Here is a 119,472-nt window from a genome sequence, read left to right on the forward strand (position 1 = left end):
AATCTTAACTACCCAGAGACACGTACACGGCCAAAGGTCGCAGGGACCTCTGCCTAGGAAAGCTAGGTATTGTCCAAGGTTTATCCCCATGTGATAGGATGAAACAATGTTGCTAAAAAGTTTATCTCAAGGCACAGGATTTTCCTTTGAACTTATTCATATCACAGAGGTTTTTGTTCTTATGTCTTACTGCTAATTTCCTCCCTAAAAATGATCCTATTGTCCTGCCACTCCTTTATCCTTAAGATGGTAAAGATAATTATCAATAAATACTGAGGGAACTCAGAGACCGGTGCCGGCGTGGATCCTCTGTAAGCTGAGCGCCGGTCCCCTGGGCCCCCGCTTTTCTTTCTCTATACTTTGCCTCTGTGTCTTATTTCTTTTCTCAAGTCTCTCGTTCCACCTTACGAGAAACACCCACAGGTGTGGAGGGGCAGGCCACCCCTTCATCTGGTGCCCAACGTGGAAGCTTTTCTCTAAGGTGAAGGTACGCTGGAGCGTGGTCATTGAGGACAAGTCGACGAGAGACTCCCGAGTACGTCTACAGTCAGCCTTGCGGTAAGCTTGTGCGCTCGGAAGAACCTAGGGTAACAATGGGGCAAACTAAAAGTAAATATGCCTCTTATCGCAGCTTTATTAAAATTCTCTTAAAAAGAGGGGGAGTTAAAGTCTCTACCAAAAATCTAATTACGCTATTTCAAACAATAGAGCAGTTTTGTCCATGGTTTCCGGAACAGGGAACTTTAGATCTAAAAGATTGGGAAAAAATTGGCAAAGAATTAAAACAAGCAAGCAGGGAAGGTAAAATCATTCCGCTCACAGTATGGAATGATTGGGTCATTATTAAAGTAGCTTTAGAACCGTTGCAAACAGAAGAAGATAGTGTTCCAATTTCTGATGTCCCTAAAAGCTGTGCAGTAGATTGTGAAAAAGAGGCAGGGATAGAATCCCGGAAAGGAAAGGAAAGTTCACACTGTGAATGTGTATCAGAGCCGGCTATGGCTCGGTCAACGCAAAATGTTGACAATAATCAATTACAGGAGGTAGTATATCCTGAAACGTTAAAATTAGAAAAAAAGAATCCAGAATTAGCAGAGCCATCAGAGTCTAAGCCACGATGGCCAACTGCTCTTCCAGCAGCTCAGATGCCTGTAACTTTACAACCTCAAATGCAGGTTAAACAAGTACAAACGCCAAAAGAAAATCAAATAGAAAAAGATAGAGTCTCTGTCATGGCAATGCCAATCCAAATACAGTGTCCAGAATATCAACCGGTAGAAAATAAGACCCAGCCGCCAGTAGCCTATCAATACTGGCCGCCAGCTGAACTACAGTATCAGCAGCCCCCAGAAAATCCGTATGGACAGCCAGGAACATTTCCAGTGCCACAGGGCAGGGTGCCATATCCTCAGCCGCCCACCATGAGACTTAATCCTACAGCACCGCCTAGTACACAGGGTAGTGCGTTACATAAAATTATTGATGAGGCAAGAAAACAAAGAGATATTGAGGCGTGGCAATTCCCAGTAATATTAGAAGCAAGACCACCTGGAGAAGGGGCCCAAGAGGGAGAGCTTCCCGTAGCTGAAGCCAGATATAAGTCTTTTTCTATAAAAATGCTAAAAGAAATGAAAGAGGGAGTAAAACAGTATGGACCCAACTCTCCTTACATGAGAACATTATTAGACTCCATTGCTCATGGACATAGACTCATTCCTTATGATTGGGAGATTCTGGCAAAATCCTCACTCTCACCCTCTCAATTTTTACAATTTAAGACTTGGTGGATTGATGGGGCACAAGTACAGGTCCGGAAAAATAGGACTGCCAATCCTCCAATTAACATAGATGCAGATCAACTATTAGGAATAGGTCAAAATTGGAGCACTGTTGACCAACAAGTAATAATGCCAAATGAGGCCATTGAGCAAATTAGGGCTATCTGCCTTAGGGCCTGGGAGAAAATCCAAGACCCAGGAACCGCCTGCTCCTCCTTTAATACAATAAGACAAGGCTCTAAAGAGCCCTACCCTGATTTTGTAGCAAGACTTCAAGATGCTGCTCAAAAGTCAATTACCGATGAGAATGCCCGTAAGGTCATAGTGGAGTTGATGGCATACGAAAACGCCAATCCTGATTGTCAATCAGCCATTAAGCCATTAAAAGGAAGGGTTCCTGCAGGATCAGATGTAATCTCAGAGTACGTTAAAGCCTGCGATGGAATTGGAGGAGCTATGCATAAAGCTATGCTTATGGCTCAAGCAATCACAGGAGTTGCTTTAGGAGGACAAGTTAGAACATTTGGGGGAAGATGTTATAATTGTGGTCAAATTGGTCATCTAAAAAAGAATTGCCTAGTCTCAAATAAACAAAATGTAACTACTCAAGCTACTACAAGAACAGATAAAGAGCCACCTGGCCTATGTCCAAGATGTAAAAAGGGAAAACATTGGGGTGATCAATGTCGTTCTAAATTTGATAAAAATGGGCAACCACTGTCGGGAAACGAGAGGAGGGGCCAGCCTCAGGCCCCGCAACAAACTGGGGCATTCCAAATTCAGCCCTTTGTTCCTCAGGGTTTTCAGGAACAACAACCCCCACTGTCACAAGTGTCTCAGGGAATAAGCCAGTTATCACAATACAGCAATTATCCCCCACCACAAGCGGCAGTGCAGCAGCTAATTCAACATCTTACTGGTAAAAAGAACAGTCCACATGAAGGAAAACTGATTTGGTGGAAAGACAACAAAAATAAGACATGGGAAATAGGGAAGGTGATAACCTGGGGAAGAGGTTTTGCTTGTGTTTCACCAGGAGAAAATCAGCTTCCTGTTTGGATACCCACTAAACATTTGAAGTTCTACAATGAACCCATCGGAGATGCAAAGAAAAGCGCCTCCACGGAGACGGAAACACCGCAATCGAGCACCATTGACTCGCATGATGAACCAAGAGATGATATCAGAAGAACAGATGAAGTCACCACGCACCAAGAAGGCGGAGCTGCCGACCTGGGCACAGTTAAAGAAGCTGACACCGTTAGCTAGCACAAAGGTGACACAAACCCCAGAAAAAATGCTGCTTACAGCTTTAATGATTGTATCAACGGTGGTAAGTCTCCCCGTGCCTGCAGGAGCAGCAGCAGCTAATTATACCTACTGGGCCTATGTGCCTTTCCCGCCCTTAATTCGGGCAGTTACATGGATGGACAATCCTATTGAAGTATATGTTAATAATAGTGTGTGGGTACCTGGTCCCACAGATGATCGGTGCCTTGCCAAACCGGAGGAAGAAGGAATGATGATAAATATTTCCATTGGGTATCGTTATCCTCCTATTTGCCTAGGGAGAGCACCAGGATGTTTAATGCCTGCTATTCAAAATTGGTTGGTAGAAGTACCTACTGTCAGTTCCACCAGTAGATTCACTTATCACATGGTAAGCGGAATGTCACTCAAACCACAGGTAAACTATTTACAAGACTTTTCTTATCAAAGATCATTAAAATTTAGGCCAAAAGGGAAACCTTGCCCCAAGGAGATTTCCAGAGAATCAAAAGATTTAATTTGGGAAGAATGTGTGGCCGATAGTGCAGTGATACTACAAAACAATACATTTGGAACTGTTATAGATTGGGCACCTAGAGGTCAATTCTACCACAATTGCATAGGACAAACTCAATTCTGTCCCAGTGCACTAGTGAGTCCAACTGTTGATAGTGACTTAACGGAAAATTTAGACAAACAGAAGCACAAAAAATTACAGTCTTTCTACCCTTGGATATGGGGAGAAAAGGGAATCTCTACTCCAAGACCAAAAATGATAAGTCCTGTTTTTGGTCCTGAACATCCAGAATTATGGAGACTTACTGTGGCTTCATACCGCCTTAGAATTTGGTCTGGAAATCAAACTATAGAAACAAGAGATTATAAGCCATTTTACTCTATCAACCTAAATTCCAGTCTAACAGTTCCTTTACAAAGTTGTGTAAAGCCCCCTTATATGTTAGTCATAGGAAATATAGTTATTAAACCAGACTCCCAAACTATAACTTGTGAAAATTGCAGATTGTTTACTTGCATTGATTCAACTTTTGATTGGCAGCACCGTATTCTGCTGGTGAGAGCAAGAGAAGGCGTGTGGATCCCTGTGTCCATGGACCGACCATGGGAGGCCTCACCATCCATCCATATTTTGACTGAAGTATTAAAAGGCGTTTTAAATAGATCCAAAAGATTCATTTTTACTTTAATTGCAGTGATTATGGGATTAATTGCAGTCACAGCTACAGCCACTGTGGCAGGAGTTGCATTGCACTCTTCTGTTCAGACAGTAAGCTTTGTTGACAATTGGCAAAAGAATTCCACAAGGTTGTGGAATTCACAATCTGGTATCGATCAAAAATTGGCAAATCAAATTAATGATCTTAGACAAATTGTCATTTGGATGGGAGATAGACTCATGAGCTTGGAACATCGTTTCCAGTTACAGTGTGACTGGAATACATCAGATTTTTGTATTACACCCCAAGTTTATAATGAGTCTAAACATCATTGGGACATGGTTAGACGCCATCTACAGGGAAGAGAAGATAATCTCACTTTAGACATTTCTAAATTAAAAGAACAAATTTTTGAAGCCTCTCAAAGTCACTTAAATATTGTGCCTGGAGCTGAGGCATTAGATCAAGTGGCAAAAAATCTTTATGGATTAAACCCCACGACTTGGATTAAGTCTATTGGAAACTCTACTGCAGTAAATTTTGGAATTATGTGTCTCTGTTTAATCGGCTTGTTTTTAGTGTGCCGGACCAGTCGAAGAATCCTGCGTCAAAATCGAGAGAATGAACAAGCCTTCATCGCCATGGCACATTTATATAGAGGAAAAGGGAGGGAGAACGTTGCGGGAAGTCAGGGACCTTGAATGCGGGGACTGGCTGAAGCCACGGCAGAAAAACATAAAATGTGAAGATTTCATGGACATTTATTAGTTCTCCAAAATAATACTTTTGTAATTTCTTATGTCTGTCTTTACTTTAATCTCATAATTCCATCATCTTCTTTGTAAACTGAGGAGGATATATGTCACCTCAGGACCCTGTGATGATTGCCTTAAACTGCACAAATTGTTTGTGGAGCATGTGTGTTTGAACAATATGAAATCTGGGCATCTTGAAGAAAGAATAAGATAACAGCAATGTTCAGGGAACAAGGGAGGCAACCTTGAACTGGCCGCCGGTGAGCCGGACGGAACAGAGCCATATTTCTTCTCTTTTCATTATGCAAATAGGAGAAATATCGCTGAATTCTTTTTCTCAGCAAGGAACATCCCTGAGAAAGAGAATGCGCTCTGAGGGTAGGCCTATAAACGACCCCCTTGGAGGCGTGCCGCCTTTTACGGTTGAAGCCGAAGGGATGAAATAAGCCCCGGCCTCCTGTAGCGCTCCCAGGCTTATTAGGACGAGGAAATTCCCACCTAATAAATTTTGGTCAGACAGGTTGTCTGCTCTCAAACCCTGTTTTCTGATAAGATGTTATCAATGACAACGCGTGCCCGAAATTTCATTTAAAATTTTAATTTTAACGCCATCCTGTGATCTCATCCTACCTCCACTTGCTTTGTGATATTCTATTACTTTGTGAAGTATGTAATCTCGGTGTCATGATGACAATGGTGGTTTTGTTGAAAAGAAAAGGGGGAAATGTGGGGAAAAGAAAGAGATCAGCCTGTTACTGTGTCTATATAGAAAGAAGTAAACATAAGAGACTCCATTTTGTTCTGTATTTGAAATGCTGTTAATCTGTGACCCTACCCCCAACCTTGTCCTTGCAAGAGACATGTGTTGCGGTGACTCAAGGTTTAATGGATTTTGGGCTGTGCAGGATGTGTCTTTGTTAAACAAATGCCTGAAGGTAGCTTGCTGGTTAAAAGTTATCACCATTCTCTTAATCTTAACTACCCAGAGACACGTACACGGCCAAAGGTCGCAGGGACCTCTGCCTAGGAAAGCTAGGTATTGTCCAAGGTTTATCCCCATGTGATAGGATGAAACAATGTTGCTAAAAAGTTTATCTCAAGGCACAGGATTTTCCTTTGAACTTATTCATATCACAGAGGTTTTTGTTCTTATGTCTTACTGCTAATTTCCTCCCTAAAAATGATCCTATTGTCCTGCCACTCCTTTATCTTTAAGATGGTAAAGATAATTATCAATAAATACTGAGGGAACTCAGAGACCGGTGCCGGCGTGGATCCTCTGTAAGCTGAGCGCCGGTCCCCTGGGCCCCCGCTTTTCTTTCTCTATACTTTGCCTCTGTGTCTTATTTCTTTTCTCAAGTCTCTCGTTCCACCTTACGAGAAACACCCACAGGTGTGGAGGGGCAGGCCACCCCTTCATGCTACCTGGTTATTTTGCCCATTAGTTGATGCAGTTTCTTCATAGTGTTGGTTGTCTTTACATTTTGGTTTGTTTTTGCAGTGGCTGGTACCAGTTTTTCCTTTCCATATTTAGTGCTTCCTTCAGGAGCTCTTGTAAGGCAGGCCTGGTGGTGACAAAATCCCTCAGCATTTGCTAGTCTGTAAAGGATTTTATTTCTCCTTCACTTATGAAGCTTAGTTTGTCTGGATATGAAATTCTGGGGTGAAAATTCTCTTCTTTAAGAATGTTGAATATCGGCCCCCACTCTCTTCTGGCTTGTATGGTTTTGACTGAGAGATTCTCTGTTAGTCTGATGGGCTACCCTTTGTGGGTAACCCAGCCTTTCTCTCTGGCTGCCCTTAAGATTTTTTCCTTCATTTTAACCTGGGTGAATCTGACAATTTTATGTCTTGGGGTTGCTCTTCTCGAGGAGTATCTTTGTGGCGGTCTCTGTATTTCCTGAATTTGAATGTTGGCCTCTCTTTCTAGGTTGGGGAAATTCTCCTGGATAATATTCTAGAGTGTTTTCCATCTTGGTTCCATTCTGCCTGTCACTTTCAGGCACATCAATTAAATGTAGGTTTGGTCTTTTCATGTTAGTCCCGTATTTCTTGGAGGCTTTGTTTGTTCCTTTTCATTCTTTTTTCTCTCATCTTGTCTTTATGCTTTATTTCATTAAGTTGATCTTCAATCTCTGATATCCTTTCTTCCACTTGATTGATTTGGCTATTGTATGCTTCGCAAAGTTCTCATGCTGTGTTTTTCACCTCTATCAGGTCATTTATGTTCTTCTCTAAACTGGTTATTCTAGTTAGCCATTCCTCTAACCTTTTTTTAAGGTTCTTAGCTTCCTTGCATTGGGTTAGAACATGCTCCTTTAGCTCAGAAGAGTTTGTTATTACCTACCTTCTGAAGCCTACTTCTGTCAATTCGTCAAATTCATTCTCCATCCAGTTTTGTTCCCTTGCTGGCGAGGAGTTATGATCCTTTGCAGGAGAAGAGACATTCTGGTTTTTGGCATTTTCAGCCTTTTTGCACTGGTTTTTCCTCATCTTCAAGGATTTATCTACCTTTGGCCTTTGCTGTTGGTGACCTTCAGATGGAGTTTTTGCTTGGTTGTCCTTTTTTTTTGATGTTGATGCTATTGTTTTCTATTTGTTAGTTTTCCTTCTAACAGTCAGGCCCCTCTTCTGCAGGTCTGCTGGAGTTTGCTGGGGGTGCACTCCTGACCCTGTTTGCCTGGGTATCACCAGCAGAGGCTGCAGAACAGCAAAGATTGCTGCCTGCTCCTTCGTCTGGAAGGTTCATCCCAGAGGGGCACTTGACAGATACCAGCCGGAGCTCTCCTGTATGATGAGTCTGTGGACCTCTGCTGGGAATTGTCAACCTGTCAGGACGCTCAGAGGTCAGGGGCCCACTTGAGGAGCCAGTCTGTCCCTTAGCAGAGTCTGTCACTCTCTTCAGAGCTGGAAGGCAGGAATGTTTAAGTCTGCTGAAGCTGTGCCCACAGCTGCCCCTTCCCCCAGGTGCTCTGTCCCAGGGAGATGGGAGTTTTATCTATAAGCCCCTGACTGGGGCTGCTGCCTTTCTTTCAGAGATGCCCTGCCCAGAGAGGAGGAATCTAGAGACGCAGTCTGGCTACAGTGGCTTTCCAGCGCTGTGGTGGGCTCTGCCGAGTCGGAACTTCTGGCAGCTTTGTTTACACTGTGAGGGGAAAACTAACCGCCTACTCAAGCCTCAGTAATGGCAGATGCCCCTCCCCCCACCAAGCTGAAGCATCCCATGTTGACTTCTGACTGCTGCGCTGCCAGCGAGAATTTCAAGCCAGTGGATCTTAGCTTGCTGGGCTCCATGGAGGGGGAATTCGCTGAGCTAGATCACTTGGCTCCCTGGCTTCAGCTCCCTTTATAGGGGAGTGAACAGTTCTATCTTGCTGGCATTCCAGGTGCCACTGGGGTATGAAAAAAAAACAAAACTTCAGTTAGCCCGGTGTCTGCCCCAACAGCCACCCAATTTTGTGCTTGAAACCCAGGTCCTTTGTGCTGTAGGCATCCGAGGGAATCTCTGGTTTGTGGGTTGTGGAGACCGTAGGAAAAGTGTAGTATCTGGTCCAGAGTGCACCGTCCCTTACAGCAGGGTCCCTCGTGGCTTCCTTTGGCTAGGGGAGGGAGTACCCCAACCCCTTGTGCTTTCTGGGTGAGACGACGCCCCATCATGCTTTCACTCACCCTCCATGGGCTGTACTCGCTGTCTAACCAGTCCCAGTGAGACGAACCGGATACCTCAGTTGGAAATGCAGAAATCAGCAACCTTCTGCTTTGGTCTTGCTGGGAGCTGCAGACCAGAGCTGTTCCTATTTGGCCATTTTGCCTGGGAATGCATAGTTGTTTTTATAATATCCATTTTCCGTGAACCTTTTCAAGATCCTTCCAAAAATGGGCCAGGTTAAACATAGGGTTATGCTTATAATTCTAGCATTTTGGGAGGCCAAGGCAGAAGGATTGCTTGAGGCAAGGAATTGGAGACCACCCTGGGCAATACAGTGAGGCCCCTGTCTTTACAAAAAATAAAACTGGAGGCTGAGTTAGAGTCTGCAGTAAGCTATGATAGCATTAGTTCACTCCACCCTGGGCAACAGAGTGAGACCCTGTCTCATAAACAAAAATTAAAAAATGGTAGTTGATATTTATTGGGGACTTACTAATGTGCCAGGCTTTAAGCACTTTATAACATTCTCTTTGTTATTTTAGAGATGAGATCTCTTTTTGCTGCCCAGAGTTGCTACATTGCTATGTTGTCCAGGCTGGCCTCAAACTTCTGGATGCAAAAACCCTCCTGCCTCAGTCTCCTGAGTAGCTAGGACAACAGGCACACAACACCACGCCCAGCTATAACATTTTTTCATTAAACTTTCATAACTACCCTATGAGATAAGTGATTTAATCCCCTTAATTTCACATGAGAAAACTGAATTTAGAATAAGTAAGTGAATTGGTCATGATTACCCAGTTCATTGAAAGGGAGCTTGGATTTGAATCCACCAGTCTGTCTGACTCCATGGCTTCAGTTGGTAAACAAGCTGCCATTAGAAGGGGAAAACTTGACAAAATTTGTCAAAAACAGAAGTAGAAATAAAAATTGGGGCAATCCTGGCCATACTTTCCAAAAACATGCTGCATTAACATTTGAGGGCTATTTCTCTCTTATACAAGCTTTATCAAAATGCAATTCACATAACATAAAATTCACCAATTTAAAGTGTATGATTTAGTGGTTTTTAGTATATTTCAAGGTTATGCAACCATCACTACTACCTAATTCTGGAATATTTTTCTCACCCAAAAACCTACCCTGTACCTTTTAGCAGTCACTTCCATTTCCCTCTTTTATCTCCTGGCTAATCTACTTTCTAACTCTTTGGTTTTGCCTATTCTGGACATTTCATACAAATGAATCATACAATATGAGGCATTTTTGTATCTGATTTCTTTCACTAAACATAGTGTTTTTGAGGTTCATTCATGTTGTAGTGTTTTTCAGTACTTCACTCCCTTTTATGACTGAATAACATTCCATTATATGTATATATCACATTTTGTTTATCCATTCTCAATTGATGGCTCTTTGGATTGTTTCTGCTTATTTATTATCCGTTTATATGAATAATGCTGCTATGAACATTCTTGTACAAGCTTTATTATGGGCATATGCTTTCAATTCTCTTGGTCATATACCTAGGAGTGGAATTGCTGGGTCACATAACCCTATGTTTAACCTTTTGGGGTGCTGCCAAGCTTTTCCAAAGTGGCTGCACCATTTTAGGTGTATTTCATTTAAGACAATAGCTGTAGCTCATGTTTTTGACATAGTGAATGCCATAGTAATTACACTTAATGAAGTGTCTGAAACTGGTAAGGAAGGAATCAGAGTTCTTATGTGCAATAACAGTTATTTCCATGGGCAATGACAATTCCTAACGTGACGGGTTCCCTTTGAACCTCATTCAGAAGCCACCGTGGAAGTCGACTCTGCCCTCTGCGCATTCTGGCTGGTATCCCTGGGGACCGCCCACTCGGGTGTGGTTGCCTTAGTCGTCATTCTTGCTGGGATTCCAGGGTTGAGTTGCTGAGGTGCAAGCGTGATCTGCCCACTCTTTTATAACCTTCCTCCTCGTTCCTGTTGTTTAGAGTGCTTCTTCAAGCGGTTCCTTCAAGATCAGTACAAACGCGAGGTTTCTGGTGCCTGTGCCCCTTGCACAAACATGCTTCCGGGAGAAAGTCCTTAAGGCAGGGTGGGTGGGACTAAGACCACGCTTTGGTATTAGTTGCATCTTCACCTCCTCCCGCCCCCTATTCCTGCCGCGAGGACTTCTGGGAGTTGTAGTCTCTTACTGAATAAAGAAAGAGAAACGGATCTTCGCTATCAGGGTGTTCTCAACCTAGTGCCAGCCTAAAATAAGCAAACTCATTGTGAAGTAAAAGGGACTAGATTTCCAGGTTAGTACTGGTCTCAACTTTTAATTGCTAATAAGCCGAAGAAAAGTTGTTAATACCTATCTATGGTGGAGTAGAGCTTAGATGGACCACGGATGTCATCCTCCCCAACCCCTACCCGTTGGCCTCTATTGGTCATGTGGGTTCAGAAAATTCCTGTGGCTTTTCAGAAAAGCCAAAAACTGTGCTTGATATTTTTTCTCCCCTGCAGTACCTTGGTACAATGTTAACACTGGGTCAGCATCCAGGGTCAAAAAAAAAAAAAAAAAAAAATTCCTTATTTTAAAAAATTTTTATTGATTTTATTTCTATTATTTATCCGTATTTCTATGTCTTCTTCACTATTTTCGTGGGAGATTGGAAGATATTTGTTCATATTCTCTTAGCCATATGCTATCTTATTTAATTTTTTTTTCCATTTTACTTTTGGTAAAAACTAATAAATTCAAAGAGTACAAAGGTGTAAGAGATAGAAATTAAAATCCTCCCATCAACCTCTCTTCCTAAATCCCACTCCTCAGGGGAATCCCAACAGCTGGGCGAATGTTTTTGTGGGTACTCTCCGTGCCAAGCTGGTGATTATCTCAAAGTGCTTCAGATTTATGCAGCACTTAGAGGCATTGTTGCAAGCCCTTTGCCAGTATTTAATCTTCTCTACAACCTAATGAGGTGCCCATTTTACAGATGAGGAAACTGAGAGGTCAGGGGATTTGTTAAGGTGACTTAGCTAGAAAGTCACTGAGCTGGGATGGAAACATGGGCGGTTTGGTTCCAAAGTCTGCACTCTTACTTTCTCTTCTATACCATCTCAATAGTTTTCTTCGTTGAATGAAAATATAAGCTGTAGTTCCTACAATCACCGCCACCACCACCACCAACAATGAGAAACTGGTGCGCAAGAAGAGAAAATGTTCACTTAGATCTGAGCTCCAGATGAAAGTCATGAGGGCAATTGTTCCCTAATGAGGACTTAATCTCCTTTTTGAGCTGTCACTCCCATCAGCCGCTCTGTGTATTCAAAAATTTTTCTTTTTCTTTTTCCAACAAGAATGAGGTTGAATCAATAATGTTTAATGGTTCTTAGATACAATGATGGCAAGCATACAGAAGTAGTACTGGAGCTAGATAAGAAGCTTTACTTGTAAAAATGGATTTTCCCTATAATCAATCAACATTTTCCTTGTATTTCTCAGGACAGTGTCCCAGGAGCCATGAAAAAACAAACCAACCAACCAACATGATTTTTCTTACCTTTCAGGAAAAGGGTATTAGAAGAGAGGGAAGGCCTTGCAAAGAAATACATAGATTTCATTGAGAAGAGGGTGTAACACACTTTTTTATTTTGTGTGGACATGCCTAGTTCTTCAACCCTGTGGTAATAGAGTAGTACCCTGCTTCTCATTTAGGAACCCATCTAGGGGCCTCATCAAGGGCCGCTGCTTTGAAACTCAGCTTCCCTGTTGGCATTTAGATCTTGCTTTTAACATTAACTCCTTGTTTTTATTGAAAAAATAATACAAACAACCAATCCAAAGATGGGTAAAGGACTTGAATTCACATTTATCCAAAGAAGAGATACAAATGGCAATAAGCCGATAAAAAGATACTTAACATTACTAATCATTAGGGAGACATCAAAACCACAATGAGATACTACTTCACACCCATTAGGATGGCTATAAACAAATGTGCATATTTTTAAAAACCTAGAAGATACAAGAGTATTGACCAGGATGTGGAGAAATTGGAAACTCGTGCACATTGCTGCTGGGAATGTAAAATGGTGCAGCTGTTGTGAAAAACTGTATGACATTTTCCTTAAAAAGTTAAACATAGAATTACCATATGACCCAGCAATTCTACTTCTTGGTCTACACCCAAAAGAATTGAAAGCAGAGGCTCCAACAGATACTTGCACATCAATGTTCATAGCAACATTATTTACGATAGCTCAAAGAGGAAATAACTTGTCAACATGTCCATCAGCAGGTGAATAGATAAACAATATGTTGTACATACATACAATGGAATGCTATTCAACCTTAAAAAGAAAGGAAATTCTGACACGGGCTACAACGTGTGTGAAACTAAAACATAATGCCAAGTGAAATAAATCAGACACAAAAGGACAAATATTATAATGATTCCACTTATGTGAGGTACCTAGAATAGTCAAATTCCTAGAAAGAAATAATGGTTTCTACGGGCTGTGGGGAGGAGAAAATGGAGAGCTATTGTTTAATGGGTTTGGGTTTCCATTTGGAATGATTAAAAAGTTCCAGAAATGAATAGTGATAATGGCTGTAGAACAATGTGAATATACTTAATGCTACTGAATTATATACTCAAAAATGATGAAAATTATAAGTGTTATGTTATATATATATATTTTTTACCACAATAAAAAAATTACAGGTGATGCACATGGTTATAAAAAAGTAGATGTGTAGTACTGGAGAAGTTATAAGGGAAAACATCAGACCCCCTACCCCATTTTTTTCTGTCTCCACATTTTTGTACCTAGAAGTAACCACATTCAACTTTTTCCTCTTTCTTTAGCTCTATAGTTCTCAATAATAGTAGTGTATGATGTTTTTCTGAATTTCTTAAATTCAGATATTATTTATTACACTTCTGGTTATAATAAATGCAGATTTAGCTTTCTTACTCCATTTTCTTATTCCCCATTTTTCTTGTTCCATCTTCCCCAAAACCTTTAGGATATATATTTTTTTATCTCTGGCTTTAGGACATTTTTTGACACAAGGTATCATGATGTTGGTGGGGTCTCTACATTTACTGTGCTGGGTACCCAGTGGGCCTTTGCGGTCAGAAAAGGAAAATCTGTAATTTGCCCTTGGACTATCTTTAATGGTTTCATGAGTGCTACCTTGGGTCTCTGAGCCCTCCCCAAAGCCACAAAGTGTGATTGATATTTTTTCTCCCCTATAGTACCTGGCACAATGTTAGCATTGGGTCAGCATCGGTGTAAAGAGCCATTAGTTGAAAAGACAGACTTCTGGTTTGGCAGCACTGCTGTTAGAAGCAGCATCTAATAAATACTTGGTAAGGAAGGGGGTGATAGCAGCTTCATTTTACAGCCCGGGGTTAAGAGAACTAGTTCAGCAACTTTTTGACTTCTCCAGCCTCTACTTTTACAAGCCATCCCCTCTTACTCTGCTTAATAGTTGGGTGAAGAGGTAGGAAATGGAGAATAGTATGGGAGTCTCATTGTGCTGGGGTTAGGGTCAAAGATAAGTGGTGCAAGGGGAAGCCCCACAACTTATAGTCAGAATTACCTCTGAAAACTCTTGAAATCTCCCAGAAGTAGGAGATACTAAGTGTTTTTTGTACTAATATTTGTCTATGCTCTTCAATGAATCTTTTAGTGTCTTCTTCCAAGATGTCAGTGAAACCATTGCCACTCAATTTCTTGGCCACAGCTAAATAGTTTGTCTTTCATTCTGTCATTGATTGGGAAATACTTCAAATTGTTTTTATAGTTTTTTCATAATTTTGGCTGAGTAAGGCTTTCACTTCCAAACAGGATGGAGTAATAGGAATCAGAGATAACATTAAAAAACCGTCCTAGCATTTTGGGAGGCCAAGGTGGGAGGATCACTTGGTTTTTAAGACATTTGGGTAATGAAAGACAATGATTCCTGAGAGATGCGAAACAAAGCAAGTCAAATAACTGCAACAGCTTATAACCTGGAGAGAGTTTCCAAGCCATAGCACAGGAAGATGGGAATCAGGCAGAACCTGGCAGGAACAGACATCTTGGATTGAGGACATGCAGTTGAGAGTCTAGGAAGACCAGACTGTTAGGATTTGTGTGTCAGAGTGCCAAGAACCCCAGATATTGACAGTTTTATTTGACGTTTTGGCTGAGTACTGATGAGTGCATGCATGTGAGGAAACTACCTGAGGGAGGAAAAGATCCTCTTCAAAGAATGAGGAGGAATAGTTTGTAGCATTCACACAGGGCCAGGAATAGTACCTATTCACATCAGCTACAATGAAAAATCTCAAAATCATGGGCATTAAGTATAGTACTCAGAAGGGTCTTGCCTCACCAGTAGGGAAGAATTAGCCCTAGATTAAACACTGCTCTAATCCTGCTTAATCTTTAAAGTGAAATGTGAAAGAATTAAACTGTGTGCATCTCAGACCAAAGGGATGCATTTTATATTTTATTGAATACAAAAATATCACAGTGCCCAACAAAATAAAATTTATAATGTGTGGCATCCATTCAAAGAAGCAGGAAAATGTGACCCAAAAATACTATTGTATATTTCTTTGCTATGTGTGAAGTATAGTATCACTTGAAGTGAACTGTGATAAGTTAAAGATGTATACTATAAACCCTAAAGTACCCAGTAACATCATAAAGTTATAGCTAACATCCAACAAAGAAGGTAAAATTGAATCATAAAAAAATACACAATCAAATAAAAGACAATAGGAAAGGCCACAAAGAACAAATGGGCCAAATAGAAAACAAATATAAAAATGGTAGAATTAAACCTAACTATATAGCTAATCATATTAAAAGTACATGACCTAAACATCCCAATCAAAAGGAGGAGATATTCAAATAGGACAAAAAAGCAAGATCCAATTATATGCTGCCCATAAGAAACCAAATTAAAATATAGACACAATCATGTCAAAAGTAAAAAGACAGAAACATATATGCCATGCCAACAGTAGTCAAAAGAGAGCAGGAGTAGCTGTATAAATGTTAGACAAAATACATTTCAGAGCAAATAATAGTACTAGCAGTAGAGAATGTCATTTCATAATGATAAAGAATTCATCAAGAGGATAGAATAATTCTAAATGTTTATTTATAAAATAACAGAGCTACAAAATACACATAGTGAATACTTATAGAACTGTAAATTCTATCTGCAACCATAGTCAGAGATTTTAATACCCTTCTGTCATAGAACAAGTAGACAGACCATATCAGCAAGGATATACTAGCTTTGAACAATACTATCCACCAATATCTCCTAATTGACATTTATAGAACACTTCTCTCAACAGCAGCAGAATGCACATTCTTTTCAGTTGTACGTGGAGCATTTACCAGATAGACCATATTCTGAGCCACAGAACACAACTCAAAAAATTTAAAAGGGCCCAAGTCACACAAATGATGTTCTCTGAACAGTGGAATTAAATCAGAAATGATGATTTTAGCTGAACTGTAGCATCGTTTCAGGTTTGAGTGCATCTACTGCTCATGTAATTTGATTCCTTACATTAAGTGTGTGTACAACTCCACCCTTATAAGGGCAAAGAGACGATGTGAAAATGGAATGAAGTAATTGCTAAATGTGTGTATGTAATAGGTAGATAACTGAAGAAGTGATAAGTTGGTACAGTTGTAACTGTGGGTGAGAAATTGTCCACCATCCATTTTGGTCTAAGAAAGAAAATGTCTGTTGACAGTTCTGCAACTAACTTTTATTCAACTGATTTTTATCAGCTAGGGATCTGACATATTGGTGGATGCTTTTACATAACATATTATCTCACATATAAGTATATGAGATAAATCTTGTAGGTTGAATTTATTCATTTTTCTACTTATAAGGGAGAGGAGGGGTGGGAGTAGATAAAAGAAAGTTCAGATCCCTTAGCTTGGCACTCAAGCCTTTCATAGTAAAGTCCCTGTCTACCTCTCCCTCCCACTCTCCTGCCTTGAACAAGCACAGGTTACTCTAGGCCTGCTGAGCTGCTGGTGTTGTACATACTCACACAGCTGTTTCATTCCTCTGGGCTTTCAGATATGCCTCCCTCTGGAAAATCTCTCTCCCCCACTTTAGGCCTCCGCAGCTCTGTGCTGACCTCGCCAGACCATGTTCCATCCACACACTGGGCTCGTGTACTCCCTGAGTGCCAAGATTCCTGGCATACAAAAGGCACTGAGCTGTCCCAGGCTGGGAGCCATCTTATATTTGTCTCTGTAGCCTCATTGGCACTTGGCAACATGGACCTTCAAGAAATATTTTCCACATGCCTACCCTGTGCCAAGTACTGTCCTGCAGAGCAGTAAGACAGACAAGGTGACAGCTGTTGCTGAAGTTATATTCTATTGTAAAACAGACAATACACTGGTCAGTAAGTAAAATAATCTTACAATGTAAACAATTTTACGGAAAAACAAATGAGAGGAGGGCATTGTTTAGACTGAGTGGTTAGGGGCACACTCTCTGAGGATATGACATTCATGTTGAAAACAGAGAAAAGAAGGAGCCAGCCACGTGAAGAGGTGGGTGATATGAGTTTGCTGGAGCTGCCATAACAAAAAGTACCACAGATGAGGTAACTCCAACAACAGAAATTTGCTTGCAGTTTTGGAGGCTAGAAGCCCAAGATGAACATTTTGGGAGGTTTGGTTTATTCTAAGGCCTTGCTCCTTAGCTTACAGATGGCTGCCTTCACACTGGGACTCCGCCACATGGTTGTCTCTCAGTGTGTCTGTGTTCCAGTCTCCTCTTCTTAAAAGGACATCAGTCATATTGGATTAGGGGCCACCCTAATAACCTCATTTTACTTTAACTACCTCTTTAAAGGCCTGTCTTCAAATACAGTAACATCCTGGAGTATGGGGTTAGAACACATGAGTTTGGAGAGGATGTCATTTAGTCCATAACAGGGGTGAGGTGCATTCCTAGGAATAGCAAATGTAAAGGCCCTGAGGGAGTTCAGGAAGAAAGGCAGAAAAAGAAAGAGAAAGAAAGAAAAGGAAAGGAAAGAAGGAAGGAAAGAAGGAAGGAAGGGAGGGAGGGAGGGAGGGAGGGCTGACTGGAGATGCTGTTGGAAAGGCAGCCAGGGGCAGCTTATGTAGGCACCTGTAGGTCATGATCACTTCGTTTTAAGTGAGGTAGGAGCTCACTGGAAGGTTTTAAGCAGCGTAATACGAGCACCCAGTTTTCAGTTTCAGAAGATCATCTGGTAATGTGTGGAAACTGACTGGGAGGCAGACAGGAGAGGAAACAGAAAATCTGTTGGGGCAATTGTAGGTGTGGCTTAGAGTACTCATAGAGCAATATAGATTTTCTGCTAGATGGAGGGCCAAGGATAAGGGGGAGACTAAGTGGGTGGGGATGAAAAAGAAAGTACATGGCACATTCTGCTGTTTTAGTCAATCAAAAACAAACAAAAGTATAAAATACATGGCATCTTTTATAAAAATGTAATTATCACTTTGGGAGGCCGAGGTGGGCGGATCACGAGGTCAGGAGATTGAGACCATCCTGGCTAACATGGTGAAACCCCATCTGTACTAAAAAAATACAAAAAATTAGCCAGGTGTGGTGGCACGTGCCTGTAATCCCAGCTACTTGGGAGGCTGAGGCAGGAGAATCACTTGAACCCAGGAGGCGGAGGTTGCAGTGATCCGAGATCATGCCATTGCACTCCAGCCTGGGTGACAGAGCAAGACTCCACCTCTCAAAAAATAAAATAAAATAAAATAAAATAACCCAAATTCATCATTGCAGTATGAGGTGCTAATCTATGAAGACTTTCCATGACTGCAACAAGGCCACTCTAATGAGTCTTGGATGACTTGATTGGAATACTAAGTGCCATTCAAGTCACTATGTGCCAGATACCTGCTTTATATGCAGCTTCATTTGATCCTCATGACAATCATGTGAGAGGGAATTGCCACCATCATCTTAGATATGAAGAAACAGAGTATTTAGTGAAGACAGTGGTGAGTATCAGAGCTGGAAATGCACCCTCCAACCTCCCAACCCCTCCCTGACATCCCTTAGTGCCCTTCTGTCCTCTGCCCTGGTCTCTCCCTCCACTGCTTACTGTGGGGCTCAGCGGAGGGCTGCTGGCTGCCCCATCTCACCTGAGCAGCTGAGCCTCTGTCTCAGATCTGCCTGCGGAGCAAGCTCAGCAGTGCAGACCTGAGCCTGCAGGCCTTAATAATATAGAGTTGTTAAAAGGGAACATTTAATTGCATGTTTTATTAATTTATTCCTTATGAAATAGTAATCATGAATTTTTGCTAACATGAAGTCTGGGCAGCAGTGAGTAACTTTGACATGTGGAATTCTTGAAAATACTGAAACTCCCCCAATTCAGGTTCCTGAGAACTTGTTTATCTATGGTGAGACACAGAAGGGGCTATTGATGAAACCCTCATTGATGATATTGAGGGTTTCATCAATAGCCCCTTCTTTGTCTCTCCATAGATAACTACTCCACCTGGAGGACTCTGCTCAACTCCATCCTGATCTCTTATGGAAAGCTACAAACTTATTTTTTATGAAAAGGAAAATAAAACATTCAAAAGGAAGGAGAAGCCCAGGGTGGGTAGGGCAGCAGCTGGCAATGCAGGGAAAAGAAAAGCAGCTCTGGAGGAGGTTAGGAATGGGACATGCAGAGGTCACGAAGCTGAAGACCTTTTCTTCCTGCCCAGACCACTGAGCTGGCCAAGAAGTAAGTGAACCTGACTTCCTGAGAGGCCTGGCTTTGAGGGGAAGGCAACTCTCTATCCCCAAGTGGTTTTCTGCTGGCCGGGAGGAATGTCAGCTCTGGACACCAAACAGAGGTGGTCATTACTTTTACTTGGTCCACAACACACATTGCCACTCTCTCTTCAGAAGGCCCTGGGGCCAGGAACACAGTCTTAAGAAATGGAGAGACAATCAATAAAGAGGAAAGAATGGCCAGTATTCCAGGCAGGTATCTAGTGATTTGTGGAGATGGTACAAAGGCCACTGCCTCTGCCTTTGGCATTCTCATCTTCACAGAAGCAAAAGGGCCCTTTCATCTAATGGGGGAAGGAACGTCTTTTTGTAGGAAGGCCTTTTTATAGGTGCAGTTGGATTCCTGCCCTTAGGGAATGGTCAGTTTGAGAGAGTAGACAAGTTCAAGGAGCTCCCAGGCTAGAGGTCTCTGTTCTCATGGAGTCCCCAATAAGACCTTGGGGAAATCACAGCTCAATGCAGTTACACACAGTAGTTTATAGTAAACTCCAGGATATGGTGAACACATGCATGAAAATGACTCGTGTACCTTGTCATATTTGAATAAATGTTAGGTATATATAGGTGCCCTCTATTTTAAGTAACCACAAAATACAGACTTTAAAAAGCATTCTGTTTTTTAGATCTAAATGCATATGAAAATTTAACATAAAAGTGGTATTTCAAATCCCTGGGGGAAGATAAATTATTCAATAAGTCATGTTGGGATAATTGAATTAGCATACCTATGAAGACAAAACAATACCTGGATTCCTAACCTCATTCTTTAGATCAAAATAATTTCCAGGTGGATCAAAGATTTAAATAAAAAAGTGAAGCCAAGTCATGAGAGTAAGAAGACAAGTCACAGCCTAGGAGAAAATATTTGCAAAACATATCTGAAAAAGACTGTTATCCAAAATATACAAAGAACTCTTAAAACTAAAGAATAAGAAAATGAACAACCTGATTTTAAAAATGGGCAAAAGACCTAGTCACCTCACTAAAGAAGATATACAGATACCAAATAAGCATATGAAGAGATGTTCAACATCACATGTCATTAGGGAATTGCGAATTGAAACATCAATGAGATACCACTACACACCTATTAAGATGGCCAAATTCGAAAACACTGACAATACCAAATGCTGGTGAGGATGTGGAGCAAGAGGAACTCTCGTTTATGCTAGTGGGAATGCAAAATTGCACATCCACTTTGGAAGATAAGTGGGCAGTTTCTTACAAACTAAACTTACTTCTACCATGTCATATTTATCCAAATGAACTACAAAATTATGTCCACACAAAACCTGCACACGGATGTTTATAATAGCTTTATTCATAATTGTCCAAACTTGGAAGCAACTGAGATGCACTTCTGTAGGTGAATCGATAAATAAACTATGGAAGTACTTCCAGACAGTGGAATATTATTCAGCAGTAAAAAAATATCCACTATCAAGTCATGAAAAGACATGGAGGAGACTTAAGTGCATATCATTAAGTGAAAGAAGCCAATCTGAAAAGACTACATATTAGATAATTCCACCTAGATGACATTCTTGGAAAGGCAAAACTATGAATATGGTAAAAAGATCAGTAGTTGCTAGAAGTTGGGGAGAACAAAGGATGACTAGGCAGAGAACAAGGATTTCTTTTATGGATGAGATAAGTTGTTTATTAGATATTTAATTTCTTTTAAATTTTAGATTCAGGGGGTACATGCACACATTTGTTTCACGAACATATCACACGATGCTGAGGTTTGGGCTTCTGTTAGTCCTGTCACTCAAATAGTGAACATACAGTTTTTCAACCCTTGCTCTTCTCCCTCCCTCTCCCCTTTTGGAGTTCCCAGTGCCTATTGTTCCCATCTTTGTGTCAGTGTGTTCCCAATGTTTAGCTGTCATTTATAAGTGAGAATATGTGTTATTTTGTTTTGGTTTTGTATTAATTTATTTAGAATAATGGCTTCTAACTGCATCCATGTTGCTGTAAAAGACATAATTTTGTTCTTTTTTATGGCTGCATGCTATGCCATGATGTATATGTATCACATTTTCTTTATCTGGTCTGCTCTTGATAGGCACTAGGGTTGATTCTATGTCTTTGGTATTGTAAATAATACTGCAGTGAACATACAAGTGCATGTATCTTTTTGATTGAATAAATTATTTTCCTTGGGTATATACCCAGTAGTGGGATTGCTGGGTCAAATAGTGGTTCTGTTTTAAGTTCTTTAAGAAATCTCCAAACTGCTTTCCACAGTTGCTCAACTAGTTTACATTCTCACCAACACTGTATAAGCACTACCTTTTCTCTGCAACCTTGCCAACATCTGTTATTTTTTGACTTTTTAATAGTAGCCATTCTGACTGGTGTGAGATTGCGTCTCCTTGTGGTTTTGATTTGCATCTCTGATGATTAGCAACGCGGAGCATTTTTTCATATGTTTGGTAGAGCTTGTATGTCTTCTTTTCAGAAGTGTGTTCATGTCCTTTGCTCACTTTTTAGTGAGATTATTTGTGTTTTGTTTGTTGATTTAAGTTCCTTATAGATTCTGGATGCAGAATCTTTTGGATTTGCTGGATCCAATTTGTTGGATGCATAGTTTGCAGATATTTTCTCCTGTTCTGTAGGTTGTCTATTTACTCTGTTGGGAGTTTGTTTTGCTAGAGCAGGGAGGATTTTTAAGGCAGTGAAACTATTCTCTGTGAATCTATAATTGTGGATACATATCATTATATATTTGTTAAATTCCATAGAGTGTACAACACCAAGACTAAACCCCAATGCAAACTATGAACTTTGAATGACAATGATGTGTCACTAAAGGTTCACAGATTTTAACAAATATGCAACTGTGGTGCGGGAGGAATGTTGATAGTGGGGTAGGCTATACACATGTGGCAGGCAGCAGGGCGTATGTGGGAACTCTGTACTTTCTCATCAGTCATGCTGTGAATCTAAAACTGCTCTAAAAAATAAAGTCTATTAAAAAAGTAAGCCATCAGAAAATAAAGAAACAAAACAAAGTGAAGCCAAGCAGATTTATTCATAATAATCCCAAACTAGAAGATATCTAATAAGTGAAGGGACAAGTAAATTGTGGCTTATCCATACAATGAAATACTACTCAACAATAAAAAAGAAAGATGATACACACACACAATAACATAGATGAACCTCACAGACATTAGGTTTAGTGAAAGAAACTGGATACAAAACACATACTGTACAATTCTGCAGGACATTCTAGAACAAGCAACGCGAATCTAAAAGGAAAGAAAGTGGATCCATGATTGCCTGGGAGTGAGAGTGGGGTGGGAATTAAGTATAAAGTGTTGGAGGCTTGTTTTTTTTTTTCTTTTTTTTGAGATGGAGTTTTGCTCTTGTTGCCCAGGTTGGAGTGCAATGACTCGATCTTGGCTCATTGCAACCTCTGCCTCCAGGTTCAAGTGATTCTCCTGCCTCAGCCTCCTGAGTAGCTGGGATTACAGACACTTGCCACCACGCCCAGCTAAGGTTTGTATTTTTTAGTAGAGACAGGGTTTCACCATGTTGGCCAGGTTGGTCTCAAACTCTGGACCTCCAGTGATCCACCTGCCTTAGCCTCCCAAAGTGCTGGGATTACAGGTATGAGCCACCGAGCCTGGCAAGGGATGGAGATTTGTTAAGGGGATAGAAATGCTCTTACTTGTAATGCATTACTTGGCTATACATATTTGTCAAAACTTATTGGAGTGTATACTTGAAACAGGTGCATTTTATTATATGTAATTTATACTTCAATAAAGATTTAAAAAATGAAACCATAAAAAATTCAGAAGAAAACATGTGAGACTCTAAAAAATACGTAACTTTAGGATGAGGAAGGCTTGTTTAAACATGACACAAAACCTAGATAGCATAAAAGAAAAGATTAGTTAATCTGATAATAGAAATGAAAATTTTCTGTATGGCAAAGAAATACCATGTGCAAAGTAGAAAAACAAGTGACAAACAGGAAAATATTTACAGCTAGGTTTTTCTTGTTCCTAAAGTGCTCTAGCTAAAACAGAGTATAAAAACAAACTCATTTTCTCAAAACAGAGCCCGGTGAGGGACATAAATGTATGTAAGTTCTGAGGTTTGCAGGTGGTAATTGGAGTTGGGCTGGGTTAATCACGTGGGGGTTGACTTGCTGGAGGAAGTGATTGATAATAACGGGGTATATCGCATTTGGGCAGTCTCCCTCCTTGGAACTGAGAGATGCAACGATAATAAACTCACCATCAAACTTTGATTTCAGACTACTAGTGTGCTGCTGCTGCGGCTGCTGCTGGTGATAATGACCTGACATACCTGGGTTTTTTAGGGTATTTGTGCAGTTCCAGGTTAAATAGGGAGGTACTGGAATCCAAGATAATTTTGATTCTTTCCTTCCCTCTCCATGTGTCATGATGAAGATGTGAAAAATATCCTTTTTCAGTGAGTTTGAGCCAAGTTTTCCCAAATTAAATCTTAAAAAGGAAACAAATGGAAAACTCCTGCATGCTGATCCCCCTCCTTCCTTGCCTTACACCTGAGCGGCTTCTAGAAACCTAGTTTATGATTAACCAAAGCCTAGTCCCAGATTAGACTAGCTGACCCTGCTGATCACACACCTGGCGCTGGGCTCCTTTCCCTCATGGCAGCTCTGTCTGACTCCTAATTAAATATAGCTTGGCTTCTAAGTCAAGGTCGATTGGGTTGGCATAATATCAAGGCCTGGCTGGACGCTGTGTCTTGTCCAGAGCTAACTTCTGATCTCATGTCTAGGTATGGGCCCCAAGTCACCCTCTCCAGCCCACTCTGAATTGTGTTTCTGTCCTGAGGCAGGTGGCCTGTGTGCCTTGACCCCTGTGCTGAACCCTAGCTTTACTAAGGGGAAGTTCCTTTTCTGTGTAGCCCCAAAATTCTCTTCTTACTCTTAAAGCCAGTCATCCTTTGCTTTGCAGTTGCTTTTCTTCTCCAAGAGCTTTCCTTGGCTCTGAGCTCCTGGAAATCTACCTGCACTTTTCTGGGCACCTACTACATGCCAGGTACCTAGCTAGATGCCACATTTTTGTGGGGTGGACAGACAAGTAAACGGGTCCTAACAAATCATAGCTGTGATAAAAGGAAGCCTGGTGTGGGGAGAAGCAGAGGGATCCTAGAAGACAGAGGAACTATCCAGCTGAGGAGAGATCAGAGGAGACTTCTATGGGACATAATATTTGAGGCCACACCTGCAAGGCAGACAGGTAGACAGGTAGAGGAAGATGCCCCAGACAGAAGGAATAGCCTCTGTAGAAGCATGAAAGCGGAGCATAAGAAAGAGAATCACACAGCTCATTTTCTTCCATTGAGCTATATTTGTCAAGAGCAGCTCTCCTATCTCATTGTTAAGGCTCATCCTACCCTGTATTAGCTTACTAAGATCTAATAAAAAATTTAGCAGCTTAACACAACAAACACTTATTATCTCTATTATTTTTGAGGTTAGAAATCCAGGAGCAGCTTAGCTGGGTTGTTCTGGCTCAGGATCTCTCATGAGGTTGCATTCAAGGTATAACCTGGGCCAGTTGTCTTAAGGATTAACTCAGGTTGGAGAATCTGCTTCCAAGCTCCTGCTTGTGGTTGTTGACAAGCTTCAGTTTCTTACCACGTGGCCTCTCCATAGGGCTGCTCGTAACATGGTAGGTGGCTTCTGGTAGTGTGAGAGATGAGAGAGAAGGGAAGGGAAGGAAAGGGAAGGGGAGGGGAGGGAAGGGAAGGAAAGGGAAGGGGAGGGGAGGGGAGGGAAGGGAAGGGAGGAGGGGAGGGGAGAGACAGAGAAAGAGAGAAGAGAAGAGAAGAGGGAAAAGGGTGGGGGTTCGGGGAGGGGGGGAAGAGAGAAACAGAGAGAGACAGAGAGACAGAGAAGAACCTTAGAAGTCTTTTATAACCTAAAAGTCTGAATCCAGGAAGTGGAGGTCATTGGAGTCGTCTTGGAGGCTGGGTATCACATACCCTATAGTGAGACTAGATTGCATGGCCTGTGACTCTAGGCATAACAGCATGTAGACTTGGCTTCCCAGGCATCCATGCGACTTCACTGGGGCCCCTTTTCTTTACCTGGAGTTCCTTAGCATAAGGTCAAGTCTCTTAGAAAGCTAAACATTTGCTTGCCTCCTCCTACTTTGGGAGTGAGGACTTTCCTTTTGGCCTCCCAACTTTAGTTCCTAGTTTCTAATTTTCTTTCTTTCAGTCCACTCCTTGGGGGATTTAGGGCACACTTTGAACCAAATGAATGACCAAAGCTTCCCTGACTCAGCTAAGAAACCAAGTCTACCATTTGAAAGTCTAGCGCAGCCAGGGGATGGTTCTTCTTGAATTTTATTTAGTTTTACAATTCCAAATTATTAAAAGACAATTTTCATTAAGAGAAGAGGAAGAGTGCTGTTGTCCACATCCTGGGGAGGTGGTGTGTAGAGTGTGCTGGAAAGAACATAATGTGTTTGGGTTGCAGACAAACCTGATTCCTCACTGGCCAAGGTCGTTAACCTCTCTGAGCTTGTTCCCTCATCTGTGAAATGGGTACTTCTGAAGATTAAATGAGATTATTCACACAAAGTGGTTGCTGACATATAGTAGTTTGTAAAAATTGGTACTTTATTTTCTATTAATGGTACTGGTTTTAGAATTATCACTACCATCTTCTTTCAAGATCTAACCTAATTTTTACCTTTACTTCAAATCTGTCCCAAGAATCAAACCATCTCTGTTCTCTAAATTTGAATAGCACTTTGAGTCAACACTTCACAATTTAGTACTTAATTAGATATTAAATTACATTGCTTTCTAGTTATTTCATGTGTGGCACCAATTCCCTAGAGACAAGTACTGCCTTTCCTAAAGTACCTCTAATAAAGCTCAATGCAAATCAAGGTATACAGTAGTCACTCAACAATTATTTGATGGTTATTCAGGATATCAAGCATTTTTGGGAAGCTGGCTGAGAGTAGATTCCCTGCTCTGAGCTCAGAAAATTCTCAGGGAAAAAAGAATAGGGAAGAGAAAAGGCCAAAGTAGTTAAGTACAGATAATATCACAAATTTCTCTGCATATAAAGTGTTGAATGTTATTTTGCTTGCTATGATTTTGTTGGGATTCCAGATTAACTGCTAAAACCTTCAATGCAGCTAGCAAACAGCAGGAAAGCTATCATACTAGATTGGATTCATTTCTTTAAATCTGTGAATTAATCTTACTTCTGCAGAGGAAAACCCTTCAAAATTCTACTTAAAATATACCAATCTAATATTAATCTGAAAATATAATGTAAACAGTTCTTCCTACAAAACAGAAGTGTTACTATTAAAAAAACCCCAAACTTACTTTTCTTTGCCACAGTTGACAACATGTTTATCAATGTGGAGCCTATTTTTGCAATAAGGGAAGAATGGTTCCATTAAGGCATCAGTTTTATGGAATCTAGTGGCTGGCTACAAGGGCTATTTTAGGGTTTTTGTGACATGTAAATGTCTGTGTTGACAGCTCTAGCTTCTTGTTACCAAATGTGAATAAAATTAATCCTCATTTAAAAAATGAACTTATTATAAAGTCAAAACTACAGGGTTGGTTCACTTGTGCACCCATTCCTTTTATAGTATCCATCATGGCAAACTTGAAGGGTTGCATTGTGTAGTACATTCTGTATTGTTGGAAGCCCCTTCAGAAGAATAACATTGCAACACTGCTGTGGTAATGACCTAAGCAATTGGTCACTTTGTGGGTAATTGATGAAACCAAGGAAGGTGCTGTTTCCCAGAAAATCTCATAGTCATAAATAAAAATGTGCAAATGTTCCATTGATTGCTTCTAAGAGTCAATGGGTTCTAGGTTAAGAAACGTTAATCTACGGTCAAGTTAACCAAGGAGTTTGGTATTTTAGGAAGAGGCTAGGGCTGGCTGAGCACTAGGGAACCAGAGCTGGGAAGTCAGTGATGGCCTGGAGGGTATGGACGGTGAAGCCAGCATGAAGTGCTCAGGGAATGTCATTTGAATAAATAGATGAATAAATGAATGGCCAAAAATGTGGTTACAACTGATGTTTCTCTAGAATCATGATGGAATCAGATGAGCCAGTGGCTTTAGGGAAGAACACCAGTGTAAGTTACAATCTCATATATGATCTCTTGTCCTTCCTCAAGTTTGTCCTGCTGAGCAGAGTTGGCCTTAAGATTGCAGGCAGGCAGATGCAGACCGAGCAGGGGTAGGGGGTCATGCCTGCACCTAATTTTGACTCTCTTTGAGGGTAGAGATTCTAGACAAGCCAGAAGGCAAACATACTGTCCTTTTGCTGGTCCTTGTACTCTTCCAGGAACTCCCATGCCCTAAAGGGCTCAGCCTTCATTGGGGCCTTCCTTGCAAGCCTCCTCTTTCCATGCAGGGCTGCCTGCCTGTTCCTTCCTTTTCTTCCCAGCAAGAGGCCCACATCCCTGGTTCTGTAATCTCAAGAGGTAATCTGATAAATGAATTTATACCAGCCAGTGTATAACAACTGAACTCTGTTACTCAAAGCAATGGCTCTCCAGGGGTGGTAATTTGATTACTGGGACAGGCCAGCAGGGGAGGCGTTTGTGAATGGAGTAGCCGCACGCAGGGAGGTGACAGTGCTCCTTGCCCATGAGGATAACATGAGATCTTGGAGTGCCAGATCCACATTTGGGTCCTGGTTCCCCCAGTCACCAGCTGTGGGATCTCATCTCTTATGAATCTTTTTGAGACTTATTTCCTCTTCTCTAAAGTGAGGGAAATAACTTCCAACCCTCAAAGGGTGGTTGGAAAGAATAGGCGAGTATGTAAATATAAAAGAAACGATTGGGCATTTGGCAGATATTTTAATTAATGTCATGTGCAAACCACTCTTGTCAGGGTTGGGGGTTGGAGGTGGGGCATTGTGGAAACAAGTCTAAAAAATTCTGTTGAAATTCTGGTATCTAGGGGTCAGGATGGAGATAGATTTCAGATATGATTGAACATCATGGTGCTCCCTTACCTCCAAACCCTGCCTCAACTGCTCCAAGTGGGCCTCAGGGTCTCCCAGCTATACATAGGAGGCCACTAGGGAAGCTATGCAGGCATTCTTTAATGAATCCTTCAGGCCTGGACATCACGTATTCGCAGGAAGGCAGGAGTCCAGGCAGGAACAAAGGGCAAGAAGTGAGGAACGTGACTTGTGCTCTGTTCCTTTTCTTGTCAGAGAAGCGGTGGGGGAACCTTAAGCTCCATGTGTCTTGGATATTTGCAGAGGGGTTTTGTGAATAAATAACTTGATGCCAACGTCAGGTCACATTGAGTCAGCCCCACAGAATGTTCAGCAGAGAGCCTTGTCTCTGAGAAGCCCTCAAGAGGAGCAGTTTGAGGGAGGCCCTTAGTGACTTGTCTTAAAGATGAGGATGCATCTCACACATTCCTGACAGCTCTCTTAATGGCTTGTTATATAGATTCATCTTCTGAGATCTGAATCACAGGGGGAGAAGCCGAGGTAGAGTCCAGTATCAGACACAGTGGGATGTTTAAGTGGAAATGTGCTTTAGGCAGCTGGATGATCCCACCAAGGAAGAGAGAGAGAGGTTCAGAAGCCACTAACCAGGAGGTGGTAGGTGAATCTATGGTTGTTGATAATCTCTTCCAGTTGGGGTACTGAGGGAGAGGAGGGACTCCTATATATAATGGTGCAGGCAAAGACAGCATAGTGGGAGCAATGAACTGAATGCAGAAATTAAGGGAGCATTGTCTGTAGATAAATTTAAAAAATAATAAACCTAACTAAAAATCAGCCTGCCCTTTATTATCATTAGTGCAAGTGATTCTAAGCAATGAATCACTGGATAAAATTTTCCTTCCTCCTGAGGCAGATGGCTCCCATGGCTCCATCCTTAGTAGGCCACCACCTATGTCTCTTGAGTTTTTTTCACCTTTTGCTTGAAGAATAACTTCCTGAATGGCACATCACTCTGTAGGTGTGCTCTCACGAAGCACCAGGCCTGTGTTTGCCTGAGATGCTTGAACAGAATTGCAACATGGTAACCTCAGCAATGAATATAGGGGCTTCTAAGAGATGTGTGTTTGTGTGTGTGTGTGTGTGTGTGTGTGTGTGTGAGAGAGAGAGAGAGAGAGAGAAGAAAGAGAGACAGAGACTCCTGCTAGGGGCAGTTGACCACCTGGATCTAATTACACCTGAGGATTTCCCTAAAATGTTCACTTGCAAAAAATAACAAATTCCCCTTTGTGCTTAAACTGGGTTGATCTGGATTTTTGTTACCTGCAACAGAAAGAGTTCCAGTTATATAAATACCATATCAATAACTGCAGACCTAGGATACTCCAACAAAACTTGGTTGCTATACAAGGTATTCTAATTTTCACCTAGTGGTTGGGTGAGAGGTCGTGGTTTCTTGGTTCTTTTAGGCTTTGGTGACCCCTGTTATCACTAAGCAACTAAGCAAACAAACATACTGGCAGGTCACAGAGACACCTTTCTGTATACAACTGAACTCAGTAGAAAGTTGCTTGGACCTCATCCAAAGTAATTATTTACAGATGTTCCCAAGGCACATAATTATAGGGTCACAGTACAGGGACCCATATTGTGAGAGGAGCTCTTGAGTGAAACTCTAGAGGGTTATACAAGGAAATCACTTGTTAAATCTACATTTAGGGTGAAGAAAAATTCCACTGTGTCGGGTTAGAGTGAGGAGAACTGCGTTAGCAACATTTCACATGAGAAAGCTTTGAAGATAAAATTTTAGAGAGAAGGAGAAGCAGCCGTTTTAGGATTTTAAATTTATTTGAGGTCCAACACTAACCCGTAGTTGACGCAGTGGCTAAAAAAGCTGACATTATATTCCCAATTAGGCACTCTTTCCATGACAGGAATATGATCCTGCAGCTTCAGGCTTACAGGATCCTTATGACTCATGATCTCTTAAAGTAAGAGATACTTTTTACCCCCAGCATTTCCTAAAACTGGCTGTGAATAGTCCTGCTTGGATCACATACCTGCCCGTGAACCAATCACTGCTCAAGGGGACAGGAAATAGGGATTGATGTGTTTGGGTGGTTTGTCTACCCCCGTGGAACAGGAGGTGATACAGCCCCACATAATCCCGTGGATTAGTAATGGGCATTTCAACCAAAGACTGGATACAAGGTAACGAATGTCCACAGTGATCCTGTGAGTTTCAAAACTTCATTTTTTTCCCCCACATTGCTGCTCCTCTTTTTTTTTTTTTCCTGATCACTTTGTTTAAAGGCCTATGGGTTGGATAATGTCTGTCCTCAATCAGCTTGCCCTTCTAGTCTCCTCTAGGCTGGAAGCCTGAAAACTACATTTCCCAGAATCCTTTCCAGCTTATTTTGTTAGGATCTTCCAACAGGAGGCACTGGCAGGAGACTGGAAAGTGAGAGAAAGGGAAAAGCCATTTATTCCCGGTTTCTGGTAATGCCTTTGGGAGTCACAGGGTGGGGGTGGGGACTCTTGAGGGTGGGGAGAGAAGAGAGTGTAGAGGCAAAGGCTGTGACCAACGGGGGCAGACGCCTGGGTATGTCAGCCTCAGAGGCACAATGTTTCTGGGCCCCGGGTGACACCATTTTCCCTCTTCAGTCCCAGGGTTAGTAGTCACTTTCTGCAATTGCTGATCTTTTGGAGACTTTTTTTCTTTTTCTCCTTCCAACACCTTTATAACCAATTCCCGGTATTAATTTCTCTTTGTTTAAAATATCTAGAATGATTTCTGTTTCCCTAATTGAAACCTAATACTGTTTTATTTTATTTATTTATTTATTTATTTATTTATTTATTTATGAGAAAGGGTCTTGCTCTGTCACCCAGGCTGGAGTGCAGTGGCGCGATCTTGGCTCACTGCAACCTCCACCTCCCGGGTTCAAGCGATTCTCCTGCCTCAGCCTCTGGAGTAGCTGGGACTACAGGCGCGTGCCACCACTCCTGGCTAATTTTTGTATATTTAGTAGAGACGGAGTTTCGCCATGCTGGCCAGGCTGGAGCTCAAGCCATCCACCCACCTTGGCCTCCCAAAGTATTGGGATTACAGGCGTGAGCCACTGCTCCCGGCACATTTTATTTTGTTATGAATTCTTAGTTTTTTTCATTTAAAAGACTGTAGTAAAATATGCATAAATGAGTCATCAATTGTTTTGAACATACAGTTCAGTGCCATTAAGTACATTGACACTGCTGTATAACCATCACCACCATCCTTCTCCAGAACTTTTTTATCCTCCCAAACCGAAACTCCATACCCATTAGACAATAACTCCCCATTTTCCTCTTTCCCCCAGGCGCTGGTAACCACCATTCTACTTTGTTTCTATGGATTGGACTACTCTAGGTACTTTATATAAGTGGAATCATAAAATATTTGTCCTTTTGTGAGTGGCTTTTTTCACTTAGCCCAATGTCTTCAAGGTCCATCCATGTGGTGGCATGTATCAGAATGTCCTTTATAAGGCTGAAGAATGCTCCATTGTACGTATATACCACTTTTTTGTTTATCCATTCATCTGTCAGTGGACACTTGAGTTATGCATTACTTTGCTTGGGTTATCATAACAAAGTATCACAGACTGGGTGGCTTAAATAACACAAATTTATTTTCTCAGAATTCTGGAGGTTGGAAGTCCCAGATCGGTGTCACAGGATTCATTTCTTCTAGGCCTTTCTCTCTGGCTTGTTGATGGCCATCTTTTCCCTGTGTTTTCACATAGTTTCCCCCTGTTCTAATTTCCTCTTCTCATAAGAACACCAGTCATATTGAATTAGGACTACCCTAATAATCTCACTTATCCTTAATTATTTCTTTATCTCCAAATACAGCCACATTTTGAAGAACTGGGTGTTAGGACTTCAACATATGAATTTTGTTGGGGGGATTCAGCCCATATTAGGTTGCTTCCACCTTTATTGTGATAACGCTGCTATGAACATAGAGTACCTATATTTATTCAAGTACTTGCTTTCCTGCACAAGAGGGTGTTGTTTAAAAAAAGCCAGACATAGTGGCTCACACCTGTAATCTCAGATGGCTGAGAGGGGAGGTTTGCTTGAGTGCAGGAGTTCGAGACCAGTCTGATCAACATACTGAGACCTTGTTTCTACAAAATATAAAAAACTAGCTGATTGTGGTGGCTCACACTTGTAGTCCCAGCTACTCAGGAGTCTGAAATAGAAGGACTGCTTGAGCTCAGAAAGTGGAGGCTGCAGTCAGCCATGATGGTGCCACTGCAGTCCAGCCTGAGCAACTAGAAAGACCGTGTATTGGTTGGGGGGGGGGGGGGAAGGAAAAAAAATTCCTGCGTTCATATTTTTTTTTGATATATACCCCATAATAGAATTGCCAGATTATGTAGTACTTCTATGTTTAATTTTGTTGAAAAACTGCCATACTGTTTTCTACAGTGGCTGTAACATTTTACATTTCCACCAGCAATGCACACAGGTTCCAGTTTTTCTACATGTTCACCAACTCTTGGCATTTCCTTTTAAATAATAGATATCCTAATGTGTGTGAGGTGGTATCGCATGGTGATTTTGATTTGCATTTTCCTAATGATTAGTAACATTGGGCGTCTTTTTATGTGATTATTGGCCATTTGTATTTTTTTTTTTTTTTGGAGAAATGTCTGTTCAAGTCCTTTGCTCATTAAAACTTGTTTATTCTTCAGAGAAATCAGGCCGGGCACAGTGGCTCACACCTGTAATCCCGACACTTTGGGAGGCCGAGGTGGGCAGATCACTTGAGGTCAGGAGTTCAAGACCAGCCTGGCCAACATGGCAAAACTCTGTCTCTACTAAAAGTACAAAAATGAGCCGGATGTGGTGGTGGACGCCTGTAATCCCAGCTACTCAGGAGACTGAGACAGGAGAATCACTTGAACCCAGGAGGTGGAGGTTGCAGTGAGCCGAGATCGCACCACTGCACTCAGCCTGGGTGACAAAAGCAACTCTGTCTCAAAAAAAAAAAAAAAAAAAAAAAATCATATAAACACTATGGCAACATTCATTAACCTTCCAAAGAAATGCAGGAAAATATTCACCCACAATCTTTAAAGAGTTATGAAATGACCCCATTGTGTGGCAGAATGTTGGTGCAATCTTTCAGAGTCAGCTAAAGCAAGGTGACAAAGCAGGTGGGATCCAGAGCCATGATTGCCTAGGATTTTTCTCCCAGACATAGCTTATTGCATGATTATGTAACCTCATGAAAGTTGCTTAGTCTCTCTGTGCTTTAGTTTTCTGACTTATAAAATGAGAATAATAATACTGTCTACTTCATAGAGTTGTTATAAGTATTAAATGAGTTAACAATGAGAACAGTGTCTAGTACATAGTCAGCACTTAATATAAATTAATTATCATCATTATTCTTCTCTGGGTCCCAAACTTCTGGTCTGCCTCTGCGTCTGGACACCTTCTGGGATCCTCTCTCCTGATTCCTAGTGTTTTGGATTACCCAGTTATCCATGAGGCAAACAGATATATGTATATAGCAGTTCAATATGCTAATGTTTTTTTACATATTAACTTTATTTATTTATTTTTTTCAAGATGGAGTCTTACTCTGTCTCGCCAGGGTGGAATGCAGTGGTGTGATCTTGGCTCGCTGCAACCTCCACCTCCCGGGTTCAAGTGATTCTCCCACCTCAGTCTCCCAAGTCGCTGGGATTACAGGCACTCGCCACCATGCCTAACCAATTTTTTTGTATTTTTAGTAGAGATGGGGTTTCACCATATTGGCCAGGCTGGTCTTGAACTCCTGACCACAGGTGATCTGCCCGCCTTGTCCTCCCAAAGTGCTGGGATTATAGGTGTGAGCCACTGTGCCCAGCCTAACTTTAATTTTCACAATTACCATCAGCTATAGCCAGGTGATTATGAGCCCTGGTTCACAGATCATCTGGGAAGAAACTGAAATCCCATCTCTTATGGGAAGTGCTTTTAATAGAAAACAAAACAAAACAAAATAACAACAAAAAACAAATCTTGTCTCTCTATCTCTCCTTTTTAATGTGTGATCTTGCGTACGTCACTTCATGTCTCTGAGCTTCAATTTCCATATCTGGAAAAAGAAGATAAGAGTTGTTTATAGGATCACTGAAGGATTAAATGAGATAAGGGCTGTAAAGCATTTAGCACACACAGTGCCTGGCAGATAGAAAATGCTTAATGGATATTGATTATTATATTCATATAACAGATGAGAAAACTTGGTCTTAGAGAGATGAAATTATTGTGTAAGGTAATAAAGCTACCGTTGAGAGAAGATGGCCCAAAACAATGTTCTTTGTTGTTTCCTTTTACCTTGCATACATAATTTCTGTGTAGTTTCTGTTATGTGATGAGTGCAGACATAGTTTTAGATTAAAAAAATTTTACATTAGAGAGAAAATAATTTTCAAATTGCTACAGAGATATGAAAATCTAACTGAATAACATATCTTCATGCCTATTACTTCCTTTCCTTCTCTTGAGTTATTTTCTCACAAATGGAATTTGATAGGTAAAAGGTAAACATGATTTAGCTTGATGTAAACATGATAGGCAAACATAATTTTGATTCTGGATATAGAACATCCTATTGCTTTCCTAAAGAGTTTATTCATAGTAATTATGTTTGCCTACTGTAATTTATTTTCTAGTATCCTGGAAATAATTGGAACATTCACAAAGAATGAATAACCTTGACAGAGGTAAGAAATCGCCAGGCCGAAGAGGAATGTGGTGTGAAAGTTTTCAGAATCAAAATGGAGTCAGTAATGTTAAGAAAACGCTAACAAATACTGCTGGGGAAAGCCATGAAGTGAGGGTTTTCATGCTTGTATGCCTGTAGCAGAAACTGTCAAAAAAATTACAAAAACTGCAACCTTGCACAAAGGCCATGTTGCAAAAACTACTTCTACGAAGACATCTGCCCAGCAGCTGCCTGTCCAGTCTGACTGTTCTCACCCTTGTTACTGATCTTTGTAGCCAAAGATAATTATTTCAGAACAATTATATAATCTTCCTCATTTTTTCTTGAAAAATCTTGTCTTCCTTTCCCTCCCTGAATACATGCATAGTTTACCATGCCATGCATATTCCTATTGCAATTCTCTATTCCCAAATAATTACCTCTTAGAGAGCCTCTTTCTTGCTTAGATTGACAGTGAGAACTTAGAGAAGTTGAATGAATAGGTTGGGAAGATGATAACCATGTTCAGAAACATGAGACAAAACCCCAAGTTACTGTATGTAGGTGTATAGTTTTTTGTCTACTTGATATGATGCTCATGTTATACAGTTAAGGCATGTGCATATTATCTGCAAATGACCAGCTCAGTCTCTGGGCATGTGAGGAACTGAGAGTACCAGTTAATCAAACATTTACTTTGTTTACTGGGTCCTGCTGCTCACTTGGCTTACTTGTCCTCTGGAAGAAACCTCTTGCTCTCAAAGGAACCTGAATCTGAGCTGCTGCCCCTGAGTGGGAATCATGCTTCAAATTTTAACTCAGGGTGTAAAGTCCTAGAGAACAACAGGGCTGACATCTTTCTGCCCTTGGTATTGATTTTGGGATCTACAGATAGCTCTGAGAGCCTCGGTTCCTTCATCTGTACAAGGGGAGTAATAAGGTAGATAGTTACTGTGTAGGGAGCTTTCTCTGGGCTTTACATATAAGTCATACAGTTCCCAAAGCAATGATATGAAGGAGGGTTTATCAGTAACTTCATTTTACAGTTGAGAAAACTGAGGTTCAACTGGTTAAATAATGTGCCAGGTAACACAGTCAGTAGGCAGAGGGGACAGGGTTTGAATTCAGGCACTCAGGCTCCAGAGCTTCAGTCTTCAACACCACGCATAATATTGAACAATACGGGAGGTTAATGATGCTTAGCTTTAAGGGTTGCTGTGAAGATTCAAGATGAAGGCACATGAGGCATACGGCTTCTGATCTCGCTATTCTACAAAAATGGTCACTCTTGCTAAGTTTGCCAATGACTTCTGAATTGCCAAACCTAATAAACACTCAGAAGGGAAAACTACGCTATTGGCTATTTCTCTGTTTTGTTTTCTCTTTTAACTGACCTCTAAATGTTGATTTACTCTGGGCTGTGTCCTTGGTCCTTCTCTTTTCTTTTTCTGGGACATCTCACACAGTCTCATGGTATAAGACAGGGGTGTCCAATCTTTCGGCTTCCCTGGAACACACTGGAAGAAGAATAGTCTTGGGCCACAAATAGAAAACACGAACCCTGGCAATAGCTGATGAGCTTAAAAAAAAAAAAACAAAAACACAACGAAATCTCATAATGTTTTTGGGCCGCATTCAAAGCCATTCTGCGCAGCGTGCAGCCCTCAGGCTGCGAGTTGGACAAGCTTGGCATAAGATACCATCTGTATCATGTATTTGTTAAGGACTCCTATATCAGATAGGGTTCAACCAGAGAAAGAGAGCAAGCAAGAATATATATTAAGAGATCTATTGCAAGGCATTTCTTATATGATTCTTACATAGCACAGGCTGTCAGGAAGAGTAACTCTTGGGCATGGAATGAACTGCTGTTCATAGGCAAAACAACTTCTTTCTCGGGGAAGCCTCAGTTCTACTTTTAAGGTCTTGCAATTGATTGAATCAGGATAATCTCCCTTACTTAAATTCAACTGATTGTGAGTTTTAGTCACAGCAATAAAATATTTTCACAGCAACACCTAGATTAATATTTGATTAACTGGGGGCTCTAGCCCAGGCAACTTGACTTATAAAATTGGCCCTCAAACTCCCAAACTGACATCTCCAACCTCAACCTCCTGGCTGAGCCTCAGGTTTGAATATCCAGCTGCCTACCAGAGATGACCATTTAGTGCCTCAAACTTGATGTTCTTTAAACTGAACTTTGATTCCCTCCTGCTCCCATTCCAGCCTGCTTGCCTTCTGTCTTCCCCATCTCTGTAAGTGGAACTTCACCACTGGCTCATGGAAAAGACCTCAGAATCATCTTTGATTTTTCTCTCACTTCTGCTTCTGTATGCAAGTACTATGTTCTCCACTTCCCAAGTAGATTTTAGAGACCCAGTTCTCACCATCTCCACTGTCTCCATCCTAGCCCAGGCTCCCTCATCTCCAGCCTGGATGACTGCCAGAGCCACTTAACCAGTCTCTCTGCTCTCACTCTTGCCGCACTCTCTTCCTTACTCCACCCAGAGTGATCCTTTTAAAGCATAAACCAGATTTGCCTGATTCTGGTGATTTAAAACTCATCAATGAGTTTCCATTATTCTTGGATTAAAATGTAAATTTCTTACCTTGGTAGAGTATATAAGTCATGTGCTACATAATGACGTTTCAGTCAACGATGGACCATACATACTGTGATGGTTCCATAAGATTATAATGGAGCTGAAAATTTCCTATTACCTAGTGACCCTGTAGCCATCCTAACATTGTAGCACAATGAACTACTCACATGTTTGTGGCGATGCTGGTGTAAACAAACGCACAGCTCTGCCAATTCTATAAAAGTATAGCACATACAATTATGTACAGGACATAATACTTGATAATGATAATAAATGGCTATTTTACTGGGTTATGTATTTACTGTACTCTAATTTTTACTGTTATTTTAGAATGTCCTTTTTCTACTTATAAAAAATATTAATTGTAAAACAACCTCATGCAGGTCCTTCAGGAGATATTATGGAAGAAGGCACTTTTTTGTTTTTGTTTTTTTGAGGAGTCTCGCTCAGTCAACCAGGCTGGTGCTAATCTCACCTCCATTTCCCGAATTCAAGTGATTCTCCCACCTCAGTCTCCAGAGTAGCCGAGATTACAGGTGTGCACCACTGTGCCTAGCTTTTTTTTTTTTTTTTTTTTTTTTGTATTTTTAGTAGAGACAGGGTTTTACCATGTTGACCAGGCTGGTCTCAAACTCCTGACCTCAAGTGATCTGCCTTCCTCAGCCTCCCAAAGTGCTGGGATTACAGGTGTGAGAAGGCATTCTTATAGATGACAACTCCATGCATGTTGTTGCTCCTGAACACCTTCCTGTGGGACACGATGTGGAGGTGGAAGACAACGGTATTGATGATCCTGACCTTCTGTAAGCCCAGACTAATGTGTTTGTGTCTTATTTTTTTAACAAAAAGGTTAAAAAGTAAAAAAAAAAAAAAATGCTTATAAAGATATAAAGAAAGAACGTATTTTTGTATGGCTATACAACGTGTTTGTGTTTTAAATTAAGTGTTATTACAACAGAGTCAAAAAGTTTAAAAAGTTAAAAAGTTTATAAAGTAAAACAGTTACAGTAAGCTAAGGTTAATTTATTATTGAAGAAAGAAAAATATTTTTAATAAATTTGGAATAGCCTAAGTGTACAGTCTTTATAGGGTCTACAATAATATACAGTAATGTCCTAGGCCCTCACATTCACTCACCACTCACTCACTGACTCACCCAGAGCAACTCCAGTCCTACAAACTCCATTCTTGGTAAGTGCCCTATCCAGGTGTCATACTTTTTAAATCTTTTATACTGTATTTTTTCTGCATCTTTCCCAGGTTTAGATATGTTTATATACACAAATGCTTATCATTGTATTACAATTGCCTACAGTATTCAGTAGGGTAACTTGCTGTAGAGGTTTGTAACCCTGGAACAATAGGTTATACCATATAGCCTAGGTATTTAGTAGGCTATACTATCTAGGTTTGTGTAAATATACTCTGATGTTTCCACGATGACAAAAGTCACCTAACAACACGTTTCTCAGAAGGGATTCTTATTGTTAAGCGACACATGACTGTATATGTCTGCTCTTATGACAGTTCCCTGTGACTTGAAGAGCTTAAAGGCACAGAATAAGTGCTCTGTAAATATTAATTGTCATCCTGTTGTTGACAGAAACCAATAAAAGAGAACAATGCTTGGAAGTTCAGTTTCCATGAATTTATCTAGTGCCACTCTGTCTAATATGGTAGTTACTAACCATATGTGGTTATGGAGCCCATGAAATGTGGCTATAACAACTAAAGAACTGAATTTTAAATTTTATTTAATATTAATGAATCTAAATTTACATTTAAAAATTGAAACTTCGTATAATATTAGAAAATATTTAAGCATGTTCAGAATACTTTGAGTATGTAATCTACTTTTTTTTTTTCTGGTGAAAAGATATACATATATTTAGAATTAGCCAGATGGACTCAGTTTAGATGATCCCAATCTTTTTGGCAACATGGCAACATCCAAAGCATTGTAATCAGGAGCCAGTCGAACATATGCCTTCTTCTCTCCATCAGGGTGAATCAGGGTGTTGACCTTGGCCATATCAATGTCACACAACCTGTTTGATCTGGTGCTTGTTGTTTTTAACATCCAAATGAACACGAGTGTGTTGTCTTCTATCTTCTTCATGGCAGACTCAGTGGTCAGTGGAAACTTGACAGCATAGTGGTCAAGCTTGTTTCTCCTGGGGGCAATCTTCCGAGGATATCTGGGCTGCCTCCGGAGTCGCTGTGTCTTGGGCCGCCAGAAGGTGGGTGACATGCGGATCTTTGTTGTTGTTGTTGACACCTTTCAACACTGCCTTCTTGGCCTTCAAAGCCTTTGCTTTGGCTTCTGCTTTAGGAGTGGCAGGAGCTTCCTTCTTTGCTTTTGGCGCCACCTCGTGAAAAGGGCCCGTAATCTACTTTTTCAGCCATTAATTTTATGAAATATAAATACAGATCAAGTATTACTGGTGAAAATTTAGTGTGAGATTTTTCAAACTGAGATGTGCTGTAAGTATAAAATATTTACCAGATTTAAAGACTTAGTGTAAAAAGAGAATATAGAATGTCTCAGTAATTTTTATACTGATTGATTACATATTGAAATCATATTTTGGATATATTGGTGTAAGTAAAATAGTTCATTTATATTGCCAGTTTCTTTTTACTTTTGAAAATGAAACTATTAGAAAATATGGACATATATAGCTGGCTCTCATTATCTTTATACTAGACAGAGCTGCTGTAGATGTTTTAATAATGAGCCCCCAATGCCATTCAACCCTAAAGTTAATTAATTACACAGCAAAGGCACTATAGTGAGTTCTACAGCGGAGATTTAAAGTTCCAATTAAATGGAGACCATATGTGGGATTAATGAGGGAAACTAAGGCAAAGACTGGTCTGTGTGTTGATGAAGCATGACAGGCTCCCATGCCCATTTTTCCTTACTCTTTTGGTCCTTATGTACCTAGGCTCTTTTCTCAGGAGGTGAAGTTCTGCAATCTGTCCAGCCCCAAATTCTGGTGTCCACCTTTTTGTCCTCTCCCAGCCCTTCCCTCTTGTTACCAGTGGGTCTTTGTTCTTAGAGCTCCCAAGATGGTGGCAGGCTGCTCCCAAGATGGTGGTGGGCGCTCCCAAGATGGCAGGAAGCCTTTTGTTCTCTGACCCGGGGTTCTTGGCCTCATGGATTCCAAGGAATGGAACCTTGGGCCATGCGGTGAGTGTTATAGCTCTATTAGAAGCCATGGGTCACGGAAGAGAACGGTGGAACCCAGTGATTAGTGTTCAGCTCAATTAGGACGAACCCGGGCACTTAGCCATGCAGGAACAATGGCGAGCCTTTAGCCTGATGGGAGTGGCAATGGGCACCTTGCTGGATCAAGAGCACAGTGGACACCCTGCTGGATCCGGAGGGGGGAAGTCAGTGGCGGGTCTGTAGTGGCAGCAAACAGCAGTGGTGGACGGCGAGCGAAAGCTCAGCTAGAGCCGTAACAAACATGGACCAGAAGAGAGTGCAGTTGCAAGATTTAACAGAGTGAAAACAAAGCTCCCGTACAATGGGTGGGGACCCAAAGGGGGTTGCCCACTCCCCGCTCGAATGCCTGGGGTTTATATCCCCAATCATTGTCCCCTCCCCCTGTGCTCTCAGGTGATAGATGATTGACTATTTCTTTACCTCCTGCCTTTAGCCTAATTGGTATTTTAGTGAGCTGTCTTTACTACCTGATTGGTTGGATGTGAGCTGAGTTATAAGCCCCATATTTAAAGGTAGGTGTGGTCACCTTCCCCAGCTAGGCTTAGGGATCCTTAGTCGACCTAGGAAATCCAGCTAGTCCTGTCTGTCACTCTCAGGGGCTCACATCCTTCTTACTCTATGTGCCACCAATCTTCTTTAGAGAAACACAGGAAAGAAACTTAACTCCAAAGTACAGGTTGGGAAACTTTCTTAAGGGTTAGGGAGTAAATATTTTAGGCTTTGTGGACCAAAGAGCCTCCATCACAACCAGTCAACAGCCATGGTAGTCATAGACAATATGTAAACCAACAGGGCTGTGTTCTGGTACAGTTTTCTTTATGGACAATGAAATTAGAATTTGTATAGTTTTCTCATATCCAGAAATATACTTCTTTTGATTTTTTTCATTAGCCCTTTCAAAATGTATTCTAAGGTCATGGGCAGTACAAACATGAGTGGGCAGGATTTGGCCTGTGGGTCCTAGTTTGCTGACCCCTGCTCTAAAGTACAAGTGAAGACCCAAATATAATGGACTAACCTTTCGGAAATGTTGAGGCAGAGGCTGGGTGTGATGGCTCATGCTTGTAATCCCAGCACTTTAGGAGGCTGAGGCAGGCGGATCACCTGAGGTCAGGAGTTCAAGACCAGCCTGGTCAACATGGTGAAACCCCATCTCTATTAAAAATACAAAAATTAGCCAGGCGTGGTGGTGGGTGCCTGTAATCCCAGCTAGTCACGAGGCTGAGGCAGGAGAATTGCTTGAACCTGGGAGGCAGAGGTTACAGTGAGCTGAGATCGCTCCACTGCACTCCAGCCTGGCAACAGAGCGAGACTCTGTCTGGAAAAAAAAAAAAAAAAAGAAAGAAAGAAATGTTGAGGCAGAAGAATCTTTTCCTTCCTTTGCTGTCAGCTCAGAGCCAGCACATTGTAGTAACCAGTACATACTGTCTGAGTGATTGGAATTTCTCCCTCAATGAGAGAGGGATGTTTACCACTGAAGGTCATCAGAAGATCCTGACAGAGGAGAGACTTTTGCGCAGTAGTCACTCTCAGGAGTGGGAGAGAAAGTGCACTGACCTGAGTCCTGTACTTTAAAAGGCCCATGTTGGTCCTGGGCCATGTTGGTCCTGGGCCCAAAGAGTGAGGAATCCCCAGAGCAACGAGGACATGCCCTCTTGGAGCCTAACCCCCACCTCCATGCTTCAGGCACTTGAGGCCCTGTAATTCCCTTCTCAAATAACCACCAGTCCACTTTTAGGTGAATGTGGCCTCCTCCCTCATCCCATTCTGTGCACAGACTACCCTTTCAATGTGCTCACACCCAGGCCTAAGAAATGGCCAAGGGGCAGCTGTTTGCAGAGTGTGTGGTTAGAGCTTGGAAGCAAGGGCTAGGGCTTGTCTGTGCTGAGGGTGGGAAGAGAAGGGGAGTTAGCCTGAGATGGAGGGCCAGAGATGGCTTCTTCTATGTAACCGTGTTCAGGCATAGAATTCTAAATTTAAACCTGGCTTTCCAGGTATAAAGGTATATTTGTCAAGGCGACAGAATAAAACATATTTTAGCGAACAGTTTGTTTGTTTGATTTATACCTTAAATATCTAGACATAAAGTATGTGGGCCTCCATTTGTACCTGTATCCTAAACCCTAAAAATGTTAGGGACAGGCCTGCTTTTACAGTAAAGATGTAACTTTGAAATGGAGGTAGGAGCTAGGAGTCAGTGGTGTGGTTAAGCGGGTGTGTTATGGCTGGCAAGAGCCCATCGTGTGCATCTCTTCCCAACTGTGTATTCAGTGACACCATATTGGAAGCTTAAATTTGGCCAAGGAAGGAGTATGTGCACCATAAAAATTGGCAAATGCTACAAGTCAGAGCTGTTTTGTTTGTTTGTTTTGAGAGCTGGTTGCCAAACCTTTTCCAGCTACTGAACACTGTGATTGCCCTTTGCCCACTGGGAGAGGCTGGCTTATCCCTACTCTGCTCCATAGTCTTTCCCCAAAGAACGTATGATTATCAAAGAGATTACCTTTGACAGACGTGTTCAGCAGAAAAGTGTGACTGTGAGAGAGCATATGGAATCTCTTACTTATTTGTAAGAATTTCTGAAAGAAGCCATGTTCCTGGTTGTCCTGAGCTAGGCCCCTAAGCAATGCCAAGCTCTGATTCTTAGAGCAGACTCTCTATAGAGGTCAGCTCTTGCAAAGCTTGAACACTCCCACCCTCATACTGTATGTTTGCAGAATACTTCTAAACTCAGAAAAACACAAAATGACTTTTGTAGTTGATCCCTGGATTCTTTTCTCTGAACATACCAGTAGTTGCAAAATCTATGGTTGTTCATCTTTTATTTTCCATGCCTGCCCTCTAATGGTGAATTGAGAGAAATACAGGTAGATTCCTATCAATGTCATAGAACATGGAAGAGGGATTGGTTTACAAACAGCCATCTCGTGGTCACAGGCAGAAAATATAGAAGAATGAAGAGGCAGGATGTGAGAAGAATGGGGAGTTGTGGAATATACTGAAGAGCTCATGTCCTATCTAAAAGGAATGACCTTACTTACTCGGGGTCTAATACTACCTCTAAGAGACTATGAGTAGAAGAGAGGTCATAGCCTGGCAACTTACAAATGGATGGCTTTTGTTTGACCTTCATAGTATTGATTCATTTACCATTTCCAAATAGTTAAATTAGTTGCATATATGAAAAACTTTTATTTCCAGCTTTTCTTGTAAAGATCTGAATATTTGGCAACCCCAAGTTCACACTACCATTTGGCAACAACTTGGTGATACTTTTGAAAATGGCAAGTGACATTCAAAAACAAGTTATTGTGATTTTCCCAGTCAAAGCAAGCATTATGTCTTCAGTATACCAAACAGATGTTTCCATATGCTTTATGCTCTAGATTTTCTAGAAACAAATACTCATATTTTAGTTGCTTTTAAAAATTAGATAATATGTCATACCAATAAAACCACACATGCACACACACTACAAGGTATATGGAATAATAAACAGCTTTCTCCACACTACCAGTGTCGTAACGCATTGGAATCCTCTTCCTACCCCCACCCCTGAGGAAGAAAACCATTCTGACTGTTATCTTTATTATTCCCTTGCTAAACTCCTAGTGATTCTAGAAAGAAAGTTAGGCAGATAAGAGCAGGCCAGGAGAGGCCCTCATCCTATAACCAGGAATGTCAGACAACCATCAGTGATGGTCAGGTGGTTGTTAAACTGTCGTTCTGTAATAATAATTGGTCGCAGCCAGCTCCAGGGAAAGACTCCAGGGCAAGTCTCCCAGTGGATAGAAAACACCTAAAATGGTGATCAGTAGCTTTCTGATAAGATCTCAGGAGCTGGGCAAGTAGGCTCAAGCATGTGCACTAAGAGGCAAAATGGTGGAGTTTAACTGGTAAATGACCTTCCTTTAGGAACACTCAACTGGTAAGGGAAAAACGTCTTAATGTGTGCAGACTGCCTGCACTCACCACTGTTATCAGGGCATGGCAAGAGTGAGACCGGCCTTGCCAACTGCATCTCAGCTGGGTGAGGCCTATTGCTACCGGCTTTCCCCCACTTCCATGGTGACAGAGGCAGCCATAATCTGCTCTGAAACATACCCCATTGGCCCAAGAGCCCCCCACCCCGCCCGCCAATTCTCTGCAGTGGCTGCAGCAAGCCCTGCCCAAGGAGAGTCTGAGTCAGACTTGCCTAACCCTGTCCCCATCTGATGGTCTTTCTCTACTTACCCTGGTAGCCAATCACAAAAGACATAAATTCTTGGGAGCTTTATGGCCCTGCCCCTTGCCTGAGAAACCTGAATACTTACACTGGCCAACTTAGAGCAAGCTTATATCCCCTTTCTACTAGTGCAGCTTGTGCACTCTTGAAAGTGCCATCTCTTGGATGGAAGCCAACCAACTCAGGACATTACAGTAATTCATGACAGAATAACCCTGCTCCAAGGAAGGAGCAAATAATAGCTAATTCAATTGCCTGCAATATCCTGGCTAACCAGAGATCCTCAGTCTGTCCATGGGACAATTTCATTGCTAGCATAACCAACATATGTTCAGCACACTGAACATATCTACAACCAAGGACTCTCAAAGAGTCTATTTCATTCCCCTACTGCCTCCACCAGATCTGGTGCTGGTATCCATGGCTGAGAGACCTGAAGATGGATGACATCACAGGACTCTTTGCAGACATTCCCCAGTACCAGCCCAGAGCCTGGTAGCCCCACTGGGTGGCTAGACCCAGAAGAGCAATAACAATCACTGCAGTATGGCTCTCAGGAAGCCCCATCTCTAGGGGAAGGGGGAGAGCACCACATCAAGGGATCATCCCATGGGACAAAAAATCTGAACATTGGGCTGTGAGTTCCAGATTTTTCCACCGAAACGGTCTACCCAAATGAGAAGGAACCAGAAAAGTAATTCTGGTAATATGACAAAACAAGGTTCTATAAAACGCCCCCAAAAGATCACACTAGCTCACCAGAAATTGATCCAAATCAAGAAGAAATCTTTGAATTGCCAGAAAAAAATTAGAAGGTTGATCATTAAGCTACTCAAGGAGATACCAGAGAAAGGTGACCAACTTAAAGACAGTTAAAAAACAATACAGGATATGGATGAAAAATTCCCCAGAGAAATAAAGATCATAAAGAAAAAACAATCACAACATCTGGAAATGAAAGACACACTTAGAGAAATACAAAATGCACTGGAAAGTGTCAACAACAGACTAGAACAAATAGAAGACAGAACTTCAGAGCTCAAAGACAAGGCTTTCGAAGACAAAGACAAAGAAAAAAGAATAAAAAAATGAAGAACGCCTCCAAGAAATGTGGGATTATGTTAAATGGCCAAACCTAAGGATAATTGTTTTTCCTGAGAAATAAGATAAATCTAAAAGTTCAGAAAACATATTTGAGGGAATAATTGAGGAAAGCTTCCCTGGACTCACTAGAGATCTAGACATCTAAACACAAGACATCCAAATACAAGACATTCAATATAAGTTCTTTCCCAGGCAAAGAACACCTGGGAAATTCATTGCATAAAGATAATCATGGAGGCACAGAGTCATCAGATTATTTAAAGTAAAGACTAAGGAAACAATCTTAAGAGATGTGAGGCAAAAGCATCAGGTAACCTATGAAGGAAAACCTATCAGCTTAACAGCAGATTTCTCAGCAGAAAGCCTACAAACTCAAAGAGATTGGGGTTCTATCTTTCGCCTCCTCAAACAAAATAATGTCCAGCCAAGAATTTTGTATCCAGCAAAACTAAGCTTCATCGATGAATTAGAGATAAAGCTTTTTTCAGACAAACGAATGCAAAGAGAATTCACCATTACCAAGCCAGCACTACAAGAAATGATAAAAGGAGTTCTAAATCTTGGAACAAAACTTCAAAATACACCAAAATAGAAACTTCTTAACACATAAATCTCACAATAAAAACAATAATGATGAACAATAATGCAATGAAGAAAAACCATCTGGCAACAACTAGCATGATGAATAAAATAGTACCTCATATCTCAATACTAACATTTAATGCTCAACTTAAAATATACAGAATGGCAGAATGGATAAATGTTCACCAACCAAGTATCTGCTATCTTCAAGAGACTCACCTAACACATAAGGACTCACATAAACTTAGGGTAGAGGGGTAGAAAAAGATACTCCATGCAAATGGAAACCAAAAGTGAGCAGGAGTACCTATTCGTATATCAGACAAAACAGACTTTAAAGTAACAACCATTAAAAAAGACAAAGAGGGACATTATATAATGATAAAAGGATCAGTCCAATAGGAAAATATCACAATCCTAAACATATATACACCTAACACTGGAGCTCCCAAAGTTATAAAACAATTATTACTAGACATAAGAAACAAGATAGACAGCAACACAATCATAGCAGGTGGCTCCAATACTTCAGTAGAGCACTAAACAGGTCATCAAGACAGAAAACCAACAAAGAAACAGTGGATTTAAACTGTACCCTAGAACAAATGGACTTAACAGATGTTTACAGTGCATTCTAACCAACATATACTTTATTTTTATCAGCACATGGAACATTCTCCAAGATAGGCCATATGATAGGTCAAAAACAAGTCTCAATAAATTTAAGAAAATCAGAATTATATCAAGTACGCTTTCAGACAACAGTGGAATAAAACTGGAAATCAACTCCAAAAGGAACCCTCAAAACTATAAAAACACATGAAAATTAAGTAATCTATTCCTGAATGATCTTTGGGTCAACAATGAAATCAAGATAGAAATTAAAACATTCTTTGAACTGAATGATAACAGTGACACAAGTTATCAAAATCTCTGAGATGCAGCCAAATCATTGCTAAAAGGAAAGTTCATAACATTAAATGCCTACATCAAAAAGTCTGAAAGAGCATGAATAGACAATCTAAGGTCACTCCTCAAGGAACTAGAGAAACAAGAACAAACAAACCCAAACCTAGCAGAAGAAAAGAAAGAAACAAAGATCAGAGCAGAACTAAATGAAATTCAAACAAAAAAATACAAAAGACTTATGAAACAAAAAGCTGGTTCTTTGAAAAGATGAACAAGATTGATTGACCATTAGTGAGAGTAGCCAAGAAAAGAAGAGAGAAGATCCAAATAAGCTCAATTAGAAACAAAACAGGAGATATTACAACTGATAACACAGAAATACAAAAGATCATTCAAGGCTACTATGAACACTTTTCCATGCACGAACTAGAAAGTCTGGAGGAGAGGGATAAATTCCTGGAAATATAAAACCCTCCTAGATTAAATGAGGAAGAAATAGAAACTCTGAACAGACCAAGTAAAAGTAATGAGACTGAAACAGTAATAAAAAAATTACCAACAAAAAGGTTCAGGACCAGATGGATTCACAACTGAATTCTATCAGATATTCAAGGAAGAATTGGTACCAATTTTACTGAAACTATTCCAAAAGATAGAGGAAAGAGAGAATCCTCCCTAAATCATTCTGTGAAGCCAGTATCACCCTAATACCAAAATCAGGAAGAGACATTAAAAAAGGAGAAAACTACAGACCAATATCCCTGATGAACATAGATGCAAAAATCCTCAACAAAATAGTGCTAACCAAATCCAACACCATATCAAAAAGATAATACACCATGATCAGTGGGTTTCATACCAAGGATGCAGGTTTGGTTTAACATACACAAGTCAATAAATGTGATACATCACATAAACAGAATTAAAAGCAAAATCATATCTCAATAGATGGAGAAAAAATATTTGACAAAATCCAGTATCCCGTTATGATTAAAACCCTCAGTGAAATCGGCATGGAAGGGATATACCTCAAGGTAATAAAAGCCATCTATGACAAACCCACAACCAACATTATACTGAATGGGGAGAAGTTGAAAGCATTCCTGCTGAGAACTAGAACAAGACAAGGATGCCCACTTTCACCACTGCTATTCAACAGTGTACTGGAAGTCCTAACCAGAGCAACCAGAAAAAAGAAATAAATAAAGGGCATCTAAATTGGTGAAGGGGAAGTCAAACTGTTGCTGTTCACCGATGATAGGATTGTATACCTAGAAAACCCTAAAGACCCATCCAAAAAGTTCCTAGATCTGATAAATGAATTCAGTAAAGTTTCAGGATACAAAATCAATGTATACAAATCCATAGCACTGCTATACACCACCACCAACCAAGCTGAGAATCAAATCAAGAACTCAAATCCTTTTATAATAGCTGCAAAAAAAAAAAAAAAAAAAAAAAAAAAAAACCACAAAAAAACAAAAACCAACAAACAAAAAACAAACAAAAAACAAACGGAGGAATATACCTAACTAAGGAGGTGAAAGACCTCTACAAGGAAAACTATAAAACACTGCTGAAAGAAATCATAGATGACACAAACAAATGGAAACACATCCCATGCTCATGGATGGTTAGAATCAATATTGTAGAAATGACCATACTGCCAAAAGCAATCTACAAATTCAATGCAATTCCCATCAAAATACCATCATCATTCTTCACAGAACTAGAAAAAACAATCCTAAAATTCACATGAAGCCAAAAAAGAGCCCACATAACCAAAACAAGACTAAGCAAAAAGAACAAATCCGGAGGCATCACATTACAGAACTTCAAACTATACTACAAGTCTATCACCACCAAAACAGCATTATATTGGTATAAAAATAGGCACATAGACCAATGGAACAGAATAGAGAATCCAGAAATAAAGCCAAATATTTACAACCAACTGATCTTCAACAAAGCAAGAGCATAAAGTGGGGAAAGAATATCCTATTCAACAAACAATGGTGGTATAATTGGCAAGCCGCATGCAGAAGAATGAAACTCGGTCCTCATCTCTCACCTTATACAAAAATCAACTCAAGATGAATCAAATAATTAAATCTAAAACCTGAAATCATAAAAATTCTAGATGATAACATAGAAAAAATCTCTTCTAAACATTGGTTTAGGCAAAGAGTTCATAACCAAGAGCCCCAAAGCAAACACAACAAAAACAAAGATAAATATATGGCACCTAATTAAACTAAAAAGCTTCTGCACAGCAAAGAAGGAATCAGCAGAATAAACAGACAACCCACAGAGTGGGAGAAAATATTCACAAACTATGCATCCAACCAAAGACTAATATCCAGAATCCACAAAGAACTCAAACAAATCAGCAAGAAAAAAGCAAACAATTTCATCAAAAAGTAGGCAAAGACATGAATAGACAACTCTCTCTCTCTCTCTCTCTCGCTCTCTCTCTCTCTCTTTTTGAGACAGAGTTTCTCTCTTGTTGCCCAGGCTGGAGTGCAATGGCACGATCTTGGCTCACTGCAACCTTCGCCTCCTGGGCTCAAGCAATTTCTCCTGCCTCAGCCTCCCAAGTAGTTGGTATTACAGGCACATGCCACCATGCCCGGCTAATTTTTGTATTTTTAGTAGACACAGGGATTCACCATGTTGGCCAGGCTGGTCTCGAACTCCTGACCTTAGGTGATCTGTCTGCCTTGGCCTCCCAAAGTGTGGATTACAGGCGTGAGCCACCACGCTGGGATGAATAGACAATTCTCAAAAGAAGATATACAAACGGCTAACAGACATATGAAAAAATGCTCAACATCACTAAATGGAAATGGAAATCAAAACCATGATGAGATGCCACCTTACCCCTGCAAGAATAGCCATAATTAAAAAATAAAAAAATAACAAATGTTGACATGGATATAGTAAAAAGGGAACACTTTTATATTGTTCATAGGACTGTAAACTAGTACAAGCACTATGGAAAACACTATGGGAATTCCTTAAAGAACTAAAAGTAGAACTACCATTTGATCCAGCAATCCCACAACTGGGTATCTACCCAGAGAAAAATAAATCATCAGATGAAAACAAAAGTCTTACATACATATGTTTGTAGCAGCATAATTTGTGATTGCAAAAATATGGAACAAGCCTACATACCCATCAACCAATGAGTGGATAAAGAAAATATGATATATATACACCATAGAATACTACTCAGCCATAAAAAGGAATGAAATAATGGCACTGGCAGGAACTTGGGTGGAATTGGACATCATTATTCCAAGTGAAGTAACTCAGGAATGGAAAACCAAACATTGTGTATTCTCACTTATGAGTAGGAGCTAAGATATGAGGATTCAAAGGCATACAGAATGATATAATGGACTTTGGGGACTCATGGGGAAGGGTTGGAGGGGAGTGAGGGATAAAAGACTATACATTGGGTACAGTGTGCACTGCTGGGGTGATGGGTATACCAGAATCTCAGAAATCGCCACTAAAGAACTTTTCCATGCAAGCAAACATCTCCTGTTCCCCAAAAACTATTTAAATGAGAAAATAAAATAGATTAAAAAAGATGTGGTCTTCATGGTTCAGGCTTTCCCTGCCCTCTTGTTTCTTTGTTTGTAGGCCTCCTTGCTTGCTTGTTTTGGTTGCTGCCCTCGTTGCTATCAGTACTATCATCTCCAATCCTTGTTCCATTCCCCTAGAACTCCGAGTGCAATGCCTACTATGGGGTACCCTCAGCAGAAGGGATGGCAAAACAAGCCAACAAACAAACAGCCTCAAGTGAGCATGAGTATAACTTCAGTAAAACACTGTGCATGTGGCCCCTTCCAAGTGCTGGCAGACCACTGTGCCTGTGGACAGCCCACCCCAAATGAAGAATCAGGGGAGAAGGCCATGTCAAAGGCCAAATAGAGCACTTGAATCTCTCAAGTTGCCTGCTGGGCCCCACTTCCAAGTGTACTTTACTGCCTTTTGTTCCTGCTCTAAAACCTTTCAGTAAACTTTCACTCCTGCTCTAAAACTTGCTTTAGTCTCTTCCTCTGCCTTATGCCTCTTGGTCAAATTCTTTCTTCTAAGGAAGCAATAATTGAGGTTGCAGCAGATTCGTATGCAGATGCTAACAAATCTAATTTTTTACAGTTACTTTGGGTTTTCTATATAGACAATCATTTTATCTGAGAAAATGAGCTCTTTCCTTCTTCTTACTCCTGGCTTATACTGAGTCCTCTAATTCAGTGTAGCTGAGAAATAGTAATATTAGGGATAAAATATCCTTGTTTTATTTCTGATTCAAAAAAAGGAACTTCTGTTGCATTATTAACTGTAATGTTTACTGTAGATTTTGAAAGCACACTTTGTCAGGTTAAATAAATTCCCTTCTATTACCAATTTGCTGAGAATAGTATGAATGAATTATGAATGAATGTTGAACATGATCAAATGAATTTTTCTGCATCAATTAAGATGATCATGTTTATCTTTTACTTTTTTATTACAGAGATTTTCAAACATACACAAAACTAGAGAGAATGTTATAATGAATCCTCATAACCCATCACCCAACTTCACTAATTATCAATTTTCTGCCATTCTTGTGTCATCTCTTCCCCATACTTTTTTTTTTGGGGAGGGGGGAGTATTTGAAAGTAATTTCCAGGCATCTTATTATTTAATCTGTAAATATAGTACAAAACTATTTACCTCTAACAGATAAAGATTTTTCAGAAGCTTAGTCACAATACCCATGACCACACCATGATAACACCCCCCAAATAATAATATTAATCTATTATAACTTTATAATTTCATAATCATCTTATAATTTCATAATCATTCATATAATTTCATAATCATAATCATCTATATTGAAATATTAATACTACTTATTTGATGAGAAATGGAGTCATTTGAAGTATAGAATTGCCTTTTATATTTATTTGACTTTATTTTTAAACTGTGATTTTATATGTTACGTATTATTCCATTCCCTTTTTTTTTCCTGAAAATGAGCAATTAGTACTGTGGATTTGATTACATTTAGGTTTTTCATTCATTTTTTTTTTTCGAGACAGGTATTTCTCACTATTTTGCTCAGGTTGGCCTCAAAAGCCTGGGCTGAAGTGATCCTTCCTCCTCAGCCTCCCAAGTAGCTGGGACTCCAGGCACGTGCCACTGCACCCAGCTATAAAAATTTTAAATATGTATTTATTTGGCAAAAGTACTGTATGGGTGGTGCTGTGTATTTCCCATTGAATCACATCAGGAAACACATAAAATCTATTTTTTTAACTTTCAGTGATCTTAATACTGATCAGCTTGTTCAGGTGGTTTCAGCCTGATCCTTCCATTATAAAGTCTTTCATTCATCTTTCACCCACTGCTTTGGAAGCCATTGATGATCATTATCTGTATCTATGATTTCATTACATGTTGCAAAATAGTGGTTTTCCTAAATCATTAACCCTTCTTACACTTATTAGGTGTGATTCTTCGACAAAGAATTTTCATCAATTATTTGGTTACCCCAAAATATAGTCTGAATAAGAAAGGCAGGATAAATGCTTGATTCTTTCCTTTTGTGTGTCATTTCAGAATAAGTTGGTACCCCAGCAACCCCAAAGATATCCATTGATGGCTTTGTAAAATTATCATTATGGATCAGTGAATTTTTATATCTTGTATGTGTTAAAAATATATATGTACACATTTGGTATGTTTCAATCTGTCACAATTATCATTATTTTTGATGCTCACTTGATGCCATCTTTGGCCAGTGGGTGCTCCTTCAAGTTGGCTCCAATGTGCTATTGATGGGCCCCAGTAGTCTTTGATAAATTCTTTGATTTCTGTTATGACAAGATGTACTAGGTTCCTGTATGTTTCCTTCCCCATATGTGGGCTAGTCATTTGTCCAAAGAGCTTTTGTTTCCTTTAAAGAATAATGGTTTTAGAAAGCATAATTTTGGGGCTAGGGGTGTGCCTGTTGCTTCTACATCTTTTCAAAATAACAATACCAATATTGCAACCAGCCACATGACCACTGAATATATTATTGATTCCTTTTGGTTTGTTTTGACCTTATGATCCCTTCTAGGGATGTACAATCAAAATACTGTATATTAAGTCACTTGAAATAATTTTCTGTATGGTTATGGTACTAACTTGATATAGAGTTAGGTTCCTTTGTTTCAGTTTTTAATTTTTAGGGATTGCTTTTTCATCTTGATTCCATTTTGTGATTCAATTATGTAAAAACAATTTCATGATTTTAAAGTCAAGCCCTAAAACAAGGTATGTTCAGAGAGGTATAACTTCCACCCTGTCCCAGTCCATCTGTGCTCTTCCTCCTCTTTTATATCATCATTTATTATTAGTTTTTGGTTTGATTGCTCATTGCTTCAGTAATTTCCAACACTAGCTACCCAGAGTTAGGCCAAACTTTATCAATTAAAAGGACAGTCCTCCACCAGGCTCTCTTTACTTCAGAAGCCAGCCACAGGTTTATGAGGTTTCCAGGGCCACCCTCATTTCTGAGCAACTGGCTACAAATTTAGCTCACTACCTCCTCAGGTTTGATAATTTGCTAGAGTGACTCACAGAACTCAGGAGAGCGTTATAGTTACATTTACAGTTTTATTATAGCAAAAAGGATGCAAATCAGAAATAGCCAAAAGAATAGTCACACAGGGCAAAGTCTAGAAGGGTCCCTAATACCAAGCTTCCAGTGTCCTTTGCCTGTGGAGTCAGGATGTCACCCTCCCAGCACGCTGATGTGTAACAATATGCACAGAGGATTGCCAATCAGGGAAGCATAACTGAGTTTAGTGTCCAGAGTTTTTCTTGGGGTTTCATTATGTGGGCATGATTGACTGAATCATTGGCCAGGCAATTGAACTTAATCACTTAATCTCTATTTCCCCTTCCCTTCCCTGGAGGTCAGGCTGATATCACCTGGTTCAAAGTGTTAACCTTTTAATCACATGGTTGGTCTTTTGGCATGGCTAGCCCCCATGTTGAGCCAACTTAGCATAAACTATCTAGTGAATCACCATGTGTTATCTGATTAGCACAAGCTCAGGGGTGATCTCAGGGGGCACACTATGAATAACAAAGATACTCTTATCACTCTGGAAATTTTAAAGATTTAGAAGCTACCTCTCAGGGACCAGGGACAAAGGCCAGCTGAATTCTTTTTTTCTCTCTCTCTTTTTTTTTTCTTGAGACAGAGCCTTGCTCTGTTGCCCAGGCCAGAGTGAGGTGGTCAGATCTTGGCTCACTGCAACCTCCACTTCCCAGGTTCAAGTGATCCTCCCACTTCAGCCTCCTGAGTAGCTGGGACTACAGGTGCATGCCAGCTAATTTTTCTATTTTTATAGAGATGGGGTTTCACCATATTGTTCAGGCTGGTCTTGAACTCCTGAGGTCAAGTGATCTTCCCAAGTCAGCCTCCCAAAGTGCTGGAATTACAGATGTGAGCTTGTATTAGTCTGTTCTCATGCTGCTGATAAAGACATACCTGAGATTGGGCAATTTACAAAAGAAAAAGGTTTATTGGACTTACAGTTCCACATGGCTGGGGAGACCTCACAATCATGGTGGAAGGTGAAGGGCATGTCCTACATGGCAGCAGACAAAAGAAGAGAGCTTGTGCAGGGAAACTCCCCTTTTTAAAACCATCAGATCTCATGAGACTTATTCACTATTATGAGAACAGCATGGGAAAGACCAGTTCCCATGATTCAATTACCTCCCACCGGGTCCCTCCCACAACATATGGGAATTCAAAGTGAGATTTGGGTGGAGACACAGCCAAACCATATCACTGTGCTCCCAGCCCCTCCCAAATCTCATGTTCTCACATTTCAAAACCAACCATGCCTTCCTAACAGTCCCCCAGAGTCTTAACTCATTTCAGCATTAACTCAAAAGTCCAAAGTCCAAAGTCTTATCTGAGACAAGGCAAGTCCCATCCACCTATGAGCCTGTAAAATCAAAAGGAAGTTAGTTACTTCCTAGATACAGTGGGGGTACAGGCATTGGGTAAATACAGCCATTCCAAATGAGAGAAATTGGCCAAAACAAAGGGGCTACAGGCCCCGTGCAATTCTGAAATCCAGCAGGGTAGTCAAATCTTGGTTTCAAAATGATCTCCTTTGATTCCATTTCTCACATCCAAGTAACACTGTTGCAAGAGATGGGTTCCCATGGTCTTGGACAACTCCACCCTATGGCTTTGCAGGGTACAGCCTCCCTCCCAGCTGTTTTCACAGATTGGCATTGAGTGTCTGTGACTTTTCTAGGTGCATGGTGCAAGCTCTCAGTGGATCTACCATTCTGGGGTCTAGAGGACAGTGGCCCTCTTCTCATAGCTCCACTAGATAGTGCCCCTGTGGGGACTCTGTGTTGGGACTCTGACCCCACATTTTCCTTCTGCACTGCCCTAGCAGAGGTTCTCCATGAGAGCCCTACCCCTGCAGCAAACTTCTGCCTGAACATATAGGCATCAGATCTGACTGGGCACAGTGGCTCACATCTGTAATCCCAGCACTTTCGGAGGCAGAGGTTGGTGGATCACCTGAGGTCAGGAGTTCGAGACCAGCCTCACCAATATGGAGAAACCCCGTCTCTACTAAAAATACAAAAACTAGCCAGGTATGGTGGCACACATCTGTAATCCCAGCTACTCGGGAGACTGAGGCAGGAGAATCACTTGAACCCAGGAGGTGGAGGCTGCAGTGGGCCGAGATTGTGCCACTGTATTGCAGCCTGGACAACAGAGTGAGACTCTGTCTCAAAAAAACAAAACAAACAAACAAAAACAAAAACAAACCAAAAAACCATCGGCTCTCATGAGACTTACTCACTATCATGAGAACAGCATGGGAAAGACCTGCCCCATTATTCAATGACTTCCCACAGGGTACCTCCTATAACACGTGGGAATTCAAGATGAGATTTGGGTGGCGACACAGCCAAACCAAATCAGAGCCACTGCACCTGGCCAGGATTCTTTGTTATATAGAAATTGTTCTTTTATTTTTAAAAATGTAGGAAAATATGCATTATACTTTTTCTTTAATATGTTAATTAAATACATTATATTAAGGGATTTTTTTTACAGTAAACATACTTTGAATTCCTAAGATAAACTTGACTTGGTAATGAATACATTGTATTTTTCACAGATTGTTGGATTCAGTTTGCCAATATTTTATGATTTTTGTATCTATGTTAATGAGTGAGATTGGCCTGCAGTTTTTCTTATTTTATCCTTTTATGCCTTGATATCAAGGTTATGATTGCTTGAAAGAATAAAGGTGGGTAGTTTGAAGTATCTGTTTCTTAGAAGTTTGGTAGAACTCACTTGCATATCTGTCTGGTTTAGCCTGATGTTTAATTTTTGGAAAGGATTTTAAAATGTTTTAAACTATTTAACACACTTTCTTTAATGACTATAAATCAATTTAAGTTTTCTTGCTGAGTAATTTTGAAACCACATTTGTAAAAATTATGACAGTGAGAAATCCGATATAGCTGACTCCACCGTTCTTCCAATCTCACAAGCTAACTGCCTTTGTTAACTTTGAAACAAAGATGATAACAGTCCCTTAATGAAACTAACTCCCTCCTTGCTCAGGGACCAAAACCATCTTTGTAAGAAGAGTGAAAAGTCACAAGATTAAGATTATGGGTAGGGGTCTGAATCTGCTAAAATATGAGTATAGTTAAATGATAACAAGTCATTATTCCCTAGCCTGCCTTTCTATACTCATTTACTGCTCTCGAGTTCACAAGATTTATAACTTCCCCAATTGCTCCTCTAGATAACATCATTATTGTCAAAACCTAAGAGTGGTGTTTTCTAGACCCTGCATTCTGATGGACCAGCTGATGTGCTATGTGGACTGATAATGCATACCAATAAACCGGCTCATCTGGTCTTGTGGTCCCACTCAGGAACTGACTCAGTGCAAGAACAGCTTTAACCCAACCAATCATGTTCCCCATTTCCTAGCCCCCTGCCTGCCAAACTATTCTTGAAAAACCCTAGCCTCTGAACTTTGAAGAAGGGCTGATTTGAGTGATAAGCTCCTGTTCTTCCTGTTGGCTAGCCTCGTGATTATCAAACTCTTTATTGCGATATGACTGTTTCAGTGAATTAGCCCTAACTGTGCAGCATGCAAGAAGAACCCATCAGGTGATTGCAGTTTTATTAAGTTAGATTTTTCTGGGAATATCTATTTTTTATATTTTAAAATTTACTGATACAATATTGTTCACAATGTTCCCTTCCGTTCCCTTTCCTTCCCTTCCCTTCCCTTCCCTTCTCTCTCTCTCTCCCCCTCTCTCTCCCTCTCCTTCCCTTCTCCTTCCTTCCTTCCTTCCCTCCCTCCCTCCCTCCTTCCTTCCTTCCTCCCTTCCTCCCTTCCTCTCTCCCTCCCTCCCTCCCTCCCTTCCTTCCTTCCTTCCTTCCTTCCTTCCTTCCTTCCTTCCTTCCTTCCTCCCTCCCTCCCTCCCTCCCTCCCTTCCTTCCTGTCTCTCTCTTTCTTTTCTTTTCTTTCCCTTTCTTTCTTTCTCTTTCTTGACAGTCTGGCTCTGTTGCCCATGCTGGAGTGCAGTGGCACAATCTCAGTTCTCTGGCATCTCCATCCCCTGCCCCAGCCTCCTAAGGAGCCAGGGCTACAGGCATGCACCACCACACCCGGCTAATTTTTTTTCTTTATATTTTTATCCTATAAGCTTTTTTTTTTTTTTAAATTATACTTTAAATTCTGGGGTACATGTGCAGAACATGTGGGTTTGTTACATAGGTATACATGTGCCTTGGTGATTTGCTGCACCCATCAACCCATTGTCTACATTAGGTATTTCTCTAATGCTATCCCTCCCCTAGACCCCACCCCTGGACAAGCCCCATGTGTGATGTTCCCCTCCCTGTGCACATGTGTTCTCATTGTTCAACTCCCACTTATGAGTGAGAACATGTGTTTGCTTTTCTGTTCTTGTGTTTGCTGAGAATGATGGTCTCCAGCTTCATCCATGTCCCTGCAAAGCATGTGAACTCATCCTTTTTTTATGGGTGTGTAGTATTCTATGGTGTATATGTGCCACATTTTCTTTATCCAATCTGTCATTGATGCGAATTTGGGTTGGCTCCAAGTCTTTGCTATTGTAAATAGTGCTGCAGTAAACATACGTGTCCATGTGTCTTTATAGCAGAATGATTTATAATCCTTTGGGTATATACCCAGTAATGGGATGGCTGGGTCAAATGGTATTTCTAGTTCTAGATCCTTGAGGAATCACCACAGTCTTCCACAATGGTTGAACTAATTTACATTCCCACCAACAATGTAAAAGTGTTCCTATTTCTCAACATCCTCTCCAGCATCTGTTGTTTCCTGACTTTTTAATGATCGCTATTCTAATTGGTGTGAGATGGTATCTCATTGTGGTTTTGATTTGCATTTCTGTAATGACTAGTGATGATGAGCTTTTCTTCATATGTTTGTTGACCGCATAAATATCTTCTTTTGAGAAGTGTCTGTTCATATCCTTTGCCCACTTTTTGATGGGGTTATTTTTTTCTTGTAAATTTAAGTTCCCTGCAGATTCTGGATATTAGTCCTTTGTCAGATGGATAGGTTGCAAAAATTTTCTCCCAAACTGTAGGTTGCCTGTTTATTCTGATGACAGTTTCTTTTGCTGTGCAGAAGCTCTTTAGTTTGATTAGATCCCATTTGTCTATTTTGGCTTTTGTTGCCATTGCTTTTGGTGTTTTAGTCATGAAGTCTTTGCCCATGCCTATGTCCTGAATGGTATTGCCTAGGTTTTCTTCTAGAGTTTTTATGGTTTTAGGTCTTAAATTTAAATCTTTAATCTATCTTGAGTTAATTTTTGTATGAGGTGTAAGGAAGGGATCCAGTTTCAGCTTTCTGCATATGGCTAGCCAGTTTTCCCAACACCATTTATTAAATAGGGACTCCTTTCCCCATTGCTTGTTTTTGTTAGGTTTGTCAAAGATCAGATGGTTGTAGATGTGTGGCATTATTTCTGAGGCCTCTGTTCTGTTCCATTGGTCTATATATCTGTTTTGGTTCCAGTACCATGCTGTTTTGGTGACTGTAGCCTTGTAGTATAGTTTGAAGTCAGGTAGCATGATGCCTCCTGGTTTGTTACTTTTGCTTAGGATTGTCTTGGCTATGCAGGCTCTTTTTTGTTTCCATATGAAATTTAAAGTAGTTTTTTATTCTGTGAATAAAGTCAATGGTAGCTTGATGGGGATAGCATTGAATCTGTAAATTACTTTGGGTAGTATGGCCATTTTCACGATATTGATTTTTCCTATCCATGAGCATGGAACGTTTTTCCATTTGTTTGTGTCCTCTCTTATTTCGTTGAGCAGTGGTTTGTAGTTCTCCTTGAAGAGGTCCTTCACATCCCTGTAAGTTGTATTCCTAGGCATTTTTTCCTCTTTGTAGCAATTGTGAATAGGAGTTCACACTGACACACACATATATACACACATACATATATATGTGTGTGTGTGTGTGTGTGTGTGTATATATATATATATATTTTTTTTTAGACGGATTCTCACTCTGTGGCCCAGACTGGGAGTGCAATGGTGTGATCTCAGCTCACTGCAACCTCTGCCTCACAGGTTCAAGGGATTCTCCTGCCTCAGCCTCCCAAGTAGCTGGGATTACAGGCACCCACTACCACTCCTGGCTAATTTTTGTATTTTTAGTAGAGATGGAGTTTCGCCGTGTTAGCCAGGCTGGTTTCCAACTCTTGACCTCAAGTAATCTTCCTGCCTCGGCCTCCCAAAGTTCTGGGATTACAGGCATGAGCCACTGCACCTGGCCCTACAATATTTTCTTATCCCTTTATTCTTAAAGCTTATTTACATTTTTATATTGAAGTAATTTCAAACTTACAGAAAAATTATAAGAATCATAGTAAATCTTGTATATCTTTTAACCAGATTCACCCATTGTTAATATTTTGCCATATTTGCTTTATCATTCATCTTTATATCATATATATGAAATATATGATATGTACATATATCATATATTTCATATATGTGATATATGTACATATCATATATAACATATTGAATATGTCATATATATGAAATGTATATGATATAAATGTATATATCATATATGAAATGTATATGATATAAATATATATATTTCACAGGAAATATATATATTTGACACACACACACATATATATATTTCTTTTCCCCCGAATCATCTGAGAATAAGTTAGAGACATTATGCTCCTTCAAACCTTAGTAATTCAGTATTTATTTCCTAAGAACAAGATAACTCTTTTATATAATCACAGTATAATTAATAAAGTAAAGAAACTTGATGTTTAAGCATTAAACAATTTGACATATAGTCCACATTCCGCTTTTGCTAGTTGTTCAATAATGCTTTTCATTGTTTCTTCTGGTGCAAGAAGAAGGTTGCATTTAGTTGTCATCGCTCTTAGTCTTTAGATTTCCTTCAATCTGGAATAGTTCCTCAGAGATTCCTTGGTCTTACACAACGTTTATATCTTAGACAGTACAAGATAGTTATTTTGTAGAAGTTGCTCATCTTGAATTTGTCTCGTGTTTCTGCTGGTCAGATTTAGTCTATGCATTTTTTTGGTAAAAGTACTACATAAGTGATACGTTTGCTTCTCAGTGCATAATGGTAGGAGTCAACTGATGATGATTTGGGATTCTAACTTTAATCACTTGGTTAAGATGGTGTCCAATAGTTTTCTCCATAGTAAAGTTACTATTTTACTTTCTGTAATAAATAAGTAATTTGGGGGAGGTACTTTGAAATAGTGGACAAACTTTTACAAATGCATATTCATTATTGATTCTTGCCTGCATCAACCATCATTATGATGTTTTCAAAATAATGATTTTCTTATACCTTCATTCCTTCTATATTTATAAGTTGACATTCTCATTTCTAGTAAGGATGAATTGTAATGTCCTCCAGGGTGGAAGAGACCTGGGGTAATAAACTTGCCACTGAGTGGCTGCTTTATGTCTTCAAGTGATTGTACCGTATCAAGCACTCAGTACTGGTGACTGTTGCTAATGGTCAGGCATTCAGTAATGGTGGTAGCTAGATCAGCCCATCATTTCAGGCCGTCACGACTAATCCATTCATTCATGGGCCCTTTGTAAGGATTGAGATGGCTGAGGACAGGGGCTGACAGGCATTCATTAGATCGGTCATCCTGTCCATATGCTTATTCAGTGCATCTTCTGCTACACATGCTTTCTGGTGGGTACTAGTGTGAGACAAAAAGATTAACACATAATGTGCCATTCTGATAGCTCCAGCCACATGCCTCTTCCTCAGACATGCTTGGTTTTAATCTTCTAGTGTTGTTCCCTTAAGGCCCTTGATTAAGCAACCAAGCCATTCTCCACCACCTAGAAGACTGTGTATATTCTTACTTTGGGCCACTTCTCCCTAGACAGAAAGCAGATGACCACAGGACTTGAATTAGCACCCCGGGTTATTTTGGGTGTATCTTTAGTGCAGTAACAGTCCATCTTTTTAGCTCACACCAACATATCTTGCTAGCCTAATCATTATAAAGCCCTTTTGCTGCTCCTTTTCTATTCTGTCAACTGTCTGTGGAGAAATTCCCAAGGGGCCATAAGTATTGTGTCTGGAATTGGTTCCTTCTGGTGGGTTTTTGGTCTCACTGACTTCAAGAATGAAGCCGCAGACTCTCGCAGTGAGTGTTACAGTTCTTAAAGATGATGTGTCCAGAGTTTGTTCCTTCAGATGTTCAGATGTGTCTGGAGTTTCTTCCTTCTGCTGGGTTCCTGGTCACGCTGACTTCAGGAGTGAAGTTGCAGACCTTCGCAGTGAATGTTACAGCTCTTAAAGGTGGCATGTCCAGAGTTGTTTGTTCCTCCCGGTGGGTTTGTGGTCTCACTGGCTTCAGGAGTGAAGCTGCAGACCTTCGCGGTAAGTGTTACAGCTCATAAAGGTAGTGCGGACCCGAAGAGTGAGCAGCAGCAAGATTTATTTTGAAGAGTGAAAGAACAAAGCTTCCACAGTGTGGAAGGGGACCTGAGTGGGTTGCCATGGCTGGCCTGGGTGGCCAGCTTTTATTCCCTTATTTAGCCCTGCCCATGTCCTGCTGATTGGTCCATTTTACAGGGCTCTGGTTGGCCCATTTTACATTTTGGTCCGTTTTTACAGAGTGCTGATCGGTACGTTTACAAACCTTTAGCTAGACACAGAGTGCTGATTGGTGCATTTTTACAGAGTGCTGATTGGTGTGTTTACAAACCTTTAGCTAGACACAGAGCAATGATTGGTGCATTTACAATCCTTTAGCTAGACAGAAAAGTTCTTCAAGTCCCCACCCAATTAGCTAGAAACAGAGTGCTGATTGGTGTGTGTACAAACCTTTAGCTAGACACAGAGCACTGATTGGTGCATTTACAATCCTTTAGCTAGGCAGAAAAGTTCTCCAAGTCCCCACAAGACCCAGAAGCCCAGCCGGCTTCACCTCTCAATCCCTCCTCTAAGCAGGACACCCCAACTACTGTTGGGAATTGGCCAATGACTGCTCTAGCTACTTCCTGCTGGACAGGGGCAAAGAAGGGGCCCTGCAGTTGTAGTGTCCTCCAAAGGGGAACTCTTTAGGCCAGTGAAAGGGCCAGCAGGTCAGTCCAGGGATCCTTGGTAGAAGTTGTGAGTTGAGCTCATTTGGGGTTCCATTTGTAAGACCATCTGTAGCTTGATGGCCTCGATTCTAGAGGAAACAAATTTGACAAGAAGATTAAAAACACAGGGCCTGAAGGTGAGTAATAGCAAGATGGCTGCCATGGGACCTAGAAAGGGGAGAAGCCATGTTGCCCAACTCCAGAGGTTGGTATAAGAGTTTGAAAGGCGTTGTCTGATTTCAGAAGCCTTTTCCTGTAAACGCTGGGTGGCATCTCGTACTATCCCCGACTGGTTAGTGTAAAAACAACACTCTTCCCCTAAGAAGATGCAAAGTACTCCTTTCTCAGCAATGAGGAGGTCTAGGCCTCGACAGTTTTGGAGAGTCACTGCTGCCAAAGAGTCTATTTGGGATTGTAGAATAAGGATAGATTTCATTATTTCTTGCAAACTGTCTGAGAAATCCTTTGAGAGTGTGTGGTAGTAGGATAATGAAGTAGATAAACTGGCTATTCCAGTTCCTGTAGCAGTAGCCATTCCTAACCCTGTGAGTAGGAGTATTAGTTGTATGGCTCTGCGCTGATGGACTTGAGCTTTGAGGGGCACTGATAGGGTCTGAGTTCCACAAGATTAGAAGTTAGGATAATATATGTTTACACTATTAACTTTTAGCAAACTTTACTTTTGTTGAAAACCTTGAAAGTTTGGAATTTCAATTATTCTTTGCTATTCATAAGACCTTGTTCAGTCCATATTAACTTAGAAGTGGTATAGATGACTTCTTCCTGATTCTGTAAGTACTTTAAGGTTTGGCTGAGTGCAAACAGCTTGCACATTTGAGCAGACCAATTATTAGGCAATTTTCCTAACTCTGCTTCTGTAAGAGTTTCCTTATCACTTACTGAATACCCATTGTGTCTTTTTCCTTAATCTTCTGGGAGGAACCATCTATCGCCCTGTCCTGAAGGGAGTTCCTCCTGTGTCTGGTTGGACCTTCAGATTTAGATCTCCTGTTAGGAAACCTGCTGGGTTAAGGATTTTTGATAGGAAGGCTACAGATTGTCAGTGGCCTCAGTGCTTTCAGGATTTGCCCTTGTTTACACTGACAGCAAGGTGGTATTGGAGTGTTATAGAGTTACAGAGAAGACCTTCAATGATCAATTATAGGTTTTAAATTTACCCTGGCTCTTAAAGGAATAGGGTACACTGTTTTTTCTTTACTACTTCTATCTCTTTCTCTGTCTTTGACTCCTTTGTGTCTTCCTCTCTTTCCTTCTCTCTTTGACTTTCTGTCTCTTCCTCTCTCTCTCTCTTCCTCTTCCTCTCTCTGTCTCTCTCTGTGACTTTCTGTCTCTGTCTCTCTCTTTGACTCCTTTCTGCTGGTCTTTCCCTGCCTCTGCCAGCCTCTTATGCTGCTGTTCTCCCCTCACCTTCCCCTTTTGATGGCTTTGGCAGTATAAGTCTGCCACTTCCTTGGGTTTTTGCACTGCGTGCAATAACTCCATGGTTTCCTTGTGATATTTAATGGGGGTTCCCCCAGAGGTTAGGAACTCTCTTTCTTTCCATATTGCAGCATGGGCATGTAGGATTAGATAAGCATGCTTGCTATCTGTATGCACATTTATTCTTTTTCCCTTTCCCAGTTCTAAGGCTCGGGTAAGCACCACTAGTTTTCCTAACTGGGTGCTGGTCCCTGGGGGAAGAGGCTTACTTTCAAGTGTGGTTACATCACTAACTATGGCATAACCTGCCCTTCGCATCCCATTTGCCACAAATGAATTTCCATCAGTATATAGGTTAAGGTCAGGATTAGCTAAGGGGACTCCTAAGAGATCATCTTGGGCGGCATAAGTCTGGACTACAACCTGTTGGCAGCCACCCTCGACTGGCTCCTCATCCTCCAGGAGAAAAGCGGCAGGGCTGAGGGCTGCACACATACGCACTTGAAGCACTGGTTCTTCAAGGAGTAGCACCTGGTATCTAAGCAGGTGGTTGTCTGATAGCCATAAACTTCCTTTGGCACCTAGAATGCCATTTACTTCATGAGTAGTCCAGACAGTGAGATCCTCTCCTTGTATTATTTTGATAGCCTCTGACACTAAGACAGCCACCGCCATAACTACCCGTAAACAGTGAGGCCAGCCTTTTGCTACTATATCAATTTCCTAACTTAGGTATGCCACTAGTTGTGGGGTTGTCCCATGAGTCTAAGTAAGGACCCCAAGAGCTATTCCTGCTCTCTCTGTGACATATAAAGAAAAATTTTGTCCTGTGGGAAGGCTTACTGCTGGAGCTTGAGTTTGTTCCTTCCAGTGCCCAGACTTCAGGGTTGATTCCCTCCTCAAGCAGGGGACAACAAATAAGTAACTTGTTCCCCATATTCATGTAGATAATAGCTCCAGCCTTGGCTAATATATCCCTCCCTAATAAGGGTGTGGGACTTTCAGGCGTAACAAGAAAGGCATGTGAAAAGAGCAAAGTCTCCCAATTATAACTGAGGAGGTGGGAGAAATACCTGGTTACAGGCTGTCCCAGGATTCTTCTGATGGTAATGGACCTTGAGGACAGCTTTCCAGGACAGGAAATTAACCCTGAGAAAGCTGTGCCAGTGTCCAGGAGGAAGACAATTTCCTGGCCCTCAATGGTTATACATACCTGGGGCTCAGTGAGAGTGATGACATGAGCTGGCGCTTGCCCCGGGCACCCTCAGTCCTGTTGTTGGATCATCTGGTTGGAGGCTTCTGTCCTTTGTCCTCTGGGGCACTGTGCCTTCCAGTGATTGCCTTGGCATAGTGGACATGGGCGAGGGGGCAGCTTGTTTCTCATAGGGCCATCTTTTTTAAAGTGTCCTTGCAAACTACACTGATAACAAGCCCTACCAGGTGATTGGCCTGCTCCATTTTCTGTCCTCTCTGAACCACCAATGTTTGTTTGTCTGAGGGCCATGACCAAGGCTGCAGCCTTTCTCTGATCTCACTTTTCCTTTTGGGTCTGTTCCTCTTGGTCCCTATTATAGAACACCGAGGTTGCCAGGTTTAATAATGCCTACAGATTTTGTTCAGGGCGCAGGGCTTGCTTTTGGAGCTTTCTCCTGATATCTGCAGCTGATTGGGTAATAAACTTATCTTTTAGGATCAATTGACCCTCTAGTGAGTTGGGTGACAGAGGAGTATATTTTCTTAAGGCCTCCCGTAGCCACTCGAGGAAGGCAGAAGGATTTTGTTCCTTTCCCTGAGTTATGGTGGACATCATTGAATAATTCATGGGCTTTTTCCTAATTCTTCTTAGTCCTTCTAGAACACAAGTCAGCAGATGTTTACGACTCCAGTCCCCATGATCTGAGTCGAGGTCCCAGTGGGGATCCATTCCGGGGGCGGCTTGCTGACTGGTAGGGAATTTGTCCCTTTCTTTGGCTGTTATTCTATCACTTACTTGACTGAGATACCAGGTGTCTCCAAACTCTCAGGCTGCCACTAAAACCACATTCTTTTCATTAAAGGCCAGGGTTTGATCTAACAATAGCATGATATCCCTCCAAGTGAGATCATAGGTTTGCCCTAGACCCTGTAGGACATCTATGTACCTATCAGGATCATCCAAAAACTTCCCAGATCTAACTTGATCTGCTTTAAATCAGAGATGGAGAAAGGGATATTTACCCGGGCTGGGCCAAATTCCCTTCCCCCTACAGCTTGAAGGGGACATAACCGATAGCCTGGGGGTTTTTGTGGTCCTTTGGAGATTTCTTTGCTTGTTTCCTTCTGGGCAGGGGAGATTAGAGGAGGCTTATCATTAATACGAAGGGGAGCTATAGGGAGGCTACGATATGGAGGTAAGCTGAGAGGTCCTCCTGTGGGATATAAATTGCAAGCTTTGCATAGTTGTGGATTCTCCTTCAATGAAAAGAAAGCTTGGACATAAGGTATTTCACTCCATTTGCCTTCCCTCTTACAGAAAAGGTCAAGCTGCAGGATAGTATTGTAATTTATACTTCCCGCAGGTGGCCATTTTTCCCCATAAGACAGAGCATACTGGGGCCAAGCCATAGTGCAGAAAAAAATGAGCCACCTCTTTTTCAGGGTTTGCGGGTCAAATTGGTCCCAATGGCTTGGGATGCATTTCAAGGGTGAGCCTGTTGATGCCTGAATGTTTCCCATCTGAAAGACAAAACTGCCTGCGGTTTTGGTTTGTTTGTTTCTCCCCCTGCCCAAGAACCTGCAAGGGTCCCTGGACCCTGCTGATTGCAATAGTTGTGCTCACCGATGCAGCAGCAGAAACACTAGTTTTCCTCCTAGACCACAAGGAGGACCGAGGAATGTCAGATTTAGAAGTCCTTACCGATGCATTCTCAAAAACCTGCACCCTTGCCTGTCCTCCTAGACCACAAAGAGGACTGAGGAAAATCCGATATAGTGGCCCTTACCAATGCATTCTTGAAAACCTGTTAGAGTCCTAAGCATTCTCCTGTTAGTACTGGGACTTTACCCCTGTCCTATAAAGATGTTATGCCCCCAAAATGAAGTGGAGGGCCATACCCTGAGGGAGGGGAGGGATCTCCAGAGTTGGAAGAGTGATACCTTTTTGTCCTCACTTATATGAATAGGAAGGATATTTCTGAAGCTCCCAATATCCTAGCTTCCAGAATAGCTTTTGTTAGGCCTGCTAGTCTGAGGAGGGATCCTAAAATTCCAGATAAGATAGTCCCTCACCCCAATGGGGCTTTGGGCAAAAATTATGTCTTTCTGATTGGTGAGCCCAGGTGCCTAAAGAAGGTAACAGAGTCCTGAATTTTATACTAGAAATCATTCTTACAGGAGAAACTAGAAAAGCACCAGAGACAGGAAGTGGTTTTTAGAAGTGGGACTAGCCTCGGAGAAGAGAGGTGAGAGGAAGTTTGTCTGACAGTCATTAGGACCCAGGAGGCAAGGGTCAGGATAGATAGGATAGATGGGTGAGTCTCGCTTGGGCGACATGACTTTGAGAGTTCTGCTCATGGCCATAGGGTCAACCAACATGTTGTCGGGACCCCAGAGCTGAATGGCTTTCCTCTCTGTTTACCCTCGGCTCAGCCCGAAAGTACAGGAGAAGTGGAAGCTGGTTCCAGGCAAGCCAACGCTCCCAACTCCGAAGAGTCAGAGGTTGTTAGAGAGCCCTTTCCCAGAAAGCCTGACACCCGTGTCTTTAGTCCAGCGGCCACGCTAGTCACTTTTAACTGGCCGACAGGTGCCTGGTATTTAGCCCCCAAATTCTAAGGAAAAATAGGACAGAATAGCAAGCAAAAGGGGTCCAATGGGTACTCATTGCTTGGTGATAGGCGATAGTTCCTGTGGTCACCAAAATGTGTCCAGAATTGGTTCCTTCCAGTGGGTTCTTGGTCTCACTGACTTCAAGAATGAAGCTCTGGACCCTCGTGGCACGTGTTACAGTTCTTAAAGATGGTGTGTCTGGAGTTTGTTCCTTCAGATGTTCAGATGTGTCCACAGTTTCTTCCTTCCGGTGGGTTCGTGGTCTCGCTGACTTCAGGAGTGAAGCCGCAGATGTTCACAGTGAGTGTTACAGCTCTTAAAGATGGTGCGTCTGGAGTTGTTTGTTCCTCCTGGTGGGTTCATGGTCTCACTGTCTATAGGAGTGAAGGCTGCAGACCTTCGTGGTGAGTGTTACAGCTCATAAAGGTAGTACGGACCCAAAGAGTGAGCAGCAGCAAGATTTATTGCAAAGAGCGAAACAACAAAACTTCACAGCGTGGAAAGGGACCCCAGTGGGTTGCTGCTGCTGGCTTGGGTTGCCAGCTTTTATTCCCTTATTTGGCCCTGCCCATGTCCTGCTGATTGGTCCATTTTACAGGGTGCTGATTGGCTGATTTTACAGAGTGCTGATTGGTCAGTTTTTACAGAGTGCTAATTGGTGCATTTACAAACATTTAGCTAGACACAGAGCGCTGATTGGTGCATTTTTACAGAGTGCTGATTGGTGCATTTACAAACCTTTAGCTAGGCACAGAGTGCTGATTGGTGCATTTACAATCCTTTAGCTAGACAGAAAAGTTCTCCAAGTCTCCACCTGACCCAGAAGTCCAGCCGGCTTCACCTCTCATTATAAGCTGATGGTGAGACGTCAGTGCTAGAGAGGCAGAGTACCTAGGGGTCTGGGCCACCTGTTCATATGATTTAACTTTTCTCCTACTTGCTTGAGGCAGATCCCAAATATACCATTTGTATTGCATAACAGAGTACAACTGGGCCTGCCCGAGCTTATGATTTGGTGGGTCGGAGAATTATACCAGCTTATGATGTTCAATGGTCATGCTCAGTTTCTTCCAGGGTCCAGTAGTGTGCCAGAGCTGCTTTTAAAAGTGGCAAATAGTTCTCTGCTGTAGGCAGCATGACCTTGCTTCAGAACCTTAGGGGTCTGGGCTGCAACTCTCCTATAAAGGTCCACCAGAGATACAATAAAGTGTCCTTAATGACCACATTTGCCTCTAACATCATTGGATCTGCCAAACCATATGGCCCAAAGAGTAGGGTCTCATACAGCAGCCTGAATGTGCTGCAAAGGTCTCTCTTGGCCTTCCATGTTATCTGGAAGTGGGTCAGAAAAGTATTTTTAGTGCAGTATATGCCATCTCCCAAACCTGAAGCAAGCATTATATTTCTTGTTAGTGGTAGGTGGCACGAGGTACAATAACTTGTTCTTTACTCTGGAGAAAATATCTTGGCATACCCCAGACCATTTACTCCTAAAAACTTGGATGACAGTTCCTAAGAACCAACATGGCAGTTCTCTGAACCTTTGTTAGGGTTTATTTCCCACTCTGGTATGAATACATCTTTCCAGCATGTCCAAAGTGCTTGCTACTTCCTAGTCTCCAGGTCCAATTAATGTGATGTCATCAATGTTATGGACTAACCTTTGAATGTCAGGATTCCTGACATTTGGAAAGTCAAGATTCCTTCCGAATATTGTAACACAGAAGGAACATTTCTTTAGCCCAAGGGCAAGATTATGAATATGCACTGCTGTCCACTCCAGGTGAATGTAAAGTTATTTATTTTTCTTACTGGGGATAGATCAATTGTTGCATTTGAAGTATCAGAGGCTATGTTCATCTGTTCTAATAAAAGTATCATCTCTTGCACAGCAGCTACAAATGTGGTTGCCCTGTAGTTAAGTTTACAGTAGTCTATCATCATCCACTGTGACCCATCTGGTTTTGAAGGGGTTACACCAATGAATTAAAAGGGCATATGTATCCTTTAAGTCTTTGAGAGTGGCACTTCCTTGGTATCGGTGTCACTTCACAATTTGTATGCAACAGCACTCAAAGGGTTTGTGTATTCCCTTGCCCCAGTGCACAGTTACTCTGGAAAGTGGCTGCTGGTCACTTAAGGATAAGAATTGGAAGAAACGCTTCTTTGAGTACTTTGATGCACGGTTCTTCATCAGTGGAACCTGGCCTCCTCTTCTGTAGATGAGCTCTGGATTTGAGAAGTGTCTCATTTTGTGAATGAGGCAGGAGCTGTGATTTTCCATTGCTGCAGCAGACTCCAGCATTCTGTTCACTGGCTCATGATCATTTTTGCTTATATAAGTGAGGGACAGATCCTTGTTATTAATGTTTTTTAAACCTTGTTATTAATATAACAAAGTCTAAAGTTAAAGTTTCTTATTTTTCTTCTAAATCTTAGCTCACTTCAACATTAATCACTTTCATTCAGCTTATCTCTATTTTTGTTCAGTATTTTAAATATTTTTATTATTGTTATGTTAACCACACAAATTAGAAATTATTATTATTCTTTTATACAACCAATGCTTGTTTAGATGTACCCATATATTTCCTGATTTCTTTGCTCATCATTCCTTTCAACCATACTATACATACTTTTTGGGATTACTTCCCTGCTTCCTAGAGTACATCCTTTGAACGTTCCTTTTGTGAGATTTTTTTTTGGACAATGAATAATCACTTTTTAAAATTTATCTGATGATATCATCACTATTATTCTTTTCATGAATTGTTACATTGAATTACCACATATATGCAGTAAAGTGCACAATACTTAGTGTACAGCTCAATGAATTGTCCGAATGTGAACACCTCCATTCAGCTCCTTGGCAGCCCTTTGGTACTCTTTGCTGCCTTTACCCACACCTCTTTTGCCAGAGGTTACCACTCTTCTCATTTTTATTACCAAAGTGGCTTTATCTGTTCTCACATTTTATATAAATGGCATCACATGTTATGTATGTAATGTTTTGTTTCTGGCCTTCCTCATTCAACATTATGTCTGAGATTTATCCATATTCTGTGTAGCAGTGGTTTATTCTCTCTCTTTTTTAAATTCTTCATCCCCTGGACATTTGACTGTTTCTCATGGGTCAATATTTTAGTCATGCTTCTTAGTGCTTATCTTAAGATGTGATTCCAGGTTCTACATCTGGCCTGACTAGTCCAGAGAAGAGCTAAGGATTTTTGTTAAATACTGGGCTCAGCACCTGCTTCCACACAGCATCTGTCTTCATTACACTGTTGTTCATAGTGAGTTTATGAACAGTTAACCCCTTTCCAGGTACATACGTATTTTTTTCCATAAAAGCTACTGCCTACCTTATTTTATTCTTGGAGACCTAAGTGTAGGTCTTTATATTTACCGCTGCTAAAATGCATCATTTTTTTTCTTTTTGGATCATCTTTTCTTTACAGGGAGAACCTTTGAACCTTGCTTTGAGTTTCAGCCTGGGAAGTCAGAAGAACCAAGAAATGGAGAGTCAGGCAGCCTGGATTCCAATTTCAGCAATGTAACAGAGAGTGAATTACTTAACTGTACTGAGCCTTATCCCTCTTATTTGTAAAATATAAACTCTGAGGGATCTGTTTTGTTAATCCCAATATCACCAGTATCTGGCATAGTGGCTGACACAGAGTAGGTGCTCAATACATGTTTGTTGACAATATGAATGAATGAAGGTGATAATACAGGGATTGCAGGGACGTTGTGAAGTTTAGATAAAATGTAGGTCAAATGCCTAAGTCGGAGTCCAGGGCATGGGAAATGCTCGACCAAAGGCAGATATGCTTACCCAAAAATGACCACCTAAGCCAGGGTGCCCTGTATCTTTCTATACTTTCCAGGTTGAGAAAGAGCATAAACCAACATTTTTGGGTCCTGATGCAGTCTCACTCTGTCTAGGGTACATCTTGAATGTCTAGCACCACACTATCCAATATGGCAGACAATAATACATGTGTCTATTTCAATTTAAATTAGTTAAAAGGAATGAGATTAAAAATTCAGTTACTCAGTCACGATAGCCACACTTCAAGTGCTCAGTAGCCTCTTGTGGCTAGTGGCTAGCATATTGGACAGAACAGATTTAGAGCATTTCCATAATTGCAGAAAGTTCTATTGGACAGTGCTGACCTGGAGTCTGCAGTGGCAGTGGCAGGCAGAAAGCAGTGTGGTGGTGTGGTATGGATTTATGAGACGGGATCATAAATCAGGAGGCTGAAATACAAATGTGGCATGACAAGCTCAGAACATCAGAAGATGGAGAGGAAAGACAACTCCTCAGGGCATTTTGAAGAAAGAATAAATGGAATTTTGTAGCAAAGTGAAATAGTAGATAGTGCACAGGCTCTGGAGGTAGGTGGGGTTGAAATCCTGACTCCATAGCTTACCAGGCAGGGTGACCAGCAACTTCACCTCTCCAAACCCAGTTTCTCATCTGTAAAATAGGAGTAATAGTAACTACTCACGAGGTGGTTGAGAACATTAAATTAGAATAGTTTATTAAGCAGAGTGTGTTTAGCACAGGGATAGACATAAGGAAGGCAGATAGCAGTTGTACCATTATTGAGGCATTGGCTGGTGTGTTTCAGTGAAATGATGTTGATTGATAGGAGCACCTTTCATTCTACATCTCCTTTCAGGATTCCCTTCCCTTCCCCCTCTTTCTCCAGAGGCCCCAGTGCTATAGATCTCTATATAGGCCTTCCTAGCAAGGCCCCCCACATTTGACTCTTTTCTTGTCAATATAAAGCCTTACGTGTCTTGTGCTCCACTCCCAAATCTGCAAGATGACTTAAAATAACGGAATCAAGTCTTAGGCTGGAAGAGACCAAAATGGTGTATAATGCCCCCCTCCCCTAATCCAATGCTTGAAGCTGTTTTGCAATAAGGTTGGTTATCTATCATAATTCCTATAGTAACTTCCATATTTGAAGGTCTTTTGCATGCTAGGACTGTGCCAGGCAACTTCATATGACTTGTCTCATGAGCCATATGTTGTCCCCTTTTCATGGAGGGGAAATTGGGGTTCAGTGAAGTGAAGATGGTCTTTTATTAACACCTCGATAAAATATTAAAGATTTATTCAATTACAAGCAAGATGGCTGAGTAGAAGCCTCCATCCTTTGTCCTCCCTGCAGAAATACCAAATGAACAACTATACACACCAAAAAGCACCTTCATAAGAACCAAAAATCAGATAAGTGATCACAGTACCTGGTTTTGAGATCATATTAAGGAAATGGTACTGAAGAGGGTAGAAAATACAGTCTTAAATCACCTACATCACCCTTCCCTCTTCCCCCAGCAGTGGCTGTGTGGCATGGAGAGATAATCTATGTGCTTGGGGGAGGGAGAGTGCAGTGATTGTGAGACTTTGCATTGGAACTCAGTGCTGCTCTGTTGCAGAAAGCAACACTGGGGAGAACTCAGCCAGTGCCTATGGAGAGAGTATTTAGATAAACCCTAGAGAGAGGGGAATTGCCCATCCCAGTGGTTGGAATCTGAGTTCTGGCAGGCCTAGCCACCGTGGGCTAAAATACATTGAGTCCTAAATGAACCTGAAAGGCAGTTTAGGTCATGGGGACCACCATTCCTGGGCAAGTCCTGACACTGTGCTAGGCTTGGAACCACTGGACTGGGAGGGCACATGACCTAATGACACACCAGCTGAGGCAGCCAAGGGAGTGCTTGTGTCACCCCTCCTCCCAACCCCAGGCAGTGTAGCTTGTAGCTCCAGGAAGAACCCCTTCCTTCTGTTTTGGGAGAGGAGAGGCAAGAGTAAAGAGGACTTTGTCTTGCAACTTGGATACCAGTTCAGCCACAGTAATATGGGCACTAGGCAGTTCAAAGCTTCCATTCCAGGCCCTAGCTCCCAGGTGACATTTCTAGACACACTTTGGGCCAGAATGGAACCTACTGTCTTAAAGGGAAGGACTCAGTCCTGACAGGATTCATCACCTACAGACTAAAGAGCCCTTGGGCCCTGAATAATCAGCTGTGGTAGCCAGGCAGTACTTACCACGGGCCTTGGGTGACACTCAGAGATATGCTGGCTTCAGGTGTGACCCAGTGCATTCCTAGCTATACTAGATATAGGGAGACTCCTGCTTCATAAAAGAAAAGGGAAGAGTAAAGGGGACTTTATCTTGCAGCTTAGATACCAACTCGGCCACAGTGGAGGTAGAGCAATAAGCAGGTTTTGGGGGTCCCTGATTCTAGGCCTTGGCTCTTGGATGGCATTTCTAGACCTGTCCTGGACCAGAGGGAAGCCCACTGCCCTGAAGAGAGAGTCCCAAGCCTGGCAGCATTTACCAAAAGCTGAGTGGAGAATCTTTGAGGCTTTTGGTAAACATTGGCATTAGCCAGACAGTACTCCTCGTGTGCCTGGGGCAGTGGTGGCCACAAGGAGAGAATCCTCTGCTTATGGAAAGGGGAGGGAAGAATGGGAAGGACTTTGTATTGTGGCTTGGGTGCCAGCTCAGCTATAATAGAATAGAGCACCAGGTAAATTCCTAAGGTTTCTGATGCCAGACTCTGGATCCTGGATATCATCTCTGGACCTGCTTAGGGCCAGGGGAACTTGTCACCCTTAAGGGAAGGACACAAGCTTGGCTGGCTTTGCCACATGCTGATTTTTTTGTGCCCTATGGCCTTAAATGAACATAACATAGGCAGTAACCAGGCAGTGGTTATCACAGGCCTTGGGCAAGACCCAGTGATATACGGGCTTCAGGTCTGACCCAGAACAGTCTCAGTGGTGGTAGCCAGAGGGGTACATGTGTTACCCCTCTCCCAGCTTCAGGCAGCCCAGCACAGAGAGAGAGAGAGAGAGAGACTCCATTCGTTTGGGAGAAAGTAAGGAAAAAGAGTAAGAGTTCCTGTTTGGTAATCCAGAGAATTCTGGATCTTATCCAAGATCATCAAGGCAGTACCTCTATGAGTCTTCAAGAGGCACAGGATTACTGGTCTTGGGGTGCCCCCTAATGCAAATATGGCTGCAGTGGCCAAAAACCAATTAAAACACTCGAGTCTCTTTGAATACCTGGAAAGCCTTCACAACAAGGATGGGTACAAACAAGTCCAGACAATGAAGACTATAATAAATACCTAACTCTTCAACGTCCAGACACTGATGAACATCCACAAGCATCAAGACCATCCACGAAAACATGACCTCACCTAATGAACTAAATGAAGCACCAGGGACCAATCCTGCAGAGACAGAGATATGTAACATTTTAGACAGAGAATTCAAAATAGCTGTTTTAAGGAAACTCAATGAAATTCAAGATAACACAGAGAAGGAATTGAGGGTTCTCTCAGACAAAATTATCAAAGAGATTGAAATAATTAAAACGAATCAAGCAGAAATTCTGGAGTTGAAAAATGCAACTGACATACTGAAGAATGCATCAGGGTCTCTTAACAAGAGACTTGATCTTTCAGAAGAAAGAATTAGTGAGCTCGGAGATAGACTATTTGACAACATACAGTCAGAGGAGACAAACTAAGAGAAAAAGAGAGACAACCCAAATAATTAGAATCAGAGATTTTGAAGGAATACTTCCTAACTCATTCTACCGGGCCAGTATTACTCTGATACAAAAACCAGATTAAGACACATCAAAGAGAGAAAACTACAGGCTAATATATCTGATGAACATTAATGCAAAAATCCTTAACAAAATACTGGCAAACCAAAACCAACAACACATTAAAAAGTTCACTCATCATGGCCAAGTAGAATTTATTCCAGGGATACAAGGATGCTTCAACATACACAAATCAATCAATGTGACACATCATATCAACAGGATGAAGGACAAAAATCATATAGTCACTTCAATTGATACTGAAAAAGCCTTTGATAATATTCAACATCCTTTTGTGATAAAAATCCTAAAAAATCTGGGTATATCTCAACACAATAAAAGTCATATAAAACAGACCCACAACTAGTATCGTACTGAATGGGGAAAAACTGAAAGACTATCTTCTAAGATCTGAAAGAAGACAAGAACGCCCACGTTCACCTCTGTTATTCAACATTGCACTGGACGTCCTAGCTAGAGCAATTAGACAAGAGAAGGAAATAAAGAACATCCAAACTGGAAAGGAAGAAGTCAAATTATCCTTGTTTGTAGATAATATAATCTTATATTTGGAAAAACCCAAAGACTCCACAAGAAAACTCAGAACTGATAAATTCAGTAAAATTGCAGGATACAAAATCTACATATAAAAATGAGTACTATTTCCATATGTCAGCACCAAACAAGCTGAAAAAGAAATTAAGAAAGTAATCCCATTCACAATACCTACAAATACTGTAAAATGCCTAGGAATTGAGCAAAGGCGTGAAAGATCTCTACAATGAAAACGATAAAATATTGATTGAAGAAATCGAAGAGGACACAAAAATATGGAAAGATATTCCATGTTCATGGATTTGGAGAATCAATATTGTTAAAATATCCACACTACCCAAAGCAATCTACAGATTCAATGCAATCCTTATCGAACTACCAATAACATTCTTCACAGAAATAGAAAAAATAATCTTAAAATTTATACAGAATCACAAAAGACCCAGAATAGCCAAAGCTAGCTTGAGCAAAAAGAACAAAACTGTAGGAATCATATTATCTGACCTCAAATTATACTACAGAGCTATAGTAACCAAAACAGCATGGTATTGGCATAAACATAGACACATAGACCAATGGAACAGAATAGATAACCCAGAAACAAATCAATACAACTACAATCGACTCATTTTCAACAAAGTTGCCAAGAACGTACACAGGGGGAAAGGACAGTGTCTTCAGTAAACGGTACTGGGAAAGCTGGACATCCATATACAGAAGAATGAAACTAGACCTCTATCTCTCACTATATACAAACATCAAATCAAAATGTACAAAAGACTTAAATATAGGACCTGAAATTATGACACTATGGAAAGAAAACATTAGAGAAACTCTCTAGCATTGGACTGGGCAAAGATTTCTTGTGTAATACCCCACAATGATAGACAACCAAAGCAAAAATGGACAAATGAGATCACTTCAAGTTAAAAAGCTTCTTCAATGGAAACAATCAACAAAGTGAAGAGGTAAGCCACAGAATTGAAGAAAATATTTGCAAACTACCCATCTAACAATGGATTCATAATTAAAATATATAAGGAGCTCGAACAATATAGGAAAAAATATAATCAAGTTAAAAATAGGCAAAATATATGAATAGATGTTTCTCAAAACAAGGCATTCAAATGGCAAAGAGGTGTATGTAAAGGTGCTCAACATTGCTAATTATCAGAGAAATGCAAATCAAAACTACAATGAGATATCATCTTACCCCAGTTAAAATGGCCTTTATCCAAAAGACAGGCAATAACAATTGCTGGAGAAGATGTGGAGAAAAGGGAACCCTTATAAACTCATGGTGGGGATGTAAATTAGTACAACTACTAGGGAGAACAGTTTGGAGATTCCTCAGAAAATTAAAAATAGAGCTACCATATGATCCAGCAATCCCACTGCTAGGTATATACCCAAAATAAAGGAGATCAGTGTATCAAAGAGATATCTGCATTCTCATTTTGTTTCAGCACTATTCACAATAGCCAAGATTTGGAGGCAACCTAAGTATCTATCAACAGATGAATGACTAAAGAAAATGTGGTACATACACACAATGGAGTACTATTCAGCCATAAAAATGAATAAGATCCTGTCATTAGCAACAACATGGATGGAACTAAGGTCATTATGTTAAGTGATACAAACCAGGCAAAGAAAGACAACTTTGCATGTTCTCACTTACTTGTGGATGCTAAAAATTAAAACAATTGAATTCATGGAAATAGAGAGTCAAATGATGGTTACAAGAGGTTGGCAAGGCTAGTGGGAAGGGTAGTGGGGGTGGTTAATGAGTGCAAAAACATAACTAGAATGAATAAGATATAGTATTTGATAGCACAACAGGGTGACTACAGTCAACAATCATTTATTGGACATGTAAAAATAACTAAAAGAATATAATCAGATTGTAACACAAAAAATAAATGCCTGAGATGATGAATATCCTATTTACTCTGATGTGATTATTACATATTATATGCCTATATCAAAATATCTCGTGTTACCCATGAGATACATACATACACACATATACCTGTAGTATGTACCCATACACACACAAAAAGATTTCTTCAGCTTGGTTATTCATTCCCCCATCTGTCTTTTCTGCTGCTCCCTGTTTTTCTAGGATTATCAATTAGTCAGGTATCAGCATGCTTCACAGGAGGTTTGGGAAGAGGCATGATGGAAAAACCTTTGCCCATAAGGCAGCCAGGTCAAGGGTTCAGGTCATGAAACACAGAAAGGGGCACCTCAGTTCCCGGAGTCTGTAAGAAAGTGGAAAGAGAGTAGGAAGTTGTCCTGGCCTGGGGTTCATGTGTGGGGCTGTGTCATTCCCTGAGGTCTCAGACCTAAAGGAGTAAGTGAAGCGTTCCAGTATAGGAAGTGGAGGAGTTGCAGGAGGTGGCCATAAGTCATGTGCAAAGCTGGTTTTCCACCACCCTAACTCCAAATCCTGTTGGATTTCCAGCACGTGCCAGGCTCTTTACACACTTGATGTCTTTTATTCCCCTCAACAACTGTGAGTTGAGAAGATATTATCTCACTTTATGGACGTCAAGACCAAAGGTAAGATAAGTGAAGTGATTTTACCAAGTAAGTAGTAGAGCTTGGTTTTGAATGCAGGAGTCTCAGGTGAGGCTCCCCTCTCTTGTTATTGCATTAAACTCTAATAATATTCTTTTAATAATAAGTGTTACTCTAATTTGGTCTTTTGTAACTTCAAGGAAGTTGCCTGCAATTACTGTTTTTTTATTTTTTTATTTTTTTTATTTTTTTAGGTTCTCTCTTTGAATATTTGATTGAACCAAATTCAAAATTTGCCAGCAGGTGGCGACACAAAACCAATAACTCAGGATACCAATCTCGGCGCTTTCCAGAGGACAGAATGGGACTTGCCACTGTGTCCTTCGCAGGTTGGGTGTCTGGCTTCATTTTGTGATTTCTAGGCCACTAGGCCCTCCACCTCTGCTCCCTGGGGGCTCATTCTGGTTTCTCAAGGGCCTCAGGACAAAGTCCCTACACCCTAGCCCTGTCTCACTTCCTGCCACTAAACTTCTCAGGTGACTTAATACCCCTCACCTCTCCACACTCTCCCACACACCCATTGCTTTGTCCCTGCTAGCCCCTCTGCCTGGACAACCCCTTATCCCCTCCCCCATCTGGCTATTCTTTTTCATCCTTTGGGACTCAGCTAAAAGGTCACCTACGAGGAGCCCACCCTGCCACTGCCCCCCTGCCAGGCTGTGTGGGGCCGTTTCTCTGTGTATGTCCCTGTTAGAGCGCTGGTGGTCCTGGGGTCCTACTCTTTTTTGCTTGACTGCCTTCCTAGTAGACACTCCCCTTGAGGGCAGGGACTGTGTCCTATCTGTGTTAGGTCATTTTTGCATTGCTATAAAGAAATGCCTGAGGCTTGGTAACTAATTTCTTATTTATTTATTTTTAACTTTTCTTTTAAGTCCAGGGGTACATGTGCAGGTTTGTTACATAGGTAAATGGGTGTTATGGGGGTTTGTTGTACAGATTATTTCATCACCCATATATTCAGCCTAGTACCCATTAGTTACTTTTCCTGATTTTCTCCCTCCTCTCACCCTCCGATAGGCCCCAGTGTGTGGTGTTCCCTTCTATGTGTCCATATTTTCTCATCATTTAGCTCTCACTTATAAGTGAGAACATGTGGTATTTTGTTTTCTGTCCTGTGTTAGTTTTCTTAGGATAATGGCCTCCAGCTCCATCCATGTCCCTGCAAAGGACATGATCTCATTCTCTTTTATGGCTGCATAGTATTCCACGGTGTGTATGTACCACATTTTCTTTATCCAGTCTATCATTGATGGGCATTTAGGTTGATTACATGTCTTTGGTATTGTGAATAGTGCTGCAACGAACATGTGTCTTTATGATAGAATGATTTATGTTCTTTTGGGTATATACCCAGTAATGGGATTGTTGGGTCGAATGGTATTTCTGTCTTTAGGTCTTTGAAGAATTGCCACCCTGTCTTCCACAATGTTTGAACTAATTTACACTCACATGAACAGTGTATAAGTGTTCCTTTTTCTCCAAAACCTTGCAAGAATCTGTTATTTTTTGACTTTTTAATAATAGCCATTCTGACTAGCGTGAGATGGTATCTCATTGTGGTTTTGATTTGCATTTCTCTAATGATCAGTGATGTTAAGTTTTTTTTTATATGCTTGTTGATCACATGTATATCTTTTTTTGAAACGTGTCTGTTCATGTCCTTTGCCTATTTTTTAGTGTTTTTTTTTCTTGTAAATTTGTTTAAATTCCTTATAGACACTGAATATTAGATGTTTGTCAGGTGCATAGTTTGCAAAATTTTTCTCCCATTCTGTAGGTTGTCTGTTTACTCTGTTGACAGTTTATTTTGCTGTGCAGGAACTCTTAAGTTTAATTAGATCCCATTCGCCAACTTCTGCTTTCGTTATGTTTGCTTTTGGTGTCTTTATCATAAGATCTTTGCCCATGCCTATGTCCTGAATGATATTGCCTAGGTTGTCTTCCAGGGTTTGTATAGTTTTGGGTTTTACATTTAAGTCTTTAATCCATCTTGAGTTAATTTTTGCATATGGTATAAGGAAAGAGTTCAGTTTCAATTTTCTGCATATGGCTAGCCATTTATCCCAGCAATGTTTATTGAACAGGGAATCCTTTTCCCATTGCTTTCTTTTGTCAGATTGGTTGAAGATCAGATGGCTGTAGGTATACAGGTTTATTTCTGGGTTCTCTATTCTGTTCCATTGGTCTATGTGTCTGTTCTTGTACTAGTACCATGTTGTTTTGGTTACTGTAGCCTTGTAGTATAGTTTGAAATCAGATAGCATGATGCTTCCAGCTTTGTTCTTTTTTTTCTTAGGATTGCCTTGACTATTTGGGCTCTTTTTTGGTTCTACATGAATTTTAAAATAGTTTTCTCTAGTTCTGTGAATAATGTCAATGGTAGTTTAATGGAAATAGCATTGAATCTATAAATTGCTTTGGGCAGCATGGCCATTGTAATGATGTTAATTCTTCCTATCCATGAGCATGAAATGTTTTTTCATTTGTTTATGTCATCTCTGATTTCTTTGAGCAGTGGTTTGTAGTTCTTCTTGTATAGCTCTTTCACCTCCCTCTTTAACTGTATTCCTAGGTATTTCATTATTTTTGTGGCAATTGTGAATGGGAGTTCATTCATGATTTGGCTCTCTGCTCAATGTCTGTTGGTGTATAGGAATGCTAGTGATTTCTGTACTTTGATTTTGTATCCTGAGACTTTGCTGAAGTTGCTTATCAGCTTAGGAAGCTTTCCGGTGAGATGATGGGGTTTTCTAGATACAGGATCATGTCATCTGCAAACAGATATAATTTGACTTGCTCTCTTCCAATTTCAATGTCCTTTATTTCTTTCTGTTGCCTGATTGCCCTACCCAGAACATCCAATACTGTGTTCAATAGGAGTGGTGACAGTGGGCATCCTTGTCTTGTGCTAGTTTTCAAGGGGAGTGCTTCCAACATTTTCCCTTTTATTACGACGTTGGCTGTAGGTTTGTCATAGATGGCTATTATTATTTTGAGGTACGTTCCTTCAATATCTAATTTATTGAGAGTTTTTAACAGGAATGGATGTTGAATTTTATTGAAGAGGCTTGTAATTTATAAAGAAAAGCAGTTTAATTGACTCACAGTTCTGCAGACTGTACAGAAAGTGTGGCACTGATATCTGCTTCTGGGAAGGCCTCAGGAAGCTTGCAATCATGGTGGAAGGCAAAGGGGGAGAAGGTGTCTCACATGGCCAGAGCAGGAGCAAGAGTGCAGGAGGTGCCACACATTTTTAAACAACCAGATCTTGCATGAACTCACTCATCACCAAGGTAATGGTGCCAAGCCATTCATGAGGGAGATGCCCTCATGACCCAAACACCTCCACCAGACCCCACCTCCAATACCGGGGATTACATTTCAACATGAGATTGGAAGAAGCACAAATATTCAAACAATATCACTATCCATCTCAGTATTCCTAGTGCCAGGCCCAGAGATTCCTAGTGCCAGCGCAGAAGAAAATTTTGAGAGAATGCACAAATACAGAAACAAGTGTTTACCGAGAGGGCTAGTGACCTGGTCCTGGGAAATTCCATCCAAGGGCCTTTGTGGAGCCCCAAAGTCCAGAGTCTTTTGTAGACATGGGCAGTCATCACTGTGGGGAGGGTGGATCTCCTTAGCTTTCAGGGTAGAGTGTTTGTATTTTGCATTTGGGGCATTTCTTGCTTCACCTTAACAATCTCTTTGAATCTTTTTAAATACTTCCAAGAAAGGATGTACTTTCTTAAGATGTAAAAAAGAGTAATTTAAATAAGTGGAAGGAAAATGCATTTTAATTGCATTATTATACTAATTTATGTCTCCTTCCCCCCTTGAAAAAGTACTTTTTCACAGTATGGAAGCACATTAGGGCTGAGAATTGAGACTAATTGTTTCAGATGGCTGCTGAGAGACAATGTGCTTTGTTTTTACAGCTCTCAAAGCAGGTGGGTAAACAGGCCTATTTTATTCTCTCTACAAGGCCAGGTTGGGTTTCATGAATCAGGGACCACAGCTGCAGTGTCTGTCCACATAGCATTGTGCTTGGCCCATAGTAGATGCTCAGAAAGAATTTTTTCTGTAGATACATGAATGAATAATATAGAGAGGTAGGGCTAGGTGCAAGATTGAGAATGATTCAAGATGGCTGGGTCTCTTCCACCACAAAGTCCTGCTAGGTCTGGTTGTAGGGAGAAGAGAAAATGCCCAGATATCTGCTGGACTCCTTTGTGTTGCCAGGTGCAGGGCAGCCACTGAACACATGATTTCTCACTTAAGTTTCACAACCACCCTATGAGGTAAGCCCAGTTTACAGATCAGCAAGTCAAGGCTCAGAGGAGTTAAATAATTTGCCCAAGGTCTCATTGTCACAGAGGGGCAGAGACAGTGTGAGGGCTGGTGGTGTCAGATTCCAACATTCAGGCTCCTTCCTTCTCGTGAGTCAGGCTTTTTAAAACAGTAGCTGCCACATATTGAACATTTATTGTCTTAGTCCATTTGTGCTTCTATAACAAAATTCCATAGGCCGGACAGCTTATAAATAACAGAAGTTTAGGCTAGATATGGTGCCTTATTCCTGTAATCTCAGCACTTTGGGAGCCTGAGGTGGGAGCCAGGAGTTCAAGACCAGCCTGGGCAACAAAGCAAGACCCTATCTCTACAAAAAATAAAAATAAAAAACAAACATCACAGAAATTCATTTCTTGCAGTTCTGGAGGCCGGAAAGTCCACGGTTAAGGCACTGGTGGACTTGATATCCAGTGAGTGCTTGTTTCTTGGTTTATAGTGGGTGCCTTCTTGCTGTGACCTCACATAGTAGATAGGCATGGGCAGCTCTCTAGGCCCTCTTTTATAGGGACACTAATCCCATTCATAAGGCTTCACTCTTATGACTTAATTACCTTCCAAAGGCCCCACCTCCATCACCTTGGGGTTTAGGTGTCAACAGGTGAATTTTGGAGGAATTCAGACACAGCATTTACTATGTGCAGGCACTAAGCTAAGCCCCTCCTCTAGATTATCCTAGTATCTAGCACATAGTGAGTATCAGGTAAATGGCAGTAATAGTGTTAAGAATCTTCACAAAGTTCTTTTGAAAAAGGTATTATTTCCACTGTGTAACTCAGTTCTTGCTGAACTTCAATAAAACACAGATTCTGATTCTGTAGTTCTGGGGTGCGGCCTAAGATTCTGCATGTCTAACAGCTTGATCTTGTTGGTCAGGAGCACGCTTTAAGTGACAGGAATGTAGACAGTAGAACTGGAGCTCAAAAGAAGAAACTGACTTGCCATGCACACCAGTTCTCAGGCCCGGGTACGTCTGGTGCTAAAGCTCAGCTTCCTTCCCTCACATTCTCCTGCCTTTTGATCTCTGGGTCCAGTCCCCTGATCCTGAAAGCAGACTACCTGCAAAGCTGTGCTCTCCACATGTGGTCAGGACACTCTGATCTGGGACCTCCCAGGGGCCATCTCATGGTGCTTAGGAACAGGTACACCCCTGAGTGAGAACCACTGCTCCAGGCCAGCTCAGTCCATCCACTGAAATCATTTCTGTTTTTGCCTGGATGTTGTCTTCCATTATGTCACCTTTTTTTTCATTAGTGGCTTGATCAAAATATAATTCACATACCATGCAATTCACTCATTTAAAGTGTACAAGTCAGTGGTTTTTAGTATATTCACGGAAGTGTGCAACCATCATCACAATAAATTTTGCAATGTTCTAATCATTTCCCAAAGAAACACTGTACTCTGTAGCTGTCACTTTCCAATCTCTCTAGCCCTAGGCAAGCACTATTCTGCTTTCTATCTTTATAGATTTACCTATTCTGGACATTTCACATAAATGAAATCATAAGTGTGACTGGCTTCTTTTGCTTTGCATAATGTTTTGAAGATTCACCCGTGTTGCAGCAAGAGTATTTCATTCTTTTTTATGACAAAATAAATTTCCATCTTATGAATATACCACATTTATCCACTCATCACTTAATGGACATTTGGATTTTTCCCACTTTTTTAGCTATTATGAATAATGCCCTGAACATATGCATTCAAGCTTTTTTGTGGACATGTATGTTTTTATTTCTTTAGGATATAATATACCTACAAGGAGAATTTTTGAATCAAATGATAACTCTATGTTTAACTTTTGGCAAACTGCCACACTGTTTTCCAAAGTGGCTGTGCGATTTTTATGTTCCCACTAGCAACAAATCAAGTTTCTGATTTCTCTACATCCTTTACAATATTCGTTATTATCGGACGTTTTTATTACAGTTATCCTAGTGGATGTGAAGTGGATAACACCACTTGCTATGAGTTGAATGTATGTGTCCCTCCAAAATTTATATATTGGAATTTAAACCCCAAGATGATGGTATTGAGAGGTGTGGGGCCTTTGGGGGAAATGATTAAGTCATGAGGGCTCTTTCCTCATGAATGGAATTAATGCCCTTATGAGGATTTCAGAGAGCTGCCTAGCCCTTTCATTCCTTCTGCCACGTGAGAACACAGTGTTCATCCTTCTGCCATGAGGGGGTACAGTGACAATGTGCCATCTTTGGAGCAAAGAGCAAGCCCTTACCAGACACAGAATCTGCTGTCCCCTGGATTTTGGACATCTCAGTCTCCAGAATTGTGAGAGATAAATTTCTGTTCTTTATCAATTATCCAGTTTCAGGCATTCTGTGATAGCAGCCCCAAATGAACTAAGACACTCTATCTCCTAATACCATCACCTTGGGAGTTAGCATTTCAAAATATGAATTTTGGAGAACACATACACTAACCTCATTACTTTCTGCTCTGTAGGGCAGGGAGGAGGCCTTACAGGGCATCTGAGTAGGATGAGGAAGAGCTGTTTCTGAGAAGACTCAAGCTAGGCAGACAAAGCAATTGTAAATTGCTAGGTGACCTTGGTAGTTGTAAATTTGAATGATATTCTAATGAATAGGTGTGAAAAGCATTTCCCAGGGTTGGGGGTCACCAGTGCGGAAGCAGACACAAAATATAGGAATAGGCAATTGAGAAAGCCCTATCAATCAGCCTCAGCATGCTTATCTTGCACCTTTTCAGCACATGCACTCCCAGCCTGGACTGGACTGAATAGTATTTACTATTTGGGTAGGGCATGGTTTCCAATCCATTTATCAAGTTCCTAGCACAGTGGCTAAGAGCGTTGCAATTGGGTTCATGCTGCTTGGCTTCAAATCCCTACTCTACTAGCCATGGCAACTAGAGGGAGTCACTCAGCATTTCTAAGCTCTAGGGTCTTTGTCTGTAAAATGGAAACATCAACACTCCTACCTCATAGGCTTGTGAGACTGAAAAAAGGCAATGAGTGCGTGTACCTTATTTCAAGACTGTACAAATGGAGTACTCAATTTTCCCTTGCACACTTCCATCACAATTTGCTCTCAATGAATAATTTAACATACGAATTTAAGTAACCTGCCTTCTCTAATTGCAGAAGGAAAGACTTATGTCCTGGTGTAGAGGAAGCCATCAACAGTGGGACAGAGAGGTTATGTGGAGAGGTTTGAAGGGTATCTGCAGAAGCTTCTCACCCTGGCAACTTCTCTGCCACTTCCACTTTCACACAAAGTTGACCCAGATGCTTAGGGGACTCCCTTCCACTGATGACCTTTGCCCAATCACACAAGATGGAGTAGCTATACAAGAAGGGACTGTTAATGTTGCTTGATCTAGTGCTATGTTAACAAATTCAAATCTAGCCTGATTCAGATAATATAATAGTAAAAATAATGAAATTGTATTAGTTTGTTCTCATGCTGCTAATAAAGACATAGCCAAAACTGGGTAATTTATAAAGGAAAGAAGTTTAATTGAATCACAGTTCCACATGGCTGGGGAGGCCTCACAATCATGGCAGGAGGCAAGGGGAATCAAAACCACATCTTACATGGCGGCAAGCGAAAAGAGCTTGTGTAGGGGAACTGTCCTTTATAAAACCATCAGATCTTGTGAGACTTCTTCACTACTACAAGAACAGCATGGGCAAACCCATGTCCACGATTTAATTACCTCCCACTGGGTCCCTCCCATGGAAAGTGGGAATTATGGGAGCTAAAATTCGAGATGAGATTTGGGTGGGGACACAGCCAAACCATATCAGAAATATTTTTTAAAGCTCCACATTGTGTCTAGATCTAGAAAATAATAAAAGCACTTTTAATTTTATTGAATATTATAAGGAAAATCACAAATTAAAAACTGAGACTACAGGGGTTTTATGTTATGGAAAACAGAGAGGCAGGTAAATAATTTTAAAAAGTTCATTTTGGGTTAATATCTCAACAGCTCAATTTCTGATGACTCATAAATACAATTAATAAACTATGAGTATCTCATAATCTTATCATTATATGATATTCCACAATTAACATTTTTTTCACACTTAGACATCTCTATGAATAAAGGGCTATCATTTAGATGTGTAAGGACAAAATCTGTAACACATGAAAATAATAAACACAAAAAATTTTGCTCCAAAATATACAGAAGAGCATGGTTATCTCTGGTCTTACTTAGGACCTTCGAAACCACCTTTTCAAAAATTGTAACAGTGAGAAAATTATGACAGTGAAAGGGATCTGACCTGACTCCATCTTGCTTCTAACCTCCAACCTGTCCTTATTCATTCCTGCATGTAGGCCAGGCTAACTTTGGGAGGAATTTAGCTTATAGTTTAACTTTGAAACAAAGATGATAACAGCCCTTTCCTGAAAGAAAGCCCTTTCTTGCCTGGGGACCAGACTGCCTTTTTAAGACTAACAAATCAGCCACAAAATTAGAAATTATGGGTTAGGAATCATGCAGCCAGAGGTCACAAGATTCCGAACCTCCCCTGTTACTCCTAGGGATAACATTACTATTGTAAAATCTATGACTGGTGCTGGAGATATTTTTCAGACCCTGCATTCTGGTGCACCAGCTGACATCACCCAGACTGACAATCTGGCTCAGCCAGGAACACAAGACAGCAAGAAGAACCACTTTGACCACCTGTGATTTCATCCCAACCAATCAGTACTTCACACTCCCTGGCACCCTACCTGCCAACTTATCCTTAAGAAATCCCAGTCTCTGAATTTTTGGGGAGATTGATTTTAGTGATAAAACTCCAGTTGCTCGTTTAGCCATGTCTGTGAGAGTTAAGCTCTTTCTCTATGGAAATTCACCTGTCTTAATAAATTGGCTGTATGTGGACAGTGGGCAAAATGAACCATTAAGTACTTACACCTTCACCTCTGTTAACCAATCAGCCAACCACAACCTCTCTGTATAAACAACTTGAACATTCAGTTTCCTTTTTTAGATAGCATCTTAATTTTTAAAGCACTTCTGGATGCTAGGAGATGGTTCCATAGTTTTCTCTTAGTTAGACATGATTTTCTTGTCAGATGGAGATATAAGTTCTGGTCTTTTGAATCTGTTTTGTCCTAGTTTCATCCCAGCACGCTAGTGCAAGCTCTTAACTTCCAGTATGCTGCCTTACCTCTTTTGGAATCTGAGAAAGGATACCAGGTTGGCGTATCAAGGATCTGACTGATTTTCAGCCAACAGTCAGAGTCTCAGATGCCTCAGTAACAACATCAACTGATTTTGATGACTCAGTGAGAATATCAAGCAATCAGCTTCATCCCTGATTTCTGTCCCTGACACATGCTGTTACCTCTCTTGGGTGTAGTAGGTTTCTTTGTTACCTTCATCCTGCGAGAGGGGAGAATTATGAATTATGCCTCAGTCTGCCTGGGTCCTGTCCCCTTCACCCTGTATCGCAGCTCCTTCTTAGGGGTACTTGGCTTTTCCCTATTCTTACCTGTTTTTGTTTCTCCACATTGTGAAATTACTTGGCTTGATACTGATTCTTCCCTACCACACCCACGTGTCTGCTTGTTCCACACCCCTTTACCATTAGGTGTCTAATCATCAGTGCCTGGCCTAGAAGGGGACAGGTTTCCCAAATGGGTGTTAATTAATCATTGTATATTTCATGTATAGAACACTCTTACACAGACTCTGTGTTTCTCTTCCTGTACACACACACACACACTCTCTCTCTCTCTCTACCTTAAATATAAAACATTATAAATATATAGGAAAAATATAATAAGCATAATTCCTTTTTGTGTCTTCTTTTTTTGCCTGATTTCCTTCATCTTTAGTAGTTTTTCAAATTTTTTTCAAGTCGGGTCTGAAGTAGTAAACTTAGTCCTTATTTGCTTGAGATAACCTCACTGTGAAATACAAGCTTAGCTGACTATAATGTTGTCAGTTGACAATCATATTCTCTCAGCATTCTGAAGATGTTTTCCCAGTCTTCTGACCACCATTGATGCTGTTGAGAAGTTTATAACAGTCTAATTGCTATTTTGTAAAATAATCTGTTATTGTGCAGTTTGCACCAGTGTAATTGATATTATTTTGTTGGAAATTTGTCCTTTATCTCTGGTTGCTTATAAGGTCTTCTCTATATCTTGGGTGTGCTGCAGTTTTTCTCTATGATGTGTCTAGGCTTAGATTTATTTTCTTTGTATTCATTGGAATACAATGAATTCTTTTCAATCCATTCTTTTAAATTTTTCTTTTTAAACCTGAGAGCCATGTTCTCATGAGTTTTGGAAAATTATCATCCATTATTTCTTCAAATATTGCCTCCTTCATTTGTCTTGTCTCTGGAAATTCTACTGCATACGGGTGGACATTAGCATTTAATCCTCAGCTCTCATAAATGCTCTTTCATATTTTCACATCTCATTCTTTGTGTTGAATCTCTGGAATTTTCTCAAGTCCATCTTCCAGTTAATCACTTTTCTTTTCTGCTTTGTGTAGTACTATTTTGCTAAACCTTTTAAGTTTTAAAATATTATTTGAATGTCTGAAATTTTCAAATAAGCTTTATTTAGATGTAATTACATACCATAGTTTATCTCCTTAAAGTGTGCAATTTAATGGTGTTTAGCATAAATGGCTAAATTTTAAATTTTTTAAAAAATTTCCTGTTTCCCCCCCATAGTGCCTTGTCCTTCTCTTAAAGTCTCAATTCCTTTAGTTTGTGTTACTATTTTAAATATAGTTATTCACAATTCCTATTATGTTGTCCTATTATCTGAAACTTTTTTGAGTGTAAGCATCCTTTTTTTTTCTGTTTAAATTGTGCATGTTTTCTGCTTCTAACTCAAGGTGGATTGGTTCCTCATTTGCTTCAGTGGACATTTATGTGTTGGGCTCATACACAATGGGGGATGAAATCGTGTCCTTCCGCAATGGCTTTTTGTTTGTTTCTGTCAGGGGCCTCGCCTCGGGTTATCATTTGGTTTGTAGCAAGTTTCTGTGTTAATTAATCTGCTTTGAGTTTTCTGGACCATGCTGATTGTGTAAATTTTAACTCCAGAGTTGTCAGGTATGAGGTTATGATTATAAATTTCCAAGGCAGAATTTTCTTCCCACTCAGATCTCAGACAGAGATGGATAGGTGTCTTCTTTTTCTCCCTGTATTTATGGATTTCTTTCCTAGTCTACACTATTACCAAGAGTTCAGTCCTTTGATGGTCTAGTTTCATGTGAGATTATTATTATTATTATTATTTTTGTTTTTTTGAGACGGAGTCTCGCTCTGTCGCCCAGGCTGGAGTGCAGTGGCCAGATCTCAGCTCACTGCAAGCTCCGCCTCCCGGGTTCCCGCCATTCTCCTGCCTCAGCCTCCCAAGTAGCTGGGACCACAGGCGCCGCCACCTCGCCCGGCTAATTTTTTGTGTTTTTAGTAGAGACGGGGTTTCGCCGTGTTAGCCAGGATGGTCTCGATCTCCTGACCTTGTGATCCGCCCGTCTCGGCCTCCCAAAGTGCTGGGATTACAGGCTTGAGCCACCGCGCCCGGCCATGTGAGATTATTTTAAGCTTCATTTCTCTACTTTGCTTAGGCTGGCCTCATCTTAGTGTCCCTAGTTGAGCATAAAAACCCATGCCTTTCATATATCTGCCGGAAAACATATATGAAATGTTCACAGCTGCTTTATTCATAATAGTTCCAAACTGGAAACAACCCAAATGCCCATCAATAGTGGAGTTGATAAATAAATAGTGGTATATATTTTATAGTGGAATACTATACAGTGATGAAAAAGAACAAATTGCAAATACATGTTATAACATGTTGAATGTCACAGATAGTATTGAGTAAAATAATCCATCAAAAAGAATATCCACGGTGTGATTCAATTTCTATGGAGTTCTAGAATAGGCAAAACTAATATTTGATGTTGAGTCAGGAATGTTGTCAATCTTGAGGGAAGTTATTGACTGAAGGGTGGCATGAAGGAGTCTTGTGCAGTTCTGGAAATACTCTATAACCTGAGCTGGGTGGCAGTTACATGGTTGTATGTATATGTAAAAATTCATTAATTATTGTGGATTTTACTATATACTAATTATACCTCAATAAAAAAGTAAATGAATAAACAAAAACCAGAGCAACCATAAGATGGCTAACATAGTTGCCTCTCTGGTTTTTAGTTCCTCTGTATTTCTGGACCCTGGAGATTTCCCATGTTTTTTGTGAGTTCAGCTGAGGATGTAAAAGAATATTTGTGATTTGATTGCCCACATTCCTTGCCTGTTCCTTGAAGATGGCTCACAAGAGTCTGCCATACTGCGGACCTGGAAGTCCTTGGTTTCCTTCCATCTTAAATCACTTTTGTATGCATAAAGCAGGTGGCTCATCTTACGGAATACAACATATTTTTAGAATAGTTGTTTCTCCATCTAGGTGTTCACAACAAATTACATTGGGGTACATTTCTGTTCGGGGAGAGCTGTTGGAGTGGGCCCTTTTGGTTATTTAAGTGTAATTTCCCCAGTGGTGAAAGAGCATAAGAGGGCCTGTGTGGCCTGATGGAGACAAGTCCTAGTGATGCTTTTTGTGATCTGAGATGGTTTGGGAGAAAAGGTATACAAATTTTCATAGAGGCCAAGGAGTCTTCTGTGGGGAAGACATTGAGAGTCTGATTGCCATCATCTAGAAGTTCAGCTGTAGTAGACCTTCTGTAATGGATTGGGATGATCTAGTCTGAAGTCTTCCAGTGAGAAAAGAGGCATTCTCTGGGAAGTCTGGACTGATAACCCAGGCTCAAAATTAGGGGATAAGGGATCAGGGAGAAGCAATTTCTGACACAAGATGAGGCTGATGTGAGAAGCCCTTTATGACCCACCCACATTTCCGCTAAATTTATGGTTGAGGAATAATGGCTGTGCATGATAGTGTAACTTAAATGACTACAACATGAACCAACCATGAGAGTCTTGTGGCCTGTATGGGGACAGGGGAGCAATAAGAGCACCACCTCTTCTGGGGACAAGGAATCAGTTGATTGTTTGGCACTAGTTGTTAACAGCAATCCTGGAAGGCAGCAACACATTCAATGACAGATGCAAACTGAGTCTTCCTGTGGACAGGACAGACTTTCCAATTCACACTCCATCTGGCCTTCAGGTGGAACCGAACCCTTCAGGTTAAATAAGCTCCAGTGGTGTGGTAGACTAAGGACTTGGTTAACCAAAAGTCATTCACAGGTTCTTCCCTCCTTGGCTTCTCTATGATAGAGGGTGGAAAATGAACTTACTCAACTTCCCAGCTTCCCTTGCAACTAGAGGTGGTCATGTGATCTGGTTCTGGCCAATAGATGTAGGCAGAATTCACATTCCAAATTAAAAGGTTAAAATCTCTTTGGCATTTGCTCTTCCCTCTTCTTCCTGTCTAGAGGTGCAACAGCCTTCCTGTGACCACAATAATGAATGACATATGAAGGATGGTGAGACAGGAACCTGGATTTTTGAGGCATCCTTGTGCAGCATTCCAGCCCTGGGCTGTCTAATTCTGGATTTCCTGTTATGGAAGGGAAACACATGCCCTTTTGTGTAAGCTACTATGAGTTGGGTTTTCTGTTGTTTACAGGGGAACCCATTCTATAGTGCTATAAGGGTGAGACCTCAAGGTGGTAGATACTAAACTGCTTAATAACAAGAATTTGCAGCTGCTCAAGTGACTAATGGGAAAAATGAAAGAAACATGTTCATGTTGGTAACCTCAGCTGGTGATATGGATCGTGCAGTTTTCGGCATTATCTCATTTATTCCCAAAATAGCACTATGACAGAAGCAAAGCAGGTGCAATCCACACTTAATACTCAATACCCTTGGAGACTACAGCCCAGAGATATTCAGTGAGGAATTTTCTAATTATAAAAGAAATACACGTTCACTGTATGAACAGTATAAATAGAGAAGAGTATAAAGAAGAAATTACTTGAAATTCACCCACAGTACATTTTGATGTGTTTCATCCTGCTTTTTTTCCTTTGTGCAAGCAGCCATTTATACACACATACTTTATGAGGTTTGGATCATATTCCATAGAGTGATTTGACTTTTTTTAAAAAATGACTTTCCAAAGGTCACACAGATTGCTCCTATGGAAGTCAGGACAGAAGCTGGGATTAACGTGTTCAGGACTAAGAACAACCCTTTTGCTTTGATAGACAGAAGACCTTGATGTACCTTCTTAGCCTTCCCTTTTTGGAGAATGAGAAGAGAGGGGATCCAGAGAAGGCCAAGGAAGGCTATTCAAGGACAGTGGTGAGCAACATGTAGCCCTCTCTTCAGCCTCCTTTGTTTTTTTCAGTTGGAACTCTCTTTGCTGTGCCTTGTCCTTAGTGGATCACAGTGTCCTCTGCACAAGATTGTCTTGTTTTCTAGGGCGAGGGCTCAAGGTCTCTTGACTGGCCTCAGGGGAATGGTCAGTAGTCAGAGTGGAGCCACTTGTGTTCCTCCATGCCAGTTGGAGTCCTGGGGCTCAGAACGGTTGGAGGAGAAGGAAGGAAGAGGAAAGAAGGGATTGCAGGAGAAGAATAAAGGTGGAAGGAGAAAAGAAATAACAATATGGAAAAGGCAAAGCTCTATAGACCCCTGGTAGATGGGTTTCTCCTATCCTCATCCCCTAGCCCTGCTTTCTTGGGTCTGCACTTGGGCCTGCACTTCTGTCTCACCATCATGTTAATGAAGCACAAGCATACCCAGTTTCAAATTCTACCTCTTCTTACTTGTACTGACTTTAGCAAGTTCTTTAAATTCCTTGATACTCCATTCCCTTTTGTGCATTGTGAGATGACAGACAAGGCTTCCTGAACAGGGTCCACCCAACCAGCTAAGCCAGCAGTGTAAGCCATACCCTACCTGGGCATGAGGGTTGTGGGAAGAACCCTGACATCTGACTCTTGCTAGGGCTGGGTAGGATGCCTGGTAGAAGGCATTATAGGGTGTCCTTGCTTCTGTCACAGCTGGCAGGATTTGTCTGTGTTAGCCGAGTTCTTCACTCAGAGTAAACTGATTCTAGCTTCTAACATGATTGGCATAATTCATATGGTGCAGGGAGATAATTATCTACTGCTTTCATTTACATACAAAGATTGGTGGAGGAGAAAAGGAAGATTGCATTTCAAATCCACCAGCAGTTCCTGTTGCTAGAAGGTGACAGCCCAAGAGAGGGAGCTGAAGAACAGGGATGTGTCTGGGCTCTGGGAACTCCAAAATGAGTGTCTTGGGTACTGTCATGACTATCTCTCTCTTTTCATCTCTTGTTTTTTCTCCTCTTGGCTCCTTTTTGTAAACATGCTTCATTCTCTCCCTGAAAACCGGCTTTCTTTTCCAGCTGAAACATGGCATTCAGCACCTCTAGAGATTGATACATTTCAGCTGATGCTTAAGCAGCAGCTCACTTTGGCTTAAGCAGCATCTATTATTCAGCTGATGATGAAATGTATCAATCACTAGAGGTGCTGAATGCCTTCAGAGAAGGGCTGACCCAATTGCTTCTCTGGTCCTGATTCCAAAATGCACAGGGAGGGGCCTCACTGGCTGAACATGGAATAGATGGCCACACCTTGACCAGTCACTGGGGTAATGTAAGAACCCTATAAACCCCCAGGATTCTTATGGATGGGTAAGGGGCAGGATTTAAAATAAGTGCTTCTACATAGGCAATTCCGTAAGTGTTCACAAGGGGAATTCACATGTGAGGAGTGTCTTCAGGGGAAGCCTGGAGTGTCCACAGAAAAATTAGCAGTGAGAAACTCCCAGAGGCACCTGAACAAAGGATATGATGGGCAAGGTTGTCTGCTAGTCAATCTTATGCTGTTTACTTTGCTAGGATGTAAAGCCATTCTGTCTCCCAAAACATAATGCAAAGCCTACCATATGCTTTTTAATGCCTTGCGCGAGTGATCTCTGCGTGAAATCAAAGGCTCTGCATCTTAGGTCTGCGCTGGTGCCTGGCAGAAGGGGGAGATCAGCTGTGGGCAGAGCGTGTGGTGAGGTGAGTGTGTCTGAAACTAGAATTTATCTCAAGAACATGAACTCCCTGGGAATTTTCCAAAACCTTGAAAATAGCATTTGGGTTTTCCACAAAATAACAGGTGCTGCTTAAGCCAACTTTAGTTGTTATCAGTGAACTGGAGACCTCAGTTGAAATTTGTGTTAGTGTACCAAATGGGTATAAGCCTTATGTCACAAATAAGAGTTAAATGATATATATAGAGAGAGTTCAGTGTCCAGTAAGCATGCAGTAAATGATAGTTCCCGCCTCCCTCACCTATTCATTGCTAGTATTCAGGTACAATGGCTTTAAAGGCTTCCTAAGATTTACTTTTGTGTGAAAGAAAAGATTTTAGAAAGAGTTTTGGAAACAGACCTAGCTTTTCATCCATTATGTCTCCTACTAGCTGAGTGATTTAACCTGTCAGACATTGATCTCTGTATTTACATGCTGAAGGTATTGATGCCCATCTCAGGTGTGTGTATAATGGTGGGGTGAGAGAAGGCATGTAAAGCATTCCACTGCCTGAGGCACACTTAGATACCCATGAAACAGTGATTCCATCCCTTTCATATGTTTCTTTCTGATTTCTTTAATTTCACTACAAACTCCTTGAGGGCGGAGCCATGTTTATTAATAACATTTGATCATTCTAAGGTACTATGGTATTTGCAAAGTCTTTTTTACACCCCCTGTTTGTTGCAAAGTTTTCTTTAAAGCCTGTATTTCCCATTTGATTCTCATAATGGCCTTGTGAAGCGGGTAGAACAGATTCTTATATTTTCCACTTTTAGGAGGGGCTGACTGAGTTGTGTTTAGCATAGAGCCTGGCATTTGTTGGGTGCTCAATGTTTGTTGGGTGGATTTGAGTGAGCTCCACTTGGGTAGGTACTCTATGCCTAATGATTGAATCTATGCATTTGTTAATTCATTAAGCAAATATTTATTGACCACCTGCTATCTGCCTATCTGCAAACAACACAAATCCTGCCCTTGTGGCACTTACCTTCTAGGGAAATGAATTAATAAATTAATGATCAAATGAATTGAGAAGACAACGAGGAGGAGCTGCTTGAGTATCAGTCCTGGATATTTTCTTTCTGACTTTTGAAAAAGGAGTACTTGTAGAATTTTAGAAGGAGAGATATGAAAGGAACCTTGGGGAACATTTAGTCCCACAGAATGAACATTTTAAAGCCTGGGAACACTGTTTGACTGAGAGCTTACTACAGTCATCCAATTTATATAGCAGGCACAGTAACGGCTTCTTTGTAACTACCTCCAGTTCTTTACAAAATTTTCTCAATCCCCAATCTTTTTCCAGCTACCATTTCACTTCTCTACTTCTCTCACAAAACTGAGAAGGGTGGATCACACTCTGTCTCTATTCTCTACACTTCTTGCTCCTTCTCCAACCCACTTCTGTCCGGGTGTCATTCCTATCCTCCATCAAAACTGCTCTCAAGGACCTCTGTGTTGACAAGTTCAATGACACTCTTCTGTTCTCATCGTTCTTGACCTCTCAGAAACTTTGACACAGCTATTTCCTCTTCCGTGAGACACGCTCCTCTTTGATCTCCATGGAATCATTCTCACTTTCCCTCCTATCTCTCTGATCATCTTCAGTCTCTTCTGTTGGCTCATCTCTTTTACCTTTGTGTTTTGCAGTTTCTTATAATTCAGTCTTAGATCTTACTCTTATTTCTCGTCATAGTCACTCCATAAGTAATCTCATTGATGCCTTCAGCTTTGATTACCATTTATATTTTGATATCTTCTAAATTTCCATCTCTAGCTCAAATTTCGGATGAACTCCAAACTTAAATATGCAAATGCCTACTCACCAATTTCATATCTCACAGTCAACTCAAAATTAGTTATCCCAGGCTGAGATCTCCATCTCTTCACTATTCCAACTGTTTAAGTTCAATTTTCTCTTTCTCAGGAAATGACCTCACCATTCAGCCACCTGCTCAGTACAGAAAGTCCTCCCTTATTCTTTTTTCTCCCTCAGACCAAGCATCTGATTCTACAAGCCCTGTTTCTTTCCTCCTGCTAAATGTACTTCTCATCTTCCCAGTCTTTCCACTTCCACAGTCACTACTGTAGTTTCAGCCACATTAACTCTTGCTGGATTACAACAATCACAGCCTCTTACCCAGTCCCTCTCTTTCCACACTTGCTCCCCTCCAAATTATTCTCCACATATAAATTTTTAAAAGCACAAATAATTTCATTATACTCTGAGGCTTAAAGATCTTCGAGTGGCTTTGCATTGCCTTAGAGTAAAATGTCAATTCCTTTCCAGGGCATGCCATGCACTGTGTAATTGGACCTTGCCTGCTCCCTAGGTGCAGATCTTTCCACTCTCCTCTCACTAGTATGTTGCATCCTATTTTTCTATTTATTTCCCCACATGGGGCCAGGGTCTTTCCTGTTTCAAGGCCTCTGTACACAGAGCTCCTTCACTGAGCCTGGAACAGTTTTCCCCTCACTCTCTTTGGCTGGCTTCTTTTAAGTTTTTGATCACAACTCAAATGACCCCTCTTCTGAGCTTTTCTAAACATCCCATTTGAACAACTGCCTAATTTTTATTTTTTCACTTCACCCCGTTGCCTGCCTTCATGGCACTTGTTACAATTAGCAGTTACTGTTCTGTCTCTTTGCCTGTTTATCTTCTGCCTCTCTCATTCAATTTTGTGACATAAGGGCAGGGACCACATCTGTTTTGGTCCTTGCTAGGTACCTACTGCAATATACATGCACTCATTGAGTCAGTAATAATGGATGAGGTGCAAGTCGGAAGGCCTGCCTCCTGGTCTGTTTGTTGTGGCCTTCCTAACCGTGACCACAGAGGCTACTGTTTTTCGTTGCCTGGTCCCCATCCCCCTTACTTAGTCTAGAAACACATCCAGGGCCATTGATGGTTTCCCATGCCTATAGCCACAGTGGTGGCCCAATCTGGCCAACTAGAATGCTCTCCAAGGTTCTGCTACCTGGAACTGGCAGAAAAGACTTTCTTTTCTTGTTATTTGTGAGGCTATAAGGGTGATAGGTTTGGTTCTGTGTCTTCACCCAAATCTCATCTCAAATTGTAATCCCCACATATCAAGGGAGGGAGGTAATTGGATTATGGGGGGAGTTTCTCCCATGATGTTCTCATGCTAGTGACTGAGTTCTCAGGAGATCTGATGGTTTTATAAATGACAGTTTCCCCTGGGCTTTTCTCTCTCGTGACAAGGCTTCTCTCTCTCGCGGCAAGGCTTCTCTCTCTCGCTTGCCGCCTTGTAAGAGGTGCCTGCTTCCCCTTCTACCATGGTTGTAAGTTTCCTGAGGCCTCCCTAGCCATGCAGAACTGCAAGTCAATTAAACTTCTTTTCTTTATAAATTACCCAGTCTAGGGTAGTTCTTTATAGCCATCTGAAAACAGACTAATACAAAGGGTTTTAGCTTGGAGCTTCTGAGGCAGTTGGCCTGAGATAACAAAGCTGGAAAAGCAGAAACAAGAGGCAGAGAATGAGGGAGTCCTGATGGTGTTAGAATCCCTGGGTTCTGTTGCTCTTAAGCCCAGTTTTCCCAGCCCTTTCTGATTATGCCTGTTAATCTATTTCTTCTTTTTGGGGGCTCGGTTTACTTTACTTGCAGCAGAACAAATATATTGTCTTTGAGCAAGTTATTTAACCCCTCTGAGCCTCAATGTTCTCATCTGTCCAATCTGGTTAGTGATGTTTAGCCAGTGTGATTTAAGGTGTTCTTATGAGACTCAAAGGAGAGAATGTCCGCAGAACTTCTTTGACGTCTATCTTTGTGATCATGAGAATGTGCACCTTTTATCTCTTAGTCATAGCAATATGCAGTTTACTTCTGCTTTTCCCCAAGGAGGATTTCTGGAGTTAGCATGAGCAGCTGGGCTGCATAATTTAGGAAATTGTTAGTTTGGGGTGGAAGGCCATGGTGCCTGTCGTGGGTGGCTCTCTGAGCATGCTAAAATCCTGGAATGTGTGCTCCTTTCACTCATTACTCTGACCTTTCCTTTCCTCGACACTTTTTCTCATAGATGTTGCAACTATTGAGGAGCAAAGTTTTTTTTGGATGAGTGTCAAAGCCTTTTATTTTCATTATTTTTATTTTCTTGAGCTCCTCGGAGACTTTCTTCTTCATTAACAGTGTCACACAGAGAGCTCGCACGCCGCAGGCTTTGAGCTAAAACTGTTTAAAGTGAAAGCAGCTGCTTTTGCTGAGCAGTCTCACCCTCAGATCCCCCGAGAATGCAATTGGATAATGAAGTGCAGACTGTTTGACCAGGGCCCTGCTGGTCAAGGATGCCCTGCCTGCTTCAGCAAATATGGGGCCATTTAAAGCCTGGCTCCTCACAGCTTCTCCAAATGGTCTTTCCCATCTCCAGTCACACCCTCCCAGCCAGTCCAAGCATCTGAGACATGGAGCGTCCATGTGAATTTGAATTTTTTCTCTAGCTGTCACGTGCATTTAAACCACTGTCATCTAATTTCTTCACCATGTCTGCTTCATTCTCTGTGGCTGAGAGCATGCCTGGTACCTCCAAGCTACCCAAAGATTGCTGAGTGACTTGCATCTTCTGTGCTCCAGTTCTACATTCTCCCTAAACCAGTCATTTAGTCTCAGTAGCCTCCTGTCATGTTTAGTACTACAGGTCTAAACTGAAAGTCATCCTGCCCTCTACTCTCAGTTCCTCATCCAGCCTGTTTATTTCCCATCCTCCTGTCCTGTCTTTCTTCCCCTATCCCAGGCTCTGACCTTCAGAATTATCTTGACCCTTCACTTTAACTTGCCTTACAGATTCAGGCAGTGCCTGCTGATTTGTTGATTGATTGTTTCATCCAATCAAATTACCAAGGACTCTCTGTCAGACCCTGTGTAGGTGCCAGGGAGACAGAAAATAGAGCTGCTGTCTCTCGGTCTAGTGACTGGACCACTGAGGCAGAACAGCTCTGCCCCGAGCTCAAGGCCAGATGAATGCTCCTTAAACTGCCTTGTGCATTTCACTCCTCTAGGAAAAATCCATCATGGCTCTCCATTGTTCATAGAATGAAGTCTAACTTCAGTCTAAAGTTGTCTAATACCACAGCCTCTGGTCACATGTGGCTATTGAGTGTCTGAAATGTGGCCAGTCTGAATTAAGATGTGTGATAAGTGTACAATAAATACAGGATTTCTAAGAGCTAGCACAAAAGAAAAAAAATCTCATTAGTTTTATTTAATTGCATGTCAAAATCGTAATTTGTATATTGGGTTAAAGAAAATATTATTAAAATTCTTTTTTTACTCAAAAATTTAACATGGTATATAAAGGTTTTTCAGATAAACAGAATCAACAGGATCGATAGATAGATATAGATATATTGGAGGATTTATATTTTGAATTGTCTCACATGATTATGGGGGCTGAGAAGTCTCTTGACATGCCATTTGCAAGCTGAAGCACCAGGGAAGCTGGTGAAGTAATTCAGTCTGAATCTGAAGACCTGGGAAGCAGGAGAGTTGACGGTACAACTCTTAATCCGAGGCCAAAGGCCTAAGAAACTGGGGGACTGCTGGTGTAAGTTCCAGTATCTGAAGGCCTCTTAGCCTGGAGTTCTGATGTCTGAGGGCAGGAGAAGATGGATGTCCCAGCCCCAGAAGAGAGAGTGAATTCTTCCTTTGCCTCTTTTGTTCTCTCTGGGCCCTCAGTGAATTGGGTGATGCCTGCCTACATTGGAGAGGATGTATCCTTTTTACTCAGTCTACTGATTCAACTGCTAATCTCTTCTGGAAACACTCTCACAGACATTCCCGGAAATAATGTTTCAGCAGCTATCTGGGTATCCCTTAACCCAGCCAAACTGACACATAAAACTAACCATCACACATGGCTATCAGAAAATCTAGAATTACTGGTTGGGGGTGGTGGCTCACGCCTGTAATCCCAGCACTTTGGGAGGCTGAGGCAGGAGAATCACCTGAACCCAGGAGGTGGAGGTTGCAGTAAGCCGAGATCATACCATTGCACTCCTGGGCGACAGAGCGAGACTCTGTCTAAAAAAAAAAAAAAAAAAAAAAAAAAAGAAAATCTAGAATTACATATGTGGCTTACATTATATTACCATTGTCAGCACACATCTAGGACATGAGGTTTTCCATATTCTGACTCCTAATGACTTAATATATATTGTCTCATGTCATCCTCACAATGGGCAGATGCAGTGTGATATCATTTATCACTTACCAACAAGGAAGTGGAGGTTCAGAGAGGTGTGAGGCACTAGGTCAATGGATGTGAGAGTCAGCACCAGGAACATACTCCTGAAGTCCTGCAAGCCTCAGGAGTCCTGTGTAGTGCCATATCCATGGTGTCTACATCTCATTGTCATATTGTTTCTCTTCTGCAATTTCCCAGTGGATAAGACATAGGAAGAGGATAGCAAAATCATGAAAGCCCTGGTTGGACAGAATTGACACTAGAAGAGGACTGACTGTGGAATCCCATGACATGTGAGCTTGAGAAGAGTATCTAGTTGAGATTCATTTGTTGCAGGTTGCACTTTGTTAGCCTTTGACCACGTGGATAATGGAGAAAATAGCTGGAAGGAATTTATCTAAGAAAAGAAGCAGCCAGGCATGAGTTGGACCCTTGGTTTCCCTGCTTGTGCTGTGCTGGCTGGTGGATAGCTGACATGTGTCTGGTGGATGTCCTCAGGGCAGCAGTGACATGTGCCTACAGTCGGATACCTGGTGTTGGGGAACACGTAGAATATAGCCCCTGAGAGCACCAGAGCCACTCAAGGGTAACTTTGCAGGGGTTTGGAGTTTCTGTGTGAGTAGGCTGGGGGTAACAGGAGCCAGTGAACTTTAAGGCATTTCTGTTTATGTGGCCCCATCTGTCTCCTTAGGCTCAGAGGATTTGGGGTTCCTGTGCTTGGAACATCTTTAATTGTCTGTGGAGATCCTGGGCAGAGCTAGGAGGAGATCTGTGGAATGACTCAGTGTCTTGTGGCCAATTTCCACTAAAAATCATGGAGAAATTCCTGATTCTGGTGGACCATGGTATCTCCAGGAGTTACTCAAGTAGGCTTTCAGGGCCTGTTCCCTTTCTCTGACCACAGGGCAGCTTCTCAGTTTTGACAGGTGATGTGTACTCAAAGAACCCCTGATCAGAATTAATCCTTGAATTTGCCTTACCGCCAAGGTCCTGGCCTGCTGTGCTGGTGTGAACTCCTCTGCAGCAAACCTCCCAGGAATGGGTAGGTGGGCAGTCAGGGGCAAGCAGCCTTATAGTTAACCAAATGCAACTTCTTTCCCTTTTCTTTTCCATTTGAGACAGAAATGATATGGCATCAGGCAGTGCCAACCAGTGACACATTTCTCTCTTCTCTTTGCTAAGGAGGTTCCCCTCTAGTATCTTACCCAGCCAACCACTTGCACCAAGCATTTTGGATTATCTACAGGTGCTAATGAGAGGTGGTCCTGTTGATTATAATTGCTTTTTTCTAGTCAGTCTCTGTATTGGAAACAATTAGAGCAGACAGAAACCTCTGAGATCCTCTGGTCCTATACACACATCATACGGATGGATAAACTGAGGTTTAGGGAGGGGATGCAACTTGTATAAGTGAGAGTTCCTCAAAAAGGGCTGGGGTCAGGGCTCAGGCAGGTGCTCATTGACTCCCTCCATAGGTTGTTGGCTCATGGAGGGATCCCTTGGCCCCCTCTGACCTGTTGCACTGTGTCCTGTTCCTACATTTCATTTGAGCTTTGCCACCTGGGCAAACAGCACAGTGACACAAGAAAAGCTTTACACTGGACATCAGGAGAGCTGGGCTCCAGGCCTTTCTCCATCTCATCAACAGACTAGATGGCCTGCAGTGCACCGCCTGAATAGCAGCCCTGCACTTTCGCTACCATACTTCCCTGAGATCCTATGGATGTCTCTTGAGCATGAAGCACAAAAAAACCTCAAATGATCTAAAACTTGCATGCATTAACTAACACATGCATTTATAAGGCAATTGTTGAGACCTGTGTTCTTGGCACTAGGAATACGGAGATGAAAGATATGTTCCTCTTCCTCAGGGAACAGGTAACAGACATGAAAACAGCACTGGACAAATATTTTGTGAATTTGCTAAGCTCGGCCCAGGGAGAAGGCAGAGGGCATGGGGCCTCTGAGTGATCTCTGTGGGCATGAGACACAGGCTTAGGAACCCTCTCCTCCCAACTGCTGGCCAAGGGGTTAGTAAATGTACATTGGGAATTCATTACTCTGGTTCTCCAAAACGTTGGCGTCTTTCAAAGACATCTGGGAAAATACAAATGGTGTAGGAAGGGACATTTCAGTTTTGTTTTTTTTTCCAGCCACCAACCAGTAGGTGAGTATTCAGAAGCAGCAGGGGGAAGGGAGCAGTGAAGAGGGGCTGGGGCTGGGGTAGGGCACAGTGGGGAGGTCAGAGACAGGAAAACACACCAGGTTGCCCGTCTTGCTGGAACACCTACGTCTCTGGATCAGATGGTTTTCTCTATACTTCTCCCTCTCTCTTTTTTCCCCTTTCTCCCCACTTTGATGAACAAAACTTTTCCACTGAAGGAGGTCATTTGTTGAAGACAATACACGATGTGGGCTCATCCAGGCCTCCTGACTGGTCAATAAACACCATCTTTATCTTCCAATGATTTTAACTTGATTGTTGAGTGAATTTCCAATCACATTCTCTGAGGATTATCTCCAGACAGTGTCAAATCTAAGCTCACTTATTGGGCCAGTTGCTGTGATGGGGCACCAAAATTATTTTAATATTAGTTTGAGTCAAGTAACTGACAATGTAAGAGTAAAACAATATCCCATATTCAGCATCAGGCTAAAAATAGGTTGTTCCCATTCCCCTGACTTCTCACATTTCTTTATTAAACCTCTATCCTGATTGATTTGTGAGCCAATGTAAGTGATTCCACTATTTTTGTAATGTTCCAATGACTTGAAACAATTTACAAAGCATCTAAAAGTAGTCTCACTGAAGACTGGGCACAGTGGCTCATGCCTGTAATCCTAGCACTTCGGGAGTACGAGACAGGAGGATTGCCTGAGCTCAGGAGTTCAAGACCAGCCTGGGCAACATGGGAAAACCCCGTCTCTACTAAACTACAAAAACATTAGGCGGCTGTGGTGGCACGTGCCTGTCGTCCCAGCTACTCGGGAGGCTGAGGCACAAGAATTGCTTGGACCCAGGAGGCGGAGGTTGCAGTGAGCTGAGATTGCACCACATCACTGCAGCCTGGGTGACAGAGTGAGACTCTGTCTCAAAGAAAAGAAAAAGAAAATAGTCTCATTGAGCTGGAAAATACTGCTACAGCATGCCCACTTCCAGGCTCCATACTATTGTTATTTTCAGTGGCAGCTTCATTGAGATATAATTCATATACCAAATAATTCACTCATTCAAAGTATACAACTCAGCGTTTTTAGTATAGTCACAGAGTTGCACAACCGTCATGATAATCCATTTTAGAACATATTTCTCACCACACAGACACACAAAAACAAACTCATTCCCATTAGCAGTAACTTCCCATTTCCCCCCAAGCCCCTCATCCCCAGGCAACCACAAATCTACCTTTTGTCTCTAGGGATTTGTCTATTCTGGACATTTCATATGAAGGGACTCACATAATATGTGGTCTTTCATGACTAGCTTTTTCACTTTAGCTTAATGTTTTCAAGGTTCATCCATGTATCAGTATATATCAGTACTGGAATTAGTGTTATTTTTATTGCCCAATACTATTGCATTATATGGCTATACCACATTCTGTTTATCCATTTATCAGTTGACAGGCATTTGGTTATTTCCACTTTTTGGCCATTATGAATAAAGCTGCAATGAATATTTGTGTACAAGCTTTTTTACGAACATATGTTTTTTATTCTCTTGTATGTATATACCTAGGAATGGAATTGCTGATCGTGTGGTGGCTTTAACCTTTTGATTTTAACTGACTAAACCTTTAACTTTAACCTTTGACTGTTTTTCAAAGTAGTTGCATCATTTCACATTTGCACCAGCCATGTAAGGGGGTTCTAATTTCTCCATATCTTTATCAACACTTAGTAATCATTTGCCTTTTGATTTTAGCCATTTTAGTGAGTGCGAAGTGGTTATCTCATTGTGGTTCTGATTTGACTTTCTCTGATGGCTAATGATGTTGAGTGTATTTTCTCGTGCTTATTGGCCATTAGTGTATCTTCTTTAGAGAACTGTCTGTTCATATCCTTTGCCCATTTTAAAATTGGGTTATATGAATTTTTGTTGTCGAGTTTTAAGTATATATATATATGTATATATGAATATACATGCTCTATATACAAGTCTCTTATCAGATATATGATTTGCAAAGTTTTTCTCCCATTCTATGAGCTGTCTTTTCACTTTCTTGACAGTGTTCTTAAAAGTACAAAAGTTTTAAATTTTGGTGACGTTTGACTTATCTATCTTTTCATTGTTGCTTGTGCTTTTGGTGTCATAATGAAGAAATCATTCAAGGTCATAAAGATTTATTCCTTTGTTTTCTTCAAATACTTTATAGTTTTAGCCCTTGCATGTAAGTCTTCAACACATTTTGAGTTAATTTTTATATATAATATGAGTAGGTGTCAAAATATATAATTTTTGAATTTATTTCTTAGATCTGGTTTTCTCTTTTTAATTTGTTTTTTTAAAATTATTTTATTTTTTATAGAAATGGAGTTTTACTATATTGCCCAGGCTGATTTTGAACTCCAGGACTCAAGCAATCCTCCTGCCTTGGCCTTCCAAAGTGCTGGGATCACACGCATGAGCCACCGTGCCTGGCCCTCTTTATAAATTTTATTTTAGCTTATTTCTATTAATCTCACCTTTTTGCTTTTTTATATTTATTTTATATATTTTATATATATTTTATAAATATAAATGTATATTTTAATATTTATTGTATTTAAATATTTGTATATTCTACTGAGCACTGTTTTAGTTCTATCCTGTAAGATTTTTTACATTTTGTGTTTTAGAAATTCAGAACATTCAGAACATTAATTCTCTCTTCGAATTAGGGAGTAAGAGCTAATTTTAAAAAATCTCAATCTCTCGTTTTCTGATTTTATTATTTCTAGTTCTATCATATTGTGACCAGAGAATATTGTTTGTTCATTTCTATGTGTTAAAATCTGGTGCAATTTCCTTTGTGACTTAAATTATTGTTTTTATGTGTATTCCAAGAGCATTTCAGGGTAGAGTGCTTAACAGATATCAATAAGATCTACTGCACATCTATGTTATTTAGATAATCTATACCCTGACTTAATAATTTTATCTACTTTATCTGTCATAGATTGGGAGAGAGGAATTAAAATCTCCCTACTGCCAGTGTGTTTTTATTAAAGCCTATTTTTCCTTATAACTGCTATAATCACTGTTTTTTGACTGTTGCTTCTATGTCTTATTGCATAGATATTTAGAACTATTCCTACTCATTGAGAGTTGTACCCTTTAGCCTTGTAAAAATTGCCCTTTGTTTAATGCTGTATGTCCTGAATTTAGCCTTGTCTAATATTTAGATCATGCCCTCTGCTTTTTTTTTTTTTTTGCTATTTGTTTGTATTTTCCTGTTATCTTTGCCCATTCTTTTATTTACAACTTTTCTGAATCACTTCGTGTTTTGTATTTCTCTTTATATAACTGAGGGTTTAGTTTTGCTTTGTGATTTAACCTGAAATATATTTATAATAGGTAGGTAAAGCCCATTTACATTTATTAATATAACATCTATTTGATCTCAGTATGGCATAATATTTAATGTTTTCTCTTTTACTGTATTTTAGCAAGTCTTTATTTACATAATGAGTTTTCTTTGCCTTTTAAAACAATTGCACTTCTGATATTTAGTAAGTTTTATATTTTTGTTCTCATGACAATATTTATAACTTTGTATAATATTGCTAGTGTTCTATTTTTCTAGACAGTATTGACTAATTCTTTTGTATGAATAATTGTACAACAAATGTGCTTCATTTTGCTAACCTCCCCTCTTTCTTCCACCACCCAATTTTAGTTACCTCAGTTTTTACCATTGTCTTTTTAAAGATGTTTACATACATTTCTTACTTGGTTTGACAGCTTTCAATCAAATATTTTCTTTTGCTTCCACTATTACAAATTCAATAATCTGCAAACCTACTCAACTTTTCATCTTCCCTACCCTTTCTCCCTTCCATTTTTCATTAGTTATGTCATTTATACATTGTCAGAGCATATAACATTTACATTCTATCTGTTGTCCCAATCTCCAGCTTTGTTTAATCTTAATTTTGCAGTTACGGTGTACAGTGCTCACTACCTCTCCTTTTGCTACAGTTTGTTTCCACTATTATCTCCTGGTTGGCTGTTGTTTGACCTCTTATAGATTCTTCAGGAAAAGATCATGGGACCATATTACTTAAGTTCAAACATTTCACAATTGCTAGTTTGCTTTTGAGATGAAATTTTTTGCTGGCTATAAAATCCTTGCCTCACAAGTCCCTTTTTTTTTTTTTTTTTTTGGCTATCTTGTAGATGTAAATTACATAATCTTCTTATTTTGAATGTTGCTTTGGAAAAATGTAAGACATGTTTGAATCTTTTCCTTATTTAATGGCTTATTTCTTTGTTTGGATGCTCACAGGAAATTCCGTCCCTCCCTCCCTCCCTCCTCCCTTCCTTCCTTCCTTCCTTCCCTTCCTTCCTTCCCTTCCTTCCTTCCTTTGCTACCTTCCTTCTTCCTTCCTTCCTTCCTTCTTTCTTTCTTTCTTTCTTTCTTTCTTTTTCTTTCTTTTCTTTCTTTCTTTCTTTTTTTTTTTATCCTGAGGCGGGGTCTTGCTCTATTGCCCAGGCTGGAGTGCAGTGGTACCATCACAGTTCACTTCAGCCTGAAACTCCTGGGCTCTGGCAGTCCTCCCACCTCATCCATCTAGTTAGCTGGGATTACAGGCATGTGTCACCGCTGCAATGGTTTCAATTCCCAGAGAGAATTCTTTCTCTCCCTCCCTTCTTTCATCCCTTGCACTCTCACTCTCTCTCTTCCCTGTGCTCTCTCTGTTTGTCTCCAACTTCACAGGATATGTCTCATTGTTGACTATTCTGACTCATTTTTCTCTGGTCCATGTTATGCCCTTTTAATATGTGGAGCTGACTGGACATGGTGGCTCATGCCTATAATCCCACCACTTCGGGAGGTCAAGGAGGGCAGATCAGTTGAGCCCAGGAGTTTGAGAACAGCCTGGGCAACATGGCAAAGCCCTATCTCTATCAAAAAATACAAAAATTAGCGGGGTGTGGTGGCGCGTGCCTATAGCCCCAGCTACTCAGCTGAGGTGGGAGGATTGCTTGAGCCCGAGAGGTGGAGGTTGCAGTGAGCTGAGCTTATGCCACTGCACTCCAGCCTGGGTGACAGAGGGAGCCTGTCTCAAAACAAACAAAACAAAAAGAAAAAAAAGGTTTTTGTTTTCTTCTCTAAGTATTTTGGATCTCCTTTGCTATTGTAGCTGTCATTTTCTCTCTAATTCACTTTAATTCTATCTTTATTTCATTTCCTTTTGACTGTATTTCTTTTTTTTTTTTTTGAGTCAGAGTCTCGCTCTGTCTCCCAGGCTGGAGTGCAGCGGCGCAATCTCCGCTCACTACAAGCTCCACCTCCCTGGTTCACGCCATTCTCCTACCTCAGCCTCCCGAGTAGCTGGGACTACAGGCACCCACCACCACGCCTGGCTAATTTTTTGTATTTTTTTAGTAGAGACGGGGTTTTCACCATGTTAGCCAGGATGGTCTCGATCTTCCGACCTCGTGATCTGCCTGCCTCGGCCTCCCAAGGTGCTGGGATTACAGGCGTGAGCCACCACACCTGGCCGATTGTATTTCTTTATCTGTCCTTAATATTACTGTCTTTCTATAATGTATAGTCTACCTTATATACTTTCCAATTTTGTCTTTATTTCTCTGATGGTTTTCTACTTTTTGCTAGAGTTCTGCTGGCTCACAGTTCATTTCCTCCTATTTTCTTGCTACAAATTCCCTGAATTCTGGCATTTAAAAATTCATGGTGAAGTGTTAATGTGTAATTTTTTTTTTTTTTTTTGCTTTTAGCAGCATTTTTTTGGATAAATTTTGTTCGTATTTTGGTAAATTTTGTAACTCTTTTTGAATTTTCACCTAATAGTTACTTTGTGTATATACTATGTTAGTTCATTTAAAAAATCGCTTATCATTAACTTGAAGTCTTTAGTTCCAGCTATTTAAATACGGTCTGTGATGGAGTGCCTCTCAACTCAAAGCATTCTCTTTCTCTGCTGTTTATGAAAAAGACTGGTTGCTGGAAATATGGTTCATCTGTATCATTCTTTGTTACTCTTCCTCCTCTGTTTTTCTGAACTCCAGGGGTTCCACCTGTGAATTGTTTCCTTCAGCTCCTGCACCTTGTTGCAAATAGGATATGTCATTTACACACTTCAGGGTGAGCCAGTTGCCTTCAGGAGTTCCCTGCCCAACCCGGCTTTTCAGCTCTGCCATCACTAAGTTCTCTTGCAACTCAGTCTTACTTCCTTTCTTTTTCTTCCCATGTGGTTTCTGTCTGATTTCAGTTGCTTTTTTTTTTTTTTTTGGATCAACTCTTAAGCACATTTGGGAGGCTGCAGACTATATTTTTCTTCTTGTTTCACTGAAAATAGTTTCTGGATTTTTTTCATTTCTTGTTACTCCTTTTATGTGTTTTCATAGAGAAAATGGATACATAAGCTGATATGTGCAGCCATATACATACCAGAAGCCCCTAACATGATTTTAAGGTTATCTATCATATTGGGTTTTTACTGTTGTGAAACACTGAAGAATTGGGGTTTGAGAGTCCTTAGAAGAGTTCTTCCCCCACTTAATAATAAAATAGATTACAGATTACAAAAACAAACAAACCCCACATGACTTTGGCTATGCAGAAAGTTAAATAATTATTTTAGCTAGCTCTGAGTTAAAACTTTAAGCACCAGTCCTTTCCATTTGAACCATTTTAGAAGAAAACCCTAAATATTAACGTATTTCTTGCTTTCTTGGTGCTTAAAGCATGAACCAGCTGGGCATGGTGGCTCAGTCACTTTGGGAGGCTGAGGCAGGCAGATCATGAGGTCAGGAGATGAAGACCATCCTGGCTAACACGGTGAAACCTCGTCTCTACTAAAAATACAAAAAATTAGCCAGGCATGGTGGCGGGTGCCCGTAGTCCCAGCTACTCGGGAGGCTGAGGCAGAATTGCTTGAATCTGGGAGGCCAAGATCGCACCATTGCACTTCAGCCTGGGCGACAGAGTAAGACTCCATCTCAAAAAAAAAAAAAAAAAAAAAAGGAACGAACCGTGTGTGAATGGTTGAAGAATAGGGATTATTATGACTATATTGTACTAAAATATGGTTATTCCATTGAAGGAGTGGAGGGTGTTGACTTTCATATGAAGAGGCTCTAAAGCATCACTTTTTTTGTCATACATAGTTTTTATTTCTCTCTTTTTTCTTGTGAGTAGGTTTTCTTTAGTCACCCTTTATTACAGCTATTACTGTGTTTGCTTGTTGTAGTCCTTCTTTGCATTTAGTGAAGGCTCAGAATTTAGACAACATAGATTGCTGGAATTATGTCCAAAGTAAAAACAAATATACTTTGGGCATGACATGAGGGACTGTCTCACAAATAGGATGATAATCAGTGCACAGACCTTGTAATATCTGTTTTAGTTGCTTGGGAATCTGCTGCTTCTTGGATCTCAGCAGCACTCTGATTAGGAAAGGAAGATGATTACTTACATTTCTGAGACATCAAGTGTGTATTTAGTTTTGATTTTATATATGCTTAATGATATTATTGGACTTGTAACATTGTGACTCTAACTTAAAATGTTCCTATTATATAATTTGTTTTCTCATAAATATCATAGAAAGTCTAAAGAAGACATTAGACATAGCATCCTATTGCAGAGAAGGGTGTTTTTGTGTTCTCAATGCCCAGTTGTCCTAGTGTCTGGGGGAGGCACAGACATTTGCTATGCAGGCTGAGTACATAGGGAAGGTTCTAAAGTTGTTAAGTGCAAGCTGCAAGATTCTAAGATTAATTGTGCTTCACTCTCCAGTGAGATTAGTGTATTATAAATCATAGAGGCATATCCCATCAATCTGGTGCCTCGATGCAGGGAACATGATAACCCCTAACTCAGCAGAAACATACCTTCCATCCATTACAGCGTCTCTCCTGGAATAAACCATGTGGTCCTCAGATAGGGCCAGGGCAACGGACAGCATTTTAAAGACATCTTTGAGATAGCTGTTACAACAGGGAAACCATTTCTATGGCTCCTCAAGCTTCATTCTACAACAATAACTTTTGTAGACAATACATATTTAGAGAAGTGTTTTCTGGACACTTAGTGTCTGTACAGCCCTGGGGTAAGTTCTCTGGGGTGTATGAAAGGAAGAAAACTTATGATTCCTACTCTTGATGAGCCTACTGTTTGTTAGAATACTAGTTCTAACAGCATGATTTTGATGCTAATAGCTATTGTTTATCTAGCATTTACTATATGCATACCAATAGAATATACTAAGAAATTATTCATAGAATATATTTCAAAATAAATGCCGACAAGGTTAGAGAAAGAAAAGATATGTGCTGGCTGGAGTAAAGTCCCTACAGAAGTCGGGCCTGTGTTGAGCCTTATTGGTAGAAAGACTTTAGAGAGGTGGGAGAGGGTACATTTCCCAGTGTGGGGTGTATATTGCATGAGAAAAATGAGGTTAGATAAGCAGTGAATGAATAGAAGAAAAGAGGCTTGGAAGTAGCTAGCAGAACCACAGAACAAGCAAGAGTCTCTTGCTGTGTACTTTTTCACCCTTCCGTGCTCCATCTGATATCAGATCTTGGGCTTATTAAACCCACATGGGAAGAGACATTTTTGAAGAATTCCCAGGATGGTACTGAAGCCCATTGCCCTGTTTTATGTCTGGAGAACAGGGATATTCCCCCAGTAGATGACTTCTGACCACAGCTCTACAAGGCAGACATGGAGTTAGTGTACTTCACATGGATGGGGGCAGAACCCCAAAGGATGGCCAAATGTATTTATCACAAATTCATCTTCAACTTCCTTTACCTATCGGTGGAGACATGCTGGAAGGTTGTAGGAAAGACACACAAGCATTTAAAGTTTTGTTAAGATCAACACATAAGGATTTGGTGCGGAGGCGAGTCAGTGGACATACCATAACTCTAGTGCACAAGGAGGTAGCCAGACAGAGAGGAGGGGAAGGAGTTCCAGGCAGAAGGACCTACATGCAGAAAGGTTCAATGGTCATGAGAGCATGGAGGGGCATGGCCGTTGAGGAACTGGAAGATGTTTGGAAATACTGAATTGTATGCGTCTGGGCAGCTGTCCTTCTCACTGTCCTCTACTCTGCCACCTCACTTCAGCCTCTAGGCCTTTAGTCATGCTGGCTTGCCTGCTAGGAATGCCCTCCATCTGCTAGACAACTGGGTTGCACAATTCCAGGGGGTGTATTAGCATGTATTTTATGTTCCCTTCTTGAGTTGGTTCAATTTCTCTGTCTTCCATGCAGCCTGTTTTTCTATTCCAAGCCACACTTTCTCTCCCTTCTCTGAATTCCTCTTATATCTAGAGGGTAGGGTTGCCAGATTTAGCTAATAAAAATACAGGATACCCAGTTAAATATTACACAGGAGACATCCTAAAACATTATTCATTGTTTATGTGAGATTCTATTTTAATTAGGAAGTCTGAATTTTATCTGGTAAGCCAGATAGAGGAAGAAATAGTTAAGCATTCATTCAACAAATCTTTATAGAGAAGGAACATGTGAGGTCCTTTACCGGGCCCTAAAAAGTGGACTACTGTCCCCAGGGTTGAGAGGCACCTTAGACAAAAGAAGTATTTAGGTCCTTAGCCAAGTAGTAGCATGGAAAAAATGTTGCAAAAGATTCAGCTTGGATAAACTCCTCCAGAATTTTGCAATAATAACATCTGGAGAAAAGCTATTTTAATTTCAGTATACATGAAATATTTGTGATATATTTTCATTAAGTACTTTTTCATTAAGTAATTTTTAATTTTAATGATGGCTAGAGATGGAGACATCATTATCTTTTCAATGGTGAGAACATCTAAAAGTCTTCATTAAGACTTGTTGCCTATGAGGAGTTTGTCATGTGTTATTAATATCATCATCATCATTGTCATCAACATTTATCAGAAGTGGCAGCTGTGTAGGCAAAGGCAGGGTGGTACAGTGGTAAGCACGTGCATCCTGGTGATATTATTTGCTAGCTGTGTGGTCTTGGGAAGCTACCTAATCTCTCTGTGCTGCAGTTTCCCCATCTGTAAAATGAAGTATATTAATAATATTTATTTCAGAGGGGTTGGTGAGAAGGTTAAAGAGTTAAAATATTTGAAGGGCTTAGAACAGTGTTTGGCAACTGGTCAGTGCAAAGTTAAGTGTAGGCTAATACAGTTTTCTCTTTTTTTGAGATGGAGTTTCGCTGTTGTTGCCCAGGCTGGAGTGCAATGGCATGATCTCAGTTCACTGCAACCTCTATCTCCTGGGTTCAAGCAATTCTCCTGCCTCAACCTCCCAAGTAGCTGGGACTAGGCGCACACCACCACACCTGACTAATTTTTGTATTTTTAGTAGAGATGGGGAATTTCACCATGTTGGTCAGGCTGGTCTCAAACTCCTGACCTCAGGTGATCTGCCTGTCTCAGCCTCCCGAAGTGCTGGGATTACAGGCATGAGCCACCATGCCAGGCTGGCTAATAAAATTTTAAAGTTAATTTTAAACATATGCTGTTATATATATATACACACACACACACACACACACACACTAGCACTAGGAGAGCTCAGAGGAGGAAGCAGCTGAGTGAATGGCTGGTTCAGTATGCCTGAGATGTGAAATGAGTCTATTGGTGTTGGTCTTCTATCTTCCCTTAAACCTCCTTGAAGGCAAGAATCACATTGCTGAATCTTTGTATCCATCCCTCACCCCGCTCAGCTCCTTCTATACTGGTGAAGTATGGGCTTTGACAACACTTGATGATGAGTACATTAACACTATTGCCAGAATAAGAAGTGTTAGTGACATTCATGGATGTTTCCCCAAGGCCACAGTTCCAAAATACTTTAAGTATCTTTAATTTCACTATTCTTGATTTATTTGTTAAGACTAAGGAAACATTTAATTCGGATAAACACATCAGGATATCTCAGGTGAATTTTATAAATACTCTGGGAGTGAAAGCAAAATGACAACTCGTTTACCATTCACATCTTAGTATACATTAGTATTTGAGGTAAAAATAATACTGTTTTTACATATGATGGAGTTTTTAATAAGTAACCAACATTGTTTTCACCACTTACTCATTATCAGACTGAATTTCCCAAACCTCTCTGAGAGGTGTTATTCATCCCACATTACATACAAGAAAGTGGTGGTGTAGAGTGGTTAAGAAGCTGTCTAAAGTCACTTAAATAGTAATGATTTGATCCTAGGTTCAAGTTCAGGAGTGTAGGATATCAAAGCCCTTGCTCAAAATGGGTAAGCATGTTTCTCATCCTGAAAAGTTAGTGGAAAAGAGAGCAGAGAAGAGGCATGGGACTCTTTCTTCATCTAGTCATTCCTTCATTTACTCAAGTCATGGGGCCTGCAGAGGTACAAAGGATAAGGCCCTGTCCTCAGGGAGGTCACAGTCATAAAGATCTGGGTATAGGAGGATGTGGTAAGTGCTCTGGTAGAGGTGTTCATCAAGTTCCCAGGTAGCACTGAGGGTGTGAAAATAATGTGCCTGAGAATGGGGCAGTGGCTGGGGATGGCATCACAGAGGAGGTGACTTTTGCTGAATTGTGCAGACTAAGAGAAAAAAGTGTTTGGTTAGGTCCTAGTCGGCATTTAATAAATGCTATGTAAGATTTGCAATTAATGTCACTTTACCATCATTATATAGATAACAGGAAAACAAATATTTTTTGAAAGTCTACTCGGTACAAAGTCCTATGCTAGGCACATTTATAGACAGAGGTTAGCTTCCTGGCAACCATCTGAAGTAGAAACTCTGATCTCTTTCCAGGTAAGGAAACAGAGGTTCAGAGTGGATGAGACTTGCTGAATGTGGAAAGTTACTTATTCAACAAATTCACTTATCTGTTTCTTCACTCAAGAATTGGTTAAGCACCTACCCTGTGTCAGGCAATGTGCTTGGTGCTGAATAACAATAGTGAACCAAAGAAAAATAGTCTTGCTTCTTTAGAGTTTACCATCCGGTGGGGGAGAAAAACATTAATCAAATATATATGTATATATGTCTGTGTGGGCATACGTATACAGTTGACCCCTAATTGGATTAGGGGTACCAATGCCCTGCACAGTTGAAAATCTGTGTTTAAGTTTTGATTCCCCCAAAGCTTAACTACTAATAGCCTACTGTTGACCAGAAGCCTTACTGATAACAGCAACAGTCAATTAACAGCTGGGCATGGTGGCTCATGCCTGTAATCCTAGCACTTTGGGAGGCCGAGGTGGGTAGATCACTTGAGCTCAGGAGTCCAAGATCAGCCTGGCCAACATGGTGAAACCCTGTCTCTACTAAAAATACAAAAATTAGCTGGGAGTGGTGGTATGCACCTGTAGTCCTAGCTACTTGGGAGGTTGAAGCAGGAGAATTGCTTGAACCTGGGAGGCGGAGTTTGCAGTGAGCCAAGATCGTGCCACTGCACTCAAGTCTGGGTGACAGAGTGAGACTCTGTCTCAAAAAACAAAAAACAACAATAAAAAATCCCCCCCCAAAAACAGAAACACAATGACAAAATACAAGAAACAGTCAATTAACACATATTTTGTATGTTATGTATTATATGCTGTATTATATGTATTCTTACAATAAAGTAATTTTGAGAGAATAAAATGTTATTAAGAAAATCATAAGGAAGAATGTTTACTATTCTTTAAGTGGAAGTAGTTCATCATAAATTTTGTCATCCATGTTGTCTTCTTGCTGAGTAGAGGGAGGAGAAGGGGTAGTGGGAGGGTTGAGTTTTGCTGTCTCAGTGGTGGCAGATGGGGAAGAGGCGGAGGAAGTGGAAGGGGAGGCAGGAGAGGCAGGCACAGAAGTGTAACTTTCATTGAAAAAATTTCGAGTATAAGTGGACTTATGCAGTTAGAACCCATGTTGTTCACGGGTCAACTGTGTAGTTATATGTACATGGAGATATAAGCAATGCGTCTTTTGAGAAGAAATTTCTGGTTGAGGTGATTGAGGAATACCCCAGGATCTGCAATCTTGATTGTCCTTTGACCTCTTCCTGGCAGGTAGTGCCCAGTTTACAGTGTCAGTCAAAAGCTCCAATGTAGTTCCACTGAACATGGGGAACTGCTGTGCTCTGTGTTTGCAGGGAGCACTGTGGGGAACAGGAACAGAGAAGAACAACACAACTGACTCTGGTGGCTGAGAACACTATTCATGCACATGTGTGAGACACCCTTGGTGGGTGCTGTGAAGGGAGGCTGAAGTGCCTGCTGCTTTTTATGGGAGCAAAACCTGAGCTGAGAAATACAGTTTAGTGCTCTTATTCTGTTGCTAATTTTGCTCTTTGGTTTTTACAAGGGTGAATGTTAGCAGAACACAGGCTTCCAGGAGGATGAAGCAGGGCTGCTACGTTGATTCAGACCATGGCACTCCAGAGTTGTGCAGAACACAACCTTGTGACCACCTGGTGGCTCTGTGGGGGTTTGGTGCAGGACGGCCTCTGCTGGGAGGAACAGGATAAAAGCACTGGGCATCAGGAAGGCTCCCAGACAAGTTCAACATTCCCTGAGATCCACTTTTTTCCCTTTATCAATTTGAGAAACACTGATCCTGGAAAGTGTGTTATTTCTATTGTGTTTCTGTTTAAGATTTTTGATCACAAGCCTTCACCTTCCCCATTTATCTTCCCTGTCCCCAAACCCCTGATGAGATGCACTTAAGGTAGGGGTGTATCTCAGGACAAGACTACATACTCCCTCCTTAATCTAAAAGGCAGCTCTAGCCTGCACTGGAGGAAAAGAATCGTTCCAAAAATTTAAACAGAAATTTTTTCAATAATGAACAGGAACAAACTTTGACTTCCTCCATGAGTAGAACCCGAAAGTGTTAGAAAGTTATGGAATAGGACAAAGATCATGTCTACAGAGCCTCAAGGGAGAATGGGGGATCCCGCAAAGCAGATTTTCTTGCTGCTGCACGTGTGGTCTGCAAACCAGCAGCCTTGGCTTGTCAGAAAAGCAGAATCTCTGCCCTCAGCCCAGACCTGCTGAGTCAGCATCTGCATTTGAACAGAATCCCTTAGTGATTCAAAAGTACATTAAAGTTTGAGAATCACAGGTATAGTTGGATAAAATAAAACATTTGATGTTTATGTTCTTGGCTTCTGGGCAGAGCAGCTAACTAAGGGAGGCATTTTTGACGTGTTGGTGTATTTTGGGCTGTCAGCTGTTCTTTCTTTCACAGGATCTGGTATCATGCTTGTCATCTTGGTCTCTCAACAGAAAACCTTCAACTATTTATCTGGAGAGACCACAACCCATGCCATTAAAAAGCAGACAGATCTTTGTATTTGTGAAGGCTCACAATTAATATTTCATAGAGAAAGGATTAATAAAACATTATGCAATTAGCTGCTTCCCTTTAGCAATCATACCTCATTAAGGGAGGTAGGAGTCAGCCTATAGAACCCCCAGCAGCTGGCCTAGGCTCTGACTCAGAACAGGCCTGATGGTTTAGGGGAGTGACAGCCTGATTCTGCCTTGTTTGGAGTAGAATTTTCTCCTGTAAGTGGTGTAATAAGTGGGGTTGACTCTCAGCAGGATAACTTATGGCAGCCACACCTTTATCTGTATTTCCAGCACTTTCCATTAATTTATTCATTACATTGTCTTCTGGATACTAGGTACTGTGCTAGGTGATGGAAAAAGAACAGTGGTAAATATCTCCCCTTTCAATGATTCTGGATGCCATCAAAGACTCCTGCTTTTCCTTCAAAGCCCCTTCCCACCTGGCACTACCTCGTGGGTCCTGGCATTTCTTTCTACTAGCCATCCTACCTGCTTGGCTCTGGTGTCTTCCACCCTAGAATATATCACCAGGTGCATTCCGCCCTCTATGGCCCCCTCCTAGCCTTCTTTCTGTCTACCCTGAAGCTGCACAAAGAAGCCCCTTTCTCTTCCACCCTCCCAGTGGACTCTGTCACTCCCTGGGATAGGTCTTTCCTCCTAACAAAGGGCACAGACACTTTTGTATGTAGCATGCTATCATCTTTATGGTAGCTCTGCTTGGTTGACACTGTCTCTGTTTCTAGTCTGACAGCCCTGTGTGAGGCTGTGTCTTCGTCTGAGATTAGCATGTTG

General features: G+C 40.9%; 1 pseudogene; it reads right to left on the minus strand.

Moving 5' to 3' along the window:
• Window positions 1–39,655: 39,655 nt before the first annotated feature.
• Window positions 39,656–119,217, minus strand: LOC116273687 (annotated as a pseudogene).
• Between the last annotated feature and the right edge of the window lie 255 nt (window positions 119,218–119,472).

The sequence above is a fragment of the Papio anubis genome, chromosome 2 (assembly GCF_008728515.1).
Source record: "Papio anubis isolate 15944 chromosome 2, Panubis1.0, whole genome shotgun sequence".
Lineage (NCBI taxonomy): Eukaryota > Metazoa > Chordata > Mammalia > Primates > Cercopithecidae > Papio > Papio anubis.